The 132,542-nt window shown below is 41.9% G+C and overlaps 3 protein-coding genes across 6 annotated transcripts; all 3 read left to right on the top strand.

The window, feature by feature from the left end:
* Positions 1 to 29,468: 29,468 nt before the first annotated feature.
* On the top strand, positions 29,469 to 62,778 carry ISY1 (ISY1 splicing factor homolog). The gene is made up of 11 exons (XM_024580132.3): positions 29,469 to 29,731; positions 32,110 to 32,132; positions 32,710 to 32,761; positions 34,331 to 34,396; positions 34,800 to 34,842; positions 49,224 to 49,336; positions 54,176 to 54,293; positions 58,769 to 58,891; positions 59,811 to 59,932; positions 61,764 to 61,850; positions 62,244 to 62,778. The coding sequence occupies exons 1-11, from the start codon at positions 29,729 to 29,731 to the stop codon at positions 62,349 to 62,351; spliced, it is 858 nt and encodes a 285-aa protein (XP_024435900.1). The 5' UTR covers positions 29,469 to 29,728; the 3' UTR covers positions 62,352 to 62,778.
* Positions 62,779 to 69,645: 6,867 nt separating this feature from the next.
* On the top strand, positions 69,646 to 108,787 carry RAB43 (RAB43, member RAS oncogene family). Of its 3 annotated transcripts, XM_024580136.3 has the most exons (4): positions 69,646 to 70,096; positions 97,667 to 97,850; positions 100,103 to 100,239; positions 108,454 to 108,787. In XM_024580136.3, exons 1-4 carry the CDS (start codon positions 69,899 to 69,901, stop codon positions 108,472 to 108,474), a joined length of 540 nt encoding a protein of 179 aa, XP_024435904.1. In that variant the 5' UTR covers positions 69,646 to 69,898; the 3' UTR covers positions 108,475 to 108,787. The 3 variants fall into 3 exon arrangements, with proteins under 3 accessions (XP_024435904.1, XP_024435903.1, XP_024435902.1); XM_024580135.3 differs by having other exon boundaries at positions 97,673 to 97,850; positions 100,103 to 108,787; XM_024580134.3 differs by having other exon boundaries at positions 100,103 to 108,787.
* A 10,371-nt stretch (positions 108,788 to 119,158) lies between these two features.
* Positions 119,159 to 126,178, top strand: GP9 (glycoprotein IX platelet). Of its 2 annotated transcripts, none has more exons than XM_071219508.1 (2): positions 119,159 to 124,185; positions 125,154 to 126,178. In XM_071219508.1, exons 1-2 carry the CDS (start codon positions 124,038 to 124,040, stop codon positions 125,693 to 125,695), a joined length of 690 nt encoding a protein of 229 aa, XP_071075609.1. In that variant the 5' UTR covers positions 119,159 to 124,037; the 3' UTR covers positions 125,696 to 126,178. The 2 variants fall into 2 exon arrangements, with proteins under 2 accessions (XP_071075609.1, XP_045043792.1); XM_045187857.3 differs by having other exon boundaries at positions 124,100 to 124,185; positions 125,150 to 126,178.
* Positions 126,179 to 132,542: the final 6,364 nt, after the last annotated feature.

Raw genomic sequence — 132,542 nt, 5'->3', positions numbered from 1 at the left:
TCATCTAGCCGGCTTTTGATTCCTTCTGCTGTGTTCTTCCCTTTAGAAATATGTTCTTCTTTTCCTCTTGGCTTGTTGATTGTTTCTATGTTGGTTTTCATGCTAATATAGTTTGCAGTAGGTTCCTCATAGCTTCCCTGTAAAGTCATTCTCACTGAGCTCATTGAGCTCCCTTATAACTGTTGTTTTGAACTTAGTATCTGATAGTTGACTTGCCTCTATTTCATTAAGTACTCTTTCTGAGGATTCTTCCTTTCCTTTTGATGGAGGTTTGTTTCTTTGTCTTGCTGTTATTTGTGAGTCTCGTTTGCTTCTGTTTCTTAAATTGATCTGTTTTGACTCCCTGGCTTTGTGGTATGAACTTGTATGATAGGAGACCTGTGAGGTTCAGTGGTGCTGTCTTGATCTCCTGAACTTGATGCTCTTACAGTCACCTTTATGCCATTTATGTTGGCTCTCTCGATGTTACTGGGTTTTGATTGTTGTTAGGTCATTCTTTGGTAGGTCCTCCCTGCAGCTGGTTGACTGAAGGTCACTGCCCACCATGTCTTATATGATGCTGTGCAGGTGCAGTCAGGTTGTGGTGAAGCTGATTCTTCTCTCTGTCTGAGGTTATAAGGCTTCTCTCACTATTGTTCAGTTGTTTGTTCCGGGTGATTTCCTCACAGTTTAATTGTAATTCATTCACTCGTCCGCCATCTTGCCTTAAAGAATTTTTATCAGTTAAAAAAAATTGTATGCTTGAGGCTTACTATCCACCATGACCTGCCCAGTTAGGAATTCATGATCAGATCGCCCTGTAAATGACTTTCCATAGAATCCCTTTTTTTTTTTTCATCCACAGTTCCCTCTTTTGGTCAAATCAATTTTAAAGGAACCATCAGTGACCAACTTTAGGTTGGATAGTGTCATCTGACAGTCGTAGGACGGTTCATTCCTAGGAAGTTTCAGTATTGATGTCAATCAATACCATGGAATGTGAGTTGAAGCTGAATTAATAGGAAAGGTAGGTAAATGGAAGGCAATCAGGTCTTATGGCCTTCATTGCAATAAAAAGCATTCTGAATTATTTCTGTCCTTAGGCCTCTATTCCCTGTTGTCTCATTTTTTTTCTATATTTGGCAGATAATATTGTATTTACATAAGCCATGATAAGTACTAACAGTTGTATGTGTTCAGTAATCACACAGTAGGACTATATAGAAAAACCCAAAGAACAAGTGTAACTATTATGGCTGATACTATGTAATATATGTATTATATAATTACATATCATTATATACATAACTATATAATGTTACATATTTAGCGCACAGATGAACACAAACAGTGGATTCTGAGTTCAGTATAAATCCATAGGTACACAGGCCTTGTTAATGTCTTGGGATTGCTGTCTACCTCTTGTATCAGTGGCTTCGCATCCTCAAGGAGTGTTTAATTTCCACAGACAGGGAGATGTCCATTTGTGGTTAGGTGCCTGATAAAGTCCCTTCTAGTAAGGCTGGAGGCTGTCTTAATGTTCTTTCCAAAAGTCAATGATACTTAAAGTCTTTGTCTCCTGGTAGCTTGCTCTAAAAGGAAGCTGTTACCATCTTCTTTAAGTGACTTGGTGAAACTTTGGCAATAGTGTAAGATGTCTCCTTTCAGTAGTGTCAATTCATAAGTTCCCTTATCTGAGTCTAGTGTAAGTTCACTGTGATGGAAAAAAAAAAGTGGGGAACCAGGTAGCCATCCTGGTTTCCCATAGTCCTGACTATTTACAACCATTGTTTACCCGTAAAATACACCATACAGGTTTTCATCACTTATTTTACAATTCTTCCCATGGGATTTCAAATCTTCGGGTGTTTCAGGTGTTATGGAGGGGAGAGACAGATCCAAGTCAGGAGACCCGCCCGCCTCAATTCTTGTCTCACTGCAATAGATGAATCCAAGCAAGAGACAACACTTATAGTGGAAATGAGATAGGAAGTTTAATAAACTTACATGAGCACAAAGCTGTAAGCAGGCACCCAGCTAGTCTAAATGCCCCAGCTACTGAGGAAAGAGTACGTTTGTTCTATACACTTGAGCCGAGGCTGCAAGTGGGTACTTAGCTAATCTAAGTATGCTGACTATCGGGGTTCAGGTTATATATACTATAGTTAGTTTCTAGGCTTCCCCTCTTTCGTCCTTTGGGAATAATATACAGCTATAAAGGCCTTCTTTTTCAGTTAGTAAAGGCTCTTTGTCTTAGTGAAATAATTACAGAGGCTTCCTTTCCCAGCATAAGCTCCTCTCTTCCCACGCAGTTCCCACTTGTGATGTTCAGAACACCCTGCAATCTTAGTAAGATTGTTACAGGAGCGACCCCCCTTTCTCAGCACAGTCTTCAGAGTCACCTCCTATGCTCCTTTTGCTTATGATGCTCAGGACACCTGGCAATTTTATAAAACTGAGCTCAGGACTGCTCAGTTAATTGGTGAGGCTTGTCTTTCTTTTGCTTTCACCCTCCTCGATGAATATATTTGTTAGATTGTAATAGCAAGGGCCCTGCCTTTATTTCACATCTGGCTGCTCATTCCTAGCTGCTTCCTAACAGGGATCTCCTGAAACACCTCAGAATTATTTCTAGGTATTTTGAGATTTTTAACCTTAAACCCTTAATGTGTAATGAAAACTAGTAAGTAATCAATTAGTGTTCTTTAACTTGGACATTATATAATCTCTAGAAATACTTATCAGACATAAAAAGTTGTTATTAATATAAACTTGCTTTTGTAAAACCCAGGTAAAATAAAGACATGTCTGTTTTACTTAAACGAAAAACTTAAGCTAGCTTTTATTTGCTAAGGATTAATCTTCAATCACATGAACTTGAAAAGCCTTTGAGTTACTTTCTGTGCTTCTGAGGATTTTAGAATAGTCAGTTTTTGCAAGTGCTTGCCTTTAAGAAATTTAACTATACCATCTAGAGGTAGAAAATTATTTCACATTTACAACATACATATATAGCCACATGCAAACAGACCTTTTAGCTATGAGAAACTATAAAAGAACAATTTGATACCAGTTTTGCCTTGGAGGCATTTACAATTTATATCTGTCCTTGACCAGTCAGGTTACAAATGACTTTCCCTCTTAAAATAAGACCTCAAATTGGGTTGACACCTAAATGACATCATAGGTTGATAATATTTACTTAAATCCTCTTCAAAGCTTTGAGAGACAATTGTTTTCCATTCACCATGCCTATTTTATAGTTTTTTTAATTGTACAAAAATTAATTTCAAAGTATCAAGGATCCTCATTTCAGTTATCTTAGTATTAATGAGAGGCTGACAGTTACAGGGCTTGTTGGCCTCAGAGGCATGATTTCCCATGTTAATTTTGAGTCTGAACATACTTCTAGGAAAAGTCAGCTCTTATATGCATGTCTCCATGTGAGCTGAATGCACTGGATATTTATTTCTATACGACTGTTTTATTCCCTAGAGGAAATATTTCCTTAGGGTATCCCACAGATTTCTTTTTTAAAAAATACATGTTGTTATGCTATTACAGTTGTCCCAATTTTTTTCTCCCTAACTTTATTCCTCTCTTCCTGCAACCCCCATCCACCAGTATTCCCCCTGATTAGTTCATATCCATGGGTTGTACATATAAATTCTTCGGATTCTCCATTTCCTATAGTATTCTTAACCTCCCCCTATCTATTTTGTACCTGCCAGTTACTACTTATTCCCTGTACCTTTTCCCCAGTTTCACCGGCACCCTCCCCTCTGGTAACCCATGTGATCTCCTTTTCTGTGATTCTGTTCCTGTTCTAATTGGTTAGTTTGTTTTTGTTTTTTAGGTTCAGTTGTTGATGTGGGTTTGTTGTCATTTTACTATGCATAGTTAGGATTTTTTCTTAGGTAAGTTCCTTTAACATTTCATATAATAAGGGCTTGGTGATGATGAACTCCTTTAACATGGCCTTATCTGAGAAGCACTTTATCTGCCCTTCCATTCTAAATGATAGTTTTGCTGGATACAGTAATCTTGGATGTAGGTCCTTGCCTTTCATGACTTGGAATACTTCTTGCCAGTGCCGCCTTGCCTGCAAGGTCTCTTGAGAAATCAGCTGACAGTCTTATGGGAACTCCATTGTAGGTAATTGTGTCCTTATTTCTTGCTGTTTCTAAGATTCTCACCTTCTGTTTCATCTTGGGTAATGTAATTATGATGTGCCTTGGTGTGTTCCTCCTTGGGTCCAGCTGCTTTGGGACACTCTGAGCTTCCTGGACTTCATAGAAGTCTATTTCCTTTGCCTGATTAGGGAAGTTCTCCTTCATTATTTGTTCAAATAAGTTTTCAATTTTTTGTTCTTCCTCTTCTCCTTCTGGCACCCCTATAATTCGGATATTGGAACGTTTCAAGATGTCCTGGAGGTTCCTAAGCCTCTCCTCATTTTTTTGAAATCTTGTTTCTTCATTCTTTTCTGGTTGAATGTTTCTTTCTTCCTTCTGGTCCACACCGTTGATTTGAGTCCCAGTTTCCTTCGCCTCACTATTGGTTCCCTGTACATTTTCCTTTGTCTCTCTTAGCATAGCCTTCATTTTTTCATCTAGTTTTCGAACAAATTCAACCAATTCTGTAAACGTCTTAATAGCCAGTGTTTTGAACTGTGCATCTGATAGGTTGGCTATCTGTTCACTGCTTAGTTGAATTATTTCTGGAGCTTTGATCTGTTCTTTCATTTGGGCCTTTTTTTTTTTTTTTTTTTTGGTCTTGGCGTGCCTGTTATGTAAAGGAGTGGAGCCTTAGGTGTTCACCGGGGTGGGGTGACACTGGTCTTGTGGCTGTGTTGTGGCTCTGTATGTGGGAGAGGGGCTGAGAGGGAGCAGTGGCGCTTGCTCCACTCTGCCAGTTTTCAGTCACTCCCTCCACTACCCACAATCAAATTGGCCCCCCCTGGTGCTGATTCACGAGTGGGTGGGCTTGTGCACACTCTAGGCCCCTGTGGGTCTCTCCAGCAACCTCTCCTGTGAGGCTGGGAGTTTCTCCTGCTGCCTCCTCAGCCCCCACAGGTGTTTTCAATCAGAGGTTTGAGGCTTCATTTCCCCGGCACTGGACCCCTGGTCCACTCTGTCTGCTTCACTCCCCCGCCATTCCTCCTGGTTTATGCATGAATGTGAGGCCACAGGGTCTGCTGGCGGTCACACTGCCTGCCCCGTTCATCCCACAATCCGCCAGTCTCTGGGTCCGGCTGCGTTGCCAGTAGTCCCTCTGCCCCGGCTGCCCGTCTCCGCCCCTCCTACCGGTCTGGACGAATGTTTCTTCTTTATCTCCTTGGTTGTCGGACTTCTGTGCAGTTCGATTTTCTGTCAGTTCTGGTTGTTTTTTGTTTTTGGATTGTTGTTGTCCTTCTTTTGGTTGTGCGAGGAGGTGCAGTGTGTCTACCTACACCTCCATCTTGGTTTTTCTGCAAGATTCTTCGTCTTTCATCTTGGGTAATGTAATTCTGATGTACCTTGATGTGTGCTTCCTTGGGTCCAACAACTTTGGGATTCTGAGCTTCCTAGGCTTCCTGGAAGTCTATTTATTTGCCAGACTGAGGAATTTCTTTATTTTTTCAAATAAGATTTCCATTTCTTGCTCTTCCCCTTCTCATTCTGGCAGTCCTGTGTTTCGGATGTTGGAACTTTTAAAGTTGTACTGGAGGTTTCTAAGCCTCTCCTCATTTTTTTGATATCTTGTTTCTTCATTCTGTTCTGGTTGAATGTTTCTTTCTTCCTTCTGGTCCACACCATTGATTTGAGTCCCGGTTTCCTTCCCATCACTGTTGGTTCCCTGTATATTTTTCTTTATTTCACCTTGTATATCCTTCACTTTTTCCTCCATCTTATGCCCATACTCAACCATTTCTGTGAGCATCCTGATTACTAGTGTTTTGAACTCTACGTCTGATAGGTTGGCTTTTCTTCATCACTTAGTTGTATTTTTTTTTTTTTTGAGCTTTTATCTGTTCTTTCATTTGGGCTATATTTCTTTGTCTCGGTGCGCCAGTTACATGTAAGGGGCAGAGCCTTAGGTTTTGGCCAGTGTGGGGCAACCCACTTTGCTGCTTTGCAGCACTATATGTGGGGTAGGGTCTAGAGAGGGAACAGTGCCACTTGGTTGGCTCTCTGTGGGCTTTCAATCATTTATTCCACTACCCACAAGCGAATTGGGCCCTTCTGGTGCTGATTTCTGGGTGGGTGGGTTTGTGTATGTTCTAGGATCCTGTGGGTCTCTCCCACGCTCTCCTGTGAGGCTGGGAGTTTCGCAGTCCCCATAGCTTTTTATAGCCATAGGTTTTGAGGTTTTATTTCCCTGTGCTGGAACCGTGGGTTGTGTGGTCTGTCTAGCTCCCCCATTGTTCCTCTCGGTTTATCTGCACACAAAATGTGGGACTGCCTTGTCCTCCAGCCACCTCTTTGCTGCCTGTCCTCTCTGCCCCAGCTGCCTGTCTCCACCCCTCCTACCAGTGTGAATGAACATTTCTTTAACTCCTTGGCTGTTGAATTTTCATATAGTCCAATTTTCTGTCAGTTGTGGTTATTTTTTGTTTCTAAATTGGTTACTGTCCTTTTGGTTGTGGGACAAGGCAGAGTGTATCTAACTACGCACGCCTCCATTTTGGCCAGAAGTTGTTTACATCCTATCCCACAGATTCTTAGTCACCTAAGATTACCGGAGCAAAAGCCAGTAAGAGCTTACCAGATTCTTCTGGAATCACAATGCTTTCTGAGGCACTGGTCCCTCTCTCAGGGTGCCTTGCGTTTCTTCCCAGGGCTCCCACCGGCTTTGGGATCAGGATCAGCTGTGCTACCTCAACAGACAGCTCTCGGTGTCCGTCTCTGCCATGCTGGGTTCAGGGATCTGAATAACTATCATCCCGTTTGCTATTCAAATTGGGGAAGTAAGTGTCCTTTCCCTTTTAGAGCTAATGAGTTTCATCTTCCATTTAACCAGCAAAGATTTTGTTCAGACTCTCAGTAAGGAATCCATGTTAAAAACCCAAAATTGAAAACAGCAACCCATTTATTTTCCTTTCCTGAGTTGTTTCAATCCATATCCACCTTGAGGATTTTTAAAGAACAGCTCAGAACGTCATGGCTCTGCTACTTAGGCCCAGAACTCCAAGAGACTGTTTTAAAAACAATTGAAAAATCCTCTTTCCTCTTAAGAACTTCATTCCTTCCCAAGTAATCAATATATTGTATTGAAACGCAGTTACAATGATGGAGTTAACTTAGGGGCTCATCAGTTACATCCAAGGGACCTGTGCACATTGTTGCGAATTTTCAGGAATCCAGTGTAGCATTACACTGCAGTGTACAAAAAAATTCCACATTTACCTTTGATCAATAGCATAGCCCTTTTTAGGGTGGTTGACTGTTGCAGAAAACATTTAAATTATGCTCTCTGGCACAAGAGTATTTGTAACCTTGTCTGTTTAAAGTACCAGTAGTAAAACCTTGGGATTTGGGGGGATGTCAAAAGAAGTTTTTAGAACACACTTTTACCATCTGTTTAATTTTTTTCTAATGTAAGAAGTATATTTAGAAAGTCACAGAGGCTGAAGTGAGCCAGCTGGGCTGTGTAGACTCAGGGAACAAGTTAATAAAGGCAAAAGAAAGGCTTTGGGAGCTTAGGAGATAGAAAGCAAAGGTGCACACCTGAGGAAGAAGGCTGAGGTGTGCAAGAGAGATAAAGAGAAGAGGGAGCCACCATCTGTTTCTTACTCCCTGTTTTAGATGTGGTTACTTTACTATGATAGTATTTGTTACAGTCCACGATAAACCTCCATGAATTTAAAACTGGTAAAATCATAGGTTCTGTAAAAGATTTTGAGTACATTGTGTTTGCGGGGTATCTAGGTATGTAATAAGCATTAGGCATTCCATTTGCTCTGTGCAACCTAAAGTACTATGGGCTTCTGTTGTGACCCTTAAGTGCTTGCTATGCAAAGCATGTAACTGCTCAAGCAGTTTAAAAGCATAGATCCTGGTGTGTGCACTCTCCCTCTCTTTCTCCCTCCCTCTCCCCTCTCTCTCCCCTTTCTCTCCCTCTTTTTCTCCTCTCCTCTCCCCTTCCCTTTCTCCCTTCCTCTCCATCTCTCCCCACCCCTCTCTCCTTCCCTCTTCCCCTCTCCCTCCCATTCCCCTCTCTCCCCACCCTACTTCTCCTTCCCACTCCCTCTCTCTCCACCTCCCTCTCCCTCTGTCTTCCTTCAACTCTCTCCCTCTCCCCCATCTCCCTCTTCCTCTCTTCCTTGCTCTCCCCATCTCTCCCCCCAGCCCCCTATGCCCACAGCTTTTCTCTTCTTCCTTCAAGGCATGAACCTATGCACTCCTAAGCTCCAAGAACCCATCTTTTGCCTCTGTAGCTTGTTTCCTGAGCCCACGCAGCCCAGCTGGCTCACTTTTTCTACCTCTGTGACTTTCTAAATAAACTTTTGCTTGTATTCAGCAGGGTGGGGGGAATAGCATAAATCCTTTAACAGTTTCGTGGAGTAGGTGTTAATTAATAACTTCTTTGCTAGAACTAGAGATGCATACATTTGGCTTGAATTTGTCAGGATGGGTCCTGAGCATCAGTATTTTATGTTTCCAGATGATTCTAGGGAGCCACAGGATTGAAAACTATTGGGATAAGTAATCAAGGTCAAAACCTTTGTGGTACAATTGGAATTTGAGAACAGCTCATTCTCCTCTGCTTATGCTTTTAATTGCAAATTGTTTACATGTAATTATCTCTTGCTTGCCTGAGAATTCAAAGAACATTCATTAAACATAACTGCTTCACATGTGTCCATTTTCAGCCCCACTGCAAATCTTAACAAGAAATTTAACTGCTATTTTTAATCTTTTTAATAAGTATTTTGATAGCAAGCTGTGGTATTAAACCTATCTCCTAAGACAGCTGATGCATATCTGATAGCAAGGATGGTGGGAGTGGATTCTCAAAAATAGCAAACTTGATCTTTTTCACACTTCTAAGTTTCTCCCCTTGTAAAAACATACAGGGGTGGACAAAAGTAGGTTTACAGTGTGAGTACACAGCAGTTTATTCTTGTATTATTTTCATAACCTGAATGTCTTTTTGCATATGAACAACTGTAAACCTACTTTTGTCAACCCCTGAACTTTCCTAAATGGGCCTGAGGAGACTAGGGCAATTCCACTGAGTAGTCCTGATACCTCCTAGTCATTTTTACTATGTTGCTATTGTGGTTCTTTGTTTTAAGCATTGCATCTTTCATTGAATATACTTTGCAGTATGACCCACAAAACCAGAGGCTAGACCCTGACTACTTTTGTCTCCCGCACAGAATATTGGTAAGTGACCGAGCTTAGGCAAAAATCATTTGGTGGCAGATGGAGAGGTAATAACTCAGTAGCTCATCAGTAAGAATTTTTCCACTCCCTTGAGATGGACTTCCTTCATAAGCAGGACTACCTGCACTTCTAATAATCTCATCTCATGGCTTGATTTCATAGAGTAACCATCCTCTTAGATTTGATTTGAATATTAGTTTCTGTTAGCTTGCCTTCTTATTCCCCCAATAATGATGGTCATTGAACCAAGGTTATCACAATGAGGCCTTCCTCTAAAGTAGATGCCTGTGGGTGGAACAGGGGCAGTTCCCCAAACAGAGAATGGGTGACTCCAGTCATTCTGCCTACTAAATGTTCACTTCCTGGATCAAGCCACAGAGATTCATGTGTTAGGTACATTAACTAAGGATGTTTCTTTGACTTAATGCTTGGCTGATGTACCTACCATTTAAGAGGAAGCATTAAATGATCATTGGAGTCCTTAGGAACTTTTAATCAAGAATTGACCCAGAATCGCCCTGACCAGTGTGGCTTGGTTGGGCGTTATTTCACAAAGTGAAAGGTCACTGGTTCGATTCCTGGTGAGGGCATGTGTCTGGGTCGCAGGTTTCGTCCCCAGATGGGGCGCATACAATAGACAACTCATCAATGTTTTCTCACACTGATGTTTCTCTCCCCCTCTCCCTCCCTCCCTTTCTCTCTAAAGGTAAATAGAATCTTTTGTAAAAAGAATTTACCCAGAATCAACCGATGAATAAGTGGAACAACAAATCAATGTTTCTCTCTCTAAAGAAAGAATTGATTAGACATGGATGAATGGTTTGGGGCCAGGAAAAGATTTCTGACTGATGTAGGCATAAACTCTATTAGAAGGATGGGCATTTCATCCAGGGTATTTTAATTTGGAAAAGTCAAACTATAGTTGTGTATTAAATGATATGGTCTGTCTCACACAGATGAGCGCACAATGACACTACAAGCTGTGACCATTTGCTTGTCCACCGAAATTTTGGGTGACAGCTTTCACACAATAAACCTGAACAGATACAGAAGAGATCAGAGCTTGCAGACCATTTTTTCTGAAGAGGACAGAGTTCAGAGGGAAGATTTTTGATTTTCCATTTTATTTGTAGTTACTGAATTTAGGTTGAGGAGAGGGGTGGAGGGGGGAGAAAGAAAGAAACATCAATTTGTTGTACCACTTATCTATACATTCATTCCTTGTATGTACCCTGACCAGAGATCGAGCCCCCCACTTGAGCATATATGGGTAATGTTCCAATGCTTTTCTACTTTTTATACAGTACACCTAAGAGCTGAAGCAAGGACTTGACACTGACTTTGAAACCCTCTCTGGTTCTCTGTTGTGGGTGCAAGAGAGCCTATTCACTTTGGTGGTTTTCATGTTAATATTCACAATTATATCACAATTACCCTATCTGCCAAGTAGATACTTTTTTCAAAATGCTTCATTAACTAGGTTTCTAAATCAGATGGGTCAACTGCGCTCCCCCCCACCCATACCCTGGAATTGGAATATTTGCCAAATGATAAGTGGTAATGAATGGAGGAAACATGATTTACTATTTAATATAATTTTAACTTTTAAAACATTTTAATTATGAAAAGTCTTAAAGAAATAGAGGCAATAATGGTACAATGAGTTTCGTTGTATTACTCAATTAAACATCTGTTAATTTTCTGTGCCCCATCCTTTTTTTTTCTTTTTTTCTTAATTGAATTTATTGATACAGCATTGGTTAATAAAATTCTACAGGTTTCAGGTATACAGTTCTAGAATATATCATTTGTATATTGTGTGTTTACTGCCCCAAATTTCCTTCCATCACCATTTAGCCTCCCTTTACCTTCTACCTCTCCCCATTGCCCCTTCCCTCTGACATTCACCATACTGTTGACTGTGTCCATGAGTCTTTTTTTTTTTAATTTGCTTATTCCCTTCACCTCACCCAGCCCCCAACCCTCTCCCCTCTGACAGATGTCAGTTTCCCCCCTTTATTTGTTAGAGTATTTTAAAGCAAATCTCAACTATCATATAATTTTACCTATAAATGTTTTTAAAACAACCATAATATTGGAGGGAGGGCCACAAAATGATGATGGAGTGAGTAGGAGGGATAGTTCTTCCTCCTAGAACCAAACTGGAAATAAAGATGGAAACAGCCACCCAAAATAACCAGCCAAAGACTACCTGAAGAAGAGACTTTTAACCAAGGATGGGCAGAAACCAACTCAAGACTGGTAGGAAGGGTGAGGATGCAAAAGGAGCAGGTCCTGTTCTCATGGGCAGCAGGCTGAGGTTACAGCATGGCTATGGGAGCTTCTCCCTGAGAGGAGTGAAGCTTGGATCCCAGCCTTGGCTCCCAAGCACAGTCAGTGCTGGGATCAGCCATCCAGGCAGCATTCAGTGGGTAATGGCCATGGGGTTTTTGTCTGCGAGGAAAAGACAATCCACTGGAGACAAAACCACTATTTTTTTTTTAAGGGGCCAAACCACAGGGTTCCCTCCCCCACCACAGCCACTCACCTTGGGCTCCAGTGAAGGGAGGGCAGCATGCACAGTCACCTGAGTCTGGAATGGAAGGCACTGGGGAGAGAGGTGGGGGAGCTGCTGCAGGGATCTATGTGGTGGCTAATCCCCCAATACTGCAGAAGCCATTGTTTTTGAGAACAAGCTCCTCTCAGGAGAAAAACAATTACCCCATCCTCTGGGATACCTCTTGCCACACTCTCTGGAACCCTGGTCACACCATCTTCTGGAACCCTGCTTGCCCTAACCTGCATCTTACCTTCTGTGGAAGAGACAGCAACATAGGCAGATTTGGGGTATCAGAGGCTGACAGGGTATGGCCATTCCCAGCACTTGCCCAGGAGCCACTGGTACTTCCCCTCCACAGGAGACCCATAGAAACACCCTGCTGGTTTTATTCAGACTCAGACGCTGGGCTCTGAAGGCGCCACCCACTTTCCTACTAGGGGCTCCAACCTGCACAGTTCAGGGAAATAATATGAGGCAGACTCAGATGTGTGACTCAAGGGTAGGGGAACACACCCACCATCTTTCCTGAAGTCTGAAAGGCACCTCCCCACCATGGAAGATCCAGTGGTACCATCCTGCTGATTCTGCCAGAAGCCCTCCCAGAAACAGTCTGGTCAAAAACTAGACTAAGACTGACAATAGGCTGGCAGGTAGTGGCAGATCCTACAGTGCCTTGGGATCTTTACTGACCCACCCCTGGGCCCTGTGCTGATGAAAGCTTTGCAGCACAGCATGGATGATCCCATGCACAAACAAGCAAATCTGTGCATTGGAGGAGACGGCCACAGACTGTGAATCACTTGTATCTTTGAACTGGCTGCCAAGGACTAGATACGGACAGCATCTGAAACTGACTTACATCAGCTTCAGAAAACATCAGAGCCATATCCAAAGGGAGAACCCAGCAGGCAAGCACTAAACATTGCAGAGATGAATTCCACTTTGTTCTTTCATTATTTTCATTATTTTTTTCATAGCCTTTGTATTCAGTATTATTTTTTCCTAGTTTTTTTCCCCTCTAATTTTTCTTTCATATCACTTATTTTACTCTTTCAATTTTTAGTCCATTTTTCCTTTTCTTATTTTGTCTTATTATTTTTATTTCTTATTTCTATGTCCTTTTTTTGTTGTTTTCCTCTTTCTATTCCTTACTCTTACTGTTTATTCCTTTTGTCCTCTCATAATCATTTATTTATCTTTCCTTTAGTCTTCTTGTATTTTTTTTCTATTACATTTCTCTTTCCACTTTTATTATTCTTTGCTCTTTTGTTGTTGATTTTGCTGTTGTTAGAGTGTTTTTGCTGGTTTTGGGTTTTGTGTATGTGTGTGTTGTTTTGTTCCGTGAGCCCTGTACAACAGTATAGAAGATGTACTTAGGGTTGAGCCTCTCAGTCAGCTAGTCAGAAGGAAGATCCTACCAATGAACAGGCCAACAATAATCAAGACCCAAAAACAATAGGAGAGCCCACATAACCCTCATAAAGGTCATTCCTAGAGTATCCAGCTCAGGAGAGCAAGCAGACTGTACCACTGGGTCCTAACACATAAGGCCACCCCATGAAGACAGGGAGTCAAAGCATATCTAATATATACAAACTAACAAAAAGAGAAAACAAATGGGGAGGCAAAGAAACAACCCTCAAACAAAAGAAAAGGAGGACTCTCCAGAAAAAAAGCTAAATAAAGTTGAGGGAAGCAATGTATCAGACATGAAGTTCAAAGTAATGATTATAAGTATGCTCAAGGAAATTAGAACTCTAGGAGGAACTTAGTGGGAAATACATCTGCATGAAAAACGACACAGACTGAGAACAAGGTGGAAATGAAGAATGCAACATCTGAGAATGAAGATTACAATATAAGGAATTTAAAGCAAGACTAGGTGAAGTACAGGATCAAATCATCGATTTGGAAGACAAGGTAGATAAAAGCACCCAATCAGAGTAACAAAAAGATAAAAAGACTTTAAAAGAATGAAGACGGTTTAAGGGAACTTAGGGACAACATGAAATATAACAATATCCACATCAGGGATACCAGAAGCAGAAGAAACTGAGCAAGGGATAGAAAACCAGTTTGAAGAATAATGATATAAAACTCCCCTAACCTAGTGAAGAAAAAAGTCTCAAGTTCAGGAAACAGTCCCAATTAAGAAGAACCCAAAGAGACCCACACCAAGACACATCATAATTAAAATGGCAAAGTTTAAAGACAGTAAATTAAAGGCAGCAAGAGAGAAACAGTTGCCTACTAAGGAATTCCAATAATATTATCAGCTGATTTCTCAAAAGAAACACTTCAGTCCAGAGGGATTGGCATAAACTATTCATAGTAATGAAAAGCAAGGACATGCAACCAAGACTACTCTATCCAGCAAGGCTGACATTTAAAATTGAAGGCAAAGATAAAGAGCTCCCCAGACAAAAAAGGAGTTCACTATCAACAAACCAGTGTTGCAAGAGATATTAAATGTACTGCTTTATGAAGAAAACAAAAGAGAGAGGGGGGGAACACAGGTATACAGGGGGAAATGGTAATGAATAAGTACTTATTAATATAATCTTAAATGTAAATGGATTAAATGATCTAATCAAAAGACATAGGGTGGCTGAATGGATAGGAAAATATGACATATATATATACACACATACACACACACACACACATATATGCTGTCTACAAGAGATCCACCTCAGCATAAAAGATTTACACAGGCTGAAAGTGAAACAATGGACATTATACATATTCCATGCAAATGGAGACCAAAAAAAAAAAGAAAGAAAAAGCCAGGGTAGCAATACTTTTATCCAAAAAACAATAGACTTCAAAACAAAGGCTGTAACAGAGACAAAGAAGGTCACTACATAATACTAAATATATCAATCCAAACAAGACAATATAACCCTTGTAAACACATATACACCCAATATAGGAGCACATAAATATATAAAGGTAATATTGGTGGACTTTAAGGAAGCAATTGACAGCAATACAGTCACTGTATGAGATTTTAACATCCCACTGTCACCAGACTAAAATTCAACAAGGAAACAGTGACCTTAAATAACGAATGGGTTCAATTGATATTTATGGAACATGTCATGCCAAAGCAGAAGAATACACATTCTTCTAAAGTGCATATGGATCATTCTCAAAGATAGACCACATGGTAGGACAAAAATAAATCTGAACAAGTCCAAGAAAAATGAAATCATATGCATTTTCTTGGGTTATAATGGCTTGAAACTAGAAATCAACCTCAGTAGAAAACTAAAAAACATTCAAATGCATGGAGGCCAAATAGCATGTTATTAAATAATAAGTGATTTGTCAATGACATCAAGGAAGAAATAAAAAATTACCTGGAAACAAATGAAAATGAACACACAACACCCCAAAACCTATTGGACACAGCAAAAGCACTCCTGAGAGGGAATTTCATAGCATTACAAGCCTACCTCAGGAAAATAGAGAAATTTCAATCTAACCCTACACCTAAAAAAACCCCTAGAAGGACAACAACGAAGCCCAGAGTGAGTAGGAGGAAGGAAGTAATAAAGATCAGAGCAGAAATAAATAACACAGAGACTAAAAAATAAATAAATAAATACCGATTCAAAAGATCAATGAATCCAGGAGCTGGTTCTTTGAAAGGATAAAATTGACCAAACTTTAACCCAGCTCTGCCCAGCTAGTTAAGAACTACAAAGGAAAATATTTCAGTTAAAGATCATGTGGACAAACAAAGGAGAAAAAAAAAAGGAGAGAGGCCCCAATTAAAATCAGAAATAAAAGTGGAGAAGTAACAGCTGATACCACAGAAGTACAAAGGATTGTAAAAAAAATACTATGAGCACTATATGCCAAGAAATTGGACAACCTGGGCAAAATGGATAAATTTCTATAAACATAGTCTTCTAAAACTGAATCAGGAAGAAGCAGAAAACCTGAATAGAACAATAACAACTAATGATATTGAAACAGTAATTTAAAAACTTCCAGCAAATGAGAGTCCTGGACCAGATGGTTTCACAAGCAAATTTTACCAAACATTCCAAGAAAAACTAACGTTTATCCTCAAACTATTCCAAAAAATACAAGAAGAGGGAAGACTTTCAAACTCTTTTTATGAGGTCAGTATTATCCTAATTCCAAACTAGGTAAAAACATAACCTGGAGTATAGGCTAATATCCCTGGTGAACATAGGTGGTAAAATCCTCAACAAAATGTTAGCAAAACAGACCCAGTAATACATTCAAAAGATTATACACCATGATCAAGTGGGATTTATCCCACGGAGGCCAAGTTGGCCCAATAGTTGCAAATCAATAAATATGATACATAACATAAAATGAATGATAAAAATCACATGATCATATCAATAGATGTAGAAAAAGCATCTGGTAAAATCCAGCATGCATTTATGATAAAAACAACAAAGTGGGAATAGAGGGATCATACCTCAACATAATATGGGCAACTTACAATAAACCTACAAGCAACATTACACTCAATGGGCAAAAACTAAAAGCAATTCTCTTAAAATTAGGAAAAAAGAAGGGGTATTTGCTTTTACCACTTTTATTCAACATAGTACTGGAAGTCCTCCTAGCCAGAGTGATCAGACATGAAGAAATAAAAGGCATCCAAATTGTAAAGAAGGAAGTAAAACTTACCTTATTTGGAGATGACATAATATTGTCTCCACCAAAAAACTACTAGACCTGGTAAATGAATTCAGCAATGTAGTGAGAAAAAAAATCAATACCCAGAAATCTAAGCCATTTTTATATATCAATTATGAACTATCTGAAAAGGATACTAAGAAAACAATCCCATTTACTATTGCAACAACAACAATAAAAAATAAGGTACATAGGAATACATTGAACCAGGCAGGTAAGGACCTGTACTCGGAAACTGTAGGACATTCAAGAAAGAAATTAAGGAAGAAACAAATAAGTGGAAGTATATACTATGTTCATGGATTGGAAGATTTAACATTAAAATGTTTATACTACCCAAAGAAATCTATAAATTCAACACAATTCCTATTAAAATACCAATGACATATTTCACAGATCTAGAACATATGTTCCAAAAGTTTATATGAAACCAAAAAAGACCCGGAATAGCCTCAGCAATCTTGAGAAAAAACAAAGTTGGAGGGATCGCAATACATGATACCAAATTATACTGTAAGCCCACTGTAGTCAAAAGAGTCTAGTACTCACATAAGAACAGACATATAAATCAAAGGAACAGAATAGAGACCCCAGAAGTAAATCCATGTTTTTATGGCCAATTAATATTTGACAAGGCAGTAGCACACAATAGTCTAAAGACACTCTCTTTAATAAATGGTGTTGGGAGAATTGGACTTGTATATGCAAAAAAAAAAAAAAAAAAAGAAAAAAGAAAAAAAAGAAAGAAAGAAAGAATGTAGACCACCAACTTACACCATTCACCAGAATAAACTCAAAATGGATAAAAGACTTAAATATAAGTTGCAATATCTTTTTTGATATATTTATTGATTATGATATTACAGTTGTCCCATTCCCCCCCCTCACACCACTCCATCCTGATCACCCCTCCCTCCCACATTCCCCCCCTATAGTTCATGTCCATGGGTCATACTTATAAGTTCTTTGGCTTCTACATTTCCTACACTATTCTTACCCTCACCCTTTTCTACCTATCATTTATGCTATTTATTCTCTGTACCTTTCCCCCCTCTCTCCCCCTCCTAATCCCCTATTGATAACCCTCCATGTGATCTCCATTTCTGTGGTTCTGTTTCTGTTCTAGTTGTTTACTTAGTTTTCTTTTGTTTTTGTTTTACGTGTGGTTGTTAATAACTGTGAGTTTGCTGTCATTTTTACTGTTCATATTTTTTATTTTCTTTTTCTTAGATAAGTCCCTTTAACATTTCATGTAATAAAGGCTTGGTGATGATGAAGTCCTTTAACATGACTTTATCTGAGAAGCACTTTATGTGCCCTTCCATTCTAAATGATAGCTTTGCTGGATACAGTAATCTTGGATGTAGGCGCTTGCCTTTCATGACTTGGAATACTTCTTGCCAGTTCCTTCTTGCCTGTAAGGTCTCTTTAGAGAAATCAGCTGACAGTCTTATGGGAACTCTTTTGTAGGTAACTGTGTCCTTTTCTCTTGCTGCTTCTAAGATTCTCTCCTTCTGCTTAATCTTGGGTAATGTAATTATGATGTGCCTTGGTGTGTTCCTCCTTGGGTCCAGCTTCTTTGGGACTCTCTGAGCTTCCTGGACTTCCTAGAAGTCTATTTCCTTTGCCAGACTGGGGAAGTTCTCCTTCATTATTTGTTCAAATAAGTTTTCGATTTTTTGTTCTTCCTCTTCTCCTTCTGGCACCCCTAAAATTCGGATGTTGGAACATTTCAAGATGTCCTGGAGGTTCCTAAGCCTCTCCTCATTTTTCCGAATTCTTCTTTCTTCATTCTTTTCTGGTTGGATGTTTCTTTCTTCCTTCTGGTCCACACCATTGATTTGAGTCCCAGTTTCCTTCACATCACTATTGGTTCCCTGTACATTTTCCTTTGTTTCTCTTAGCATAGGCTTCATTTTTTCATCTGGTTTTCGAACAAATTCAACCAATTCTGTGAGCGTCTTAATGACCAGTGTTTTGAACTGTGCATCTGATAGGTTGGCTATCTCTTCCTTGCTTAGTTGTATCTTTTCTGGAGCTTTGAAGTGTTCTGTCATTTGGTCCTTTTTTTTTTTTTTTTTTGGTCTTGGCACATCTGTTACTTAAAGGGGCGGAGCCTTAGGTGTTCCCTGGGGCAGGGTAACGCTGGTCGCTGTGCTGTGACGCTGTACATGGGGGAGGGGCCGAGAGGGAGCAATGGCGCCCACTGCACTCTCCACTGGATTTTAGTCACTCCCTCGGTTACCCACAATCACACTGGGCCCCTCTGGTGCTGGTTCCCAAGTGGGTGGGCTTGTGCACACACTAGGCCCCTGTGGGTCTCTCCAACAATCTCTCCTGTGAGGCTTGGAGTCTCTCCTGCTGCTGCCCCAACCCCCACAGGCGTTTTCAGTCAGAGGTTTGAGGCTTTATTTCCCCGCGCTGGAGCCCTGGGCTAGGTGGTCTGCTTCGCTCCCCGCCGTTCATCCCAGTTTATCTGTGTGTGAGTGTGAGGTCTCGGGGTGCTACCCGCCGCTCTGCCTGCCCTGCTCTCCACCACTCTGAGTCTGGCCCTCTCGGTTTATCTGTGCATGAATGCGGGGCTGCAGGGTCTTTTAGTTGGTCAGACTGCCTGCCCCTTTCGTCCCACACTCCGCCAGTCTCAGTCCCGCCACTGCCACGCGAGTCCTCTCTGCCCCTCCTACCAGTCTGGATGTATGTTTCTTTTTTATCTACTTGGTGTCGGACTTCTTGCCGTTTCATTTTCTGTCAGTTCTGGTTGTGCGAGAAGGCACAGTGTGTCTACCTACGCCGCCATCTTGGTTCTCTTAAGTTGCAATATCTTAAAAATCTTACAGGAAAACAGGTAGTAAAATCTCAGATATCTTGCATAGCAATATTGCATATTGCATATTGCATAGCAATATATTGCATAGATATTGCTAAGCAATATATTGCTTAGATATATTGCATAGCAATATTCTTGCTGACATATCTCCTAGGTCAAGGGAACAAAGGGAATAAAAAAATGGGACATCATCACAGTAAAAAGCCACATAGCTAAGAAAACAATAATCAAAATGAAAGGGAATCTACTGTATGGTAGAACATATTTGCCAGTGATACATGGGACAAGGGTTTAATGTCAAAATATAGTAAAAAGTTATATGACTCAACACCAGGAAGACAAATAATCCAATTAAAAAATGGGCAAAGGACCTGAATAGACACTTCTGCAAGGAGGACATACAGAGGGCCCATAGACATATGAAAAAATGCTCAACATTACTAATCATCAGGCAGATGCAAATTAAAACCACAATGAGATATCACCTCATACCTGACAAAATAAATCAACAAACAAGTGCTGGTAAGGATGTGGAGAAAAGGGAATCCTTGTGCACTGTTGGGAATGCAGATTGGTGCAGCCACTGTGGAAAACAGTATGGAGTTTCCTAAAAAAATTAAAAATGGAAGATGCTGTCCTGTGGCATCATGTCAGGATGCACATAATGTTAATGTCAGAATTCCTTACTTTTGATGATACCAAGCTTGATCAATAGGTTCAGGTGATTTCATTCTTTTCTATGCATTTAAAAGTCCCCCACCAATCTTGCACCAAATGTTTTCAGCAGTTGTGGATGATAACTATCTAGATCTATGTTAATATATTTCAGTCCTGGAGAACAATTTGTGAAAGGGCTATAAATCATTGAAAAGGCAAGCCAAGGGTAGAAGACCTTGGAAATTAAAGTGTGTAACTTCTAAAACCTGGCCAAATAATCTGTCACTTTGTCCCCTAAATTCTGGTACTGTGCTATGTTGGCCTCTAAAACCCTCTGGTTTTAGCATCAGAGCCTTGCTATTTTTGAGGCTGTGTTACATTGTGCAAACAATATGGACTGTGCTGTCAGACCTCATTGGAATCTCAGCTAAAAGTCAGTTGTTGGCTTAGATTTGGAACTGAGCATGTAGCTTTAAGATCTAGTTTCCTTATCTGTTAAGTGGGTGGGGGGGAAAAGGCCTATCTTGCTGGATCATTATGGAGTAGATGAGCCATTGTGGTAAAGAACTTAGTACTTACTAGAATATGAAATGGTAGCTATCATTTTTATTCAAACTTCCTATAGTGCCACTACATGTTTAGTGTGCCACCTGAGAGCAATACCACTCAGTATTTTTGGCAAATCTGAAACAGGCTGGGTTGAACTGGTTCAGGCAAAATTTTAATGTGTGGCCACTAACTCCAGAGTCTTTGGAAGTCAGCAGTTGGTGGTTAGAGTAAAGCTGGTCACCTGGAAAATGGAGGAGGTAGTGTAGTCCCTCCAGGGACTATGACAGCTACTTGGCTTTACTTCATTTAAAGATTCTTAGTCAGACTGGCTCCTTAAGAGGAAGGAGGAGGTGCCCCATGCAGAGGAGAGCAGCAGGGCTCAGGAAGTCAGCAGTCCCCAGAAAGACGAAACTCCGTGGAGGAGCCGAACTACCCTGAAGAGACTGACAGTACCCAGGACAGCAAAGAGTGAGAAGGTGGTGTATGAGTTGCCCCTAACTGGTGTACCTCAAGGACAGCACTACTGGTGGCTTGAAGGCATAGGCCTGGCACAGAAAGGCACTGAGGGCCCAGCAGCAAACTGAGTAACTGGGATGGAGGCTGGGCAACAGTGAAGAGTGCGGCCCATACCTGGCACCCATCCTCACAAAACCCAACCTTCCTCAGCCTGCTGCAGCCAGGAAGACCAGCAGAACTCACTTGGCCAGTTTAAAGTCAGCAGGAGGCTTTTCTTTCTATATATACTTTTTAATTTTTAATTTTTTTTTTACCCAAGTGAGACAATAAGACCTGGAGCTGTGAAAGGACCAGATTTAGACCCAAAGAGGCATCACAGGATAATCCCAACAATTGAGAAACTGAGACAAATTTCACCTTGCTATTCCAGAGAACTTGAGAGTTATTGTTTATTTGTATCATTGTTATTTTTTCATTATTTGACTTTTATTTTATTACTATATTTTCATTTCTCTTTCTGTTTAGTTTTCTTTGTTTTATTTGTTTGTTTAATTGCATTGTTTGACTGGTTTTCCTTGTTCTCTCTTTCACACTATATTTTTAATATCCCTTCTTTCACTTCACTTGTGTTGCAATAGCACACTACTCTCAGTCATGTACTTCCTATTGTTACTCAGATCATATAGATTCTGGCATATGATTGTTGTTCCAGTATTAGTGTAAATAATTGTTCCATACAATTGTAAATACTATACAGCACCCCTCCTCAATCTTAGCCCATTTCACTATCTCCCAGAACTTTAATACTGTTGTGGTTAACTCTATTCTTTCACACCCTACATCTATTTTCAATCCTTTACACTCATTATATCTCATAATATGACCTCCCACAAGCTCACAGTTTTCTGGATTCAATTCGCAATACTTTCCCCCTCTAACAAGAGTCTTATCTTTTTTCCACCTTTCTAAAAAGTGACTAGTTGGGTGAAATATCATGGTTAACACTATAATTACCCAAAGGATCTCCTATCTCCTCTCTACAGGTTGGTACTTTAAATACCATAGAATACACTTGCATTTTCTTAATCCATTTGGCATTCCCCCTCCAACTGATCACATAAAGGAGTAGGTGGGAGCTGTGAACACTGGTATACCTGCTGGAATAGAAAACCCACCAACAAAGGAACCACCAATAGATAATAAAGGAGGATGGTGAAAAAGTGAGTGGAAACCACACTAACCTCCACTCAGGACCAATCTAGAATTACAACCAAACAGTGGAGAAATTACCCACAAGAAATAACTGAACAATAGCAAGAGAGAAGCCTCAAACCGTGGACAGACAGAAGAACCAACTTTAACAGTACTTGTCCACACCTGCACAACAGCATACAAGATGTGGTGGGCAGAGTGACCCTCAGTTAACCAGCTGGAGGGAAGGTCAAATGACAGAAAGACCCAAAGCAATCAAAACCCACATACATCCAGAGAGCCAACATAAATGGCAGGCCAAAGCAGCAAGTTCAGGGGATCAAGGAGACTGCACCACTAAATCTCACAGGTTTCCTACCATAGAAGTTCACACCACAAACCCAGAGAGTCTGAACATATCAATTTAAGAAGCAGAGGCTAACAAGAAGAGACTCAGAAACAATGGAAAGACAAAGAAATAAACCCCAAATGAAAGGAAAGGATGAAGCCTCAGAAAGAATGCTAAATGAAATACCGGCAGTGAACTATCAGATACTGAGTTCAAAGCAATGGTTATAAGGAAGTTCAATGACCTCAGTGAGAATTACCTAAAACTACAGGGAAACTACGATGAACTAACTGCAAACAATATCAACATGAAAAAGAAATAGAAACTATCAATAAGGCCAAGAAGAAATGAAGAATACAATTTCTAAATTGAAGAACACAGTGGAAGGAATCAACAGCAGAATAGATGGAGCAGAGGATCAAATCAGCGAGCTGGAGGACAAGGTAGAAAAAGACTCCCCAAAAGAGCAAGAAAAGGAAAAGAGACTCAGAAAGAACAAAGAGGAGTTAAGGGAACTGGAGGACAACATGAAACGTAATAATATCCATATAATAGGGATACCAGAAGGTAAAGAAGAAGAGCAAGGGATAGAAAACCTGTTTGGAAAAGTAATGATGGAAAATTTCCCTACTTTGATGAGAGAAAAAGTCACACAAATCCAGGAAACACAGATAATCCCAATCATGAGGAACCCAAAGAGGCCCACTTCAAGACAAATCATAATTAAAATGGCAAAGTTCCAAGACAAAGAATCATTAAGTAGCAAGGGAGAAAGGGGAAATAACATACAAGGGAGACCCGATAAGGCCAGTAGCTGACTTCTCAATGGAAACGCTCAGCCAAAAGGGGTTGCCAAAGAATATGCCAAGTAATGAAAACCAAAGGCCTGCAACCAAGACTTCTCTATATAGCAAGGCTCTCAATTAAAATGGAAGGCCAAATAAGGAGCTTCCAAGACAAAAGAAACCACAAAGAATATACCTCCTCCAAAACAGCCCTGCAAGAGATGCTAAAGGGTCTGCTTTCAGAAAAGGAAAAAAAAAAAAGTGAGAGAGAGAGGAACAAAGGTACGAAAGCAGTAAAATGGCAATGAATAAGTACCTATCAATAATAACCTTAAATATAAGTGGATTAATTACTCCAGTCAAAAGACATAGAATAGCTTAATGGATAAGAAAACATGACCCACACATACACGCTGCCTACAACAGACCCACCTCAGAACAAAAGACTTACACAGACTGAAAGTGAAGGGCTAGAAACAAATATTCCGAGCAAATGGACAAGAAAATAAAGCCAGGGTACCAATACTCATATCAGACAAAATAGATTTCAAAAGAAGGACCATAGAAAGAGATCCAGAAGGTCACTTCATAATACTCAAGGGAAGAATCCATCAAGAAGACATAAACATTGTGAATATATATGAACCCAACATAGGAGCACACAAATACATAAGGAAAATCTTGGAGGATTTCAAGAAAGATATTCACAGCGACACAATTATAGTAGGGAATTTTAACACCTCACTGTCAAAAAATGGATAGATCTTCCAAACAAAATATCAACAAAGATATTGTGGCATTGAACAATGGCCTAGATCAACTGGATTTAACTGATATGTATAGAGCCTTTCATCTGAAAGAAGCAAAATGCACATTCTTTTCAAATACACATGGAATATTTTCAAAGATAGACCACATGATAGGACATAAAACAAACCTCAACAAATTCAAGAAAATTGAAATCATGGCAAGCATTATCCGACCACAAGGGACTGATACTAGAAACCAACTTCAAGGACAAAACTCAAAAGTACTCAAACTCATGCAGATTGAATAGAATACTATTAAACAATGAATGGTTAAAAAATGAGAGTAGAGAAGAAATTAAAAAGTTTCTGGAAACAAATGAAATGAACTCACAACAATCCAAAACCTATGTGACACAGCAAAGGCACTCCTGAGAGGCTGGTGTAAAATTCTGAACCTTGTCGGTCTCCTGTATATGTCATGGGAATTCACATCGTTAGGCAAGAGGCTTCTCTACAGATCTTTCCGGGATAACCTCATTTCTATTCCTGGCTTCTGCTGAGTTTATAGAGGGATATTCACAAGTCACACACCTCATCTCTTCAAAAAACTATCTGTGTGGATGAATATTCTGATCCTTCTAAGGCACTAGAAAAAGGTCGTTTAACCACCAACTTGCTTTTTTCTCCAGAATACACTTTCCTTGAGTGAATCTCCTAATATTAGTATCTTTTGCAGTGTGGATAGGCTGAGAATTTCACAAATCGTCAAGTCCAGGTTTCTTTTTAAGAGGCCTTCCCGAGGTTTATATCTTTGCTTTTATTTTTTTAAGCTGATAGAACTATTTTATTTTTTATTGTTATTCTATTACAGTTGTACCAATTTTTCCTACATTGCCCTCCTCCACCCAGCACACCCCCTGCTCCCACAGTCAATCCCCATACCATTCTGCATATTGCCCATGTCCAAGGGTCATTCATACAGGTTCTTTGACTAGTCCCTTCTCCTTCTTTCCACCATTATCCCCACCCTCTGAACTTCTGCATTTTACTATAAGCATCAAAAAGAAACCAGAAAAATCTCCCTGACTTCATATTCAAGTTTATCATATCCAAGTTCTGCTTTTCATATAACTGTAGCACAGCTAAGTTTCTACTATATAAAGATCCCCTTTCTTCCAGTTTCCAATAACATTTCTCAATCCCTTCTGAGTCCTCACTAGCAGTGCTGTTCGTGTTCATGTTTCTATTAGTCTGTTTATCATTATGTATTCTCTAAGACTGTAGATTTTCTCTACTGTGCTCTTCACTTCCTTCTGAGCTCTTGCTAGCTGAGTTGTTAACATCCATTCTTTTGCTAATAATCTGTATAAACATTCTAGGACTTTCCCTATCACCCTTGTAATTCTTTTAGCTGCTGCCTATTGCCTAATTTCAAAACTGCTTCTATATTTTTAGGTATGTGTTGTAGCAGCACTTCAGTCTGAGGTACCAAAATCTGTATGTGCCATGTTGCTGCTGTTAAGAAACTTAGTGGGTTGAAACAATACAAATTTATTAAAGTTCTTTAGGTCAGATGTTCAAAATGTGTTGATAGGACTAAAATGAAAAAGTAGCCCTGACCAGTGCAACTCAGATGGTTTGATGTCATTCTGCAAAGCAAAATGCCACTGTTTCGATTCCAAGTGAGGGGACATGCCTGGGTTATGGGTTCAGTCCTGGTAGGGGCGAGAGCAAGAGGCAACTGGTCGATGTTTAAAGTCTTTACAAATTTTTTTTGTATTTATTTTTTGGAGAGAAGGGAAGAGAGGGTGAAAGAAGGAGAGAGACATCAATGTGCGAGAGAAACATAGACCAGTTGCCTCTTGCACGCCCCAAACTGGGGACCAGGCCTGCAATCCAGGCATGTGCCCTGATCGGCAATTGAACCAGTGACCCTTCAATCCGCAGGGTGGTACTCAATCCACTGAGCCACACCGGCCAGGGCAGAGAGTCTTAATACTACGAAAATTCTGTTCAAACTTACAAGGTGTCTGAGGAACTATATAAGTTGGGGTTGTTGGCATAAAAAAAGAAGGCAGTGGAAGGCTATTGTTTCTGTACCTTTACCCAATTCAGCCCACAATCTTACAAGCTAAACTTATGCCAGGCATGGGTGTGGAGGGGGAGATAAAAAAAAGTATGTCAGTAAGGCGAAGCCTGTAAATCTTAAATTGGATGATTTAAAGCCTATTAGAGCTTTTACAAAGTCCTACAACCCCCTGAGCGTGGCTCAGCTGATTGTACATGGGAGTTAGGTAAGGCCACATAATAGATCTAACTGCAAGGCATGCGGTTTTGGTTTTCAAAATAGTTAGTGAGAACTTTATATATATATATATATGTAGTGTCTCCTTTAAAACAATAGTTCTGTAAAAGAAATGTCTCAATTTCCTGGATGAGGAAAAATGAAAACAGAAAGGTAAATACTGATATGCCAATTTCACAGCAGAGTAAAAATTAAATAGAGAAACTTAGTAAGTCATCTAGGGCAACAGAGCTAGTAATTGGTGGAACCAGTTTATGAATCCAGGCTGTCTCAACTGTCTCAAACAATAAGCAGGCATAAATAGGAGGATGAGTCAGGTGGCAGGATGGATGAAGGGTGCTGCAGGCAAAAGAAAGAGTATACAGAATAAGGCCTTGCCTTGAGCCCAGTAGTCAACATTCAGTTATATGAACCAACAAATTCCCTTCAGTGTTGAAACCAGTAAGAGTCAGACTTACTGTACTTGAAACCAAGAATCCAGATTTTACCATTCATCTTGTCACAGTCTGCTAAATGTCCTTCCTTTCTCTGTTCACATTGATCCTGTCATTCAACTCAATTGTGTCACCAAATACTAAGGATTTGGAGTCCAAAAGTGGCTGACAGTAGCTTCTGGTATTACATCTGTTTTAACATTCAGTAAAATGTATTCTGTCCATCATTGCAAGCAAGTCCTGAGACTTACTGACAGGGTCAGCTTAGGTCTTAATGCCACCAATCATTATGCTTAGGGAAGTGGGACAGATTGATTAGTTTAACCTCACTCTCCTATTCTACCCACTTTTTAAAATTTATTTTGAGAGAGAGGAAGAGAGAGAGAAACATCGATTTTGTTGTTCACTTATTTATGCATTCATTGATTGGTTCTTTTTTTTTAAATAAAACTTTACAAGGACTGATTTCTTTTTTCAGATTTTATTTATTTATTTTTAGAGAGAAGGGAAGTGATAGAGAAAGAGAGGGAGAGAAACATTGATGTATAGAGATATATCCATTGGTTGCCTCTCACATGTCCCCAACTGGGGACCCGGCCCGCAACCCAGGCGTGTGCCCTGACTGGGAATTGAACCACCAACCTTTCAGTTCGCAGGCCCGCATTCAATCCACTGAGCCACACCAGCCAGGGCCATTGGTTGGTTCTTATATGTGCCCCAACCCAGGGTCAAACCCTCAAGTGGCATATGGGGATGATGCTCTTACCAACTGAGCTACCCAGCCAGGGTCCATCCACTCTTAAAGCTGGACATGTAGTTGCCTTCCCCAGAATCAGAAGGTTTCCAGATGGAATTCAGAGGAGTGGGTAGGGGGAATGGTTGCTGGAATGACAATCAACATAGGTAATGCCTCTTGAATCCTGTTACATATGATATCTGCATCCTAGAGTCAGGAATTTAATAGGTAAATATATGTGTGAAAAATCTTATCTGAGTGAAGAACAAGTCTGCTTGTTTGGAACCAGATATTATTTAAGGTAAAGGTTAAGCAACTCTAATAAAAGACCCCCAAATGCAGCAGCTTAAATAAGACTACATTTATTTCTGATTTTACAGAGCTAGGTGTTCCAGAACTCTGAGGGCACTCTAGCATCCTCAATACTTCCATTTCTGAATTCAAGGTGGCTGTTCCCATAGTAACCTCTCAGCAGAGAAGGGAAAAGGGCAAAGGGAAGACATGTTCCTTCTTTTCACAGCATGGCCGAAGTGTCACACACTCCATTCATTTGATTCCCATTGGCCATTATTTAACCATAAACCTACACATATCTGACAGAGAGGTGAGAAGATAGGAGTCTAGTGGGATGGACCTATGCCCACCTAAAACTTTTAAGGAGGAAACTTGTCCTTGTCATGGTTCAGGCATGAGATACTGGTGTCTCTTCTTCTAAGTATTTGTTTGATCCTGAACCACATGTCAGCTGGGTCCCCTAGCTGCATCTAGAGTGACCACCATTGGTCCTCTAGTAGAGGAAGTCACCATGGCTGAAGTGCCATGCTTGGGAAGGGAGAGCTGCTAACTGAATTTGCTATCGTCTCTCACCTAAATTCCACATCACAGCTCACTCCATTGCTAACACCATGTGGGATTAGCCACCAGAAACATTCCTATCAGTGGCCTCTCCTGTCTTCCTAGTCTTTGTTTAAGCATCTTTTCTGATCCTAGCAATGTACCTGTCACACAAACAGGCCGCGTCTCTATGGCTTGTGACTCACATATTATCTAATCAATATCCTCCTTCTCAGAGCAAGTGGCCTTTTCTTCCCTGAACCTTAAATTTCTTATTTTAAAAGAGGATGACCTCAAGCTCTGGTCCAGTTCTGATAGGTTCTGTGATACCAGGAGGAGAAAATCCCACAAAAAGCACAGGTCCCAATGACAAGGAAACATGAAGAAGCCAGCTGCAATTACAAAGCTGGGCCAGCTGCAATTCGTGGAGAACACAGATTCTGGCTGTGATTTGCCCAGAGGCGTTTTAACGCTGGCTAAACGGTTCTGTGCACATTATACATGGGATTATTATAATACCATCGTATGCATCCATTGGTATACCCGTGGGTAATCATTATACCCATGTACAATCCGCATCCTTATTTTTCCCTCAAAAATTTCCGCAAAACAGTGCACATTACACACAGCAAAATACGGTAACTGGAGACTAGCTTTGACTTCTGAAGCAGCCTCCTCCATGCAGGCGGGATGGTGATCCTGTCCAACGACCCCAGTTAATTGTCAGGATTCAGTCCATTAACTGGGATAAAGAGGGGAGCATCTTTGCTCTCCACGAGGATCGGTGGAAGGAGCAACTACAGTTGCAAAAGTACTCCCGGCGTCCTTACAGATAATTGCAGTGGCACTGCTCGCTACCGGGATACCAACAGTTACTGCGTGAAATGTCGCAGTTGTTATCGCGAGAGTAAAACCTGCCGCCCAGGGGTGCGTAGGAGACAGACCTGTCATTCCCAGTACGCAAGCGCAATTTTGTTAACGCCCCCTTTCTTCCTACGTACGCGTTAGGGCTACGTGAGGACGCCAAGGAAGGCCGCCAACAGAGCGACCCTGCATTTCCTCTCCCTTCTCCAGCCAATTCGCAGCTTCACTTCCGGTCTCTCTTTTTCTCGTTCTTCCTGGCCCCGCCCCCACGCTTTTTCCCCCTTCCGATTGAGAAAGTCGGTGGTTCAGTTGGAATCTTCAGTTCCTCTCAGGGTTGGCCTCACCTGAGGCCGGAAAGTTCCCTGGCCGTGATCCGAGGGCGGCGCCTTCACTTGCACTATGGTGAGTAGGGTGGGTGAATAAAGGACGGGGCGAGCAGACCGGCTGTGAGGGCTCCCAGCCCCATCTGGGTCCCTCGTTGTAGGCGCTCAACCGGCGTCACTGCGGGCCTCAGGCTCCTTCGGTGTAATTTGGGAATTCTCTTCCTGCCTCTCTTAACTGTCAGAAGTTGGTGAGGGAAACTGGAATCTCGAGGGCCACCGTTTCCCATTGGTGTTTTAATCTCGAAGCGCTGTACGTTAGCAATAGGAGAAACTAAGGAAAAGAGAGGCAGGCACAAGGACCGGTTCTGATTCACGGTGCCTGCTGTGGGCTGGATTGTTTGTCCCCAAGTCTCATACTGGTTGTGACCGTATGTTACTGGATTGTTTGATTTATATGTGTTCTACTATCAAGTACCCTCCAACACAAGATAAAAACTTCCCAAGGATAGGGCTTTTCACCAGTGCTTATGTAATGTCTGGCACGTTGTAGGTGTTCCAGTTAACGTATGAATGAATGTCATAGTGTCATTGCTTGAGGGTGTGATCTCTGGTCTGGCGTGGTTAGTTGGCCTCTTCATTCAAGAAGTACTCACTACGGGTAAATATGAGAATGCACATAGTGCTGGTACAACATGTTGATTTACCATAATATTTTCATGAAGTGAGGCCCCCATAATAAACCCTTGACGCTATAGTAAGGTTATAGAATAACTCCAACATAAGGTTATATTGGAAACCATTGGAGATTGATGAACACAAGAACCTAAGAATGAGAGAAACCAGTTGGCTAGAAGCAGTGCTTTCTGTAGGAGGATATGCCCCAAATTTACTGTTTCATTCTGCTCTAAAGCTCTTCATTTCTGAACTCTGGCAAGCATTGGGAATCTCCTTTTTCCATTCCTTAGCCAGGGAGACGATCCTTGGGCCTGGATATTTCTGGCTACAGGAGTTTTGGGTTATTTTATATAACACCATCACACGTTCATATTTGTGGGTTCATTATTCTGGGTACATGCCCTCATCACTGATCACTTATTATTGATTCATTGTTTTGGAGGGAGTTCCTATGTGTTCCTTGGGAAGAACCATGGCTTAGTTCCTAGCATCTAGCATGATGTTTTAAGCATGGAATAGGCATTGAGAAATACTGAATTAAATATTTAGGATCTATAGGCTTTAATGAAATATCTAGGACACAGTCTTAGCCTTCAGGATGATGGTTTCCTCTAGGAGAGCCTCTATTTTATTCCTTAGTAAATTTTGTCTTCATTTACCCACCAAGCATTTGCCAAGTTTGTTTTTGTGTCCATTGAAAAGGAGGGTGAGAGACAAGATTTAAATGAGCTCACTTTTGCTTGGCATCTATAAACGGCATACTGGATGTCTTCATGTATTTATCTCATCAAGTCATCATGACCTCTGTATGAAATAAGAGGTATGATCCCTGTTGTAAAGTAGTCCTAGAGAGACTACTCAGGGATGATAAGTGGAAGAGCTGGGAATAAAATTCAATTTCATGACTCCAGCAAGTACTCTTTCACTTACACCCAGAAAACATTTTCCCTGCCTGACATTGTGTTTCAGGGATAATTGCCTTGACCCTAGTGTGACAGTACTTGTATAAAACTGTCTTTATAAAAGTTAGTCTCTTCTTTCTCAAATTCCATTGCCAGAAAACACACAACTGTGATAGTAGATGGAAAGTGCCATGGTAGGTATAAACCCAGACAAAGGGTAGCAACCTAGTCGGGAAGAAGGGGGTCTTGGAAAAACTTATTGGGATGATGATGACACAAGTAAATTTTGAAGGATGAATAGGAGTTAGCCAGATCCAAGGGGTTGGGGACCAGAGGAGTAAAGATTTTAGGCAGAGGGAGCAGCATAAGTAAAGTCACAGGATTTGGACATCTTTTAATTATTTTTTCTTTAATTTTGAGAGTACGTTTATTTAAAGCTGGGGACAGTGAAACAGGGAAGGGCTTAGGAGAGAAGAAGCAACAGGAAAGAGCCCAGGCAGTCATGCTTTGGCTCTCTAGAAATGTTATAGAAAAGAAATAAGCCTAGATTGCTTTGGCTCACTAGAAAGTTAGAGAAAAGTGACCTTGGAGATAGATTCAAGGGGTTAGCCCAGGATGAGCTGCTGCTGCCCATTGCTGCCCTCATTGCAACTCTTTTGGGGACCATTGGAGTTTAGGAGATGTGTGCCTGAGAGGGAAGAAAGGTGTGGTCATGCTCCTGAGAGGGAGAGCGCTCTTTTAATATTTTTTTTGTTACTCTGTTTATATGCTACTTCAAGCATTTTGTTTGTGACTATGCCTTGTGGTGAAACTTGTTGCTAAAAAGCAAATAAAAGTTTTTAAAAAATGGGTATTTTTCTTCTGTTCTTTCCCCTTTTAGGCCCGAAATGCAGAAAAAGCCATGTAAGTATCAACTCAATTTTGACTGTAGATTTTATATAACTTAATTACTACCACAGAGCTCTTTTTGTGTTTGGTCCTTTCGGTGTATTAGCCTTTTGATATGTTCCTTACTCTACATATTTTCGAATAGTATTTCCATATTTTCCCATTTGTTTTCCCCATTAGTGTTTTCTGAAAGCTCCCAGAACTTTTATTGGATGAGCATTCATTCACCTGGGCATGGAGGCTGGGGCTGTGAGAGTGACAGCTAGGGCACCCCAAATACTAATCTTTCATATCTGGATGTTTTGCTCACCACAGTAGTCTATTAAGTTGTTTCCCACAGTATTTACGTGCAATGAAAATAAAATAGATACTTGGGTGTTCAGAAACACACATGGTCCTATAAATTCTACTCTTTGGAACAAATTCATGTTCTTTGGAACATGGAAACCTGTAACTTCTCTGTGGTTTCCTAATCCCAACACACACAAGAATGACATTGAATATGGTCATGAGCAGATTTACTCTATCCAGGAACTTGGGTGATAAGAAGTCTGTGAGCAGGATCTAATGGAGTCTTTTCTGTTTCTGGTAGGACTGCCTTAGCAAGATTTCGCCAAGCTCAACTGGAGGAGGGAAAAGTGAAGGTTGGTGTAAATCTTCCTCTTGAATTGTAAAGTAGCATGAAAAATGTGGTAAAACTCCCTACTGAGCTGACTTTAAACTCAAAATCTTCCTGTTTCTTGTCTATACTTGCTGACATGCTTATCAGTTTATCCACTTGAATTCTAGGTGCATCTCTATAGCTAGGGCTTTGTGATGATCTGGCTGCTTGTTCTTCCATCTCTTTTGTGCTATGATAATTGGGTTCCCGTATTATCCCAGCTCTGTCTAATATTGAATAATAGTAGGTAGAATAGCTGTGGGGAACAGCTTTTAGCTGAAACCAGTCAGTGATCTCAGACTCACAGAGACTCAGCCAGATTAGGGATAAAATGTACCATTCTTTGGATATTCTGTTTTGTTTACATTTTATCTTTTTCTTTAGTTTTTTTGTATCAGTTTCAGGTGTACAGCATAGTGGTTGGAGAATCTTGTACTTTACAAAGTATTCCCTCGATACTTCCAGTTCCATCTGCCACCATACATAATTATGACAGTATTATTCGCTGTATTCCCTATGCTGCACTATACATCGCTATGACTGTTTTGTAACTACCAATATGTACTTCTTAATCCCTTTACCTTTTTCACCCAGTCCCCCAAACCCCCTGCCCTCTGGCAATCATCAGTCTGTTCTCTGTAACTGTGAGTCTGTTTCTCTTTTGTTTGTTTATTTAAATTGTTCTTTATATTTCACATGTATATGAAATCATATGGTATGTGTCTTTCTCTGACTGATTTGACTTAGCATAATACTCTCTAGGTCCATCCATGCTATCGCAAGTGGTAAGATTTCATTCCTTTTTATGGTTGAGTAATATTCCATTGTATATATGTACCACGACTTTTTTATCCACTTGTCTGTTGATGGGCACTTGGATCGCTTCCGTATCTTGGCTGTTATAAATAATGCTGCAATGAATATAGGGGTGCATAAACTCTTTCAAATTAGTATTTTGGGTTTCTTCAGATATATCCCCAGAATTGAAATCATTGGGTCATAAGGCAGTTTCATTTTAAATTTTTGAGGACCCTCTGTACTGTTTTCCATAGTGGCTTCTCCAGTCTGCTTCCCCACCAACAGTGCATGAGGGTTCCCTTTTCTCCACATCCTCGCCAACACTTCTTTCATTGATGATGGCCATTCTGACAGGTGTGAGGTGATATGTCATTGTGGTTTTAATTTGTATTTCTCTGATGAGTAGTGACATTGAGCATCTTTTCATAGGTCTGTTGGCCATCTGTTCTTAAGGTGATATAAATATGCCATAAAGTGGATATGACCTGGTTTACTTAGTCATCTCTCTACTATAGGAATTTTAATTTGTTTCCATTGCTTCACTATACTAAATACAGTGCAATGAATGTGTTTGTCTATTGTTTCCTAAATAGAGATTGTAAAGTGAGGTTTAAGGCTTGATGAGATCATTTGGAAGTGAAACTTTAGATGTGTTTAGACGTTTTGGACTTCAGGCCTGGATCAGTTGAATGTTGCAGGAAGTTTGTAATTTCATACTGTATAGTGGCAATGTGTAAAATTTGCTTCTTTTTAGGAACGAAGACCCTTCCTCGCTTCGGAATGTACTGAGTTGCCCAAAGCTGAGAAGTGGAGACGACAGGTACATTCTAGATGAATATGATCTTAGTAGAAGTAACAAGTATCTAATTGGTTCTTGCTATCTAAATGAATTTTAAATCAGAATTCTAAGTTATTTTTTAAAAAGATTTTATTTATTTTTTAGAGAGGGGAAGGGAGGCAGAAAGAGAGGGAGAGGAACATCAATGTGCGGTTGCCTCTTGAATGCACCTCCTACTGGGGACCTGGCTGGCAACCCAGGCATGTGGCCTGGACTGGGAATCTAACTGGCGACCCTTTGGTTCACCGGCTGGTATTCAGTCCACTGAGCCACACCAGCTAGGGCCTAAGTTTTTTTTTAATTACTAATTTTAAGTTACATTTTCCTGTGCTTTTAGACATATTCAAAACTAATAAGAATCTATTAACTTTTGTTTTTTTCATAGATCATTGGCGAGATCTCAAAAAAAGTGGCTCAGATTCAGAATGGTAAGCTAGTCTGTCTACTTGAAGTGCTTAATTTTCAAATCCACAATTAGACTTGGGGATGTCAACACTCTTCTCTCAATAATTAATAGAACAAGTAAAAAATCAGTAAGGACATACAAAAACTGAACAATACTAATAATTTGACCTAGTTGACATTTATACAATAGTCTACTTCACCTAACATAAAAGCACACACTTTATTTTTTAAATATATTTTATTGATTATGCTTTTACAGTTGTCCCATTTTTTTCTCACCTTTATTCTCCTCTGCCCTGCACTCCCTACCCCACCAGTTTTCTCCACCTTGGTTAATGTCCGTGGGTGGTACATATAGGTTCTTTGGCTTCTCCATTTCCCATACTATTCTTAACCTCCCCCCATCTATTTTGTACCTACCATTTATGCTTCTTATTCCCTGTACCTTTTCTGCTATTCTCCTCTCTCCCCCTTCCCATTGATAACCTTCCAGGTGATCTCCATTTCTGAGATTCTGTTCCTGTTTTAGTTGTTTGCTGAGTTCATTTTTATTTTTGTTTTTAGGTTCAGTTATTGATAGTTGTGAGTTTGTTGTCATTTTACTGTTTATAGTTTTGATCATCTTCTTTTTCTTTGGGAACTCCCTTTAACATTCCATATAATAAGGGCTTGGTGATGATGAACTCCTTTAACTTGACCTCATCTGGGTAAAGCACTTTATCTGCTCTCCATTCTACATGATAGCTTGGTTGGATAGAGTAATCTTGGACGTAGGTCCTTGCCTTTCATGACTTTGAATACTTCTTTCCAGCCCCTTCTTGCCTGCAAGATTTCTTTTGAGAAATCAGCTGATAGTCTTATGGGCACTCTTTACCAATAGGTTACTGTCTCATTTTCTCTTGCAGCTTTTAAGATTCTCTCCTTATCTTTAATCTTGGGCAATGTAATTATGACTTACCTTGGGGTGTGCTTCCTTGGGTCCAACTTCTTTGGGACTTTCTGAGCTTCCGGGACTTCCTGGAAGTCTGTTTCCGTTGCCAGATTAGGGAAGTTCTCCTTCATTGTTTTTTCAAATAAGTTTTCCATTTCTTGCTCTTCCTATTCTCCTTCCGGTACCCCTATTATTTGGATGTTGGAACATTTTAAGTGGTCCCGGAGGTTCCTGAGCCTCTACTCATTTTTTTGGATGCTTGTTTCTTTATTCTGTTCTGGTGGAATGTTTATTTCTTCCTTTAGCTCCCAGTTTCCTTTCCTTCACTGTTGGTTCCCTGTATATTTTTCTTTATTTCACTTTGTATAGCCTTCACTTTTTCCTCCATTTTGAAGCCATACTCAACCATTTCTGTGAGCATCCTGATTACCAGGATTTTGAACTTTTAATCTGATAGGTTGGCTATCTCTTCATAGTGTATTTCTATTTTTGGAGCTTTGATCTGTTCTTTCATTTGGGCCCTGTTTCTTTTGCTCAGCCCGTTGCTTGGTAGTAAGGGGCAGAGCCTTAGGTATTAACCAAGGCGGGGCAACCCATGTCCCTGTGTTGAGGCAGTGTGTGGGGGTGGGGTCAGAGAGGGAACAAGGCTGCTTGCTTGGCTCTGGGCCAGCTTTCAGTCACTTTTCCCAGTACTAACAAGCAAATTGGGCCCTACTGGTGCTGATTCTTGGGTGGATGGGTTTGTCTATGTTTTAGGACCCTGTGGGTCTCTCCAATGAACTCTGGCTGTGAAGCTGGGAGTTTCTCTTGCTGCTGCAACCCCCACAGGTTTGTATAGCCCAAGGTTTTAAGGCTTTATTTCTCCACATTGGAACCCTGAGTTTTGCTGTCTGTCTCACTCCCCAGTTGTTCCTCCTGGTTTATCTGCATGCAAATGTTGAAACACCAGATCTACCAGCTGTCCTTGCCATGAGTCCTCCCTACCCCGGCTGCCTGTCTCTACCCCTCCTACCAGTCTGAATGAATGTTTCTTCTTGAACTCCTTGGTTGTCAGAGTTCCATACAGTTTGATTTTCTGGCAGTTGTGGTTATTTTTTGTTTTTAAATTTCTTGTCCTTTTGGTTGTGTGAGGAGGCACAGTGTATCTACCTACACCTCTGTCTTGGCTGGAAGCAAAAGCATACACTTTATTTTTTAGAGAGCACATTTTTTAAAACATATTTTGTTTTTGGCTGGTGTGGCTCAGTGGATTGAGTGCCAGCCTGCAAACCAGAGGGTTGCCAGTTTGATTCCCAGTTAGGGTGCATGCCTGCATTGCGGGCCAGGTCCCCAGTTGGGGCTGTGCAAGAGGCCACCACACATTGTTTTTCTCCCTCTCTTTCTTCCTCCCTTCCCCTTTCTCTAAAAATAAATAAATGAAATCTTTGAAAAAAACATACTTTTTGCTATAAAAGAAATATTAGCACATTTAAAATAATTGAAATCATACATTGTGTGTTCTCTGATAGCATTAATGTAGAAATCAACAGCGGAAAGATATTGGGAAAATTTCAAATATTTGGAAATTAAACAACATACTTCTAAATAACCCATGTATCAAAGAGGAAACCACAAGAAGATTAGAAATTTTGGTGGACGTAATGGGTATTTATATTTCTATATTTTGAAGAATTAAAAATTTCTATTATACTTGAGATTAAACATTATATTTGTTTCAGGTGTACAACATAGTTATTAGCCATTTATATAATTTATGAAATGATCTCCCTGATAAGTCTAGTACGGATCTATACCATATGTAGTTGTTACAATATCATTGACTATATTCTTTATGGTCCGCCTTACATTCTTGTAACTATTTTTATAACTGTCAGTTTGTATTTCTTAACCCCTTCTCCTATTTCGCCCAGTCTCCCAAACCCTTTCCCCTCTGGCAACCACCAGTCTGTTCTCTGTATCTATGAATTTTTTTTTGCTTGTTTGTTAGGTTTCACATATAAGTGAAATCATAGGGTATTTGTTTTTCTCTGACTTATTTGACTTAGCATAAAACCCTCTAGGTCCATCTATGTTGTGGCAGATGGCAAGATTTCATTCTTATTATGGGTGAGTAATATTCCATTGTGTAAGTATACCACATCTTTATCCTTTTGTCTACTGAAGGACAGACACTTAGGTTGCTTTTGTATCTTGTCAGTGATCACAAAAGAATGCAAATATCTTTTTGAAATAGTGTTTTGGATTTATTTGGATATATACTCAGAAGTGGCATTGCCAGGTGATTTGGTAGTTCTGTTTTTAATTTTTGGTGAAACCTCCATACTGTTTTCTATAGTGCCTATTATAACTTACAATACTACCAGTATGCACGAGACTTCCCTTTTCTCCACATCCTTGCCAAAACTTCTTTGATTTATTGATGATGGCCATTCTGGTAGGTGTGAGGTGATATCTTATTGTGGTTTTACTTTGCATATCCTTTTTTTTAACAACTGATAGTCAAGTTATTAAAAAGGTTGATTTAAGCATCTGCAATGATGACTTCAGTCTTGACTTGGCTCAATACTGATGGAAATAGTCTGCTTAAAAATCTCAGAAGAGCTCTTCAAGTCAGTGAGTCACTTGTGGGTCCTTATCTGACAGGATCCCAAGTCTTAGAACTGCCTCACCCCTCACAGGAAGTTTTTCTTGTAGTGATTCTTGGAGTCTTGGAACGCGTCTCAACTGGTTCTTTCACATTGAGATTCTTTTCCTTGGCACCTCTGATCAAGTCAGCACTCACCTTCTCCAAAGACTTTACATTCTGATTAGAGGAATTCTAATCCAGTAAATCGTCATCTCTGGTTGAGTGGGTATCTTTCTGGTATCTTTATTATTTTTTAAAAAGGTTTTATTTTTTAATTTAATTTTAGAGAGAGGGGAAGGGAGGGAGAAAGAGAGGGAGAGAAACATCAATGTGTGGTTGCCTCTTGCACACCCCAAACTGGGAACCTGGCCTGCAACCCAGGCATGGCTGGGAATCGAACTGGCGACCTTTTGTTTTGCAGCTCGCGCTCAATCCAGTGAGCTACACCAGCCAAGGCTCTTTCTGGTATCTTTAAAAGCCATTGCTGCCATGCTGCTTCCTGGCCAACTTGTTCCTTGAGGAGAGAGCGAACAGTGGTGAGTCAGGAGCAGGAGTGGGTGGGACAACGGTTAGCTTCAGCTGCAATCTCCTCTTCCTCAGAAGGTTTAAGTTGCATATCCTTGATGATTAGTGATGTTGAACATCTTTTCATATGTCTATTCGCCATCTGTATGTCCTCTGTGGAGGAATGTCTGTTCTGGTCCTCTGCCCATATTTTAATAGGATTTAAAATTTTTTTTTATTGGTTAAGTTACGTGAGTTACTTATGTTGCGCTGGCCAAAAAGTTTGTTGTTTTCCGTAAGATGGGTCTAGTATAGCTTAGTTGTTTTTAACTTCATTTGAAACAATTTTGTTAGATTGTATTGTGAGAGCTGTCGTATCAGAATGCATTTTAAAAAGACATCAAAATTGGTGAATTTTTGTGTAGCCATTTTAATACCGAAGATGTATTAAAATGGCTACACAAAAATTCACCAATGAAGATGGAAGAAAATAAGCAACATTTTCAGCATATTATGCTTTATTATTTCAAGAAAGGTAAAAATGCAACTGAAACGCATTGTGCAGTGTATAGAGAAGGTGCTGTTACTAATTGAACACGTTAAAAGTGCTTTGTTTTGGTTGGCGGTTTCTTGCTGGGTGATGGCTGAGTAGACCAGTTGAAGTTGATAGTGATCAAATTGAAACATTGAGATCAATGAACATTATACCACACAGGAGAGAGCTGACATACTCAGAATATCCAAATCAATAAAGTTGTTGGTGAAAATACAAAAAATATCTTTTATTTTACAGAAAAAACTAAACATACTTTTTGACCAAAACAATATATTTTGGATATTAACCCCTTACTGAATGTAGGTTGTCTCTTCTTTTTTTTTTTTTGATGGTTTCCTTTGCTGTGCAGAATGTTTTAGTTTGATGTTTTCCCATTTGTTTATTTTTCCATTTGTTTCCCTTACCCAAGGAGACATGCCTCCAAAAATATTGCTAAGAGTATTATCACAGAATTTACTGCCTATATTTTCTTCTGGGAGTTTTATGGTTTACATTTATAGTCTGCATTTAGGTCTTTAATCCATTTTGAGTAAATTCTTGTTTTGGTGTAAGAAGGTGGTCTAATTTTATTTTTTTGTATGGGGCAGTCCAGTATTCCCAATAGTATTTGTTGAAGAGATTGTCTTTACCCCACTGGATATTCTTCCCTCCTTTGTCATATATTAATTGACCATAAAGGTGTAGGTTTAATTCTGGGCACTCTGTTCTGTTCCATTAATCTGTGTGTCTGTTATGTGCCAGTACCAACACTCTTTTGATAACTGTAGCCTTGTAGTTTGGTTTGATGGATAGATATCAGGTTGTGTGACGTCCAACTTTATTCTTTCTCAAGATTGCTTTGGCGGTCTGGGATCTTTTGTGGTTTCATATTAATATTATTTAGATTTTTTTAGTTTCAGTTTTGTGTAAAGTGCTATTGGTATTTTGATAAGGATTGCATTGAATCCATAGATTGCTTTGGGTAGTATGGACATTTTAATGATGTTAATTCTCCCTATCCATGAGCATGGTATATGCTTACATTTATTTGTGTTTCTTTCTTCATTGTCTTATAGTTACAGGTCTTTTACACTCTTGGTTAAATTTATTGCTAGGTATTTCATTCTTTTTTGATGCTGTTGTAAATAGAGTTATTTTCTCAACTTTCTTTCTGATAGTTTGTTACTGGTGTATAACAATGCAACCAATTTCTGAATATTAATTATTCTGCTTCTTTACTGAATTCATTTATTATCTTTAATAGTTTGCGCTGGAATCTTTAGGGTTCTCTCTATATAGTAGTATTCTGTCATCTACAAATACAGTGTTAGTTGGGTGTGGTTGGGTGTCAGGGAATCACCATGGTGAGGTGAATTCTATTAGCCAGGTTAATGAAGAACTCAGATTTTGTGCCTGCCTGCACCTGGTTTTCTGTTTGGGGGTAGGGTTCAACAAAGGAACAATGGCTCCTGCCATCCCTTTCATCCCTGGAGAGAGATGTCCCAATCCCTGTCCCTCCTGCACCCTCCCCCTGGAACCTAGTCAATTTAGTTTTTTCCCCATATGTCCTTTGTGCTTTTTGAATTGCTACCTCTGTGCTGGAGCCCAAAGCAAGTGAGTTTGTGAGCAAATGAATCTGTGCTTGGGCCTAAGACCTGCAGCGCCCAGGTCTCCAGCAGCCTTCCATCTCACTTGGATATAATCTTCACTAGTTTTTCACAGCCAGGTGTTATGGGGATTTTTATTCCCAGCAGTGGATCCCTAGGCAGGGGAACCCAGTGTAGGACTGGGATCCCATGCTCCTCAGCGGGGAATCTCTACAGCTGAGATATTTCTCCTGATTCTTTTTTTTTAAAAAATATTTATTGATTTGAGAGAGAGAAACATTGATTTGTTGTTCCACTTATTTATGCATTTATTGGTTGATTCTTGTATATGCCCTAACCAGAGATTATACCTGCAACCTTGGTGTATTTGGACAATGCTCTAACCAACTTTTGTACCCATCCAGGGCTTCCTCCGGGTTCTTAATTGCCACACCATGGGTGTGGGACCTGCCAGTTCATGTGTCTCCCCCTCTTACCAATCATGACGTTGCTTTCTTATATATTTAGTTACAGGACTTCTGTTCAGCAGGTGTTCAGGTGGTTCTCATGATGGTTGTTGAATAATTTAGTTGTAATTTTGATGTGATTGTGGGAGGAGGTGAATGCAGCATTCACCCACTTTGCCATATTGCCATATTGACAGAATTTCAGAAAATATTTTTAATTGAGTGATAATGAAAACTTAACATCAAAATTTAGGGAAAAAAACAATTATGGTATGCAACTAAACAATGTTTAGATGAAAATTTATTGCTTTAAAATTACAGAAAGTAAGAAAGGTCAAAAATCAGTGAACCAAGTTTCTACCCCAGGCAATTAAACAAGAAGAGCAAATTAAATCCAAAGTAAGCATAAGGAAGGAGCTAATAAGATGAGAGCAGAAATCAATGAAATTGAAAACAGAAGAAAATAGAGAAAATAAATCAAGGCTGATTCCTAAGACAATCAATAAAAATTAATAAACTTTTAATCAAAATGACTGAGGAAAATTACAAGCATCACGAATAAAATTGGGCCATGACTGGTCAGTGGGTTGGGTGTCGTCCCTCAAACTGAAAGGTTGCTGATTCGATGCCTGCTTCAGGGCACATGCCTGGGTTGCAAGCCAGGTGCCTGGTTGCGGACATGCCAGAGGCAACCACACAATGTTTCTGTCACACATCAATGTTGCTTATCCTCTTTTTTGCCTGCCTTTCACCTCTCTATCAAAATAATTCAATAAATAAAATCTTTAAAAAAATTTCTTTACTATTCTATTACACTTGTCACAATTTTTCCCCTGTTGCTCTCCCCTGCCCCACCCACACCCTGCTCCCAAAATCAATCCCCTACCCTGTCGTCCATGGGTCATCCATCCATGTTCCTTGAGTAGACCTTTCCCCTCCTTTACCCCCTCCTCTGCCTCCCTCTGCCCCTCTGGTTACTGTCAGTCTGTTCCTTGTTTCCATGCCTCTGGTTCTATTTAGCCCGTTGGTTTGTTTTGTTCATAAGGTTCCTGTTACAGATGACATCATATGATATTTATCTTTCACTGCCTGGCTTGCTTCACTTAGCATAATACTCTCTAGTTTTATCCATACTGTTGCGAAAGGTAGGAATTCCTTCTTTCTTTCTGCTGAGTAGTATTCCATTCTGTAACGTACCCCAGTTTTTTGATCCATTCATATGATGGGCACATAGGCTCTTCCCAGCACTTGGCTATTGTTATTAATGCTGCTATGAACATTGGGGTGGGTAGGTTCTTCTGAATTGGTGTTTCAGGATTCTTAGGGTATAATCTTAGAAGTGGAATCCCTGGATCAAAAGGCAGTTCCAATTTCAGTTTTTTGAGGAAATTCCATACTGTTGTCCAAAGTGGCTATACTAGTCTGCATTCCCATAAACATTGTACTAGGGTTCCCTTTACTCCATAACTTTTCCAGCACTTGTTGTTTGTTGATTTGTCTGTAATGACCATTCTGAAACTGTGAAGTGGTATCTCCTTGGGTTTTTGTTTGCATCTCTCTGAGGGGTAGTGATGCTGAGCATCCTTTCATATGTCTCTGAGTACTCTATATGTCCTCCTTGGAGAAGTGTCTGTGTTCAGGTACTTTGCCCATTTTTTAATTGGATTGTTTGTTTTCCTGATGTGGAGTTGTGTGAGGTCTTTATATATTTTGGAGATCAAACCCTTGTCCAAAGTATCATTGGCAAATATATTTTCCCATACAGTTGATTCCCTTTGCATTTTGCTGATGTTTTCTTTAGCTGTATAGAAGCGTTCTATTTGATGTAGTCCCATTGGTTTATTCTTTCCTTTATGTCCTTTGCTCTTGGGGACATGTGGTGAAAATGTTGCACGGAATATCTGAAATTTTCCTGCCTGTGTTCTCCTTTAGACTTGTATGGTGTCCCGACTTATATTCAAGTCATTTGTCCATCTTGAGTTCATTTATGTGTATGGTGTAAGTTGGTGCTCGAGTTTCATTTTTTTACATGTAGCCACCCAGATCTCCTAACACCATCTGGTAAAGAGGCTAGTTTTACTCCATGTTATGCTCCTGCCCCCTTCTTTGAATATTAATTGACCAAAGAGACATGGGTTTATTTCTGGACTCTCTGTTCTGTTCCATTGATCTACGTGTTTGTTCTTATGCCAGTACCAGACTGTTTGATTACAGTGGCTTTGTAATATAGTTTGATATCAGGTATTGTGATCTCTCCTACTTTGTTCTTCTTTCTCAAAATTGCTGATGATGCTATTCGGGGTAATACATGGTTTCATATAAATTTTTGAAATGTTTATTATATGTCTGTAAAATATGTCATTGGTATTTAATAGGAATTTTGTTGAATCTATAAGTGGCTTTGGGTAGTATGTACATTTTCATAACGTTAATTCTTCCAATCCATAAACATGGTGTATGCTTCCATTTATTTGTGTCTTCCTTAATTTCTTTCTTTAGTGTTGTGTAGTTTTCTGAATACAGGTACTTATCCTAGGTATTTTATCTTTCTTGTGGCTATAGATTAAATTTATTTCTAGGTACTTTTATCTTTCTTGTGGCTATAGTCAATGGGAATTTTTCCCCTGATTTCTGTTTTTGATATTTCATTGTTGGTATACAGAAATGCCTTCAATTTCTGAATATTGACTTTGTATCTTGCTGTTTTGCCAGATTCACTTAGTAGGTCAGGAAGTTTTTTGATGAAGTCTATAGGGTCTTCTATGTACACTATCATGTCACCTGCAAACAATGACAGTTTTACTTCCCTGTTTCCAATTTGGATGCCTTTTAGTTCTTTTTCTTGTCTGATTGCTATGGGTAGAACTTCCAGTACTGTGTTGAATTAGAAGTGGTGAAAGTGGACACCCTTGTCTCGTTCCTTAATCTTAGTGGGAAAGCTTTTAGTTTTTGCCCATGAGTATGATGTTGGCTGTAGATTTCTCGTATATGGCATTTATTATGTTGAGGAGTGCTCCCTCAGCTCCCACTCTGCTGAGTGTTTTTATTGTAAATGGGTGCTGTCCCTTATGAAATGCTCTTTCTGCATCCATTGATATGATCATGTGATTTTTGTTTCTCTGATGTATTACACTTACTGATTTGCAAATGTTGTACCATCCTTGCATCCCTGTGATGAGACCAACTTGATCAGGGAATATGATGTTTTTAATGTATTGCTGGATGTGGTTTGCCAATATTTTTTGAGGATTTTAGCACCTATGGTCATCAGTGATATTGGCCTGGAGTTTTCTTTCTTTCTTGTGTCTTTATCAGGTTTTGGGATCAGAATAATGCTGGCCTCAGAAAAGAGTTTGGGAAGTCTTCCCCCTTCTTGGATTTTTTGGAATAGTCTGAGAAGGATAGGGTCTAGCTCTTCCTTAAATGTTTTGTAAAATTCTCCTGTGAAACTGTCCAGTCCAGGGCTTTTGCGTGCTGGGAGTATTTTGATTACTACTTCGATTTCACCAGCTGTTACCAGTCTGTCCAGGCTTTGTGCTTCTTCTTGATTGAGTTTTGGAAGATTGTATGTTTCTAGAAATTTGGCCATTTCACCCAGGTATTTAAATTTCTTAGCTTATATTTGTTCATAATTTCTTACAATCCTTTATATTTCTGTGGTATCAGTTGTAATCTCTCCTCTTTCAATCTATTTGATTTATTTGGGTCCTCTCCCTTTTTTCTTGTTGAATCTGGTTAAAGGCTTGTCCATTTTGTTTATCTTTTCAAAGAACCAACTCCTAGATTTATCGAACCTTTGAATTGTTCTTTTATTCTCTTGTCATTTAATTCTGCTCTGATCTTGATTATTTCCTTCCTCCTACATGGCCCTGGGGTATGTTTGTTGTTGTTTCTCCGCAGTTTTTGTAGTGTAGGGTTAGGTTGGTTATTTGAAATGTTTATGTCTTTTTTAGGTAGGCCTGTATTGCCATGAACTTCCTTTTCAAGATTGTGTTTGCTGCGTCCCATAGGTATCGGACTGTTGTGTGTTCATTTTCATTAGTTTACATACTTTTTGATTTCTTTTTTTTAAGATTTTATTTATTTATTTTTAGAGAGGGAGAAAAAGAGCTATAGAAATATCAGTGTGTGGTTGCCTCTCATATGGCCCCCACTGGGGACCTGGACAGCAACCCAGGCGTGTGCCCTGACTGGGAATTGAACCAGCGACACTTTGGTTTGCAGCCCACACTCAATTCACTGAGCTATGCCAGCCCGGGCTGATTTCTTCCTTAATATCATTATTAACCCATTCATTGTTTAATAGCCTATTGTTCAGTCTCCATGAATTTGAATATTCTTGAGTTTTTTCCTTGAGGTTGGTTTCTAGTTTCAAGCCCTTGTGCTCCAAGAAAATGCTTGATATAGTTTCAGTTTTCTTGAATTTGTTGAGGCTTGTTTTGTGTCCTATCAAGTGGTGTATGTTTGAAAATGTTCTATGTGCACTTGAAAAGAATGTGTGTTTTGCTTCTTTGGGATGAAAGATTCTATATATATATCAGTTAAAACTGAACACCACCCTTTTGATCTAGGGTGGTGTTCAGTTCTGCAATATCCTTGATATTTTGTTGGGAAGATCTATCCATTGTTGACACTGGGGTGCTAAAATCCCATTCTGTAAATGTGCTGTTATCTATCTTTCTTGAAGTCCTTCAAGATTTTCCTCATGTATTTGGGTGCTCCTGTGGTGGGTGCATAAATGTTTATAGTGTTTATGTCTTCTTGATGGATTCTGCCCTTGAGCATTATGAACTGTCCTTCTGTGTCTTTTTTTTATGGCCTTTGTTCTGAAGTCTGTTTTGTCTGATGTAAGCATTGCTAAACCGGCTTTTTCTTTTCCTGTCCATTTGCTTGGAATATTTGTTTCTAGCCCTTCACTTTCAGTCTGTGTAGGTCTTTTGTTTTGAGGTGGTTCTCTTATAAGCAGCATATATGTGGGTCATATTTTCTTATCCATTTAGCTACCCTGTGTCTTTTGTTGGAGGATTTAATCTATTTACATTTAAAGTTAATATTGATAGGTACTTATTCATTGCTGTTTTACACCTTTGGACCTGTGTGCCTCTCTCTCTCTCTCTCACTCTTTTTTGTTTTTCTTCTTAAAGCAGCCCCTTTAGCATGCCTTGCACTGCTGATTTGGTGGAGGTGTATTCCTTCAGCCTACTTTTGTCTGGGAAACTGCTTATTTTTAATTAGGAAATAATTAAAAGAAAACCTTCCTTTTTAATCGAGAGTCTTGCAGGGTAGTTGCAAGCCTTTCTTTTTCATTACTTGGAATATTTCTTGCCATTCCCTTCTGGCTTACAGTGTTTCTGTTGAGAAATCAGTGATACCCTTACTGGAGTTTCCTTGTATGTTACTATCTGTTTCTCCTTTGCTGCCTTTAAGATTTTCTCTTTGTCTTTAAATTTGCCATATTAATTATGATGTGTCTTGGAATGGGCCTCTTTGGGTTCATCTTGATTGGGATCCTCTGTCCTTCCTGGACTTGTGTGACTTTTTTCTTGTCAAGTTAGGGAAACTTTCTGTCATAACGTTTTCACACAGGTTTTCTATCTTTTACTCCTCTTCTTCTCCTTCTAGTTTCCCTATGACCCGGATATTATTACGTTTCATGTTGTCCTGTAGCTCCCTTAAACCCTCTTTGTTCTTTTTGAGTCTTTTTTCCTTTTCTTGCTATTTCTGGGAATTTTCTTCTACCTTGTCCTCCAGCTCACTGATTCTATCCTTTGCTTCATCTAGCCTGATTTTGATTCCTTCTACTGTGTTCTTCAATTCAGAAATTGTATCCTTCATTTCCTCCCGGTTCTTGTTGATAGTTTCTGTGTCCTTTTTTATGCTGATGTAGTTTGCCATCAGTTCCTTGTGGCATGCCTGGAGTTGTTTGTAGTTCTGTCTGGGCTCCATGAGTGTCCTTATAACCATTATTTTGAAATTAAAATGTCTGATATTTTGGTTACGTCAAATTCATTTAGCATTCTTTCTGAGGATTTCTCCATTCTTTCGTTCTGGGGTTTCCTCTTTCTGGGGATTCCTGAGTAGATGTAGGGAAAATATTGACAAACTTTAACATTCCTCATGATAAAAACTATTAACTAACTAGGAATAAAAGGGAACTTTTCACCTTGATCAAGCACTTCTATGAAAAAAACCTGTTCCATCATCATACTTACTGGCAGAAATTTGAACACTTTTTTCCTAAGGTGAGAAAGAAAGTAGAGATACTCATTCTCATCACTTCTATTCAATATCACACTGGAATTCCTAGCCACTGCAGTAAAGGAAGAAAAGGTAATATAAGGCTCACAGATTGGAAAGGAAGTAATAAAGTTCTCTGTTCGGATGACATGTTTTCTATGTAGGAAACTCCAAGGAATCTACAGAAAGATTTCTAAAATGAATATAGGCATTTAGCAATGTCATGCAATAGAAGGTCAGTAAATAAATTTTTTTACATACTGCCTGAATATTTGGAACTATAATATTTTTATAGTGCTATTGACAAATGCATCAAAATACAAGATAGACTTAGATATAGCCCTGGCTGGTGTGGCTCAGTGGATTGAGTGCCAGTCTGTGAACCAAAGGGCTGTCAGTTTGATTCCCAGTCAGGGCACATACCTGAGTTGCTGTCCAGGTCCCTGGTAGGGGGTGCTCGAGAGGCAACCACACATTGGTGTTTCTCTCCCTCTCTTTCTCCCTCCCTTCCCTTCTCTAAAAATAAATAAATAAAATCTTTAAGAAAAAGAAAGGCTTAGATATAAGTCTGACAAAATATATGTGTGATTAAAATGCTGAAAACTATGAAACAATGATGAAAGAAATCTAAGAAGACCCAAATAAATGGAGAGATATAAAGTGTGGAGGGGAAGACGCAACATAGGAAATATATCACTTTTTTTTCAAATACTATCACAATCAAAATCGCAACAGGATTTTGTTTTATGTGTTGACAAACGGTTTCCAAATTTAAATCTAAAGGTAGAATAATCAAAACAGTTTTGAAAAAGCACTGAATTGGAGTATTTATATCACCTAATTTCCAGGTTTAATTTGAACCACAGTATTCAAAGTAATGTGGTATTGGTGAACAGTAGACACATAGACTAATGGAACAGAAGTAGAGTCCAGAAGTAGAGTCACACGTTTATGATGAATTTACTTTTGACAAAGGTACAGAGCAATTCAATAGAGAAAAGGAAGGACTCTCCCTTGGTTCATTAACCATTTTCCCTCCTTGTCTGTGGTAAGATGCTCTAGCTACTCCCTGCTTTTGGCCACTACAGACAACACTCTCAGCAAACTCCTTTGTGCACATCCTTTTAATCAGTCTCTTAGGCTTAATTCTCAGGCCATTTAACAACACATGGTTTTCTCAAAAATACTAAGTCGATACAGAATGCTACCAGCCTCACTGCATCTTTGCTAGATTAAATGCTAAGTTGCCCCACCAGTAAATGCAGGATTACTTCATTTTATATTTCTTTGGTTGCTAATAAGGATGAAGTTTTTTCAAGGATTTTATTTCCCTTATGCTGGTGGCAACTCTGTTCATAATCCTTGTTCTTTCATTTATTTGGGTATTAATGGTATTTAAAATAAATTTAAAATGAGTATTTTTATCTTGTATGTCTTTGTAGATGTTGACATTCATTTTCACAGGTACGACATTGAATGGTATTTTGAAGAAATGATATAAATTTTTTTGTTTTCTAGCTGGCTTAGGTGAATTCCGAATTCGTGACCTGAATGATGAAATTAACAAACTGCTAAGAGAGAAAGGACACTGGGAGGTCCGGATAAAGGAGCTGGGTGGTCCTGATTATGTAGTAAGTAAGCAGCAACCCCAGTGGCTGTTAGCGGTAAGCTTGTAAGCTTTTGGGCAGGCTGGGTAGGTCTTGTCTAGGAGCATGCAGCTCCCTGCCCATGCCTATCAGAGGGTAGGCACTCAAGAAGTGAAAGAAGGCTTGAAAAAGTACCTGTTGCTGGTAGACAGGAAACCATGAAAAGCATAGGTCAGATAATGCTTAAAGGCTCCATAGCACAGGTCTCAGAGCAGATAGGGCACATGCATTTACCAGTCAGATGTTCCTAAGTAAGCCACTTAATCTCTCTGGGTCTTGCTCCTTGGGAAGTAGGGCAACCATTATTGGATTTTTACCTGAGGAGGCTGTGGAACACTCCATTCTTTCCTTTCTTTGGACTCTTAAAAATGCAGTACTCTTGAACAGTGGCTTTCAAGCTTTTAGGGCCACGAGTCATTATAAATATGTGCACACACGTGTGCACACACACACTTTATATCACAACCTAGTGAACACAAAAATGTGCTGAAGAAATACTTAGTATGTGTTCATCCACTTTCTTATTTTCTAATCTGTTCTATTTTGATTTTTAAAAAACTGATGATTGTGACCCACTTAATTGATTTCATGTCTCGATTCTGGTTTCAACGTTGAAAAATACTGTTCCCAAAGCTTGTGAAGAGATCTGCCTCAGATCATTTGAACCAATAGTATCTAATTAGTGGGCTATATATAATATGTAAGAAATACATGGCAGTTTTCTACATCATGGTCTTTTCACGTTTGTGAAGGTCTAACACAGCCATAATTTGCACTTTAGTACCTGGCATGTAAATGAAGCATTTCTTCTTCCCATAGCAAAAAGAAAGGCATTCACATTTCTTGAACATCTACCAGGTCTGTGATGATGTATTTTGTGTCCTGTCAGACTGAATTAAAGTAATGCAGAAATTTATCAATTCTCATAGAAAATGTCAGAAGCATTATAAAATTAATATATAATTCTTAAGTTCACCACCCCAAAGCAACATTGTTTTTATATATTTCCTTTCAGAATTTTTTAATGCTTAATAATTTTATTTTCATATATTATATATAAAAATAATAAATTTATGCCCTAACTGGTGTGGCTGAGTAGGTTGGGTGTCATCCCACAAGCCTAAAGGTTGCAGGTTCGATTCCTGGTCAGGGCATGTGCCTGGGTAGAGGGCCAGATCCCCAGTTGGGGGCATTGAAGAGGCAACTGATTAATGTTTCTCTTGCACATCGATGTTCTCTCCCTCTCTTTCTTCCTCTTTTCCCCTTTCTCTAAAAATAAATAAAATTTTTTTCAAAAAGCTGATACATTTAGAGTTTTAGTTTTATAAGATGAAAAGACTTATGATGATGGATGGCGGTGATAGTTACATGACATTATGAATATATTTATTACCATTTTTATGTACATATAAGAATGGTTAAGACTTCTGGCCAAGGTGAACGTGTAGGTGGACACACTTTCCCTCCTCTCACAACCAAAAGGACAACAACAAATTAATTTAAAAAAAGAGAAAAAAAGCAGAACTGCCAGAAAATCAAACTGTATGGAAGTCTGACAACCAAGGAGTTAAAGAAGAAACATTCATTCAGACTGGTAGGAGGGGCAGAGATGGGCAGCTGAGTCAGAGATGGCATGTGGCTAGGCGGCAGCTAGAGGACCGGGTAGGTGATGTGGTGGTGGTAGACTGGGGTAGCCCCACATTTCCATGTGGATAAACTGGGAAGAAAAACTGGGGAGCAAGGTGGACTGCATAACCCAGGTTCCAGTGTGGGGAATAAAGCCTCAAAACCTCTGACTGTAAAAACCTGTGGGGTTGCAGTGGTGGAAGAAACTTCTAGCCTCACAAGAGGGTTCATTGGAGAGACCCACAGGGTCCTAGAACATCCACAAACTCACCCACCCAGGAATCAGCACCAGTAGGGCCCAATTTGCTTGTGGGTACCCGGAGAAGTGACTGAAAGCCGGCCCAGAGCCGAAGAAGCAGCATTGTTCCCTCTCTGACTCCTCTACCACACACAGCGCCACAACATAGGGATGTGGGTTGTCCTGCCTTGGTGAATACCTAAGGCTCAGCCCCTTACTACCAAGCAGTCAGGCTGAGAAAAAGAAATACGGCCTAAATGAAAGAACAGATCAAAGCTCCAAAAATAGAAGCGATAAAGAGATAGCCAACCTATCAGATGAAAAGTTCAAAACCCTGGTAATCAGGATGCTCACAGAAATGGTTGCAAAATGGAGGAAAAAGTGAAGGCTATGCAAAGTGAAATAAAGAAAAATATACAGGGAACCAACAATGAAGGAAAGGAAACTGGGACTCAAATCAACAATTTGGAGCAGAAGGGAGAAATAAACATTCAACCAGAACAGAATGAAGAAACAAGCATCCAAAAAAATGAGTAGAGGCTTAGGAACTTCCAGGACAACTTTAAACGTTCCAACATCCGAAACACAGGGGTGCCAGAATGAGAAGGGGAAGAGCAAGAAATGGGAAACTTACTTGAAAAAATAATGAAGAAATTTCCCAATTTAGCAAAGGAAATAGACTTCCAGGAAGTCCAGGAAGCTCCAAGAGTCCCAAAGAAGTTGGACCCAAGGAAGCATACCCCAAGGTACGTCATAATTATAATACCCAAGATGAAAGATAAGGAGGGAATTTTAAAGGCAGCAGAAGAAAAGGAGACACCTACAAAGGAGTTCCCATAAAACTGTCAGCTGATTTCTCAAAAGGAACCTTGTGAGCAAGAAAGGGCTGGAAAGAAGTATTCAAAGTCCTGAAAGCCAAGGACCTACATCCAAGATTACTCTATACAGCAAAGCTTTCATTTAGAATTGGAAGGGCAGATAAAGTGCTTTATCCAGATAAGGTCAAGTTAAAGGAGTTCATCATCACCGAGCTATTATTATATGAAATGTTAAAGGGACTTACATAAGAAAAAGAAGATCAAAACTGAACAGTAAAATGACATCAAACTCACAACTATCAACAATTGATCCCTCAAAAACTAAGCAAACAATTAGAACATGAATGAAATCACAGAAATGGAGATCGCGTGGAGGTTTATCAGTGGGAAGGGGGAGGGGAGAGTATAGGGGAAAAGGTGCAGGGAATAAGAAGTGTAAATGGTAGGCACAAAATAGACAGGGAGAGCTTAAGAATAGTATAGGAGATAGAGAAGCCAAAGAACTTACATGTATGACTCATGGACATAAACTAAGGGGGGGAATTCTGGTGGGAGTGGGGGTGCAGGGCGGAGGGGAAGTAAGGGGAGAAAAAAATGGGACAACTGTAATAGTATAATGAATGGAATATACTCAATAAAAGAAGAATGGTTACGATGATAAATTTTTACAATATATGTATTGTACCACAGTAGAAAAAAGAAAAAGTAATACATTATCATCAAGTTCATAAAAGTATAAAGAAGCAGAACAACATTTGGTTACAATCCCATTACCTGTGCAATACTTTAATATTTCCTTCCATTGTTTTTCTATGAATGCCATAATTGAGATCATACTCTATATGTACAACTTTGGTTCTAGGTTTTGTTTCTTTTCAAAATGGTGATTTTGATGTATAACTAGTGTATATACTTTTATGCAAAAAATATAAAACAGTATATAAAAATTGTAAAATACAAAAAATTTATACATACAGGGTATATTGCATAATTTTCTTCCATGCAGAAATAACTGCTATTACCATTTTCTAGAATTTTCCTGTGCATATTATGCTCATATTTACAGAAATTAATTCATATTTAACTATGTGCTCTGTTCGTGTAATAGTGTACCAGGAGCAGGTTTTCACATAAATAAACGATCATTTATATAATCATTTTAAAAAGCATTTTTGAGCTAACAGAAAGTTGCAAAAATATACAGCAAATTCTTATATACCCTGTATACAGATTTATCAGCTTTTTAACATTTTTCTGGTTTAGCTTTATTATTTTCTTTTACTTATTAATTTGAGAGAGAGAGAGAGAGAGAGAAACATCGATTTGTTGTTTCACTTATTCATGCATTAATTTGTTGCTTCTTGTATATTCCCTGACTGGAGATCAAACCCACAACCTTGGTAGATAGGGATGATGCTCTAACCAACTGAGTTAACTGGCTAGGGCCAGCTTTATAATTTTCTGTCTGTACCTTGAGATTTACTTTTCAGAATGATTTGAAGCTTAACTAAATGATTCTCCTTTACCCCTTAATACTTATATGTACTTCTTAAGGAGAAGAGTGTTCTCTCATATAACTATGGTAGAGTTACCAAGTTGGACATTTAACTCTGATGCAATCATTTTATCTAATCTATGTGGCCGACTCATCGATTGTCCCAATAATGTCCTGTATAGCATTTCCCCCTCTAGTATGGGACCTAGTCGAAAGTCACTTAATGCATGTAGTTGTTGACATCATTTTAAATGGATTGAACTGCGTCTTCTGGATATTTCATTTGTCTTCTACTTGTCATTTAGGTGGTTTGCAATTTTTTGTAAGTTTTTGTCACTTAACATATCATAAGCATTTTCAAAGTCAGTGTAAGAACCATCATTGTTAAAAAAAAAAAAAAAGAAGAAAAGAACCATCATTGATAAGGTATAGTATATATTCCGTCCGTGAATTTGCTATAATTTACTTAAATCATCCTCCTACTTTTAGGTATTTAGGTTGATTTTTAAGGAATAAAGAGGTATGTAAATATTTTTCTATGTGCATAAATATTTTCCATGTTAAAGATTATCTTAAAATATATTTACAAACATGGAAATAGTGGGTTTAAGGATTAGATTCATATTCTGTTTTTTCTTCCCAATAAGAAAGTTGGCCCTAAAATGCTGGATCATGAAGGAAAAGAAGTCCCAGGAAATCGAGGTTACAAATACTTTGGAGCAGCAAAAGATTTGCCTGGTGTTAGAGAGTTATTTGAAAAAGAACGTGAGTAATTAATGTTTCAATGGGTTTTAGCTTCAGTTTCTTTTTGAACATTGCAGATAGGCTTTTATTTGTCACCATTAAATGTCTGAATTTGAAATAGATACTTGGACTGGGGGTTCATGTCCAGCAACTTGTTCAACTTTAGTACCTGTCTTGGCTTGCAGGAGCTTTTCCAAATTACTACCTTCACCATGAAGCTCCATGAGTTTTCCCAATTCAAACTTGGGCTTCTTCAGTTTTTTCACTTTTCTTCAAAAGACATCATGGAGTGGATAAATATATTGGCAGGTTTTTCTGTCTTTCCAGTGCTATCTGGAGTCAATTTATTGACCACTTCTTTCAAGTCATTTTATCTGTACCTCTTGGGTCAAGATTTCCTTCATCTTCCAGATTTGGCAGACTGTTGATGCTGAGCCTAAGAGGTCTCCTGAACCTGATTGCTTTTTTTTTTTTTTTTAGTAAAACTAGCACAGAATAGATGAAGCAAATAACAATTGGTAGTCTTGATGGTAATGTGAGCTTCAGTCATGGGCTACTATTTTTTGAACATGAAACATTTTGTCATGGGTTAGGATCAATGCTATGAAGACTAAACAGGCAATTTTTGCCCTGAACACCCTCAGTAATTAGCTTGAATTTTCTAAATGCAACTTCATCATTCTCAGATTAGCAAGGCTCATTTCAAAAACACGACCCTTAAGACCATCAGGTGCAATTTTGGTTCCTTGAGTTCTTGTGACTTGTGTTTTTCTAATATTTCTTATATTGAACATAGCTGGTGTTTTCACATCATACTAGTCTTTCTTAGAAAATGGAACAACGACTTTCTTCTTGTCTCCCTTTTTGCTGCTTGGCTCCCTTTTTGCTGCTTTTTATAAGGTGTTTGTTCTTACTGACCATACTTCCAGAACTTCTCCTTTGCATTTACAACTTGGCTGGCACAAGAGGGCGAGCTTTTGACCTATCTTGGCTTTCAAGATGACCTCACTAAGCTTAATCATTTCTAGCTTTTGATTTAAAGTGAGAGACACGCATTCTTTCTTTCACTTGAACAGTTAGAGGCCATTGTAGGATTATTAATTGGCCTGATTTCAATATTGTTTTGTCTCAAGGAATAGGGAGGCCCAAAGAGAAGGAGAGAGTCAGGGAATGGCTGGTTGGTGAAGTAGTCACGGCACACATACATTTATTTATTAATTCCACCATGTTAATGGATGGGTATGGTTCGTGGCACCCCAAAACAATTACAGTAGTAACATCAAAGATCACTGATCACCATAATAAATAAAGGAGTGAAAAAGTTTTAATTAATACTTGGAGAATTACCAAAATGTCACAAAGACACAAAGTGAACTAATGCTGTTGCAAAAATGGCACCAGTTGCCTGGCTGGGTGGTTCAGCTGGAAGCGTTGTCCTGTAAAAAGTTGTGGGTTCCATCCCCAGTCAAGGCACATACCTAGGTTGTGGGTTTGATCCTTGCCTGGTCAGAGTGCAAATGGGAGGGATCTGTGTTTCTCTTTCTCTCCTTTCCTCTCTCTCTAAAATCAATAAACATATCCTGGGGTGAGGATTTTTTTAAAAAAGTGTCACTGATAGACTTGCTTGAAGCAGAGTTGCCACAAACCTTCAATTTGTAAAAAATGCAGTATTTGCGAAGCACAGTTAAGTGAAGTGCAATGAAATGTGTTATGCCTGTATTTTAATTTTGTCTTTTAGAAAAGTAGTCTGAACACTTTATAGAAAAAGTTTGAAATGAGGAGAAGAATGGTACTGGTGTTCTCAGCACAGTTGGCATTCTATTTCCTTCCAGTCAGTTTTTCTATTTGTTTAAAATTTTAGTTCTACCTTTATTAAACTCTGTTTATTTTTAAGTTCATTGTGCCCAAACTGCTTTTGCATATGTCATGAATGTTGCTTAAATAAAGTTCAGAGTTTAAACATCATGCCATTCATTATAAAAGTAATGTAATTTTATATAGAAAATTTGTAAAACACTGAAAATCAGGAAAAAAAAGGCCTGCATTTTTACAACTTGTAGATGATGATTGTTAATGTGTCAGGGCATGTTTCCAGGTTTTTAAGAGTTGCAGTGAAGGAAGGGGCTCCTAAATTTAGGTTATGTTAAATATGTTGTTATTTTTACATTTACATTTTTATAAATTAATTTTCATTTATTCCAGTCATAAATCTTTCTTAAATAAAAAAAGGCCTAAGTCTTGATGAGTATAATTTAAGTAGCAATACAGTCCTCTTAGCCCCCTGTCCCCCTAATCTCAGTGCCTCTGCCAGAGAAAAATGTTAACCATTATTATCTATTTGGTATGTTCCCTTCCAGGCCTTTTACATGCACTTCCATGGTTATTTCTTCAGTTAAATTTCATCAGTAAAGATGACAGGTGGCTCAACAATTTATTTTAGGGAGAAAAGCCTAAATTTATTGTCTCACGTCACTGAAAAGCCCCTAGACCAGGGGTGTCAAACTCATTTTCACCGGCAGTGGCCGGGCGGCAGGGGTGGGGAGCCGGGGGGCGGGGGGAGATGCACATCAACCTCACAGTTGCCTTCAAAGGGCTGAATGTAATTTTAGGATTGTATAAATGTAACTACTCCTTAACAGTTAAGCAAGAGCTCGGTGCTGTCGCCGGGTAGAAACAAGGTGCCAGGCTGGGTAAAACAAGGTGGAGGGCCGCATTCGGCCCGTGGGCCTTGTGTTTGCCACCCATGCCCTGGGTAGTTTGCCTTTAGGAATGACTGATTCCAGGCCACATTTCTCCATGTTGCAGTGCTCTGAGCCAGCCAGGTTTCAGCCCTGTACTCTGTCCTGGATGCAACCAGGATGATGACTACCACTCATGACACCTGGACTGAGAATGGTGGACAGTGGACAGAGTTGCCAGTACCTACAGTAGGGTGATAGATGGTGGCCTGCCAAAACGCAGTGGCTCTCTTATACCTGTTGTGTTATGATATCCATTGATACGTTCCCACAGTTCTACTTAGAACTCAATTAATGGATAGGAAGGATTAAAGAATATCATGATACGGACTAACATTACTTAATGAAACTATTCCTGCTTTGGTAGACTTCTAGTTATTTCCAGATTTTCATAATTATAATATTTTTGCTGATTTGATGGTTGAAAATATACTACCTTTATTTTTTAATTTCTTTTATTACTGATAAAATTGATAATTTAATTCAATTACAAATTGAAAATTTTATACTTATGAATTTTTCTTCAATTATCAGCCTTTATTCTTTTTTAAAAAAAGATTTTATTTATTTATTTTTAGAGAAGGGGGAAGGGAGGGAGAAAGAGAGGGAGAGAAACATGGATGAATGAGAGAAACATCCATTGGTTGCTTCTCATACACCCCTAACTGGGGACCTGGCCCACAACCAAGGCATGTGCCCTGACCAGGAATCGAACTGGTGACCTTTTAGTTTGTAGGATGACATCCAGCCCACTGAGCCACACCATTCGTCATCAGCTTATATTCTTTGACTTATCTGTTGGGTTGTCATTTCTCTTTTGATTTTCAAGAATTACTTAATTATTCTGAATATTTATATATTTATATATTTTCTTACGGCGTAAGAGCCTATGTAGGAAATAGTGCCAGGTGTCCTTAGTCACCACACAATCAAAGCATCTTGCCAACAGTATATACCATCTTGGCATACTTTCCCAACCATAAGGAATATTGAAATACTCTATAAAATAAAAAGTTCCACAAATCAAAGGAAACTGGATACAAAAGTGATTAAAGAAGAGTACTTCAGCCCTGGCCAGGTGGCTCAGCTGGTTAGAGCACTGTCCCGACACGCCAAGGTGCTGGGTTCAATCCCTGGTCAGGGCGTGTACCAGAATCAACCAATGAATGCATAAGTAAGTGGAACAACAAATCAATCTCTCTCTCTCTCACTCTCTCAAACCAATAAAAATAAAAAGTAAAAGTTTAAAAAAAAAAAAAGTACTTCAAAACATTTCCATTGGCTTTCTCAAGTTTCTGGTTTATCCTTTTGAATTTTGTACATTATTTTGTAAGGTATAAATTGAAACAAAAACCCAAGCAAACAAAACAAGAAATAAATGGCCTGGTGAATTATCAGGGATCTCCATGTTATAATCTGAAACTGTATAATTGTCCAACATATAGTCCCAAGCATTTTAAAATGGTTCTTGCAGAGGATACTCAGGTAAAAGTAAATCAAAACACTCCATAGCCAAGGACGCTGAACTAAAGACACTGACACTTTCATTTGTTGCCATTTTTCAAATCTCTGTACACGGCCTTATCATTCCATGAGCCTCTCTGGCAGTCCCTTCTCCTGGATGCTGGCATGGATACTGCCGTCTATTTCATATTTTCATGAGCACATATACTATATGCCTGTCTAACATTGTGCAGGAAGAAGATTTGAGTGTGATAATGATGGAAAATTCAGCTAAGTTGGTGCTCTTTCTTTTAGCTCTTCCTCCTCCAAGAAAAACACGTGCTGAGCTCATGAAGGCAATAGATTTTGAATACTACGGTTACCTCGATGAAGATGATGGTGTTATTGTGCCTTTGGAACAGGAATATGAAAAGAAACGTAGGTCTATTCAGAGTTTAAATATCATGCCATTCATTATAAAAGTAATGTAATTTTCATTTCATTACTATTTTTTAGTAATTTTTTAAAAGTAATTACATTTCATTACTTTCATTAGGCATTTCATTTCATTATAGATGGCATCTGGTTTCTGTTCTTTGTTTTGAAACTGGCTTTTTAAATAGTACTTTATGTCAGAAAGGAGCTTTCTTTGTTGCTAATGGTCTTTAGAGGAAATGATCTGCTAATGACCTAACCCCCAGTAATTGAGAGGCAATTAGCATGGTGTTGGGCCTGAAGGAGCATGTTGGGGAAGCTACAGAGTGGCATCTGACCTGGTCCCTGTCCACCAGGGTTTACCATCTAGATTCCTTCCCAGACTGGCCTTTCTTGAAATCATGAAAAAGTGCCCACTTAAGGAGATTTAGACCTGTTTTAAACACAGCTAATGGTTTATCAGTATGGAGCAGTATGGGTCTCTTTCTCAGAGCTTCCTCCATGCAAGAACTATGCTGTACCTTTCATAGACATTCTTTTGAAGCCTGATAACAACTCTGGAGAATAAGTTAGTGCTGCTTCCCATGAGGTTCGTTGAGCTAGGGCTTTGGAAGCAGGTGGTCAGGAGTTGGAGCTCTTTGCTAGAATGGTGTATGTATGACTGCATCTCTTTTCATGAGGGTATGTCAGGAAGCCACCCAGATTGGTGAACTGGGGAAGATCTGAGGATGTTCCCTAAAACCTTGCTTTGTAGTGACAAAGCCAAAGCTGTGGTGAGACTAGACTGCCACTCACATCTGATTCTCCCACCAGGGCAGAATGAAGGATGTCCCTTTCCTGAGGGAACATCTTGGCCTTGCCCTGCATAGTATTTAAAGCTTATTCATAGACCAAAGTAACACCTGCTATTCCTTGTCTTCAGTCAGAGCCAAATTGGTGGAAAAGTGGAAGGCAGAGAGAGAGGCTCGGCTGGCAAGAGGAGAAAAGGAAGAGGAGGAAGAAGAGGAGGAAGAGATTAACATCTATGCTGTTACCGAGGAGGAGGTACTGGGGGGCAGTGAGGGTCTCCCGGGTGCTCACTAACTTATTCTCTGAGCTGGGAAGCCTGGACCTCTTGGGAAGGGTTCCAGTGCAGGTCAAGTTCAGCCACTGCTTTTTGCCTTGCTTGACACCTCCTGGTAGGAACTGCAAAATGTTCTGCTGTTGGCTTCTTCTTGGAGGCATTTGGGAGAGGCTGTGCTGTGAACTGAGTCCAGCTGCCACTAGTGTTGGGCTTTGGACCCTTTGGTGGGCACTGTGATATGAGTTGAGGCCAGCCACCAGTTGTGCTAGGCTTACAGCACTTATTTGAAGCTATGGCCACTATGTATGCCAGCTTTGGGGTCACCTGATGGAAGTTACATTGCAAGTTGTTGAGACTGCTTATGGCCAGCCTGGGGCATCTTACATAGAGGTACAAGGCATGCTGAGTCCAGCTGCTGCTTGTTTGGGGTTAGTACACCTTTCAGACATTTTAGGAAAGTCGGCTTGTGTGGAGCAGCTGCTAGAAGAAGCTCAGGCCCATTGATTGAGTTGAGAGGGGTGGGGTCTCAGGGAATCATCAGGGCAGGGAGAACCTTGTTAGCCAAGTTAATAGAGATCTCAGATTCGGTGCCCACCTGCTTCTGCTGGCTGGATGGGAGGAGGGCTCAACAATGGAACAGTGCCGCCTGCCAACACTTCTGTCCCGACTCCTGCTGCACTAGCACTTGTCCTGAATCTCATCAATTTAGTTTCTCCACGTGAGTATCTGGCATTTTTTGAGCTGCTGACCCAGTGTTGGAGCCCAGAACAAATGAGTTTGTGAGTCTATGTCGCCAGCAGACCTCTGTCTCATTTGGATGCATTCTCCACTTGTTGCCACAGCCAGATGTTAAGGGGACTCCTATTCTTGGCACTGGTGCTCTGGGCTGGGGTCCTGGTGTGGGGATGGGGCCCCTTGTTCCTCAGTGGGGACCTCTGCAACAGAAATATCCCTCCCAGTTCTTAATTGCCATACTGCCCGTTTAGCATCTCTGCCCCTCCTACCAGTTTCCACATGGCTTCTTCTGTATAACTTAGTTATAGAACTTCTGTTCAGGTGGTCTTCAGGTGGTTCTCATGACAGTAATTTTATAATTTAATTTTCATTTTGATGTGGTTGTAGGAGGAGGACAGCACAGTGTTTACCTACTCCACCATTTTTTGTTAATCCTCACCTGAGGACATTTTTTCATTGCTTTTAGAGACAGAGACAGGAAGGGAAAGAGGATTTAGAGTGAGGGGAAGGGAGGGAAAAAGAGAGGGAGAGAAACATCGATGTGAGAGAGAAGCATTGATTGGTTGCCTTTTGTACATTCCCCAACTGGGGACCGAATCTACAACCTAGGCATGTGTCCTGACCAGGAATTGAACTCACAACCTTTTTGATCTATGGGATGATGCTCTAAACAAGTGACCCACACCGGCTAGGGCCCCACTCCACCATTTTGTCTGGACTTTAAGTTTAATTTTTAAAAAATAGGTAAGACAGTCACAAGTCAAGAATCAATTAGTATATAAAGATAGTCAACAGAGATTTTCTTTTGCAATTCTGCCCTCCATCAACCTAGTTCTCACTGCTGTCACTAGTTTCTATTCTTACTTTCTTTCCTAATACAAAAGTTAGCATAATATACACGATGTTCTGTTGACTTTTATACTTAATGATGTCTTGGTTGTGTTTTTGTATAAGCACAGAACTCTCATTCCTTTTTTCCCCCTTTTAAACAGCTGCAGAGTGGCATATATTATAGCACAAGCAACATTTCTTTCATGGTCTCCTATTTATGGACTTTTGGTTGTTCTCTGTTTCTAGTCTGATGAAGAAGGCAGCCAGGAAAATGGAGGGGAAGACGGGCAGCAGAAGTTCATCGCTCATGTCCCTGTGCCATCACAACAAGAGGTAGGGTAGAGGCTGTGAGCTACCCTTGTAGGTGGACCTTCCCAAGTGCCAGGGACCTCACTTCTAAAGAAGACTCCCATTTAGTGCTCTGCTGTTTTTTTTCCTTGTCTGTCATTTGGGCAGCTCTGACTCCTGATCACATGACACTGGTCACTGTGCTCATAATAGGTCATGGAATCTAGAGAAGGGAGGATTTCATCTGCTTTAGAGGAAACTGATGAACGTTCTGTTGTTCACATCTAGTGGGAGAGAAGGGGACCTTCACAACCGCTCTAGGTATTGAGCTGCTCAGTGGCCACCCTCACAGAGACTCCCTCTTGCCTGGGTTTCGGCAGGGGAAAGAGGGCCTTATTGAAGAGTGTTGCATGAGCCCTTTACTCTTGTTATTCACAGATCGAGGAGGCACTTGTGCAGAGGAAGAAGATGGAACTCCTTCAGAAGTATGCAAGTGAGACTCTGCAGGCCCAGAGCGAAGAGGCCAAAAGACTCATGGGATATTAGGGCTGAGCGAGGGCTCTCCTTGGGGTCTGGAAATCTGTTGGGAGTTCTTCAGCCCCACTGGAACTTGCATTAACCCACAGGACTCTGTTGTCCTGGGACTGCAGACTGATAGACTAGTGCTGTGAGGCTTCCTGCTCTTTCTTACTATTCATTTTCTCTTACCTTTTCTTACCTCATCTGCTGATCTCAGACAAGGAGTCTGTCCCATCCTTCCCTGGCAGGCTTTCTACACGCTAACAGTACAGTTATCACCTTTCTACAAATATTTTGATACTGTATGAACCCACTTATTTTTTTCTTGAGTGTGTAAAACAGGCTGCTAACTGGCTGCCTGTATTTTATTTAGCTTCCTGCTGTCCATTTGGTGGGGAGGGTGATCAATTAATTACTGACTACCATTAAAAAATACAGTTTTTCCTAAAAGACATTATTTGTGACTCCTCTTGAAAAATGAAATGTGTCAACCCTGAGCTCACATCCCATGTGTCAATAGCCAGCCAGAACTGTACATTTTGGGCCTGGCACAGTTCTCTGTGGCCTACTCAGCCTGTCTGATTCCCTCCTGCCTAGATGGCAGGAAATTGAGTTTACTTCTGTTTTATGACTGGTTCTGTATAGAGCTGTTTTTATTAAAGCTTTTTATATGAGAGGGAAACCTCCATATCTGCAGCTTCTTGTTCCCTGGGCTCTGTGTACTGAGGTGATGGTTGCATTAGAATGTGAGGTTCAGAATCACAGCAGGGAAGAGAGTCCCAAAACACACAGCCCAGGTGTGGAAGGGCTGGGACTAGTTCCCGGCTGTCTGGGAGCTGAGCCCGGTGGGCAGAGCCATCCTTACTGTGTCGCCTAGGTGGCCTGTGTGAAAGTACACCTTGGATGCCCAGGAAGCACCAGTTGGATCCAAACCCGCCATCCAAGCTGGGTCTTTTCTTTTCAGTGGGGAGTAATGACAGCAGAGGCTGCAGCCTTTAGGGCACTGGCAGGGGGCCTCCCCATTCTCAGAGGGGTCCTGGGAATGTCTGAGAGTGTTAGGACCAGGAAGTTGTCCTTTGGATCAGGGCCCTATCTGGGGCTGTTTGTGAACAGGAAGTCCTGGAGCTTGAAGAAGCCCATTACACTGCAGGGAGTTTGGTTCTTCGGGTGGGTTGGGGATGGTCTGCCTGCCTGGTAGCAGCACAGCCTGGAAATGGCACAGTCATGTGTGGTTAGGGGTGGCGTCAGAGAGAATGCATTCGGGCCATGGGTGGTTCTGGGGACCCTCCTGAAGGAGACCAAGATCAACGGGGAGCTGTGCAGAGGTCTGAGCAAGTGGGTGACGCGGTTAGTTTGTGACCTACAGTCAGATGTGGAGACTGGAGGCATGAATCAGGTCAGGCAGAGGCTGGGCAGAGGCTGGGTGGAGTGGGGAGTAGCCATATGGGGAAGGTGACAGGATACCTGTGAGGATGAGAGGGGACATAACTGGGCCAGGGATACCCTGTGTCCTGGCTTCTCTGAAGGAAGTTCTGATGGTCCCCCACCCCTAGCTGAGGTCCTGGGCAAACGTGAGCAGGGGGCTGAGAGGGGTTGAGATTGGAGCTCTGGGAGTGGAGCCCTGGTGGCAGAACAGGTCAGAGCTCTGGGACCCAGCACCCGGGCCAGGTCTGGTCTGAGAGCTGGGAGGCTCAGGAGTGAATTCAGTGGGGGCTTTGAGCAGGGATCCTCTGGATCCCTGATCTGTTTCCCTGTTTTAAAGTCCACGACTGGACCTGTGAGTTTCCCCTAGAATCTGGGTAGTCCCTGGTGTGGGCAGAGGAAAGGAAGGGCCCTTGGGACAGCCTGGCCCACATCACAGCCCCTGGGATGGGTATGGGGTGCCCAGTTCAGATGGACCCAGTTACGAGTTTTTCTTTCAAGGGGCACATGTGGGTTTGGGGCTGCCTTGCATTTGATGAGAGCAGGAAATTCAGACAACAGCTATTTCTTCTCCCTGGGAAAGGTGGTTGGCAAGTGTCTAGAGTGTGGCCCATCTGGAATTTCCAGGGCTCCGGGCCTTCCTCATTCAGTCAATGGAATTCAGCAGCCTTCTGAACCACCTGGGCCAGGGACTAAAACAGGAGCCCCCTGATCTGCTCTGGCCCTTCAGTTTACAAAGACCCTGCCACCCAGGATGTCATCATGGCTTCCCTGGGTGCACACAGAACAGGAATTAGTGTCCCACATCTGAGGAAACTTGAAGCCCTTGTTATAGAAGCACCTGACCCAGCATTTGCTGTTTTCCCTGATAGAGATGGTACCCAACTTCAGGCCTCTCCCTGTCCCCGCAGGTGCTGGCTACTTGTCTGCCAGAGACCCCAGAAAAGAGATCTCTATAGGGCTCCCACCCCAGCCGAGGAACAGCAGGGAAAATCTGAGTTAGCTTGGTGGGTGTGATCACTGGTGGGGATGTGGTCACCTTGGCACTGCTCATTGCTGAGGTAACAGAACAAGTGTCAGGATTCTTTGTTTTACCAAACCTGTTTCACGGTTTGCATTAGCTTTGGTTCTGCACAGTTTCCAAAATGGCAACTTTCCATGTATACATTTCCATGGACTTCTCACCCCTTTTCTCACCCCACTGGTCCACCTATGAGTCTAAAACATCAATATTACCTTGTTTCAAGATTTGTTATACTAGACCTACCCAGATGTTAGACTGCCCTCCTTCCCCTGTGCACTTACCTCTTGCACTCTGCCTCCTGACTTCACATACTCCTGCTTTGGGCAATTTATAAACAAGGAAGAGATGAAAACCTTTTTCTTTTCTCCACACCCTGGGCTACTGCAAGAAGGACAGGCCTGCCATGGAGAGGCAAAGGGCTGGTTTTGTTGCCACATGCACTGTTTCACACCAACCCCATCTTACTGCTTTCTTCCAAAGCCCTAAGAGAGAATGGGGTAGGGTTCTTACCCCTGCTCACATTAATGCAGCAGGATTCCACCTGGTGTCATCAGGCCTTTTCTAAATCCTAGCAGTCACTGCCTAGCTAGTGACACAGGCCCATGCCCACTGGGAGACTAGAATTGGCACCCTGACCCTCAGGCATTTTCACATCTTCTCCTCTCACTTTAACTGCCCCACCCCTGGCTCCCTCCCCTGCCCGCCAAAAGAAAAAAGAGAGAGAGAGAGAGAGAGGGAAAGAAGGGAAGGGGAAGGGTAGAAGGGAAAGGGAAAGAAAAAAGATCATAGAGGTAATGTCTTCTGTGGAGCTGACCCTGTACTACAGAGTTCCTGCACTGGGTACTTTTCTGAAAGTCACCAATCCTGGGTTTCCACCTCACTAAGATGAGTGGGGAGGGCAGATAGCTTTCAGGTCTCTCTGGCTGGGCCATGTAGGATTCTGTGAAAACTGGTGTGGGGGAGGAACAAATTTTTTGCTACCCTCAAGATTCTTCTGGGTGGTCTAATAAATAGACATGAGACAGCTTAACAAAAGAAAATGACCAAATTTAATACATATGTATAGGAACCTTGCATAAATAAGAGAGGGAACACATATGTAGGAGAGGTTGAGAGATAAAAAGGGAACATGGGTATGTAAGGCATCGTGAGCTAAGGATAAAGTAAGGTGCCTTGGGAGCTTCAGTGGGTCATTGTAGGAATATAAAAAGAACAGATATTTAGTAAACAGAAGTTTACCCTGATCTACAGACAGGTCAAAAGAAGTTATGTCTGGTAATCTGTTATTATGGGCAAGGCCCCTGTTTCAAATTTTAGGTAGTTAAAGGGAGGGGCAGAAGTGTCTGAACCTAATGCTAAAATTACTTTTTGCTCAAAGTAATTGCATACCACTAAGTCACATCTTGGGGTGGATTATTCTGAATCCCCTACACAGGCAAATTTGAAGGGTTGGGAAATAGGGAGAGGGGCTTCATGGCAGGGGACTAGATGATTTGGGGACCAGAAAAGGTAAGGCAGGCCTTGAATGTGTTGGTGTTTTGGAGGGTCTGGGCTTGTCACTGAAGTGTGAGCATGGGGATAGCCAGGTAAGAGCAATTCTAGCAGGCCCATTTGGTGGGAGGATATGGAGCCAACTAGAAGTTGGAAGGAAGCCAGGGCAGTCCTCTGGGGGTTGGGGGTAGAGGAACTCTGCTCTGGTTCTGAGGGTAGCAGTGGGGATGGGAAGGCACCATGGAGTTGAGAGAGGTTTAAGTAGGGGTGCTGAGAGCAAGATAACCCTATATTTTCAGGCAGCCTCAAGTGTGAGGTGGTTACCATCAACAGAAACAGGGAGGGCTGGTGTTCATTAGGCTCATGTTTATGACATTTTCGATTTCTAGGAGGGGAGAGTGGGATGGCTGCAGTTTCGTTCACCACCAGGTGAGCTGAGGACTTCCTGGGAGGGAGACTTCCCAGACCTCAGCCAGCATTAGCCCAGGGCACCTAAGCCTACAACTGCTGTGGCATGTTGCTTTGTTGCTGCTTTTAATTATCTAATATTAAAATATTAATCAAGTACTCTTATTAAGAATACAGATATTATGTTTGGTGTCTGGTCTCCTTCATGGTGTTTTCACCTTTTTTTCTAATTGGGGACACATTACGAACACTAGTCTGGGTACTGCCAAATAAAAAAAATGTGGACGCTATTGCTAGAGGCTATAATAATGGTGACTGTAGAAATAAAGAAAAAGGTGAGAAAATAAAGACAGAGGGAAGGAAAGGAGAGAGAGAAAGGAAGGAGGAGAAAGTTGGCACTTGTCTCTAACCACTTGGAGTTCTAACCAACAGAACATTGGGGTTACATCACATGCTATAGATGTTACAACCAGGATAGTGCCACCTGTGTGGCAATAGCACAGTTTAAATTCACTCTGCCTACCAACCAGTAAGTTTAAAGATATTAAATTCTCGATACATTATTTAAAAATTGAAATGTGTGTTATTTCAAACTTTGGTCATTAAGTGAGACATCACAAATGTTTTTCAATTGCTCTATTTTAAAAGGGCAATAGTTCAATTTCAGATAAAATGCCACTGTGCTATTCAGGAATTTACTACTAAAAGAGAGGAGATGTAGGGTTTTTTTTTTTTTTTTTTAAACAGCTTTCCTGAGGTATAATTTGCGTACCATAAAATTCATTTATTATAAATGTACAATATAAGGATTTTGATATATGTCCTGAGTCATAGAACACTCAGGACAGTCCAGTTTTAGAATGTTCCCATCACCCCACAAATACAAATGGTGGCTGGGCTCTCTGGCAAAATCCATGCCAAGACCAAATTGCACCAAGCCATTCCACACTAATTCCATGCAAGGCCAACGTAAAGGCCAGTTTCCTCCTTCCTCACCTCATGATTCCAGGTGGTGACAGCCTTGGCTCATTCTGGCTTCTGGACTCATTTTTCCCTTCTCCCTCTTCACCTTGTGCTTTGGATAGCCACTCTGAGCTGGAGGCAGATGCTGTTTTTTGGATTCTGGGTTTTGACATGCTCCATCTTCCCAGAGCCAACACCATCCATCCCATCTGCTACTCCTTTTGAATCGAGGCTGTTTGCTGCTGCTCCAGCTGTCTGCTCCTGTCTGACATACCGAAGGTGAATTGCTTTTCCCAGAATTGCTTTTCCATGGCACTTTGGGGTTGCCTGTCTAGTACTGTTGAATATTTTCCATAGCAGTGGGACTCAAACTCTTCCAGAACAAATAACTCTTCCACCTTTACCCGTACATGGGTCTACCTTTGCCTCCTCCTCCAGTCTCTTCCCCACTTGGCTAGTAAAGCTGGTGAGAGTACTGATCCTGGTGGACTTGCTCTCTATGGTCTCCTTAAGCTACGAGGAGGCCCTCTTCCCTTTCTTACTGAGGAGGGTATGGATTCTCTTGTCTGCTTTGTTCACTGATGTATTCCAAGACCCTAGAACAATAACTGATCCATTGTTTGATTATTGCCCTTAGCTGGCATTAATCAAACAATGAATTAAATAGAATTGGAGTGCTGTAGCCCTCTTGTAAGGGTGCTGTATAAAGAGGGCAGGAGTGTTCTCAGTTCCCTTCCATCTTGATCGCTGGAAAGCCCCTTGGGAAATAGGTTCTACTTGATCTATTTTAAGCTATTACAGGTGTTTGAATATAATTTCTCCAAGGCTCCCTGGTTCACTGGGCCATCTTGGGAACTGATCTCCCCTACAGAACTGCTCACAAGCCTCCCTTATTCCTCTGCTCAGGCCAAACTTTGATGCTTTTCATCTGGGTTAGTTCCCCCAACTGGACCCACAACACCAACTGAGCCAGCCTATTCCGAGACATTTGGGTAGCTGCTTCAACTGCTAGGCTCCCTTTTGAGGTTGTGATCTCCCAACTCCTCTTTTTGGCTTAGCCTTCTACCAAATGGGGCCCCTCAAATCTCCTCTCCACAGAGTCCTGGGAGGCCATGTTGAGTGACAGCTTTCAGGTGCCTCTCTACAGAGATTCTGGACTTCTCCCCAGTTTCGTAGCCAGCTTAATTTCTGGCATCTCTAGACTTCCTTTTTCCTTGTACTGTGCCACCAGGCCTTTCCCTTCTTTAGTGTGAGAAAATGTCATCTATCACATCCTGTTAGAGGTATTCTGCATCGTTGGCCCTGTTAGTGTGAGCAGTGAGGTGACATTGCTCTGGTCATCCCTTTCTCCAATGATCCACTCTAGATGAGGACATTCTGGATCTAAGTGCTGGGTTCACAGGCCCTTAGGCCTGCAGACCCAGAGACCCCCCATTCCCACAAGCCTGCTCTGACTTTGGGTCTGGAAGAGGAGCAGGTAGGTGAGCTCAGGCAGGCTGGCCATGCCTGGGGAAAGGGGAGGACAGCTGGGGGAGGGGACCCTGTGCTGACCTTAATAAAAGTTCCACCACCAGGTCCACAAAGCCACTGCAGAGAGGCGCAGCGAAGGCACGAAATTCTGACTAAAAGTTTGGGCCCTCTGGTCCTAAAAGCAACTACTTCCTGATCCCTCCTAGTCGTGGGGCGGGTGATTTTCTGCCTGGGTTCCCCACGTGAGGGCCGAGCTTGGGGAAGGGTCTAGCACCGGACAGCACCTGGGATTGAGGCTGGAGAGTAGCTTAGTTGCAGAAGGGTCTGAGGTGGGCAGTGGTTTTGGGGCGGTGTAGAGGGAGGAATAAATAAGTGGAAGGGGCAAGGCGAGTGCTGGGGTGGTGCTGAGGGACAATAAGAATGTGGGCGGTGCTAAAGATGTGCGGAGGGCGGGGTCAAGTTATGGGCGGTGCTAGGGGCGGTGCTGAGGGTGGAATTGGGCGGGGGAGGTGCTGTGGGCGGGACTTACTGCCGACCCGAGGGTTGGACTGGTCTGGCGTGGAACTGAGGGCCAGCGGCGGGCTTCGCAGCGGGCTGGACTAGGGGAGTTAGGCGGAGCCGAAGCAGCAGGATTGGGGTGGCGGAGGAGGGGCGGAGGACCTGCTGGGATTGGACCAAGGCTGGCCATCGGTGGCGCTGCTGGTTCAGGTGTTTGGGAGGCTCCACGTCGCCTGCGGCTTCCGACAGCCCAGGCAGTTCCCAGAGTCCGGAGCTGGCCTGTGGTTCCCGCGAGGACATGGCTGGGCCGGGTCCGGGAGACCCAGACGAGCATTACGATTTCCTGTTCAAACTGGTGCTAGTGGGCGACGCGAGCGTGGGCAAGACGTGTGTGGTGCAGCGCTTCAAGACCGGCGTTTTCTCGGAGCGCCAGAGCAGCACCATCGGTGTCGACTTTACCATGAAGACTCTGGAGATCCAGGGCAAGCGAGTCAAGGTGGGAGGCCCGGCCTGGGGACCCCGGGCCAGGGAGGCCTGCTCTCTTTGGATACTGCGCAGCCCGAGCTCCGACGTGCACTAGGGGTGGCCAGGGCCCCTGGAAGGTTCTCGCTCAGCGGGGGCGGGGATTGTTCTGTTCCCTTGGTAGCTGGAGTCCAGGATTATTCTTAGGTGTTTGGCAAACCCTTTTTGCTTTCCCTTTCCCTTCCTCCTGTCGGAGCAGGCCTGGGCCGTGGGATCTGAGCCAGGTTCAGTCGCAAAGCGCCGTTCTTGAGTCTGTGTGTGTGTTTGTGTGGGCGCTCTGGAGGCGGTAGGGAGGAGGAGGCTTTGCCCTCTCTAGCTCACACTCTTTACTTTGCTCCCAAACAAGTGGAAGGCAGCCGAGCGCCTCAGAAGCCGGAGATAGATGGACGCCTGGCTGGCCAGACCCTTCCCCAAGCTCGGCCCTCACGTGGGGAACCCAGGCAGAAAACCACCCGCCCCACGACTAGGAGGGATCAGGAAGTAGTTGCTTTTAGGACCAGAGGGCCCAAACTTTTAGTCAGAATTTCGAGCCTTGGCTGCGCCTCTCTGCAGTGGCTTTGTGGACCTGGTGGTGGAACTTTTATTAAGGCCAGCACAGGGTCCCCTCCCCCAGCTGGAATTTGATAGAAACTGAAAACTTCACAGATACCGGAAGATAGGGGAGAGAACCTGTCTTTTGTCAATGGCCCCGAATAGAAACAGTAGGATGTAGTTTCCACAGTGTTCTGGCAATGGTTTGATAAATAATATTTGTGATTAATGAATCAGAATATTTTAACCTGGGTGTCAGCCGTCTCTAACAGAGACCAACACCAGCACACAGCATTGTTTTTTCTTCAGTAACTTCACTTAAGTGCACTGGACAGAAATCCTTTTCGTTCTTTCGTGGTTTTGAGTTCATATGATCTCCAGGGCAACTCTTAAGAGCACTGGGCAAGGTCAGTACAAGGCAAGTGTTGTCTCCGTGTTTTCAAGAAGTTGAGCCAGGGCAATTGGAGTTGTTGAGCCCTGATTCTGTTAGGCTTTGCCTCCTTGGTCTGCTATACACTGCTCATAGTTGCCTTTGGCCAGGATACTTAGCTCTTTGTTCCTGCAGAAGTTAGATAATTTCTGTGTTGCCTTCTTTTTTAAAAAAATATATTTATTGGTTATGCTATTACAGTAGTCCCATTTCCCCCCTTCACTCCACTCCATCCTGTCCACCCCCTCCCTACCACATTCCCCCCCTATAGTTCATGTCCATGGGTCATACTTATAAGTTCTTTGGCTTCTACATTTCCTATACTATTCTTACCCTCCCCCTGTCTATTTTCCACCTATCATTTATGCTATTTATTCTCTGTACCTTCCCCCCTCTCTCCCCCTCCCACTCCCCTCTTGAAAACCCTCCATGTGATCTCCATTTCTGTGGTTCTGTTCCTGTTCTAGTTGTTTCCTTAGTTTTCTTTTGTTTTTGTTTTACGTGTGGTTGTTAATAACTGTGAGTTTGCTGTCATTTTTACTGTTCATATTTTTTATCTTCTTTTTCTTAGGTAAGTCCCTTTAACATTTCATATAATAAGGGTTTGGTGATGATGAACTCTTTCAACTTGACCTTATCTGAGAAGCACTTTATGTGCCCTTCCATTCCAAATGATAGCTTTGCTGGATACAGTAATCTTGGATGTAGGTCCTTGGCTTTCATGACTTGGAATCCTTCTTGCCATCCCCTTCTTGCTTGTAAGGTCTCTTTGGAGAAATCAGCTGACAGTCTTATGGGAACTCTTTTGTAGGTAACTGTGTCCTTTTCTCTTGCTGCTTCTAAGATTCTCTCCTTCTGTTTCATCTTGAGTAATGTAATTATGATGTGCCTTGCTGTGTTCTTCCTTGGGTCCAGCTGCTTTGTGCCTCTCTGAGCTTCCTGGACTTCCTGGAAGTCTATTTCCTTTGCCAGACTGGGGAAGTTCTCCTTCATTATTTGTTCAAATAAGTTTTCAATTTTTTGTTCTTCCTCTTCTCCTTCTGGCACCCCTAGAATTCGGATGTTGGAACATTTCAAGATCTCCTGGAGGTTCCTAAGCCTCTCCTCGTTTTTCTGAATTCTTGTTTCTTCATTCTTTTCTGGTTGGATGTTTCTTTCTTCCTTCTGGTCCACACTGTTGATTTGAGTCCCAGTTTCTTTCGCATCACTGTTGGTTCCCTGTACATTTTCCTTTGTCTCTCTTGGCATAGTCTTCATTTTTTCATCTAGTTTTCGATCAAATTCTACCAATTCTGTGAGCTTCCTGATTACCAGTGTTTTGAACTGTGCATCTGATAGGTTGGCTATCTGTTCGCTGCTTAGTTGAATTATTTCTGGAGCTTTAAAGTGTTCTGTCATTTGGGCCTTTTTTTTTTTGGTCTTGGCGCGTCTGTTACTTAAAGGGGCAGAGCCTTAGGTGTTCCCTGGGGCGGGGTAACGCTGGTCGCTGCACTGTGAGGCTATACGTGGGGGAGGGGCTGAGAGGGAGCAGTGGCACCCGCTCCACTCTCCACTGGATTTCAGCCACTCCCTCCGCTACCCACAATCAAATTGGTCTCTTCTGGTGCTGGTTCCCGAGTGGGTGGGCTTGTGCATGCTCTAGGTCCCTGTGGGTCTCTCCAACAAACCCTCCTGTGAGGCTGGGAGTTTCTCCTGCTGCCCCCCCAACCCCCACGGGTGTTCTCAATCAGGGGTTTGAGGCTTTATTTCCCCGCGCTGGAGCCCTGGGTTGCATGGTCTGCTTCGCTCCCCGCTGTTCCTCCTGGTTTATCTATGCGTGAATGTGGGGCCGCGGGATCTGCTACCTGCCCCTCTGCCTGCCCCGTTCTCCGCCACTGAGTCCGGCCCTCTCGGTTTAACTGTGTGCGAATGTGGGGCTGCAGGGTCTGCTAGTGGTCAGACTGCCTGCCCCTTTCGTCCCACACTCCGCCAGTCTTGGTCCTGCCACGGCAACACGAGTCCTCTCCGCCCTGGCTGCCTGTCTCCGCCCCTCCTACCGGTCTGGATGAATGTTTCTTTTTTATCTCCTCGGTGTCGGACTTCCTCGCTGTTCGATTTTCTGTCAGTTCTGGTTGTGCGAGGAGGCACAGTGTGTCTCCCTACGCCTCCATCTTGGTTCTCCCTGTGTTGCCTTCTGCCCCTTCATGGACGAAAAGTAAGCCAACGGTCTTTTCGTGACCATGGTACAACTAGAGTAGATGAGATGGTAGAAGCAGAAACTACCTGGCTGAAGGTTTTTGTTTTTATTTTTAAATAGTTTTTTCGGTTTCTGTGTGTTTTTGGTCTCCTTGGGATAGAAAAAAGAGCAAGGTGTGGCAAGCAGCACTGAATCATTATTTGGGACCACCTCTTTTACAACACATAGCCAGGGAAGGGTTGTGGGATGGGTGGAATATATCCAAGGGCGAATTGTGGCCTGTGATGATGTCAGAAGCCACAGGAAAAGTGGAGTATAAAAATATAGGGATACTCAGCAGTGGCATTCTTGCAAGCTGTCAGCCTGTTTCCACTCCAGTGTTTGGGGTGGCCCATGCTGACAGTGGTCAAGGAGGGGGCAGGGTGTTTCTGTTTACCTGATGAGATAACAACCTGTGCCCCTTTGAAGCCCAGGATGTACTGTGTACCTGACCATAGGTTATGAAATGCAGAGCAGGCAGTTCTTATTTCTTTTCTTTATGGTGACATCCAGATTGTTCTTAAGAGGCAGCTGGGTAGGGCTGGAAATGGGAGAACAGCGTAGGTATGGTAAAGCCTTTAATAGTTATAATCATTGCCCTTCTTGAGGGCCTGTTGTGTGTCAGCTATTCTAGGGATGTGTTATTATTAACCCCCTTTCACACAGGACAGGCTTGCACAAGAGCACACAGCTAGTGAGTGACAGAGGTGGGAATTTTTCTTCCAGTTTTTCATTGAGGAATTACCTCTCCTCCTCAGAATCTGATTGTTTGGAGTGGGAAAGCCTTTTGGCTATTATTTACCTCCTCATTTTGCAGTTAGAGAAACCTTAAGCCCAGTGCACTGAGGAGGCTCTGAATTAAACCTGAGCAGCAGTGGGAGAAGGACCGTCTCTAAGTCAGGACTTCTGGACTCCATTGACTCATCAGGAGCAAGTCATTTTTTCGCTCTCAGAAACTTTTGTCATCCATAAAATAACTCTGAGGTGTCTTCCAGCAATGTAATTAAAAACCAGAGGGTTATGAGATTTAATTTATGTATAGTAAACCTCACCCATTTTTCGGTGTACAGTTCTGTGAACTGTGACAAATGTATACAGACCTATAACCACTACCACAATCAAGGTATAGAATACTTCCATTAACCCAGAAAATTCCCTTGTATCGTTTTGTGTTACTGTCCTCCCTTCACTTTAGCCCCTAGCAACCACTGATCTGTTTTCTGTCACTATAGTTTCAGCAATGTGATTTTTCCTGGAACCTTTGATGAGCCGGATTTTATTGTTGTTTCTGCAGAAGCATGTCCACAGATTTAGTTAAAAACCTTTAAAACCTTTACAGGGTCTGTCCAGCGTCCAACAAGTATCCAGTGTGATCTCCTAACTTCCTTTTATAATGCTGGCTTTTGTTAGAGCTTAAGGAACCTTAGAAATAGATCACCTAGTGGTTTTCCAGTTCTTCTGAGCTCCAGTACTTGGGGACATGGTGGGGTGTAGGGGGAAGACCAAGAGACCACAAATTCAGAAGAGCCAGCAGCTTCTCACGCAGTCAAAACAATACTACTTTTACTTAGTTTTATATTGAGGTTCCACTTGGTTTTATCTGACTAAAGAGTTCTGCTAAAAAAGAAAAAGTTTGAAACATCATAGATCTAACTAACCCCTTTATTCCTGTGGTCACTTCCTTTTGCAACCAGAATAACATCCAAACTTCTTACCTGAAGAAATGGACCCTGCCTGCCTTGCCAACTTCATCTATCTCCTGTGCCCCTCACTCAGTACTTTCCAGCCTTACTAGCCTTTTCTGTCCTTCAAACATGTTTGCCTCAGGCCCTTTGTATTTTTGCCACTGGCTGTCCATACTCTGTCCCAAGGGCACCTGCTTGGGACCACTGCATCATCATTTGGGATCTGCTGAGAATACCACCTCCTCAGAGAGGACTTCCTTGGCCTCCCAGATCCTCTTTCCTATATTGGATAAATTCAAGGCTAAGTTCATAGCACTTACCAAGACTTGAAATTACTTTGTTGTTCTCTATATAATTTTAGCTCCTTGAAAAACTCAGAGATTCAGGCTGCCTTTCGTTATCAGTGAATTCCTGCATCTACAACAGTGTCAGTGCTATTCAGTACATGTCTATTAATTGATTTTCATTTATAGAGAAGAAGCTGAGGCCAAAATAAGTGAAGTGACCAACATGCCCAAGGACACATGCAAGTCAATGACAAAACCAGGATTTGAACCCAGTCAGCCTGGCTTCTAAAGCAGTACTTTTTTTTTTTATGCTTCTGAGTCCCTCTGAGTTCATAATGATGACTCTGAGATCTTGCAAGTTAATGAATCTAGGGAAAGTGCAGCTGTGCTACTGCACTGTGAGAGAAGAATGTAGACATGGGTATTTTATAGATTTCAATTGTAAGGATTGAAACCCCAAAGAATTTCATAGTAAACAGATGTTCAGCTAACAACATCTGCCCAGTTTCAAGCAGCTCATATAACCTGCTGTACTGGTTAGTAAAGCTCTGTATGGGGTGTTTGGTTCTTGTACCCTATCCCATATGGATTCCTTTTGCCCTAGCTATGCAGATTGAACCTCAAGAGAGAACCTGGGTGCTTCTAGTCTTTCAAATTGTAGAGTCTCTGAAAGAAAACACTGGATTAGCAATCTGAAGGTCTGGGTTTTTTGTTCAACCCTGCCTCAACAGTGGCTGGTTCCTTTTCTCTTTCTGAAGCTCCAGGCTTCCTCATTTGTAAACTGGGACTGATGATCTTCATTTGGTTACTTAGGGTGGTTAAATAGTTTATAATATAGACATACTTAAAATAACTTATAATTCTCTTTACGTATTTTGAGTAGACATCATCCACATGGTTAAGAATTTCAAAATTTTCAAGATGTGAAATGGCAAACAGTACTCCTTTCCACATTTGTCCCCCAACCCACTCAGAGCCCTCTAATAAGAGGCATTTAACCCTGACTAGTGTGGCTCAGTGGGTTGGGCATCATCTCGCAAACTGAAAGGTCGCTGGTTCGATTCCTAGTCAGGGCAGTGCTTGGATTGCTGGTGTGTAAGGCAGATAGATATTTCCTTCTCTCTTCCTCTTTCTAAAAATGAATAAATAAAATCTTTAAATAATTCAAAACAAGGATATTAAAAAGAAAGAGGCAATCAGTGTTAACCCATTTCTTGTCTATTCTGAAAGTGCTGTTGTAAATAAAACCAAGGAATCACAAATAAAAAGAATTATTTTATTGCAGTTGTTACCATTTCCCTCCTTAGAATAGAAAAATTCTTTTTTAATTTAATTTTTTTCTTTTTTATAAGTATATTTTATTGAGTATGCTATTACAGTTGTCACATTTTTCCCTCCCATTTTTTCTGCTTCACCCTGCACCGCCCCCCCACACCCATCCTCCCACCAGTTTCCCCTCCCTGCCTTGGTTCATATCCGTGTGTCCATATAAGTTTTTTGGCTTCTCCATTTCCTATACTATTTAATTATTTATTTATTTTTATTTATTTATAGAGAGAGCGGAAGGGAAGAAGAAAGAGAGGGAGAGAAACATCAATGTGTGGTTGCCTCTCACGCGCCTTCTACTGGGGACCTGGCCTGTAGCCTAGGCGTGTGACTGGGAATGGAACCGGCGACACTGTGGTTCGCAGGCCGGCACTTAAGCTACACCAGCCAGGGCTCCTATACTATTCTTAATGTCCCCCTGTCTATTTTCTACCTACCCTTTATGCTTCTGATTCCCTGTACCTTTTTTTCCATTCTCCCCCTCCCCTTCCCCTCTGACAGCCCTCCATGTGATCTCCATTTCTGTGATTCTTTTCCTGTTCTAGTTGTTTGCTTAGTTTGTTTTTCTTCTTTAGGTTCAATTATTGATAGTTGTAGGTTTGTTGTTATTTTACAATTCATAGTTTTGATCTTTTTCTTAGATAAGCCCCTCTAACATTTCATATAATAAGGACTTGGTGATGATGAACTCCTTTAACTTGACCTTATCTGAGAAGCACTTTATCTGCCCTTCCATTCTAAATAATAGCTTTGCTGGATAGAGCAGTCTTGGATGTAGGTCCTTGCCTTTCATGACTTGGAATACTTCTTGCCAGCCCCTTCTTGCCTGTAAGGTTTCTTTTGAGAAATCAGCTGACAGTCTTAATGGTAACTCTTTTGTAGGTAACTCTCTCCATTTCTCTTGCTGCTTTAAGATTCCTTATCTTTCATCTTAGGTAATGTAATGATGATGTGCCTTGGTGTGTGCCTCCTTGGGTCCAGCTTCTTTGGGACTCTCTGAGCTTCCTGGACTTCCTGGAAGTCTATTTCCTTTGCCAGATGAGGGAAGTTCTCCTTCATTATTTGTTCAAATAAGTTTTCAATTTTTTGTTCTTCCTCTTCTCCTTCTGGCACCCCTATAATTCGGATATTGGAACGTTTAAAGATATCCTGGAGATTCCTAAGCCTCTCCTCATTTTTTTTGCATTCTTGTTTCTTCATTCTTTTCTGGTTGGATGTTTCTTTCTTCCTTCTGGTCCACACTGTTGATTTGAGTTCCAGTTTCCTTCGCATCACTATTGGTTCCCTGTACATTTTCCTTTGTTTCTCTTAGCATAGCCTTCATTTTTTCATCTAATTTGCGACCAAATTCAACCAATTCTGTGAGCTTCCTGATTACCAGTGTTTTGAACTGTGCATCTGATAGGTTGGCTATCTGTTCGCTGCTTAGTTGAATTATTTCTGGAGCTTTAAAGTGTTCTGTCATTTGGGCCTTTTTTTTTTTTTTTTTTTTTTGTTCTTGACGCGTCTGTTACTTAAAGGGGCAGAGCCTTAGGTGTTCCCTGGGGCGGGGTAACGCTGGTCGCTGCACTGTGAGGCTATACGTGGGGGAGGGGCTGAGAGGGAGCAATGGCACCTGCTCCACTCTCCACTGGATTTCAGCCACTCCCTCCGCTACCCACAATCAAATTGGTCTCTTCTGGTGCTGGTTCCCGAGTGGGTGGGTTTGTGTATGCTCTAGGTCCCTGTGGGTCTCTCCAACAAACTCTCCTGTGAGGCTGGGAGTTTCTCCCACTTCCGCCTCAACCCCCATGGGTGTTTTCAATCAGTGGTCTGAGGCTTTATTTCCCTGCACTGGAACTCTGGGTTGCGCGGTGTGTTGCCAGGTCTACCAGCTGCTGCCTTGCTGCCAGCTGCATCTTTGCCCACCCCGCTCCCCAGTCCGCCACTTTGCTGAGTCTGCCAGCTTCTGCCTTGCTGGGAGTCCTCTCCGCCTGGCTGCCCATCTCCGCCCCTTCTACCAGTCTGGATGAATGTTTCTTCTTTATCCCGTTGGTTGTCAGACTTCCATACAGTTCGATTTTCTGTCAGTTGTGGTTGTTTTTTGTTTTTAAATTGTTGTCCTTATTTTGGTTGTGTGAGGAGGCACTACCTAGGCCTCCCATCTTGGCCAGAAGTCCTAATATTGCTGATTTTTAAAAATAACAACCTAGTACTTAAATGTGCAAATAGGTGATATCCCTATCAAAGTAGTCTTCTTGAAATATTGTATACATATTTCCCAAATATTTAATCAGTTGTGAAGATCCCTACTCAAAATCTTCAGAACCTGCAACTCTTTCTTTTGGCAAATCTTTCACAGGTGGATTTGATGACTAATAGCAGGCTACTTGAGCCTATCACAGTGTTAGCAGGTCCAAAATGAGTTCTGAATATAAAATCACAATTCTGGTTTGCTGTAGGTCAAGGGATCTTGCCCAAGGGCCCTGAGGGAAATTGTGGTATCTTTTGGGCAGTGACAGGTTGTTGGTATAAGTGTGCTGTGTCCTGAGGTGACTACTCTTTTAGAGGACAAGGTTCATCTTTATTTGAGAGGACTAAAAAGTTGGTCTTCTTTCCTAGTTGATAGTGTGTCATTCTTCCTCACTGAATAAGTTATCTTGTCCATGACATGATGTTGGAATATGCTATCTTTGAAGGATTCATCATTCATGGAAAATATTCCTTGTAATTTTAAGCCAGGTAATACCTACCCGTGTCATTTTTATGCCTAAGAAGTATAAAAATTAGATATTTTTAAAATGAAAATACTCTATTTACATTTTCCAGTAGAAACTTTGATTTCTTTTTTGTTTGTTTAAATTTACTCTTAGGTTTTAACTCTGTAATGGGTATACATATACTGGATGATTTTATGATGAACAAATGGATTGTAATTATCCAAATAAATTTCAGCTTGCTAGGTATGAATTGTTACGGTTTGTCATGTTCACATTATAAATGAAATACATGGAAAATCAATTTTATTTTTTAAAATATATTTTATTGATTATGCTATTACAGTTGTCCCATTTTTCCCACTTTATTCCCCTCTGCCCTGTGTACCCCCTCCCACTGCATTCCCACACCCCACCTTTAGTCCTTTAGTTCATGTCCATGGGTCGTGTGTATGTATGTATATATATATATATAAGTTCTTTGGCTTCTCCATTCCCCACATTATTCTTTACCTCCCCCTGTCCATCTTCTACCTGCTATTTATGCTACTTACTCTCTGTACCTTTTCCCCCTCTCTCCCCACCCACTCTCCTGCTGATACCCTCCATGTGATCTCCATTTCTGTGATGCTGTTCCTGTTCTAGTTGTTTGCTGTTTGGTTTTGTTTTTGTTTTAGGTTCGGTTAATAACTATGAGTTTATTGTCATTTTACTTTTCATATTTTTTATCTTCTTTTTCTTAGATAAGTCCTTTTAACATTTCGTATAATAAGGGCTTGGTGATGAGGAACTCCTTTAACTTAACCTTATCAGGGAAGCACTATATCTGCCCTTCCATTCTAAATGAAAGCTTTGCTGGATAGAGTAATCTTGGATGTAGGTCCTTGCCTATCATGACTTGGAATACTTCTTTCCAGCCCCTTCTTTCTCACAAGGTTCATTTTGAGAAATCACCTGACAGTCTTATGGGAACTCCTTTTATTTTTTTTTTTTGCATGTTTTAAAATATATTTATTGATTATGCTATTACAGTTGTCCCATTTCCCCCCCTTCACTCAACTCCATCCTGCCCACCCTCTCCCTCCCACATTCCCACCCTATAGTTCATGTCCATGGATCATACTTATAAGTTCTTTGGCTTCTACATTTCCTACACTATTCTTACCCGCCCCCTGTCTATTTTACACCTATCACCTATGCTACTTATTCTCTGTACCTTTCCCCCCTTCTCCCCCTCCCACTCCCTTATTGACAACTCTCCATGTAATCTCCATCTCTATGGTTCTGTTCCTGTTCTAGTTGTTTGCCTAGTTTGCTTTTGTTTTTGTTTTATGTGTGGTTGTTAATAACTGTGAGTTTGCTGTCATTTTTACTGTTCCTATTTTTTATCTTCCTTTTCTTAGATAAATGCCTTTAGCATTTCATATAATAAGGGATTGGTGATGATGAAGTCCTTTAACATGACTTTATCTGAGAAGCACTTTATCTGCCCTTTCATTCTAAATGATAGCTTTGCTGGATAGAGCAATCTTGGATGTAGGCCCTTGCTTTTCATGACTTAAAATACTTCTTGCCAGTTCCTTCTTGCCTGTAAGGTCTCTTTGGAGAAATCAGCTGACAGTCTTACCGGAACTCCTTTGTAGGTAACTGTGTCCTTTTCTCTTGCTGCTTCTAAGATTCTCTCCTTCTCTCTCATCTTGGGTAATGTAATTATGATGTGCCTTGGTGTGTTCCTCCTTGGGTCCAGCTGCTTTGGGTCTCTCGGAGCTTCCTGGACTTCCTGGAAGTCTATTTCCTTTGCCAGATGAGGGAAGTTCTTCTTCATTATTTGTTCAAATAAGTTTTCAATTTTTTGTTCTTCCTCTTCTCCTTCTGGCACTCCTATAATTTGGATGTTGGAACGTTTCAAGATGTCCTGGAGGTTCCTAAGCCTCTCCTCATTTTTCCGAATTCTTGTTTCTTCATTCTGTTCTGGTTGGATGTTTCTTTCTTCCTTCTGGTCCACACTGTTGATTTGAGTTCCAGTTTCCTTCGCATCACTATTGGTTCCCTGTACATTTTCCTTTGTTTCTCTTAGCATAGGCTTCATTGTTTCATCTGGTTTTTGAACAAATTCAACCAATTCTGTGAGCGTCTTGATAACCAGTGTTTTGAACTGTGCATCCGATAGGTTGGCTATCTCTTCCTCGCTTAGTTGTATTTTTTCTGGAGCTTTAAAGTGTTCTGTCATTTGGGCCTTTTTTTTTTTTGGTCTTGGCGCATCTGTTACTTAAAGGGGCGGAGCCTTAGGTGTTCCCTGGGGCGGGGTAACGCTGGTCAGTGCTTTGGGACGCTGTATGTGGGGGAGGGGCCGAGAGGGAGCAATGGCGTCTGCTCTACTCTCCACCAGACCTCAATCTTTCACTCTGCTACCCACAATCAAACTGGGCCCCTCTGGTGGTGGTTCCCGAGTGGGTGGGCTTGTGCACCCCCTAGGCCCCTGTGGGTCTCTCCAACGACCTCTCCTGTGAGGCTGGGAGTCTCTCCTGCTGCTGTCCCAACCCCCAGGGGCGTTTTCAATCAGAGGTCTGAGGCTTTATTTCCCCGCACTGGAGCCCTGGGTTGCTCGGTCTGCTTTGCTCCCCGCCATTTGTCTGGTTTATCTGTGCGCAAATGTGGGGCCGTGGGATGCTACCCGCTGCTCTGCCTGCCCCGTTCTCCGCCACTCTGAGTCCGGCCCTCTCGGCTTATCTGTGCGAATGTGGGGCCGCAGGGTGTGCCAGTGGTCAGACTGCCTGCCCCGTTCGTCCCACACTCCGCCAGTCTCGGTCCCGCCATGGCCACGGGAGTCCTCTCTGCCCCGGCTGCCCGTCTCCGCCCCTCCTAGTGGTCTGGATGAATGTTTATTTTTTATTTCCTTGGTGTTGGACTTCCTTGCCATTTGATTTTCTGTCAGTTCTGGTTGTGCGAGGAGGCGCAGTGTGTCTACCTACGCCGCCATCTTGGTTCTCTCAGCCCGGAGAACTCCTTTCTAGGTGTCCCCTTCTCTTATTTGCTTTTAAGATTAACTCCTTACTTTTCATCTTGGTTAATTTAATTATGATGTGCCTTGGTGTGTTCCTCTTTGGATCCAACTTCTTTGGGACTCTCTGAGCTTCCTAGACTTCCTGGAAGTCTATTTCATTTGCCAGATTGGGAAAGTTCTCCTTCATTATTTGTTCAAATAAGTTTTCAATTTCTTGCTGTTCCTCTTCTCCTTCTGGTAGCCCTATGATTCGGATGTTGGAACGTTTCAAGATGTCCTGGAGGTTCCTAAGCCTCTCCTCATTTTTTTGAATTCTTGTTTTATCATTCTATTCTGGTTGAATGTTTCTTTCTTCCTTCTGGTCCACACTGTTGTTTTGAGTCACGGTTTCCTTCCCGTCACTGTTGGTTCCCTGTACATTTTTCTCTATTTCACTTAGCTTAGCCTTCATTTTTTCATCTAATTTGTGAGCATATTCCATCAATTCTGTGAGCATCCTGATTTCCAGTGTTTTGAACTGTGCATCTGATAGGTTAGATATCTCTTCATTACTTAGTTGTATTTTTTGTGGAGCTTTGGTCTGTTCTTTCATTTGGGCCATAGTTTTTTGTCTCTGTGCGCCTGTTATGTAGTAATGGGTGGAGCCTTAGGTGTTCACCAGGATGGGACAACCCACGTCAATGCATTATGGTGCTGTACGTGGGGGAGGTATTCGAGAGGGAACAATACAGCTTGCTTTGCTCGCTGCTTGTTTTCAGTCACTCCCTCCATTACCCACAAGCAAATTGGCCTTTTTGGTGCTGATTCCCCGGTGGATGGGCTTGTATGGGTCTCTCCAACAAACTCTTCTGTGAGGCTGGGAGTTTCTCACACTGCCGCCTCAATCCCCCAGGTGTTTTCAATCAAAGGTTTGAGGCTTTATTTCCCTGCACTGGAATCCTGGGTTGTGTGGTCTGTCTCACTCCCGAGTTGTTTCTCATGGGTTTATCTGTACACGAATGTGGGACCACCCACTCTTCAGCCACCGCCTTGCCATGAGTCTTCTCTGCCTGGCTGCCTGTCTCCTCCTACCAGTCTGGATGAATGTTTCTTCTTTAACTCCTTTGTTGTCGGATTTCCATACAGTTCAATTTTCTGTTAGTTCTGGTTGCTTTTTGTTTTTAAATTTGTTGTTGACCTTCTCTTGGTTGTGTGAGTAGGCAGTGTGTCTATCTATGCCTCCATCTTGGCTGGATGTCTGAAAATCAATTTTACTATTGAAATCACAAAGGCTTTCAATATAAACTCTGACTCTATAGTTTTGGGGGGGTTATTTTCTCCAGAATAAGCCCTTGATGAGCATTGACTGAATGAATAAGCAAGTGAGCAAGAGCAAAGGATAAGCCACATCTGAGCAGGAAAGGGTGTCAGTAGATCTGGAAGCTTCCCTTAAAAGAGTGGGGTTCATGCAAGAGCTGCAGGTCACTGGGCGCAGAGCAAGAGATGAATGTGACCTAAAAAAGGGAGACCTCACGGGAAGTCAGGGGCTCATCTGCCACTGGGAAGGAGAGTGGTAATGGGTGGAAGGCCCTGGTATGTTATGATACTTTGGAGCAGTTTGTTCTGCACGTGTATTCATGTATGTGTACATCAACAGATTTTATTTTGCTTTACATAAGTTGGCCTTACCTGATTATCTTGTTTAATGGAGCACACTACCAAATTCCTTGAAAAAAGTCTTTATTGAGATACAATCCAGATACCATAAATTCCTCTATTTAATGTATACAGTTTAGTGGTTTTGTTTTTGTTTTGTTTTATATACTTACAGAGTTGTGCAACCACAATTTCAGGATATTTCCATCACCCCCAGAGGAACCTGGTACCCATTAGCAGTCTATCCCTCATATTCTATTCTATTCTATTCTATTCTATTCTATTCTATTCTATTCTATTCATATTCTATTCTATCCCTAGTCCTGGCAAGCAGTTTTCTACTTTTTGTGTGTATAGAGTTGCCTGTTCTGGACATTGTATATAAACTAAGGCATACAATATTATGGGTTTTCTTGTGTCTAGCTTCTTTCACCAAACGTGATGTTTTTAAGGCCTGAGTTACTTTTTATCCCTTCCTTGCCCTGCTTTGTTTTTCCTTTTCAGCATACCACTCTAAGTCACCCTTGCTTCTTTGCTCCCAGGCCTAGGAGGGAATGTGTGCTCATTATGCCTACACACCTAACCCTGTGCCTTCCCTGTTTGTTGAATGAGTGAAGCCTCTGCTCTCACTGTTCAGTGACTGACTTTTCACATAACAAAGTACTTTTTATCTTCTGTTGGATTGATTAGCTGTCTCTTTTCCATGTCACCCTCTAGCAATATATAGCAAATATATATGTGCCATATAAATTTTAATATTTTATTTTTGATTTCAGAGAGAAGGGAAGGGAGGGAGGAGGAGAGGGTGAGAAACATTGATGTGTCAGAGAAACATCAATTGGTTGCCTTCCGTACATGTCCCGGGGACTGAACCTGCAACTCAAGCATGTATCCCAACCAGGAATAGAACCAGAGACTATTTGGTTTGAGGGACAACACCCAACCAACTGAGCCATGGTGGCTTGCACCATGTTAAATTTTGTTAAACATTTATAAATCTTGTTATCTTGTTAAATTTTAAGTGCATATACATACTTATATTTTCCTATTTACAGTCTAGAATTAGTATCTATTTCTTTGACCTGAAGAAGACAAGAACCCTGGCACACTTTGCCTCCCTCCTCCTTGCCTTCACACCACAACTTGACATTGAAATCATCTAGGATTTGAATTTTAGATCATTATTAATTTTTTTGATATTTTGTCAACAGTTATTTAGACTTAATTCTAAGTTTTACTTATTTTTGGTTTACTGTTCTATATTTATTCATTTTCATTTTGTCTGAATTGTTCCTCAAGTGTTTCTTACAGAAAGTTTGTGATGAACTTTAAGTAACCACACCCAAAATTAACTTTTTCCATTCCCCAACTTAAATGTTAGCTTGGTTAGATAGAAATCTACTTATAAAATAATTTTCTCAGAACTGTGAAGATATTGCACTATCTGAAAACTCCCAGTGCTGCTCTTGAGAAGTCTGAGTCTAGCTGAGTAATTGTTTGCTTATAGTCAACTCAGTTTGTCTTTTCTGTAAGAATTTAGATTTTTTAACAAAATGTTTCTGATATTCTGAAATCTTACCATAGTGTGTCTAGGTTGTGGAATATTTTTCATTCATCCTGCACTGAACTCATTAGGTATAATCATTATGAAAATTCCTTTTTTAGAGAACCAAGATGGCGGCGTAGGTAGACACACTGCGCCTCCTCGCACAACCAGAACTGACAGAAAATCAAATGGCAAGGAAGTCCAACACCAAGGAAATAAAAAATAAACATTCATCCAGACCACTAGGAGGGGCGGAGACGGGCAGCCGGGGCAGAGAGGACTCCCGTGGCCATGGCGGGACCGAGACTGGCGGAGTGTGGGACGAACGGGGCAGGCAGTCTGACCACTGGCACACCCTGCGGCCCCACATTCGCACAGATAAGCCGAGAGGGCCGGACTCAGAGTGGCGGAGAACGGGGCAGGCAGAGCAGCGGGTAGCATCCCACGGCCCCACATTTGCGCACAGATAAACCAGACAAATGGCGGGGAGCAAAGCAGACCGAGCAACCCAGGGCTCCAGTGCGGGGAAATAAAGCCTCAGACCTCTGATTGAAAACGCCCCTGGGGGTTGGGACAGCAGCAGGAGAGACTCCCAGCCTCACAGGAGAGGTCGTTGGAGAGACCCACAGGGGCCTAGGGGGTGCACAAGCCCACCCACTCGGGAACCAGCACCAGAGGGGCCCAGTTTGATTGTGGGTAGCAGAGTGAAAGATTGAGGTCTGGTGGAGAGTAGAGCAGACGCCATTGCTCCCTCTCGGCCCCTCCCCCACATACAGCGTCCCAAAGCACTGACCAGCGTTACCCCGCCCCAGGGAACACCTAAGGCTCCGCCCCTTTAAGTAACAGATGCGCCAAGACCAAAAAAAAAAAGGCCCAAATGACAGAACACTTTAAAGCTCCAGAAAAAATACAACTAAGCGAGGAAGAGATAGCCAACCTATCGGATGCACAGTTCAAAACACTGGTTATCAAGACGCTCACAGAATTGGTTGAATTTGTTCAAAAACCAGATGAAACAATGAAGCCTATGCTAAGAGAAACAAAGGAAAATGTACAGGGAACCAATAGTGATGCGAAGGAAACTGGAACTCAAATCAACAGTGTGGACCAGAAGGAAGAAAGAAACATCCAACCAGAACAGAATGAAGAAACAAGAATTCGGAAAAATGAGGAGAGGCTTAGGAACCTCCAGGACATCTTGAAACGTTCCAACATCCAAATTATAGGAGTGCCAGAAGGAGAAGAGGAAGAACAAAAAATTGAAAACTTATTTGAACAAATAATGAAGAAGAACTTCCCTCATCTGGCAAAGGAAATAGACTTCCAGGAAGTCCAGGAAGCTCCGAGAGACCCAAAGCAGCTGGACCCAAGGAGGAACACACCAAGGCACATCATAATTACATTACCCAAGATGAGAGAGAAGGAGAGAATCTTAGAAGCAGCAAGAGAAAAGGACACAGTTACCTACAAAGGAGTTCCGGTAAGACTGTCAGCTGATTTCTCCAAAGAGACCTTACAGGCAAGAAGGAACTGGCAAGAAGTATTTTAAGTCATGAAAAGCAAGGGCCTACATCCAAGATTGCTCTATCCAGCAAAGCTATCATTTAGAATGAAAGGGCAGATAAAGTGCTTCTCAGATAAAGTCATGTTAAAGGACTTCATCATCACCAATCCCTTATTATATGAAATGCTAAAGGCATTTATCTAAGAAAAGGAAGATAAAAAATAGGAACAGTAAAAATGACAGCAAACTCACAGTTATTAACAACCACACATAAAACAAAAACAAAAGAAAACTAAGCAAACAACTAGAACAGAAACACAACCACAGAAATGGAGATCACATGGAGGGTTATCAAGAAGGGAGTGGGAGGGGAGAGAGGGGGGAAAGGTACAGAGAACAAATAGCATAAATGGCAGGTGGAAAATAGACAGGGGGAGGTTAAGAATAGTGTAGGAAATGTAGAAGCCAAAGAACTTATAAGTATGATCCATGAACATGAACTGTAGGGGGGGAATGTGGGAGGGAGAGGGTGGGCAGGATGGAGTTGAGTGAAGGGGGGGAATGGGACAACTGTAATAGCATAATCAATAAATATATCAAAAAAAAAGAAAATTCCTATGGTTTTAAAGCAGTAAGGAATTTTATTTCTTTGCTTAGCTTTTTTTTTTTTTTTTTTTCTGGTCATTCTCCCTGTTCTCTCCTTTGTAGATTGCATAGGACAGGAACTTAAGTTCTGTTTTCTACATCTCTTAGTTTTTCCTCAGTCTTGAAGCTAACTCTGTTATTCTGTGTTCTGGATAACACCTGGGTTCCACCTTGCAGTTCACTGATTTACTTAAAAAAAAAAAGATCTTATTTATTTATTTTTAGAGAGATGGGAGGGAAGGAGAAAGAGAGGGAGAGATGCGTCAATGTGTGGTTGCCTCTCAAGTACCCCCTACAGGGGACCTGTCCCGCAAACCAGGCATGTGCTCTGACTGGGAATCAAACCAGCGTCCCTTTGGTTCGCAGGCCTGCACTCAGTCCACTGAGCTACACCAGTCAAGGCTCACTGATTTACTTTTAAGTCATATCTTTTATTATATTCCCTTTCTTTTTTGTTTCCTTTATTTATTTTGTATTTAATTTATTTATCGTTATTCAGTAACAGCTGTCCTGCCTTTTCCCTATTGTTCACCCCAAACCCGTACCCCCCACAACTCCCACAGTCAAACCTTCCCCATTGTATATGCGTGTGAGTCCTCTATTCATGTCCCTTCTGCTTCTTGGCCACATTATCTCCCTCCCCACTCCCCTATGGTCACTGTCAGTTTGTTCTTTATTTCCAAGTCTCTGGTTTTATTTTGCTCATTTGTTTTGTTGATTAGGTTCCACTTATAGGTGAGATCATATGGTATTTGTCTTTTACTGCCTGTCGTATTTCACTTAGCATAATGCTTTCCAGCTCTATCCATGCTGTCGTGAAGTGTAGGACTTCCTTCTTTTTTTTATGCTGCATAGTATTCTATTGAGTAAATGTAACACAGTTTTTTGATCCACTTATTTACTGGTGGGCACTTAGGTTGTTTCTAGCACTTGACTATTGTAAATAACTCTGCTATGAACATTGTAGTGCATAAATTCGTTTGAATTGGTGATTCAGGGTTCATAGGTTATATAGTCCCAGCAGTGGGATCGCTAGATGGAAAGGCAGTTCCATCTTTAGTTTTTTGAGAAAATTCCATACTGTTTTCCATAGTGTCTACACCAGTCTGCATTCCCACCAACACTGTAGTACGATTTCATTCCCCTTTCTCTTCAACCTCGCCAGCACTTGTTGTTTGTTGATTAGTTAATGATGGCCATTCTGATCAATGTGAAGTGTTACCTCATTGTACTTTTAATTTGTGTCTCTTTAATGGCTAGTGGTATTGAGCATTTTTTCATGGTCTATTGGGCCTCTGTATGTCCTGCTTGGAGAAATGTCTGTTCAGGTCCTTTGCCCAGTTTTTATTTGGATTGCTTACTTTCCTGGTGTGGGGTTGTATGGGTTCTTTACATATTTTGGAAGTCAAGCCCTTGTCTGAGGTATCATTGGCAAATATGTTTTCCCATAAAGTTTGTTCCCTTTCCATTATGTTGATTTTTTTTTTTTAAGCTGTGCAGATGCTTTTTAGTTTGACGTAGTCCCATTTGTTTGTTCTTTTCCTTATATACCTTGCCCAAGAGGGTATGTAGTTGAAAATATTGCTGCTTCGGATATCTGAAATTGTCCTGCCTTTGTTTTCCTCTAGGACTTTTATGGTGTGCTGAGTTATATTTAAGTCTTTTATCCATCTTGGGTTTATTTTTGTGTATGGTGTAAGGTGGTAGTCGAGTTTCATTTTTTTTACATGTATTTGTCCAGATCTCCCAACACCATCTGTTGAAGAGGCTATTTTTACTCCATTTTATATTCCTGCCCCGTTCATGAAATATTAACTGACTGTATTGACATGGGTTTTTTTTCCTGGGCTCCCTATTCTGTTCCATTGGTCTGTGTGTCTTTTCTTATGCCAGAACCAGACTGTTCTGATTATAGAAGCCTTGTAATATAGTTTTGTATCAGGTATTGTGATCCCTCCTACTTTGTTCTTCTTTCTCAAAATTGCTGAGGCTATTTGGGGTCGTTTTTGGTTCCATATAAATTTTTGAAATCTTTGTTCTATCTGTGGAATATGTCATTGGTATTTTAATAGGGATTGTGGTGAATCTATAAATTGCTTTGGGTAGTATGGACATTTTGATGATGTTCATTCTTCCAGTCCATGAAGATGGTATATGTTTCCATTTATTTGTGTCTTTCTTACTTTCTTTCTCTAGTGTTCCGTAGTTTTCCGAGTACAGATCTTTTACCTTCTTGGTTAGGTTTATAACTAGGTTTCTTATTTTTCTTGTTGCTGTATCAAGTGGGATTTTTTTCCTAATTTCTGTTTCTGATATTTCGTTGTTGGTGTTCAAAATGCCTTCAATTTCTGAATATTGACTTTGTTTCCTGCTGTTTTGCCAAATTCACTTATTAGGTTGAGTAGTTTTTTTTGTTGGAGCCTATAGGGTGTTCTACGTAGACTATCATGTCATCTGCAAAAAATGACAGTTTTGCTTCTTCCTTTCCAATTTGGATGCCTTTTATTTCTTGTTTGATCACTGTGGCTAGGACTTCAAATACTGTGTTGAATAAAAGTCATGAAAGTGGGCATCTTTGTCTTGTTCCTGATCTTAGTGGGAAACCTTTTAGTATTTGCCCATTGAGTATGATGTTGGCTGTAGGTTTCTTGTATATGGCCTTTATTACATTGAGTTATGCTCCCTCTACTCCCACTTTACTGTTTTTTTTTTTTTAATCATAAATGGATGCTGTATCTTATGAAATGCTTTTTCTGCATCATGATATAATCATGTGATTTTTGTCTTTCCTCGTGTTTATGTGATGTGTTCCGTTTATTGATTTGTGAATATCGTCCTATCCTTGCATCCCTGGGATGAATCCCACTTGGTCATGGTGTATGATCTTTTCAATGTATTGCTGGATGTGGTTTGCCAAAATTTTGGTGAAGATTTTAGCTTCTATGTTTACCAGCAATATTTGCCTGTAGTTTTCTTTCTTTCTTGCATTTTTATCTGGTTTGGGAATTAGGATGATGCTGGCTTCATAAAAAGAGTTTGGGAGTCTTTTCTCTTCTTGGGTTTTTAGGAATAGTCTGAGAAAGATAGGGGTTAACTCTTCCTTAAGTGTTTCATAAAATTCTCCTGTGAAACTGTCTAGTCCAGGGCTGCTGTGTGCTAGGAGTTTTTTAGATTACTGGTTCTATTTCACTAGCTGTTATTGGTCTGTTCAGGCTTTCTGCTTCTTCTTCATTCAATTTTGGAGGATTATATTTTTCTAGAAATTTGTCCATTTCACCCAGGTATTTAAATTTCTTGGCATGTATTTGTTCATAATAATTTCTTGTAATCCTTTGTATTTCTGTGGTATCAGTTGTAATCTCGCCTCTTTCAACCTATTTTGTTTATTTGGGTCCTCTCTTTTTCTTAATGAGTCTGCTTAAAGGCTTGTTGTTTTTGTTTATCTTTTCAAAGAACCAACTCCTGGATTTATTGATCCTTTGCATTGTTCTTTTAGTCTCTGTGTCATTTAATTCTGCTCTGTTTTTGATTATTTCCTTGTTTCTACTTGCTCTGGGCTGTCTTTGTTGTTGTTTCTCCATTTGTAGATGTAGGGTTATATTGTTTATTTGAAATATTTCTGTATTTTTTAGGTAGGCCTGTATTGCCATGTACTTTTGTCTTAGGACTGCCTTTGCTGTGTCTGATGGGTTTGGACTGCAGTATGTTTATTTTCATTTGTTTCCAGAAACTTTTTGATTTCTTCCTTCATCTCATCATTAACCCGTTCATTGTTTAATAAGATGCTATTCAATCTCCATGAATTTGAGTGTTTTTGAGTTTTTTCCTTGAGGTTGGTTTCTAGTTTCAGGCACTTGTGGTCCAAGAAAATGCCTGATATGATTTCAGTTTTCTTGAATTTGTTGAGGCTTGTCTTGTGTCCTGTCACGTGGTCTATCTTTGAAAATGTTTTGTGTACATTTGAAAAGAATGTGTATTTTGCTTCTTTGGGATGAAAAGTTCAATACATATTAAGTCCATTTGATCTAGGACGTTGTTCATTGTCGAAATATCCTTGTTGATATTTTGATTGGAATATCTATCCATTTTTGATAGTGGGGTCTTAAAACTACCTAGTGTATGTGTGTGCTGTGTATGTCTTTCTTGAAGTCCTCCAAGATTTTCCTTATTTTTTGAGGTGATCCTGTTTTGAGTACTTACATATATTAATATTTATGTCTTCTCGATTGATTCGTCCTTTGTGTTTTATTAAGTATCCTTCTGTGTCTCTTTTTATAGCCTTTGTTTTGAAGTCTATTGTTTCTCATATAAGTGTAGCTACCCCGACTTTTTTTTTTTTTTTTTGCTGTCCATTTGCTTGGAATATTTTTTCCCTTCATTTTCAGTTTGTATAGGTCTTTTGTTCTGAGGTGGGTTTCTTGTAGGCAGCATGTGTGTGGGTCTTGTTTTCCTATCCATTCAGCTACCCTGTCTTTTGATTGGACCATTTAATCCATTTACATTTAAGGTTATTAATGATAGGTACTTACTCATTTCTACCCCTTTGTACCTGTGTTCCTCTCTCTCTGTCACTCTTTTTCTTCCTCTTCTTTAATTGGTCCCTTGAGCCTATCTTGCAGTGCTAGTCTGGTGGAGGTGTATTCCTTTAACCTTTCTTTGTCTGGGAAACTGCTTATTTTATTTTCCATTTGAATTGGGAGCATTGCTGGTAGAGTAGTCTTGGTTGCAGGTCTTTGCTTTTCATTACTTGCGATATTTCTACCCATTCCCTTCTGGTTTGTGTTGTTTCTGTTGAGAAATCAGCTGCTAGCCTTATCTGGGTTCTTATCTGTTACTTTGTGTTTCTCCCTTGTTGCCTTTAAGATAATCTTTTTGTCTTTAACATTTGACATTTTAATTATTATGTGTCTCACAATAGGTCTTTGGGTTCATCTTGATTGTGCTTCCTCTGTGCTTCCTGAACTTGTATGGCTTTTGCCCTCTCTAGGTTAGGGATGTTTTCTGTCATTATTTTTTCAAAGAGTTTTCTATCCCTTGCTCCTTTTCTTCTGCCTTTGGTATCCCTATGGTTTGAATGTGCTGTTTCATGTTGTCCTGCAGTTCCCTTAAGCAATCTTCATATTATTTGAGTCTTTTTTTCATGTTGCTGCTCTGTCTAGGTATTTCTCTCTACCTTGTCTTCCAGCTCACTAAGTCAGTCCTGTGCTTCATAGTGTGACTATTATTCCTTCTAGTGTATTTTTTATTTCAGATATTGTATTCTTCATATCTCTCTAGTTCTTGTTTATAGTTTCTATTCCTTTTTTCATTCTGTTGTAGTTCCCACTCAGGTCCTTGTAGTTGTCACTGAGTTCCTTGAGCATCCTTATAACCATTCTTTTGAATTCTACATCTGATAGTTTGCTTGCCTCCATTTCATTTAGCTCTTCTACTGGTGGTCTTCCATTCCTTTTGATTGCAGATTCTTTCTTTGTCTCCCCATTTTAGGTGACCTTTTTTGTTTGTTTCTGTGATTCCAGATGCTCTGCTTTGCCAGCTGTCTTCATGAGGTGAACATGTGTGGTAGGGGTCCTATACGAATCAGTGGTGCAGTCTCTTTTATCTCCTTTTCTGGGTGTTCTAAGGTTGCTCTTTTTTCCATTTGTGTGTGGGCTCTCTTGTTGTACTTGGTCTTTACCTGTTGGTGGCTTCTCCCCTACAATGGGTGTACTGATATTCGCAACTCTCACCTTGTCTTGTATGCTGCTGTACAGGTGTTGGTAAACAAAGTAGTATTACCAGACAACCAAACCTATGCCAGGAAAAAGAACCCTCCTACAACATCAGCAGTCTCTACTGCTGTTGACCTAAGGTTAATAAAGGTGAAGAGAGATTGAAGATATTATATCACAAAGGGAACATGAAATGACTAAAAGTGAGGAAAATTTTTTCAGGTCTCTTCTGGCTCAGGTGTGGGACTTCTCACTCTGGGAGGAGAGGGAGTTGCTAGGTTGCGATGACTGACCCCGCCCTCCTCCAATGCTCCTGTTGGCAGCCACATTCTCTGCACAAGGCCTGGAGACCTTCCCATCAGCCTACAAGATCTCCTTACCGCCTGTTTTTAAGCATCCTCTGCACTTTGGCTTCCAAACTTCATATCAGCTGGGATTCTGTTGGCTGTTCACTCTGTTCTTCAGAAGATCAGCTAGGTGTCCCAGTTGGGTGCATGAGTAAGTGGGCACAGCTCCCATGTGCATTGCTGCCATCTTCTGAACTCCCCATGTACTCTTGAAAAGAATGTTCTTTTGCTTTTGGTTGAAGTGGTCTAAAATTTTCAGTTAAATCCATCTGGTCTTTTGTGTCATTTAAGGCTGGTGTTTCCTTGTCAATTCTGTTTGGAAGATCTATGCAGTGATGTTAATGAGGTGTTAAAGTCCCCTACTGTGACTGTACTGCTGTTAATTTCTCCCTGTGTTCATCAATATTTACTTTATATATTTATGTGCTCCTGTGTTGAATGTATAAGTGTTTACAAAGGTTATATATATCCTCTTGTTGGATTGATCCTTTATCATTATATATTATTCTTTGTCTTTTTTATAGCCTTTCTGTTAAAAATCTATATGTGTGAAATAAGTATTGCTACGCCAGCTTTGAATTATCTTTTTCATCTCTAGTTTCAATCTGTGTCTTTCAGTCTGAAGTGGGTCTCTTGTACATAGTATATATTTGGGCCTTGTTTTTCTATCCATTCAGCTACCCTATGTCTTTTGACTAGAGCATTTAATACATTTACATTTAAAGTGATTAGTGATAGGTACATAGTCATTGCCATTTTATTACTCATGTTTATGTTCTTTTTTCCCCATTCTTCTTATTAAAGAATTCCCTTAAAATTTTAGTAACACTTCCTTGGTGGTGATAAACTACTTGAGCTTTTCTCTCCTGGTAAGCACTTTGTTTCTCTTTCAATTTTAAATGATAGCCCTGCTGGGTTGGGTAGTCTTAATTGTAGGTCTTTGCTTTTCATCACTTTGAATATTTTGTTACAGTCCCTTCAGGCCTGAAAAGTTCCTATTGAGAAATCTGCTGACAGTCTTATGGGAGCTCCCTTATAGGTGACTATCCTTCTCTTGTGACTTTTAAGATTCTCTTTTTGTCTTAAACCTTTGCCATTTTAATTATGATGTATTTTGGGGTGGGCCTCTTTGGCTTCATTTTGGTTGGGACTTTCTGAGCTTACTAGACTTGTGTGACATTTTCCTTCACCATATTAGACAAATTTTCAGTCATTATTTCTTCAAAGAGGCTCTCAATTATTTTCTCTCTTCTCCTTTTGGTATTTCTATGATGTGGATGTTGTGACACTTGATGTTGTCCCAGAGGTCCCTTCAGCTATCCTCATTTTTTAATTGTTTTTCTCTTTACGGCTCTGATTATGTGTTTTCTGTTACCTTGTCTTCCAAATTGCTGATTTGATCCTCTGGTTCATATAACTGCTGTTGACTCCTAGTGTATTCTTCCTTTCTGTTCTGGTATTCTTTATTTCTGACTTTTTAAAAGTGGTTTCTGTTGAAATTCTCTTTTCAATCACTGTTCCACATTTCTCCTGAAAATGCCTTAATAAACCATTGTGCCTGACCGATAGACTGAATAGAGAATTCTAGGTTAGAAATAATTTTCCCTTATAATTTTGGGCATTGTTTGATTGTATATCTAATACCATGTGGATCTTTTGCTTGAAACCTTGAAACTTGTTTTTACTCTCTGGAAGTTTTTAGGGTCTTCTTTCCTATTGTTCTGGAATTCTTTCAGTCATGTGTTTTGTGTGGGTCTGTTTTCCTCCATTGTGTGTATGCTTAGTGCGCCCTTTTAATCAGTTCTGAGGGATTTTCTTAAGTATTTCTTTGATTTTACTCCTCCCACCCTGAACCTCTTATTATTGCAAATTGTTCCTCCTAGGCTAGTTCTATAATTTTCTTTTCTATCTTTTCTATGTCTTTGTATTTTTTCTTTACTATGGAGGGATTTCTTTATCTCCCAACCCTTATGTTGTATTTTTCATTTATGTTATATTTTTAATTTTCAAGAACTCTTTTCTTTCTGAATGCTCTCTCTGCTTTAAAAAAAATGTTTTATTATTGTTTCATAGATCTTTTTCCATCTCTGAAACTACTGATGATTGTTTTTGAGGTTTTTGCCTTTGCATAGTTTATGTTTCCTCCAAGTTGCTTTTTTCCCATGTTTGTTTGGCCTCTGTCTTTAGTGTTATATGCTCTCCTCTGGGGTATGGAGATGAGTTCTTGGTCGTTTGGATCCCAGGTTTGTACAATATAGTGCCAAAGTTCACAACTTTTACTTTACCCCATGCATAAGCTAGGAGATACCATGAGCTATGGAGTATGGAGCCTGGTTTCCTTGGAGCCTTTTACAACTGAGGAATAAATAGGAAGTCTCGGGACTGGAGGATTCTATTTGGCATGTTGTGGCCTAGAAGTTGTTAACTCTCGGACCTTTCTTGGTGGGATCTGGGAGAAAGGTTGTCACCTCCACAGTGTGAGGGTCATTATTCTTAACCTCAGGAACTCTCTGAGGATTCTGAGGTGTGTGTTCCCACCCCAGACAGACTAGGGGGCTTCAGACACCTTGAGAACTAGATAGGGGGGAACTGACAGTGCTTGCACCAGCAAAGGAAGATGGATAGACCTGCAGCTCAGTGTGGACCAAAGGCTTGTGTTCATTCTCAGAAAGCCCTGAGAACCTATGAATTATGGAGCAAAGAAGACAATCCTTGAGCTTTTGAGAGCCCTGGTACCTGCCTGCTCTGATACTTGTCCCCAATCTTTCTCTCCCCGTCCTAGCACTGGTGATCTCTTCCTGGAGTGGGAGGCCTCCTAGCCTGGGCACAGTGTAGGTCCAGGTCTGCCCTTGCTCCAGCCCCTCCTCCTGCTCTGTCTCATGTCTATCCTGCTATATTGCTTCTACAGAAAGCCAGGGAAGCTCCTGCTTCTTCATGGTCAATATCCAGGAAGGCTGGGTAGTGGGCACTAAAGGGTGTTCGTTAAGTGGGCACATGGGTGGGAAAAGACCCCAACCTTCTTGCCTTTGGCCAGTCTGAGTCAGCTGATGGTAAAGGCTCCTGGCAGAGATCTGACTATTGCTTTCCCAAGGCCCTCATTGCCACAACCCAGGCCCTCTTACCACCAGGTTGTGAGCATCTTCATGTGTGTTGCTGAGGCAGAAGTAGAAAACCCTAGTTCTGGGGGAGCGTTACACATGGTCAGGTACAGCAGTACATATATAATCACAGAGAAGTGAAGAAACTTGACATCCATATAGCTGGCATCATGGCATGCCTGGACCCAGCTTGCCAGACTATGAGCTCCTGAAGCCCTTCTGGTTCATAGCAAGTCCAGTGTTTAGGAGAGAGGGCATGCAGAGGACCCTGGGTCAAGTGATGTTCCTGTTGCAGTACAGAGTACATTCCTTGTTCCCTCACCACTTTTCCTTGGAGACTCTAGTGGGCAGAGGTGGGGCTGCCCACATTCCCTTTGCATCCTCCTGTCATCTTCGAAGTTGGGCCAAAGTTTCTTTTTCCTTTCCTTTCCTTTTCCTTTCCCTTTCCCTTTTCCTTTTTTTCTTTCTTTCAAGAGGGTAAGGAGGGTAGAGAGAGGGATAGAGAGAGAGTGGGGGGGAGAGAGACAGACAGACAGACATCAATTGGTTGCCTCCTTTACACTCCTTGACTGGGGATTGAACCCACAATCTAGGTATGTGCCCTGACCAGGGATTGAACTGCCACCTTTTGGTATATAGGATGACACACCAACCAACCTAGCCACTCAGCCAGGATACCACTGACCTACTTTCTAAGGGCTCAGAAGGCCCACTCTCTCTCTCTCTTTGCCCACCTTCTAGACCTGTGTGATTCTAGTCAAGGTGTGGGCTAATGGCCTGCCATTTGGAACCAGCACTTTCAGAATGGGTCCATGGGGTTGCCCTCCCTGTCCCCCATGTTAGGTCATATTACCAGGTTCATGGGAAGCTCCCTATTTTTTTAGCTGCAGATCTGGGACACAGCTGGCCAGGAGCGATTCCGCACCATTACTCAGAGCTACTACCGCAGTGCCAACGGAGCCATCCTCGCTTATGACATCACCAAAAGAAGCTCCTTCCTGTCAGTGCCTCATTGGATCGAGGACGTGAGGAAGTATGCAGGCTCCAGTATTGTGCAGCTACTGATTGGTGAGCTGGGGGGAGTGGGGTGGGGGTGGGCATGGTTCCTTGGGGTCACAGATCCCATCTGTTTGTCTCAGTTTCTCTCTCCTTTTTAAACGAAGGGCAAGCCAGAATGCAGAGAGAGACTGAGCTTGTCCAGGTGGGAATGGAGCCAGAACTTGAACCATGATCTAGCAAATTCTGATTCTGCTAATCACTTGTAAAGTTATATTCAAAGTTGGAATTAGAAGAAGGAAGAAAGAAAGCTAACATTTGCTTTGCAGTGTCCGCATGGTGGTTAACACTGGTTAAATTTTCACAGGTGTCTTTGGATTTAATTCCTATAATCTGGCTACTCCTTATTGTCAAGGCATGGAGCTGAGGCTAAGAGAAGTGAATACTTTCTCACAGTTCACACAGCCTGTGAGCATATATCAGTACATGTGAGATATGAGTTCAGTTCTACTAATTGTAATTCAGTGGAGCAGAGCTCCTCAAATGTTTGCATGCCTCCAAAGCTTTAAAGCCTTAAAGATGCTGGGCACCACCTTCAGAGCATCTGATCGAGGAGATCTAGATGGGGCCCATGAATGTACATTTCTAACAAGTTCCCAGGTGATGCCTGTGATGTCCATGTTGCTGGTGCTGCACAGGGATGCAGCATTTTCCCTTTTCCTCCTACATAAACTTCCCAGACCTGGGCTCAAGCTTTGGACCATTTGTGTGGTCCCTGGGGTCCTCACCCCAATAGTCGGGCTGATATTTCAGAGATGAGACTGTACAGATGGGGCCTGGATGTATCTCTAGCTGGGAAAAGGGTGGCATTTGGTTCCATACCTGCCTTCCATAGCCTTCCTGGACTAGGATGTAGAAGTACTCAGCAAAGCTTGACTACTTGGGCAGTAATGGAGCTTTCCTTCTATAGCCTTACACTTCCTTTCTATCCAGGACATTTAAAATACAACATTTTATTATCAAGTATTTTACACAAATACAAAAATAAAATAACATAATGAACCTCAGATACCTATTACCCAGCTTCAACACTTAGAAACTTATGCCCTACTTCATCTCCACCCTCATCCCCTCCTTCCCTTATATTATTTTTCAGGTAATTTCTAACTCCAACTTTTTCACCTGTAAATATTCCACCATGAATCAATAAAAGATAAAAAATACTTAAAAATATATAACAACAATATCACTTTCACATCTAAAAATATTGATGTATCCTGAATAAAATCAAATAGCTGTGTTTAGATTTATAATTTCTCATAAATAATACATGCTATTTTTTTTTTTAGTTTGTTGAAATTAGAATGTTTTACACATTGTAATTGGTTGCTGCATAATTTAAGGTTACCAAAGAAATTTTAGGTATTTATAGACAGTTATCTATCTTTTTTTGTTCTCTTTATAATCACATTACAAAAGTCAACCACTTAGAAACTTAAAAAAAATTCTGTTAGCGATTGGGTCAAGGAACAGTTTACCAGATGGTTTAGAATGTAATGGAATATCTCACCCCTGTAGGAGAAGCCAAAGTTGTATTCTCAGGTAAAGTGGTAGTCTGTGTTCTTACTATTAGAAAAGCAAAATAACCAAAAACCACAGTCTTACAGAGAATAAAAATATTTCAAATGAAAATAAGAGAAAATAAACAATAAGCATAATAAAATTTTAGCAAAAAACACAATTTAGCAGTACCAGATTTCTTCCACATTTATAGAGTACCTGCCAAGTGCCAATTATTTTCATATTTGTTGTATCATTTAATCTACTCTACTTTCCTAAGTGCTAGGAAGCCAGAGTTCCTGCCTAGGTTTTCTTCTAGCTTTAAAGTATCATATTCTTTAGTCTAAATTTTACAGCTTTTATTTCTTAGAAAGAAGTAATAAAATATATAAGCCTTTGAGAAAGATTTTTTTTAAAAAATGAGAAACTAGTGGATAGAATAACACCTTGAAAATAAAAAGGTTTATTTATTTATTTGATTTAATCTTTTAATCTTCATTGTATTTTTTCCCCATTACCATTTAGTCCCTTTATTCCCTCTCCCCACCCCTCCGCAACAATCACCACACTGTTGTCCATGTCCATGAGTACTTTTTCCTTTTTTCCTCAATCTCTCTGCCCCCTGAAGGTTTTCTTTTAAAAAAACAATAGATTACTGTAGATTACTGTGCACAACTGGGCTTCTCAGTTTGGCCAGCCAAGTAGGACAGGGCTTTCCTTGCACCAGCTGGCCTCACCAAGTTGCTCCTGGCCTTTCCCTGCAGGGAACAAGTCAGACCTTGGTGCGCTCCGAGAGGTCCCTTTGGCTGAGGCACAGAGCCTAGCAGAGCACTACGACATCCTGTGTGCCATTGAGACGTCTGCCAAGGACTCAAGCAACGTGGAGGAGGCCTTCATGAGGGTAGCCACGGAGCTGGTCATGAGGCATGGGGGTCCTCTGCTCAGTGAGAAGAGCACCGACCACATCCAGCTGGATAGCAAGGACATTGGAGAAAGCTGGGGCTGCGGGTGCTGACCAGGGTAAAGGGCAGGCAGGCAGGCAGGCAGGCAGGGGCCTCCCCATCTCCTCTCTCTGGTCTGCCAAGCCCAGCCCTCCAGAGCTGGCCCTCTATGGTACCAGTGATTCTAGAGAAGCTTGATAAAGTCCTGGAATTATTCATCCCATGGCCTGGATGCTTGATAGAAAAGCTACCCCAAGGAAGGGAGAAACAGGATTCTTCTGGCAAGAGGCCTATTGGTACAGGGTACATTGTGGGGCCTACTTTGCCAGTCAGCGACTGTTCCCTCCATGTTCTTCTTGTCCTAGGACAGGCCCGAGCTCATGAGTGTGGACTGTAGCTGTGGAGGGGCCAGGAATGTGTTTCCCCAGCTCTATACATACTAGTTCTGACCATTTCACACCTTGTGTCTGCTAGAGCTGTGGCAGCAGGTTGCTGCTTTCCAGGGATGTGAGTTGTGCTCAGGTCATTCCAGGGCCTCAATATGCAGCTGCAGAGAGCAAGAGCAACCAGCCCAATAGGCCGGTTTCTGAGCATAGCCCTAGGGAAGTCCTAACTCTTTCCAGGCTAAGAAACATTTCTTCACTGCCAACTCTAAGCTCACAAACACCATGGGGTCCAGCTTGCTGCCTTAGCAAGACCTCTCAAGCTTTCTAGTTTTCCATGTAGCTTCTTGTTTTCATCCACAAAAGTGTAGGGTCATGGCCCATACCCAAGTGGGTACTGTTTGCTCGCTTAGGGCCCCAAGTTTCGTCACTCAGGTTGCAAAACTAGCTAATTCTTCAGTACTAGGGTCTCAAAAACTTGGGGGTAGTGGAAATGAGATAAGAACCTGGATATTTAAGGGAAAAATAAAATCTTGCATCCTTGAGGATCAGGTCTGAGAGTGTCCCTCAAGGACCCAGTCTTTCCTATGTGCAGAGATCTTTCCTGCCATTTTTAGAGCATCAGCTCCCCCACCACCCCCAGTCTATCTTACAGAGTTTCCCAAACAAAAAAGATAAGGCCTTCGTAGTTCTGGATTGGGCTATTTCACCCACCCTGGGCCCACCTGTCCTTAACAGCCTCAAGGTGCTCAAGGTGCTCAGGGTAAGAAGGCAGGCTGGGGCTGAGATTATTGGAGTCTTTGAAGTAGCACTGGACTCTGTGGTATAGCTCAGAAGATTGCAGGGATTGGATTTAGGTGAACTACCTAAGCCAATCCCAGTTCCATGTCAGTCCAGTCCAGCCCCTTTGGCCCCTTGTTGTGGGACCTCTGGAAATAAACTGCTCTTAGGGCCATAGGCCTGGCCATATCATGGAGAGGTATCCCAGAGCCTATCAGAGCCCAGGCTCAGTTTCAGTCCCCAAGGCAGACTGTGGTATTCCAGCTCAGACTTCCTTTACCTCTTGCTCCAAGCACTTTAGTCTGCATTGCCCCCTCTGTTGGGTAGGCTTGGCTACAGAGCAAGAAGGCAGACCTTTTGCAGTAGCCCTACAGCAGTCTGGTGAGACAGGGTATGCCATGGATGGCTGGGTTAGTGACTTCCTTTCCAACAGGGAGGCAGCCATGGAACCGCTGATCCTGGTTCTGGAGGGAAAGGATATTGGTCTGGTTGGGCCAGGGGTCTGCACTGAAGGGAATCAGCCCATTGTTGGCTGGGGTGGAGTGGGAGCAGGGAGCAAGAAAGCTGCTTGCATTCTGTCCTCAGTGGCCTTACTGACGGATAGGGCCCAGTTGCTGGCAGGGAGGGTTGGTGTCTTCCTGGCTGCTCTGTTTCAGTGCCTGGGCTCCACCTGCAAAGTAGAAAGTACTTGTCACTGAGGGGTTCCCTAAAGAGGTTCCATTGAGGGTAAGGGCAAAGATTCTCCAGCCCCATGACCTCTCCGCTAGGGACTAATATTTGGGCAGAGCTGGGTATTGAACTTGGTCTCCAGCTGGAAGATAATTCTCATGAAGCCCCACCTGCTGCTTTGGGGAGGTGGGGGTACATGGAAAGTGTCTTGGAGTGGTGTAGGCCCGCACTCCTGTGATTGACTTGCAGCCCCAGTTCTAGCCAAGAACACAGGTAACTGCCAGACCACTCTACCCACCAGCCTCGCAGAGCTTAGGGAAGGAGAGAGGCCCTCTGCCTGTCCTTTGTATGGGTATCCTTGGCTGGCATAAGGATCCAGGGTAGGCACTGGAACAGGTAGCTGGCTGGTGATGGGCTCATTTGTTACCTTAGAATGTGAGCCATCTCCTCCTCTCTCCCCCTCTGTCTATAGGCAAGGAGGCCCGAAACCCTGTAAAGTTTGGCTTAGAAGGGGGAAAGAACAGCAGGCCTAGCCTGGGACCAGGGAGGTTTCTTCTCACTGGTAACTTCTTGCGTTACCTAGAAATCAAGGAAACACTTTGCTTCCTCCCCTTCAAAATCCCAAGATGTCAAACACTGGGCTGAGTGGATCTCTTGCTACCCCATCCTCCATGCATGGAGCCTCATTCCAGATGTTTAGCCTAGAAATTGGGGGTCACTTTGGGCTCCTCGCTTTCTCTCCCCACACTACGGCAGTGCTGTGAGCTTACCTCCACAGTGCTGTGCCCTCCGTTCCACACAGGCTCATCCTCTCACCTGGGCATCTCACTGACCTTGGCTCCTGGGCTTCTAGCCTTCACTGCCCCAAGCTATCCTGCTGCTGTCTAAGTGTCAATTGTGAAAGGTCACTCCTGGCCCTGCCACTCCCCACCCCATCCCCAACACCTTCCAGGGTGCCCTTGGGTACTTGGAATGTTGTCCACACTTGACCCAGATGTCTAAGACCTTCACAGTTCTCCCTTGGCTTCTTTCCTGTACCTGCTTGTCCCCCAGGAGTACCCTCTTTCCAGGCTAACCGCTTCCTGTCTTCCCCCCCACTTACTGACCCTACCCTTTTGGTTCTCTTATAATGCCACAAATGACCCAGTTGGACATTGCTGAGAACTGGCTCCACTCCAGGCTATTCTCTTGATCATAGTACCCTTGAGCAAGAATGAGTTCTTTCTCCACCCCTTGACCTGTGAGTTTCCTCCCCACACTTCCTGGGCTATTTCCTATAGGCTCCAAGAGAGATGTTTCCTGGCCCTCAACTTTACACAAATGCTAGCGCTCAGAGCCTGGCCTACAGTGTGTTATTGACTGCGTGCCTTGTGAGGTCCCTGCTCTGTGGTGACCTGTCAGGCTGGGGCCTCTCTACATCTGTGGGCTTTAGTCCTGTGATAGGGTAAGAGAGGATGGGGGAACTATTTGAGACAGAAAACAAGACTTGCTTCCGTTTCTTCTCCTAGTAGCCTCTGGGGCAAGAGAACACTTTAATCTTTTTTTTTTTAATAAATTACCTAAAAATAGGAGTAGGTGGGGTAAGGGACCAGGGTGTGGGAGATGGGGCAGCAGGAGAGCCTGGAAGTATGGCAGCTCAGGCCTGGAGGAAGGCAGTCTGTGGTCTGGGTGAGGCTGATGTGACATGGGCTGAGGGAGAACAAGAGGGAAGTTGATGTATTATGGTTATGGGAGTTAGACTCAGGTGGGCAAGGAACACAAATCCTGATTCTTCCTCAGAGAGGTGGTTCCCAGTTCTCCCAGAGGGGTTTTGATCCCAAAGGCACAAACTCCAGTAGAGTTGGAGCTGGAGGAAGCTCCCAATTCATACTGAATTCAGATACTCTTCTCCAGGAAGGCTTCCAAGTGTGGGGCCTCAGGGGTCCTCTCAACCCTACTGGCCTCTACTGTCAGGAGTGGAGAGGGCTTTAGCCAGCCCAAGGATGCCATTTGCATTTGGGAATTTTCCATTATCTATTTATGAGTATATAAATCTTTATATCAAATCTATTTTTTAAAACATGGAAAAATTGCCTTTATGGAAACTTAGCAGAGCCAGAGGGTACATACTCCTAAACCGTTAAGCAGTTTTCTCTAATGAGCCAGTGGCACCCAAGACTGGTTCAGTTACTTTTGAGCCCAGAGCCAGCCTAGGTGGCCACATCCCCACAGATGGTCACATTTGCCTAGCTTTCCCCAACTTGTCTTCAGGTCTGGGGTGGAATATGAGCCTATACACTGCCCACTACCTGTACCTGGACCCCTGTTAAGATCACTTTGTCCCAGACCAATGTGGGATCCCCTGGGCAGAGAGGTAGTCAACTGCCTAAGGGGCAGGAAGGAGCTTGGGTTTGGTCCCTTCTCTGCCAGGGATACTGGTGTGTTACTTTGGGTAACTCACAGTGTCTTTCTGAGCCCACATTCCTTCAGTTGGGTTTTGTGGGAGTAGGTTGGGAATACTGTTTGGTGATTGCCAGGGGCATCAGGGATCCCTCATACTTCTAACACCTTGTGAAAGAGGTCTGTTTCTACCCTTATTGTCTGCTTTTCCAGATGAGTCAACAGACTTGGGTTGAGAGTTCCTTGTCCAAGCCTTGCAGCCATAAGGAAGTAGAGCTCTTATGCCAAGTCAAAATCTAGAACCCTCATGAAGGCAAGACTGTTTTTGTTTATTGCTATATTCCAGGTGCAGAGAATGGTTCTAGGCACATAGGTGCTCAAAGAACTGCTGAGTGCCTGAACCAGCTTCTGGCATTAGGAAGCCCATTAATCCATAGACCACCAAGATAATTGAGTCTGATTTTGGCCACTCACAAGAAGAGGCCTCTCCCCACCCTGACCGTTGTGGCTCAATGGGTTGGGCATCATCCCGCACACCAAAAGGAGGTTGCAGGTCAGGTCCACGGTTGGGGGCGTGCAAGAGGCAACCAATCGATATTTCTCTCACACACTGATGTGTCTCTCCCTCTCTTTCTCCCTCTCTTCCCCTGTCTTTAAAAATAAAAATAATAAAATCTTTAAAAAAAGGAGGCCTCTGCCTAAATGGTGAGATGAATAGAGCATAGCATGGCTAGGTGGTATTGCATCTGCCCTGCCAAGACTAGTTCTGAGACAAAGTGACATCATGGGGCTTAGACCAACCTCCATTGAAATTCTACGCCTGCCCTGACTAGTTGTATTATCTTGGGCAACTCTTTCTCCACTTAGCGCCTCAGTTTCTTCCGATGTGGGACACTAATTCCTGTTCTGTGTGCACCCAGGGAAGCCATGATGACATCCTGGGTGGCAGGGTCTTTGTAAACTGAAGGGCCAGAGCAGATCAGGGGGCTCCTGTTTTAGTCCCTGGCCCAGGTGGTTCAGAAGGCTGCTGAATTCCATTGACTGAATGAGGAAGGCCCGGAGCCCTGGAAATTCCAGATGGGCCACACTCTAGACACTTGCCAACCACCTTTCCCAGGGAGAAGAAATAGCTGTTGTCTGAATTTCCTGCTCTCATCAAATGCAAGGCAGCCCCAAACCCACATGTGCCCCTTGAAAGAAAAACTCGTAACTGGGTCCATCTGAACTGGGCACCCCATACCCATCCCAGGGGCTGTGATGTGGGCCAGGCTGTCCCAAGGGCCCTTCCTTTCCTCTGCCCACACCAGGGACTACCCAGATTCTAGGGGAAACTCACAGGTCCAGTCGTGGACTTTAAAACAGGGAAACAGATCAGGGATCCAGAGGATCCCTGCTCAAAGCCCCCACTGAATTCACTCCTGAGCCTCCCAGCTCTCAGACCAGACCTGGCCCGGGTGCTGGGTCCCAGAGCTCTGACCTGTTCTGCCACCAGGGCTCCACTCCCAGAGCTCCAATCTCAACCCCTCTCAGCCCCCTGCTCACGTTTGCCCAGGACCTCAGCTAGGGGTGGGGGACCATCAGAACTTCCTTCAGAGAAGCCAGGACACAGGGTATCCCTGGCCCAGTTATGTCCCCTCTCATCCTCACAGGTATCCTGTCACCTTCCCCATATGGCTACTCCCCACTCCACCCAGCCTCTGCCCAGCCTCTGCCTGACCTGATTCATGCCTCCAGTCTCCACATCTGACTGTAGGTCACAAACTAACCGCGTCACCCACTTGCTCAGACCTCTGCACAGCTCCCCGTTGATCTTGGTCTCCTTCAGGAGGGTCCCCAGAACCACCCATGGCCCGAATGCATTCTCTCTGACGCCACCCCTAACCACACATGACTGTGCCATTTCCAGGCTGTGCTGCTACCAGGCAGGCAGACCATCCCCAACCCACCCGAAGAACCAAACTCCCTGCAGTGTAATGGGCTTCTTCAAGCTCCAGGACTTCCTGTTCACAAACAGCCCCAGATAGGGCCCTGATCCAAAGGACAACTTCCTGGTCCTAACACTCTCAGACATTCCCAGGACCCCTCTGAGAATGGGGAGGCCCCCTGCCAGTGCCCTAAAGGCTGCAGCCTCTGCTGTCATTACTCCCCACTGAAAAGAAAAGACCCAGCTTGGATGGCGGGTTTGGATCCAACTGGTGCTTCCTGGGCATCCAAGGTGTACTTTCACACAGGCCACCTAGGCGACACAGTAAGGATGGCTCTGCCCACCGGGCTCAGCTCCCAGACAGCCGGGAACTAGTCCCAGCCCTTCCACACCTGGGCTGTGTGTTTTGGGACTCTCTTCCCTGCTGTGATTCTGAACCTCACATTCTAATGCAACCATCACCTCAGTACACAGAGCCCAGGGAACAAGAAGCTGCAGATATGGAGGTTTCCCTTTCCTATCAAATTCAAAGCTGCTCATTCATCCACACAGTGATGCTGGTATCTACCAGTGAGCTGAAGGGTCTGTGTGCTGGGCTGAGGGGACTCAGGAGATGAGTGGCCGTTAGGAAGCAGGGACTTGGGAGAGGATATCATGAGAGGAGGTGCCAAAGAATCCCATAAATTAGCTCCTGGGAGCTTGTTGAGTGGGGCCAGCATGGTCCAGCTTTCTCTTTAAAATGAGGTTCACAGACACCATCCAGTAGCGTGTGGAAAATGGAGAATCTCAGCATCCACCTCAGGGGTCCTGAGTCAGAATCTGAATTTTAATAAGATCTCCAGGGGTTTGTGTGCATGTTACAGTTTGTGGAATACTGGTCTACACAGACTGCCCACCCCACCAGGGTGGTCCAAGGGCAGGCCTTAACATTTCAGAAGTTTTTAGGCTTTTCCTAAAAAAGAAATTCTAAAAGATCTTGCCCATTTACCTCTGTGGAAGTATTTTCCTCGTTTTGTATAAATGCAGACTTGATATGTGGACCTCAAGGACAAAGGTCTGGTGGTTTGCTTTTTGACAAGGCTCAGGCTCTGACTCTGACCAAAATAGACAGAGATAGAGCCCATGGCAACAGTCAGTGGAATTCCCTGGGTTAACCTAACACAGTCTTCTTTCATTCAAACTCTAACCCTATCTGGCAACATTTGAACTGTCATCTGTGATAGGGGTTTTTGTTTTTTTCTGGATCCCTGACCACTTCAAGCTGTATACAGTCCCCCCTCTTTTCCCCAGAAAACATGTAGATTCATATATAGACCCAACTATGGCACATCAGGGGTTAGCAGACATTATGGTAAAGGCTGCCCAATTTCCATGTCTAGGATCTTCAAACTTCTGTGGAATGGTAACAGCCAATCTGAGATGATGGAGTCTGATGTTGATTGAGAAGTTTCTATACCATTTCACAAGAGAGTTTAAGCACCTTGCCTCATGATGCCAGTGGTGGAGATAAGATCTGAACCCTGGACATGGGGCTCGGGAATCATGCCTTAAACCCTTGAAATCCTGTTAGGAACCTTGGGTTTTGTGGGTGAGACTGTGGCTGCAGCAACAATAACCATGTACTTAGGTTTAGGTTTGACAACATGAACAGGATTCTAAGTGGACCTTTCTTAAAATAGCTCTCTGTGTGGGCAATCTATCCAAGGAATGAATCATAAAAACAATAAAACTTCTATGTACAGGAATATCCATGGCAGCCTTATGTGGCCAAAAACGGGGCCACATACTAAGCCTGACAAGCTCAGGGGAGGCCTGCTTGGTGGACCGTACAAATTCAGAGACTGAAAGTAACCACATAGGATGGTCTGAACATAAAAAATTCCTAACTGAAAGTGAGTTGTGGCAGGTAGTCATGTCTTAGGCATGTAGCTTCTTTGATAAAGGTCAGTCTTTACCTTAAGTGAGGTAAATTGTCTATTGTCTTTTTGCATCTAAGATAACATACCTTTGAAGTGTCAGAGTAATCTCTTCTTTTCTAGGTTCCTCAGGGTACTATATAGGCACCAGAGCTGGAGAGCACAGAACCCCTCATTGTTATCTTGTTCCCTGCATACCATCTTTGTGTGCGGTAAACGTTAATTATTAACTATCACCCAAGAGAAGTTTGTGTCTCTTCATTTTACTTTTTTCCCAATCCCAGAGATTTTTCCACTTTGCTTTCTCCTGCCCTCTTAATTTACCCAATGTAACTCTCCTTTTATTGTAACATAAAATAAGCTGCAAAACTGCCATTCTCCAGAGCATTTTCTCAGTCTGTTGAGATTTTGCTTTCCAGCGATTGTCAATTTGGCTCAAATAAACTCATAAAAATTCTCTACAGGCTTGGACATTTCTTATATCGATATTTACTTGGCACAGTGATCAGGGTTCCAATGAAGGCCACCCAGGACCACCCTGTGGATCTGGACTGGTTGCTTGGTCCCAGCAGGGGTCTATTGTGCCCCCTAGGTTCTTTGCTTTGCATCAAGTGAACTTGAGTGAGTTTTTCTTGGAATTCTGGACCTACCTGTTTAGGCCCTGACTTTATTGGAGCTGTTCTTAAAAGAAAATCCTCAAGGTAGCACTAGCAGGGGTGTCCAACCTTTTGGCATCTCTGGGCTGCACTGGAAGAGTTACTTGGGCTCCACGTTGAATACACAAACACTAACAAAAACTGATGAGCAAAAAAAAGGTTTCAAGTGAATTTACGATTTTGTGTTGTGTGGCCTGTGCAAGCTGTGGTTGGACACTTCTGCAAGGATAAACATTGAGATAACCCAGCTAAGGCTAAGGGTCAATTGAAATAATCCAGGGACAGGAAAAATACTATGCTAAGTGAAATAAGCCAGTCAGTGAAAGACAAATACCGTATGATCTTAAGTATAAAAGGAACCTAATGAACAAAAATAAACTAATGAGCAAAATAGAACCAGAGGCATGGAAACATGGAGCAGACTGACAGTGACCAGAAGGGAGGCGGAGGAGGGATAAAGGTGGAAAGAAAGGGAAGGGCCTAGTCAAAGACCATGTATGCATGACCCATGGACATGGACAGCAGTGTGGGGATTGACGGTGGGGTGCTGGGGGTGGGATGGGCAGAGAAGGGAAAGGGGGAAAATTGGGACAACTAATAGGATAACAATTTTTTTTTTTAAGTAGAAAGCTGTTTCTAATTGTACCCATTGAATTCAAATAAATGTGCTCATTGAATATACCCATTGAATACGAATGCAAATAAAAACATTTGGGTGGCTGGTTTTTATTTTGGCTTTCTGAAGAATTAATGGGAATTGCTTACTAAGAGTCTGAACCAAACCTTTTGCTAGATAAATGGGAGTCTGAACTTGTTCAGCTCTGAAGATAAGGGGCATTTACTCTCTCCAGCTCGAATTTTGGGTATTCTGGGTGACTAAGAATCTATGTGAAGGTTTCTGAGGGTACCCTTGAAGACTAACGGGACCCCCATAAGGAATTTCAACACAACTGTAATCAAATAATTAACTAATATGGGAGTGCACACATAAAGGCTGGTTACCTAGTGCTCTGCATCCTCATGGTTGTATCAGACAGCTGGGGAGAGATGCTGAGTCATGTAAGAGGGCTGGAGCAACTCGGGTGGTGACAGCCTCTTGGAGCTCAACCAGTGAACAACACACTTCAATCTACTATACAATACACTTAGAAATGTGTTTAGACTCTGCAGATCTCAAAAGATGCCTCCAAGGCCAACAAGCTCCCAACCCCCATTAATACTCCTGCAGATGTACAATTCATAGGGAGTCTTTACTTGAAAGTACTTACAGAAATGGTAAGGTTTTACTCTAAGTGAAGATGGCTGAAATGGAGTTCTTTGACACTTAAATTATTATTTTTTTGCACACAATAGAAAAAAAGCCAGCTCTAAAATCAAACTGATGAATGGGAGGCTTACCTCAATTAGCAAATAGAAGCCTCTGAAATGGAGCACAGAGAGACTTTTTCTCCATAAAGTTAATAACAAAATTTTAGAGACTGTTCCAACAGCTTCTCAATGTCAACACCCCACTTTTCCCTCTTCTTCATCTGCCTCACTGTACCCTTTATTTTGTTGTCTGGATTTACTCTCCTCCTTCCCCTTTTCCTCTCTTCTCTATATATCCTCCATTGCAGCTCCCTATTGACCTAGGGGAGACTTAGAATAGAAAACCAGCTGCCTGGCAGGGTGCCCATGCAGGAGTGCATGCGGCTGAGGACAGTGGTAAGGCCAGGCCCCAGTTCCCAGCTGGCTGGTGTCCACCTGGCTCACATTCCCAGTCTCCCCATATCCTACCCCCAATCCCTAGCCCCCGTCACTGCAGTGGCACAAGGAGATAGTTTTCTGTGTGTCCCTTCTTCAGTTTACTCCTTGGGCAGCAGTGGTGGTGGTGACCTCTGCCAGAAATAACTTGGGAGAACAGCCTTTCTGAGGGTTGGTAGCTGGCATGTCTCAGTGACCACCCAGCATGTACTGGTGTGTGGGGCCACAGGGGTCAGCTGTGTGTCCACAATGTTCCATGGAAATGTATAATAGAACTCAACCAGGAGATGTAGTTCCCAGGTGAGCAGAAATGTACACACAGGGATGTTCAGTGCAGCACAGAGAATACAAAGAACTAAAAACGCCCTAGGTGTCATTCAGTGAGAACACAGTGCTACCATGAAAAAGGATGTGCTGGATCACCATGTGCCAACACAGAAGAATATTTAAGTGGGGAATGCAAGCTGCAGAACATCATCATAGTATAAATTATTTGTTTAAAAAGAAGAGGAGAAATGACTTTTTATGTGAGATCCAGGGAAATCTGAGACACTCTATGGCTTCTGCCAGCATAGTAATGTTTTGTAAGGAAACTCCTGCCGGGAATCTTAAAATTAAAAAAGAGCCTAAATCTTGACTAAAGTTTTTTGACAAGGCATTCATTTAAAACAACCAAGCCTCTGAACTGCTTTGCACATATATTCCCCAGAAGTTGGCAAAATACAATCTCTGGCTTTAATCTCTGATCTCGTACTCTCTAGAGGCCCCCAGGTGTTTTTCCGAAAGTCAGTCTTTCTTCCTGTGTGCATGTGTCTGACCCTGTTTCTGCCCTTTCCAGTGCTGACACCTCATCACCTCTGCCTTGTCCACCCTGCAACAGGAAGGTACAGGGTGGGCTTCCCCTGTGAGGATGGGAAAGTGGAGGTGAGACACCTTCTTGCAGGTTCTGTCCACACCATCAGTATTCATGGGTTCATGGAGACTATGAAAGGGTATCAGGATAGTCCTTGACAGTGTGACCTGTGGGCATGGATGAAGGCAGTAGAGGTGTGGACCTGTCCCTCTTCCACAACTTGCCAATTTATGGTCAGAGCCAAGCCTTCACTGCACTGTTCCAGAGCTTCCACTTGGGGGCACACTTCAGCTCCTCATTTGCCCTCAGCTGGACCTCTTTGTCTTCCCACCTTTAGGATGTGATCAGCAGATCCAGCACACAGGGCCATGGGGTGCTGGGATGTCGTGTGTACCACCTCATGGTAGAAGCTGCCCTGAGAATAACAGAACAAGGGATATGACTCTGAAGTATACAGAACTTTTCCTTTCCTTACCACTGCATAAGATTCTGTTGTGTGAATTTCCTTACCTACTTAGCCAGTTTTCTGTAAATGGACATTTGGATTGCTTCCTCTGCAATAATGCTGCAGTGAGTTGTCTTGTGTAGACATAATTTTGCACATTTGCTATTGTATCTTTGGCATAAAAGTTTTTTAAAGCCAGAGTGTTGGCTAAGAGGGAAAGTACAGATGTAATTTTTCTAGGAATTGGTAAATTTCCCTTCACGTGGATCATACCATTTTGCATTCTCTCCAGGAATGTAAGAGCATGCCTGTTCTATCATACTAACACTTTGTCTGTGATATAAGTTGCAATTTTCCCCCTAAATTGTCATTTGTCTTTTTTACGTTGTTTGTGTTTTGGGACACAAAGTTTTGTGTTTTTTTCCTTATATGCATATGTTTAAATTTTATATTTGGTTATAAAACAAGCCTCAGTAAGTTTAAAAGGATTGAAATTATACAAAATATGTTGTCTGATTACATGGAATAAATTAGAAGTCAATAACAGATGAAGATTTGGGAAATTAACAAACATGGAAATGAAACAACATGCTCCTAAATAACTTCTTCTGACTTAAGAAATCACAAGGGAAGTTAGAGCATACCTGAATGCAAATAAAAACAAGTTACTAAAACTTAGGGGATGCAGCTAAAGCAGTGCTTACAAGGAAATTCATAGATACAATCACCTATATTTAAAAAGAAGAAAGATCTCAAATCAATAACCTATGCTTCCACCTTAAGAAACTAGAAAACGAAGAGGCTAAACCCAAAGCAAACAGAAGATAGAACAAAGATTAGAGCAGAAATAAATTAAATAGATTAGAAAACCAATAGAGAAAATCAGTGAAACCAAAAGTAACTTCTTTGGAAAAAATCAATAGTATTGACAAATTTTCACTTAGAATGACCAAGGATAGTAAGAGGCAAGGCGCAAATTACTAAGATCACCAGTGAATAGGGGACATAAAATCAGAATACTATGAACAATTGTAAACAATTAAAAAAATTTTTTAAAATACATTTTTCATTGTTCAATTACAGTTGTCCCCATTTTCCCCTTATTACTCTCCTTTGCTTTACACACAACCCACCTCCCACATTCAATCTTTACCCCTCATTGTCTTTGTCCATGGATCCTTTATACATGTTCCTCGATGGTCCTTCAAATTCTTCCCCCTTTTATCCCCCTACCCTCTCCCCTCTGGTTACTGTCAGTTTGTTCTTTATTTCCATGTTGCTGGTTATATTTGCTTGCTTATTTTGTTGATTAGGTTCCACTTCCAGGTGCGATCATATGGTATTTGTCTTTCACTGCCTGGCTTATTTCACTAGGTATGATGCTCTCCAGTTCCATCCATGCTGTCACAAAGAGTAGTAGTTTCTTCTTCCTTTCTGCTGTGTAGTATTCCATAGTATAAATGTACCATAGTTTTGTTTCTTTTTAAATTTTTATTGTTATTCAGTTACAGTTGTCTGCCTTTTCTCCCCATCCCTCCACCCCGCCCCCCAGCCGAACCTACTTCCCTCCCCCGCCTCCACCCTCCCCCTTGATTTTGTCCATGTGTCCTTTATAGTAGTTCCTGTAATCCCCTCTCCCCTCCGTCCCCTGCCCACTCCCCCCTGGTTATTGTTACATTGTTCCTAACTTCAATGTCTCTGGTTATATTTTGTTTGCTTTTTTTCTTCTGTTGATTATGTTCCAGTTAAAGGTGAGATCATATGGTATTTGTCCCTCACCACCTGGCTTATTTCGCTTAGCATAATGCTCTCCAGTTCCATCCATGTTGTTGCAAAGGGTATGAGCTCCTTCTTTCTCTCTGCTGTGTAGAATTCCATTGTGTAAATGTACCATAGTTTTTTGATCCACTCATTTACTGATGGGAACTTAATCTGTTTCCAGCACTTAGCTATTGTAAATTGTGCTGCTATGAACACTGGGGAACATAGGTTCTTTTAATTGGTGTCTCAGGATTCGTAGGATATAATCCCAGCAGTGGAATTGCAGGGTCAAAAGGCAATTCCATTTTTAGATTTTTGAGGAAATTCCACACATTTCCACACTTGATACACCATTCTGCATTCCCGCCAAAAAAGGGTAATAGGGTTCCCTTTTCTCCACAACCTCACCAGCACTTATTGTTTGTTGATTTGTTTATGATGGCCACTCTGGCCAATGTGAAGGGGAATCTCATAGTGGTTTTAATTTGCATCTCTCTGAAGGCTAGTGAAGATGAACATCCTTTTATATGTCTTTGGCCTCTGTGAATGTCCTCCTTGGAGAAGTGTCTGTGCAGGTCCTTTGCACAGTTTTTAATTGGATTCTCTGTTTTCCTGGAGTGGAGCCATGTGAGATCTTTATATATTTTGGAGATTAAACCCTTGTCTCAGGTATCATTGGCAAATATATTTTGCCATATGGTTGGTTCCCTTTTCATTTTGATGATGTTTTCTTTACCTATGCAGAAGCTTTTTATTTGGATGTAGTCCCATTTGTTTATTCTTTCCTTTTTTGTCCCTTGCTCCAGGGGACATATCAGTGAAAATATTGCTGTGGGGGATATCTGATATTTTCCTGCCTATGTTCTCCTCTAGGACCTTTATGGTTTCATGACTTATATTTAAGTATTTTATCCATCATGAGTTTATTTTTGTGTATGGAGTAAGTTGGTGGTTGAGTTTCATTTTTTGTATGCAGCTGTCCTTATCTCCCAACACCATTTCTTGAAGAGACTATTTTTACTCCATGTTATGCTCCTGCCCTCTTTTTTTTTTTTTTTTTTTTAACATTAATTAACCATAGAGACATGGGTTTAGTTCTGGGCTGTCTATTCTGTTCCATTGGTCTATGTGTCTCTTTTTATGCCAGTATCAGGCTTTTTTGATTACAGGGGCCTTGTAATATACTTTGATGTCAGTTATTGTGACCCCTCCTACTTTGTTCTTCTTTCTCAAAATTACTATGACTATTCAGGGTCGTTTATGGTTCCATATAAATTTTTTAAAAATATATTTTATTGATTATGCTATGACAGTTGCCCCATTTTCCCCCCTTTATTCCCCTCCACCCTATGCAACCCCTCCCACCTGCATTCCCCCCCTTTAGTTCATTTATATAGTTCATTTAGTTCATGGGTCATATATATAAGTACTTTGGCTTCTACATTGCCTATACTAATCTTAACCTCCCCCTGTCTATCTTTTACCTACCATTTATGCTACTTATTCTCTGTACCTTGGCCCCCACCCACTCCCTCACTGATAACCCTCCATGTGATCTCCATTTCTGTGATTCTGTTCCTGTTCTAGTTGTTTGCTTAGTTTTTCTTTTTGTTTTTGTTTTAGGTGTGGTTATTACTAACTGTGAGTTTCTTGTCATTTTACTGTTCTGATGCAGAGCCCAGCCTGCAGGATCCATGTGTTGTGGCTACAATGGACAAATTCACATGGACTACAGAAATCCTGTGGAGAAAAAGGGATGGCATGGCCATTCTCTGAGTGAGGGTGAGAGTGCCAGAGAGCCTGACCCCTGCCTGGACAGGCTTTTATTGCTCTTCTGGGTATATTACATAGAGGATGGTCCTCATTTACTATGCACAGGTTCACTGTAGGTGATTACCTTTTACAGATAACAAAGGAAAGAATGTTGCTAATTACTTCAAAGAGAAGGATGTTACAGATCAAGGGGGAAAGTGGTTGAACTGGCTACACTCCATACTTGGGAGGTTTAGCTCAGACTTTAGGAAGTTAAAGATATGCAGGAAACATTTGATGCCTCAATTCAGGGTGAGGGAGTTTTAGCAAAAGCAAGACTCATAGCAGCCTAGGTACCATGCAGGCCTGATTCCACACCGGAGAACCTGTCTGTGGGCGTGGGTCCTGTGTGCCAGACTTCGCTTCCCACTGGCTTTTCCGAGTGGGGGCTGGGCTACACTTCCCACTTGCTGAACGGTTCCCTATACTGTTCATATTTTTGATCTTCTTTTTCTTAGATAAGTCCCTTTAACATTTCATATAATAAGGGCTTGGTGATGATGAACTTCTTTAACTTGACCTTATCTGGGAAGCACTTTATCTGCCCTTCCATTCTAAATGATACCTTTGCTGGATAGAGTAATCTTGGATGTAGGTCCTTGCTTTTCATCAGTTTGAATACTTCTTTCCTGCCCCTTCTTGCCTGTAAGGTTTCTTTTGAGAAATCAGCTGATAGCTTCATGGGAACTCCTTTGTAAGTAACTCTCTCCTTTTCTCTTGCAGCTTTTAAGATTCCGTATTTTTAATCTTGGGTAATGTAATTATGATATGCCTTGGTGTGTGCTTCCTGGGGTCCAACATCTTTGGGACTCTCTGAGCTTCCTGGACTTCCTAGAAGTCTATTTCCTTTTCCAGATTGGGGAAATGTTCCTTCATTATTTTTTCAAATAAGTTTTCAAATTCTTCTTCCTCTTCTCATTCTGACACCCCTATGGTTTGGATGTTAGAGCGTGTAAAATTGTCCTGAAGGTTCCTAAGCCTCTCTTCATTTTTTAAACTCATGTTTCTTCATTCTGTTCTAGTTGAATGTTTGTTCCTATTGCTCCAAATCATTGATTTGAGTCCCTGTTTCCTTCCCTTCAGTGTTGGTTCCCTGTATATATTCATTTATTTCACTTTGCATAGCCTTCACTTTTTCCCCGTTTTTGCAACCACACTTAATCATTTCTGTGAGCATCCTGATTACCAGTGTTTTGAACTCTGCATCTGATAGGTTGGCTATCTCTTCATTGCTTATTTCTATTTGTGGACCTCTGATCTTTTCTTTCATTTGGGCCATATTTCTTTGTCTCAGCACACCTGTTTTGTTTGTTTGTTTGTTTGTTTTCCCAATGGTTACAATATTATCAACTGGAATTCTTTTTGTAGAAACATATTTAAACTTTTTAAGAAATTTATGATGAAATTAAAATAAATGTGTATTTTAGAAACACTTATGTAGAATTGTTATGGCCATTTTTCACTTTCTGCCCAGCACTCCTTCCTCTCTCTTTCTTTCTTTCTTTTTAAATATATTTTTTATTTTTTTTACTTATTTTATTGTTGTTTAATTATAGTTGTCTGCATTTTCTCCCCACCCCTCCCCCCAACCCCATCCAAACCCACCTCCCCCACTTGCTTCAAGCCTCCACCTTGGTTTTCTCCATGTGTCCTGTATAGTAGTTCCTGAAACCCTTCTCCCCACTGTCCCCTGCCTCCTCCCCTCTGGCTATTGTTAGATTGTTCTTAACTTCAGTGTCTCTGATTATATTTTGTTTGCTTTTTTCTTCTGTTGATTATGTTCCAGTTAAAAGTGAGATCATATGGTATTTGTCCCTCACTGCCTGGCTTATTTCACTTAGCATAATGCTCTCCAGTTCCATCCATGCTGTTGCAAAGGGTAGGAGCTCCTTCTTTCTCTCTGCTGTGTAGAATTCCATTGTGTAAATGTACCATAGTTTTTGGATCCACTCATTTGCTGACGGGCACTTAGGTTGCTTCCAGTATTTGGCTACTGTAAATTGTGCTGCTATGAACATTGGGTGCAGAGGTTGTTTTGGATTGGTGATTCAGGGCTCTTAGGGTATAATCCCAGCAGTGGAATTGGTGGGTCAAAAGGCAGTTCCATTTTTAGTTCTGTGAGAAAATTCCATACTGTTTTCCACAGTGGCTACGTCAGTCTGCATTCCCACCAACTATGTACTAGGGTTCCCTTTTCTCCACATCCTCTCCAACATTTGTTTGTTGATTTGTTTATGTTGGCCACTCTGACTAGTGTGAGATGGTATCTCATTGTGGTTTTAATTTGCACCTCTCTGATGGCTAGTGATGCTGAGCATCTTTTCATATGTTTCTGGGCCCTCTGTATGTCTTCGTTGAAGCAACTCTGTTCAAGTCCTTTGCCCATTTTTTAATTGGGTTGTGTGTCTTCCTGGAGTGCAGTCATGTCAGTTCTTTATATATTTTGGAGATCAGGCCCTTGTCTGAGGTATCATTGGCAAATATGTTTTCCCATACAGTTGGTTCTCTTTTCATTTTAATGCTGTTTTCTTTAGCCATGCAGAAGGTTTGTAATTTGATGAGGTCCCATTTGTTTATCCTTTCCTTGTCCCTTGCTTTAGAGGATGTGAGGATGTTGCTGAGCAGAAAGTCTGAGATTTTCTTGCCAATGTTTTCCTCTAGGACATTTATGGTGTTACGACTTATATGTAAGTCTTTTGTCCACCTTGAATTTATTTTTGTGTATGGTGTACGTTGGTGATCGAGTTTCATTTTTTTGCACGTAGTTGTCCAGATCTCCCAACACCAATTGTTGAAGAGGCTATTTTTACTCCAATTTATGCTTCTTTGTCAAATATTGATTGCCTGTAGAGACTTGGGTTTATGTCTGGGCGCTCTGTTCTGTTCCATTGGCCTATGTGTCTCTTTTTATGCCAGTACCAGGCTGTTTTGATTACAGTGGCATTGGAATACAGTTCGATATCAGGTATTGTGATCCCTCCTGCTTTGTTCTCTTAAAATTGCTTCAGCTATTCTGGGTTGTTTATGGTTCCATATACATTTCTGAAATACTTGTTCTATATCTGTGAAATATGTCATGGGTACTCTAATAGGGATTGCATTGAATCTATAAATCTCTTTGGGTAGTAAGGCCATTTTGATGATGTTAATTCTTCCAATGCATGAGCATGGTACATGCTTCCATTTGTTTGCGTCTTCCTTAATTTCTTTCTTCAATGTAGTGTAGTTTTCCGAGTATAGGTCTCCTACCTCCTTGGTTAGGTTTATTCTTAGGTACTTTATTTTTCTTGTTGCTCTATCAAGTGGGATTTTTTTCCTGATTTCTGTTTCTGCTGTTTCATTGTTGATATACAGGAATGCCTTTGATTTCTGAATATTGACTTTGTATCCAGCTGTTTTGCCAAATTCATTTCCTAGGTCAAGTAGTTTTTTGGTGGAGTCTATAGGATTTTCCATGTACACTATCATGTCATCTGCAAACAGTGAGAGTTTCATTTCCTCCTTTCCAATTTGGATGCCTTTTATTGCTTTTTCTTGTCTGATTGCTGTGGCTAGGACTTCCAATACTATTTTGAATACGAGTGGTGAGAGAGGGCATCCTTGTCTTGTTCCTGATCTTAGTGGGGAAGCTCTAAGTTTTTGTCCATTGAGTATGATGCTGGTTGTAGGTCTCTCAGATATGGCCTTTATTATGTTGAGGAATGTTCCCTCTATTCCCACTTTACTGAGTGTTTTATCATAAATGGGTGCTATACCTTATCAAATGCTTTTTGTGCATCTTGATATGATCATGTGATTTTTGTCTTTGCTTTTGTTTATGTGGTGTATTGTATTTATTAATTTGTGAATATTGTACCATCCTTGCATCCCTGGGATGAATCCCACTTGATCATGGTGTATGATCTTTTTAATGTATTGGTGGATGTGGTTTGCCAATATTTTGTTGAGAATTTTAGCATCTATGTTCATCAGCGATGTTGGCCTGAGGTTTTCTTTCTTTGTTTTGTCTTTATCTGGTTTTGGCATTAGTATGATGTTGGCTGCATAAAAAGAGTTTGGGAGTCTTCTGTCTTTTGAATTTTTTGAAAAAATCTGTGGAGGATGGGCGTTATCTCTTCCTTAAATGGTTTGTAGAATTCTCCTGTTAGCACACCTGTTTTGTTGTAAGGGGTGGATCCTTAGGTATTCATCAGGACAGGGAAACCCTTATTGTTCCTTGTGGTGCTGTCTGTGAGGGGAGGGTTTAGAGAGGGAACAATGCTTCTTTTTCTGTTGTCTGCTGGCTTTCAGTCACTTCCCCTGCTACCTACAAGCAAATTGGGCCCTTCTGTTGCTAATTCCTGGTGGGTGGGTTTGTGTGCATTCTAAGATGCTGTGGGTCTCTGGAATGAACTCTCCTGTGAGGGTGGGAGTTTCTCCCACTGCCACAACCCTCATAGGTTTTTAACAGCAAATGGTTTTGAGGCTTCCTTTTCCCATGCTGGAAGCCTGGGTTGTGTGGTCTGTATACGTACTTATCCAAAAAGATCATACAGTTGTTCAATAGACATGAAAAGATGCTCATTGTTACCAGTCATCAGAGAAATGCAAAGTAAAACCACAATGAGATTGTTACAGAACAGACCTGGTGGGGTGAACGATATACTATTACTGAATGGACCCACGCTTGTGCTCTGGGGGTCTCCCCCAACCCCGTATTAGGTTTGTCTTGCCCGCCACCAGGGAAGGACATCTCTCAATGCCAGAGATTCGCGAAAAGGAAAGGGATTATTTATTTCAAGAGTTATACAATCTTAAGAGTAATGACTTAATGTCTTCATTGATATCCCAAAGTCCTTTAGAATATCCACAAACGCACAGTCCTTCCTTCCCCCTCTGCCCAATCTGGGGTACTGTATCGAAATAAAAGAAATAGAAGTCTGTGGTTCTTCTCTGCCCAAGCCACATGGTCCCAAAAAATCCCCACATGGTTACTGCGCCTGGGTTTAAATCCCAGCGCCAATCTTCTGCTGTACCATTTCTAACTCCTCCCACAATTGGCCACAGCTGCCAGCATTCCTGTATTTTTCCAGCTTTCCTGGGCTGCCATAGTAAGTCCGGGCAGGTGTGGCCCTGTGGTGTGGAGCCAATCATCTCGAAGTTCTTACGCGGGCTCTGTAACCGGGGGGAGTTGCCTCCCAGTTATATCATGGGTTGAAGCCACTCCCATCTCCCTGGCTCAAAGCATGGCCACAGCTGTTTAACATATTTATGAAACCAGTTAAAGGTTATAGATATGTTAAATGACCATTCTAGAGGTTATCTGTAAAAGTGTTGCTATTCAAAACAACTCTCAATGGTCCTGCTCCATGTATCCCATCCCCCAGCTCAGACTTGTGGGGGTGAGGACATCATATATATATATATTCTAATATTTCCTGGACACTGAGTTCTGGACCCCATTACAAATCCCTCTTTGCCCCCCCCTCACCCCCAGCCCTTGGCTGCACCCTGTTACAAGATATCACCTCACCCTTTTCAGAATGGCCATTATCAATAAATCAACAAACAATTGCTGGTGAGGATGTGGAAAAAGGGGGACCCTCTTACACTGTAGCCAGGAATGCAGATTGGTAGAGCCACTGTTGAAGGCTGTATGTAATTAGCTCAAAAATTAAAAATTAAAATTGCCTTTTTCTCAGCAATTCCCTTCTTGGAATTAAACCAAAGGAGTGTGAATTTGAAAGAGTATAAGCACCTCTATGTTCATTGCAGTGTTGTTTACAATTGCCAAGATTTGGAAGCATCCTAAGTGTCATCAGTAGATAAATGGATAAAACAACTATGGTACATGTACAGTGTGGAATGCTACTCAGCCATAAAAAAAGAAAAATGATTTTTGTCCTTTGAAACATCATGGGTGGACCTGGAGAACATTATGCCAAGTGAAATAAGCCAGTCAGAGAAAGATAAGTACCATATGATTTTACTTATATGTGGAATCTAATGAACCATGTGAACTAACAAGTAAAACAGAGACAGACCCATAGATAGGGAGTAGGCTGACAGCTCTCTGGGGGTGGGAGGGTGGGGGGATGGAGGGTTCAAGCCAAAAAGAAAAATGACTCATAAACATAGAAAATAATGTGGTGATTTCTGGGGGGAGGGGTGAGTGGAGGTGGAAGAGGTTATAACATTAATATTAAACATTAGGTTATAATATTAGGTAATGGAAAAAAATACAATAAAAATTTTTAAAAAGGGGGGAATTTTATTTGAAACAAAGTAAGACCCCGAATAACCTCAGCAATCTTGTGAAAGAAGAACAAAGCTGGATGTATCACAACTCTGGATTATCAAACTGTGCTATAAGGCCATTGTTATAAAAACAGCCTGATACTGATATAAGAACAGATATAAATATCAATGGAGCAGAAGAGAGAGCCCAGGAGTAAACTCATGCCTGTATGAACAATTGATATTTAACAAAGGTGGCAAGAGCATACAATGGAGCAAAGACAGTCTTTAATAAGTGGTGTTGGGAAAACTGGACAGTTATAATACATGCAAAAAAAATTGAAACTAGACTACCAACTTATATCATGAAAAAATAAACTCAAAATGGATAAAAGACTTAAATGTAAGTCATGAAACCATAAAAATCCTAAGAGAAAACATAGGCAGTAAAATCTCAGATATCCCATGTTGCTATATTTTTGCCAATATATCTCCTAAAACACAGGAAACAAAGGAAAAAAATAAACAAATAGGACTATATCAAATTCAAAAGCTTCTACACAGCTAAAGTAACCGTCAGCAAGATGAATAGGGAACCCACTGTATGGGAGAACATTTTGCTAATGATACATCTGATAAGGGTTCGATCTCCAAAATACACAAAGAACTAATACAACTCAATACCAGGAAGACAAACAACCCAATTAAGAAATGGGCAAAACATCTGCTCAGCATCACTAATCAACAGAGAAAAGAACACTCACTGAGGAGTGAGATATCACCTTATACTTGTCAGAATGGCTACCATCAATAAACAAACAATTTTTGGTGAGGATGTGGAGAAAAGAGAATCCAGTGCACTGTTGGTGGGAATGCAGTCTGGTGCAGCCACTATGGAAAACAGTGTGGAGTATCCTTTAAAAATTAAAAATTGGAACTTCCTTTGACCCAGCAATTCCACTTCTGGGAATATATTCTAAGGATACTGGAACACCCAAGACAAAAAAATTATATGCAATCCTATGTTCGTAGCAGCGCTATGTACAACAGGCAAGATTTGGAAACAGCTAAGTGCCCACTAGAAGATGAGTGGATAAAAAAGCAATGGTACATTTATACAATGGAATACTATGCAGCAGGAAGCACTAAAAAAGAAGAAACTCTTACATTTTGCAACAGTGTGGATGGACCTGGAGAATATTATGCTAAGTGAAACAAGCCAGTCAGTGAAAGACAAATACCATATGATCTCATTTATATTTGGAATTTAATGAACACAATAAACTAACAGACAAAGTAATAACAGAAGCTTAGATACATGAAACTGACAGCTGCCAGAAAAGAAATTGGGGCAGGATGAAAGATGGTGAAGTGATTAACCAAAGAACATTTATGCACAACCCATGAACACATGGGGATTGACTTAGTCCAGGAAGAAGGTGGACCTGGGTGGAGGTGGGGAAAGGGAGGAAATGCAGGAACAACTGTACCAGCAGAAATAATAAAAATAAAAATAAAAATAAATAAATTAAAAAAATAAAATTTAGAGATACAATTAAATAAAAAATACATTTCCCCTTTAAAGGGAACTTTATTTCACTAACAAATGGAAAACTGATGACACTTCCCTAAGTAGAATTAGCTATAGAAATAAATATAATGCAAATCAAATAATAGCCTTACATTCCACCTAGAGAGTAATGTCTGATAGGCACTCTGAACCTCAAGCCTATATGCCTGTATTTTTAAAATGGGATCAGGAAGTGTTAGAACATGCTAATGATGTAATGGCAGCAAACAAAGCTTTTTTCCTTGACCTATTCAGGGCCGAAGAAAATTGAAAACTAAATCACCCTCCCCAGTAGGATTCTTGGCCTGCCCGTGGTTGCTGCCCAACTCACATCTCTGTGAGGCAAGCAGGACAGGGGTTATTGCTTCCATTTTCCAGTTAATGAAAACTGAGAGCGAGAGAAGCAACTAGTAAAGCCACTCATCTCTGGGGCCTCCCTCCTCCTAGAAATTCTCCCCTACACCTGGGTCCAGATGCAGGGCCTTTTTTGTCCTCCCACACACCCTGAACTGAGACTCATTGAGGCATTGGTGATTCAGTGACATGAACTATTGGCCTGCTTCTATAAACTCAGATTAACCTAAACTTCTGTACCCAAGGAACTGAGACACCAGCGCCCCCTGCCTTTGGAGATAGGCCCTCCAGGGCTGTATGCAGGGGATAAGCCAGGCTATTTTTATCACTTCCTTCCTCCTTCTCAAGCAGTGGCCACTGTCAGCGGCTTTACATAGAACTCACTTCAGCCTCAACCAGGACAGTTTAGGCCACAGAAAGGGAAACCTGACTGTAGTCCTCAAAGGTAAGTGACCCTCCTTATTACTCAATACTACCTCCCACACCAGGGACCCCTCCCAGGTTAAGAGGAGGCCAGCTGTCAAGTTCTGCCTCTGTGCCTTTTTTTGCTCTCCCTTTTAGAAGATGGGGTTGGTAGGAGCATTCACTCTGAGACACCTACTCTTTGGCTAAGTCAATTCATTGGTTTATTCAATGAAAATTCATTGAAAGCTTGCCCTAGGGTGAGGAGGGGCAGGAGGTTGGGAGAGCTTGTCTTAGAAAGGTGGGAAACAGTGTGGAGAGGAGGCAGTGAATTAGGCAGAAAACGGGCTCATGAGACCTAAGTTTGAATTTGGTTTCTGGCACAGACAACTGCGTGCCCTGTACAAATCACTCTTTGTCTCTGGGCCTCAATTCCCCAAGCCTGGATAATTGTCTCTCCAGAGGAAGCCCTTCCTGAGTTCCCTTTGCCGCCCCCACCTCAGGATCCTTGTTGTGCTCTTTTAAAATGATTATCATGTAAGAGTTCACTTAGCGATAGCAAGTTGTTAGAAATTGATGGGATGAGGTGTGGTATGTGAAGTCCGTACCATCCGCCTAACCCCAGGCCTAGGCAGGGAGGATGGAAGCAGCCTTTCCTGCCTCTAGCAAGCAAAGGCCAGGACTGTAAATCATGTAGCAGGGACCTGCTCCCCCCACCTCCTCAGGTCCTGCCCCCTTCAGAAGTTACCCCTGCTCCCTTCCCCACCTCAGCCACCCTCACTGTCCTATCTTCTGAGTATTCAGTGAGGGTCAGCCAGACCCAGGTTTGGCACACTTCACTTCCTTCAGTCTTCACCAAAGTTTCGCACACAAGAAAGCTGAGGCCTGAGAAGGTAACGGTCCCTTGACCCAGGTCAGATACCATTTTGTCTATGGTACCCACTGGTTCTTGGGATGGGGTGCAGGCTGCTAGGCACTCCCTCACCTCACTGCCACTCTCCCCACAGCCAGCCTGCACAATGCCTACCTGGGCAGCCCTGTTCCTTCTCTGGGCTACCACAGAGGCCACCAAGGACTGCCCTGCACCATGCACCTGCCAGGCTCTGGAAACCATGGGGCTGTGGGTTGACTGCAGAGGGCGAGGGCTCACATCCTTGCCTGCCCTGCCAGCCCACACCCGCCACCTCCTGATGGCCAACAACAGCCTTCATTCCATGCCCCCTGGCACCCTCGACAACCTGCTCCAGCTTCAGACACTCGACGTGACACAGAACCCCTGGCACTGTGACTGCAGCCTCACCTACCTGCGCCTCTGGCTGGAGGACCACACACCCGAGGCCCTGCCACATGTCCACTGTGCCAGCCCTGGCCTTGCCACCATCCACCCACTGAACCAGCTCACAAGCTATGAGCTGGGCAACTGCGGCTGGCAGCTACAGGCATCATGGGCCTACCCAGGGGTCTGGTGGGATGTGGCACTGGTTGTTGTGGCCACAATGGGCCTGGCTCTCCTGGCAGGTCTGCTGTGCATTGCCACAGAGTCTCTGTACTGATCCTAGGCTCCCAGAGTCACCCTCAGGCCCGGCAGCCAGGACCTGAGCCCCACCTCAGATTCCACCAGCCCTGATCAGCCAGACTACCTGTAACAAAAAATAAACTGGCTGCTCAGCCATTTTATCCAAGCTCAGAGATTGTTTTTTTTTTTAATTTCTTTTTTTGATATATTTATTGATTATGCTATTACAGTTGTCCCATTTCCACCCCTTCCCTCAACTCCATCCTGCCCACCTCCTCCCTCCCACATTCCCCCCCTATAGTTCATGTCCATGGGTCATACTCATAAGTTCTTTGGCTTCTATATTTCCTATACTATTCTTACCCTCCCCCTGTCTATTTTCCACCTATCATTTATGCTATTTATTTTCTGTACCTTTCCCCCCCCTCTCGCCCTCCCAATCCCCTATTGATAACTCTCCATGAGATCTCCATTTCTGTGGTTCTGTTTCTGTTCTAGTTGTTTGCTTAGTTTTCTTTTGTTTTTGTTTTAGGTGTGGTTGTTAATAACTGTGAGTTTGCTGTCATTTTTACTGTTCATATTTTTTATCTTCTTTTTCTTAGGTAAGTCCCTTTAACATTTCATATAATAAGGGCTTGGTGATGATGAACTCCTTTAACTTGACCGTATCTGAGAAGCACTTTATCTGCCCTTTCATTCTAAATGATAGCTTTGCTGGATAGAGTAATCTTGGATGTAGGCCCTTGCCTTTCATGACTTGGAATACTTCTTGCCAGCCCCTTCTTGCCTGTAAGGTTTCTTTGGAGAAATCAGCTGACATTCTTATGGGAACTCCTTTGTAGGTAACTGTCTCCTTTTCTCTTGCTGCTTCTAAGATTCTCTCCTTCTGTTTCATCTTGGGTCATGTAATTATGATGAGCCTGGTGTGTTCCTCCTTGGGTCCAGCTGCTTTGGGCCTTTCTGAGCTTCCTGGACTTCCTGGAAGTCTGTTTCCTTTGCCAGATGAGGGAAGTTCTCCTTCATTATTTGTTCAAATAAGTTTTCAATATTTTGTTCTTCCTCTTCTCCTTCTGGCACCCCTATAATTCGGATGTTGAAACGTTTCAAGATGTCCTGGAGGTTCCTAAGCCTCTCCTCGTTTTTCTGAATTCTTGTTTCTTCATTCTTTTCTGGTTGGATGTTTCTTTCTTCCTTCTGGTCCACACCATTGATTTGAGTCCCAGTTTTCTTCGCATCACTATTGTTTCCCTGTACATTTTCCTTTGTTTCTCTTAGCATAGGCTTCATTTTCTCATCTAGTTTTCGAACAAATTCAACCAATTCTATGAACGTCTTAATAGCCAGTGTTTTGAACTGTGTATCTGATAGATTGGCTATCTCTTCCTCACTTAGTTGTATTTGTCTGGAGCTTTGAAGTGTTCTGTCATTTGGGCCATTTTGTTTTCCTTTGTCTTGGTGCGTCTGTTACTTAAAGGGGCGGAGCCTTAGGTGTTCCCTGGGGTGGGGTAAGGCTGGTCACTGCGCTGTGACGTTGAGCTGTGAAGCTGTACGTGGGGCCGGGCCGAGAGGGAGCAATGGCGTCTGCTCCACTCTCCACCTGTATCTCAGTCACTGCCTCCGCTACCCACAATCAAATTGGGCCCCTCTGGTGCTGGTTCCTGAGTGGGTGGGCTTGTGCACACTCCAGGCCCCTGTGGGTCTCTCCAACGACCTCTCCTGTGAGGCTGGGAGTCTCTCCTGCTGCCGCCCCAACCCCCAGGGGCGTTTTCAATCAGAGGTCTGAGGCTTTATTTCCCCACGCTGGAGCGCTGGGTTACATGGTCCGCTTAGCTCCCTGCCATTCGTCCCAGTTTATCTGTGCGCGAATGTGGGGCCCTGGGGTGCTACCCGCCGCTCTGCCTTCCCCGTTCTCCGCCACTCTGAGTCCAGCCCTCAGTTTATCTGTGCGCGAATGTAGGGCCACAGGGTCTGCTAGTGGTCAGACTGCCTGCCTTGTTCATCCCACACTCCGCCAGTCTCGGTCCTGCCACGGCCACATGAGTCCTCTCCGCCCCTGTGCCCATCTCTGCCCCTCCTACCGGTCTGGATGAATGTTTCTTTTTTATCTACTTGGTGTCGGACTTCCTTGCCATTCCATTTTCTGTCAGTTCTAGTTGTGTGAGGAGGCGCAGTGTGTCTTCCTACGCCGCCATCTTGGTTCCCTACCAAGATTGTTTTTCCTCTTAGCTTCTCCTGGAAACCTGGATTTATTTATTTTTTTTTTTATGACTAGATATCAATTGGTGTTTGTCCCCCAAGTTTCTAGTAAAATGGGCTGTCCAACTTCCTTCCACCCCCCTCCCCCGCAATTCCACAATATGGATATCCAGAGCCCTTCCCCAGGGCCTGCCAGGTCCCAGGGTGTCAGTTCTCAAACCCTGCCCTATCTACTAGCACCAACTTCCCACATGGGCCACTCTAGACAGCCCAGGCCAATTGCACATCAATATTCAGTTCCTCTCCAAATTCAAAAGAGAAAACTTTCTCACAACATAGCAGTGAACAGACAGGAGGTACTGAAGAGGGCATTGGTCATCTCTGCAACAGGCATATACTGAAAGACACTTCATTCCCAATATTATTGCCTTTGACCACTCTGGCCCTGAGGCCATCTGGGTTCACCTGGCCCTATCCTTTCTCTTCTTCTGTTGCACTAGTTTCACTCCCCTTTACTTCCTCCCTACCCCTCTTCTTCAGAAACAAAACATTAAATCACTCCATTTCTCATTGAAATGACTTCCTTCCTGGTGCTGACATCAGACACCTACAAACTCTGGGGTTCCACTTCCACCCCATGTACCAGATTCTTCAAACAAGATACTTCTGTCCCTCAGAGGAGTTACAGTGCTAGCAGATAAAATAAACTTTTCTACACCTTACAAGATAACATTTAAGTTTGTTACTGGCCAATCAGAATGCAAATATAATTACACCAAGGTCCCTCGCTTAAGGAACTGTCCCATGTAGTGGTCCTATGACACAGAAGGTGCCACAAGGAAGGCCAAGTGGGCACTGAGTGCCACTGAAGGGCACCTACTCACAGAAGTGAGGCTAGAATAGCCCCAAACTCAAGGTGAAGGATGAACAGTAGGAAGTGGTGGAGACTGGCAAATCAGAGATCCTGGGTTCCATCCAAAGAGGTTTGGACAGATGCTACCATGTGGAGATGAGGACCCAGGTGGGCCAAGGTGCCCAGTATTCCATTCTTCTAGAGACTGAAATCTATATTTTTATGTGAAATCTCTGAATTATTCAACTGTTGGCAACTAAATAAAAAATTTAATTGATTTATCAATAAGACAAAACATATATTATCAATTAGATGGAGCATAGGCTGAGAGTCTATAATTTGTGCACTAGGAATCAGCTATAACAATGTTACTTAATGAAAACAATAGTAAAAGCTGTCATCTACTTATTGGGCACATAGTATGCAGCCCCTCACAATGGTCATTTTTCTGCACCCTGTGAAAATCCTGAGAGGAAGATAGTGTCCTCCCACCCTCATTGAGTGGGTCTCCACTGTTTCCCACCACCATTCCCTCATTTCTGCTGTTACCACTAGCACTAAACAACCATGGACTTTATCCCCATTATAAGTAAAATGCCAGCTCTGTCACTGCTGTTAATCTATCCATTCCCCATGACATCATCCTCATGATTGTCTCCTTTATGAGTATTTTCTTTTTCTTTTTTAAAAAAATATTCTATTTATTTTTAGATAGAGGGGAAGGGAGGCAAAAAGGGAGGGGAACATCAATGTGTGGTTGCCTCTCGCGCGTCCCCCACTGGGGACTTGGCGCGCAATCCAGGCATGTGCCTTGATTGAGAATTGAACCAGCAACCCTTTGGTTCACGGGCTGGTGCTCAATCCACTGAGCCACACCAACCAGGGCTCCTTCATGAGTATTTTCAAAATCTAGCTGCTTATGGAGAATTTGTTGAGGTAATTTTTACTAGCCACTGTGACATAACTACCACATCTTGCTTACCCCAACTTGAAATTTGCGCCCCAAACCCCATACTTTTTGGTGTGGTCAGTTGTTCACCAGAAAGCCTTCTATAGGACTCCTGGCTCCTGCTAAGCCTGTTCTCTCAGGCTTTCTCAAAGACCTCTGATGGCCTCCTGCCATCTTCTGGCCAGTGGACAAGCAGAGACAGCAAAGAGGAATGTACAGATGTTCATGGCCAGGCCTAAAAATGTGCAGATGACCTTCATAAGCAATTTTTTCCTCAAACCCAGTCACTGGCACCACCCTAACTGCAGAGGAGGCCTGCAAACATGTTCTTTGTGTGTGCCCAGCAACAGGCAGCCAGTGGGCATCTGGCAATTGTCAGCTCCACATGTTAAGTTAATGTGCCTGATCAGAAAGAAGACATGCTGCAGAAAGGGCTTTTGTGAAGTGGTGGGCACTCTTAGGGGATACATGCTGAGTCTTGGCCCTGAGACACAGCCAGACTCAGCTCCTAACACAGTGTCCATCTCGTGTTTTTTGCACATACAGTTACCCATACCTCCTGTGAGCAAAAATGAGCACACAAACATGCACACATGACATTCTTCCAAGGGCTCCATGCCAACCCAGGCAGGACTCCCACCATCTCCAGACCCTGGTGATGTCACATGAAACTAGATGAGAGCATATTTCCTCATGGGGCAAAGAATGTACTTCAGCATCTGTGCATGTGCATGAGATGGCAAAGAGCACAAGGTGGAAGGCTCTGTCCAGGCTAAGGTCTGCCCAAGTTGGGGACCAGTGATTCCATGGCCTGGGGAACATTCTAAGAACAGAGTCTAAGTTGGCAGACACCCAGGCCTCTGACTGCCAACTTCCTAAATGGCTTTAGGAGTTGGAATCCTCATTCTAAATCACTCTGGATAATAAACAGTGATGATTTACACTTTATGTTTGGGAAAATGTCTCAAGAGCTTGGTAAAGTTTTATTGTTTTAGATGTGACTGTAATATAGTGAATAGGATAAAGAGAGGAGAGCTATAGTACTTTTTAAAATTGTTGTTTAGTTATAGATGTCCCAGTGGGCCTCCCTATTGGTTTCCCCTGTGCTGGCCACTCCCTGCACAGTCAGTCCCCACCTCGCTGTCCTTGTCTATGGGTCCTTTATGTATGTTCCTTGACTTGACCCTTCCCTATCTTTAAAAAATATATATATATTTATTATGACATTACAGTTGTCCCATATTTCCCTTTATTCACTCTGCCCTGCACCTCCCCTCCTAACTTCATTTCCCCCTCTTAATTCATGCCCATGGGTTGTACATGTAAGTTCTTTGGCTTCTACATTTCTTATAATATTCTTAACCTCCCCCTGTCTATTTTCTACCTACCATTTTTGCTTCTTATTCCCTGTACCTTTTCCCACATTCCCTCCTCCCAATCCCCACTGATAACCCTCCATGTGATCTTCATTTCTGTGGTTCTGTTCCTATTATAGTTGTTTGCTTAGTTTTTGTTTTTGTTTTTTAGGTTCAGTTGTTGATAGTTGTGAGTTTGTTGTCATTTTACTGTTCATATTTCTTATCTTCTTTTTCTTAGGTAACTCCCTTTAACATTTCATATAATAGTGGCTTGGTGATGATGAATTCCTTTAACTTGACCTTATCTGAGAAGCACTTTATCTGCCCTTCCATTCTAAATGAAAGCTTTGCTGGATAGAGTAATCTTGGATATAGGTCCTTGCCTTTCATGACTTTGAATACTTCTTTCCAGCCCCTTCTTGCCTGTAAGGTCTCTTTTGAGAAGTGAGCTGATAGTTTAATGGGAACTCCTTTGTAGGTAACTGTCATCTTTTCTCTTGCTGCTTTTAAGATTCTCTCCTTATCTTTAATCTTGTGTAATGTAATTATGACCTGCCTTGATGTGTGCCCCTTAGGTCCAACTTCTTTGGGACTCTCCGAGCTCCTTGGACTTCTTGGAAATCTATTTCCTTCGCCAGATTGGGCAAGTTCTCCATTATTTGTTCAAATAAGTTTTCAATTTCTTGCTCCTCCTCTTCTCCTTCTGACACCCCTATGATTCAGATATTGGAATGTTTAAAGTTGTCCCAGAGGTTCCTAAGTGTCTCCTCATTTTTTGAATTCTTGTTTCTTCATTCTGTTCTGGTTGAATGTTTCTTTTTTCCTTGTGGTCCAAACCGATGATTTGAGTCCTGGTTTCCTTCCTGTCATTGTTGGTTCCCTGTACATTTTCCTTTATTTCACTTTTAATAGCCTTCACCTTTCCCTCTATTTTGTGACTGTACTCAACCAATTCTGTGAGCATCCTCATTACCAGTGTTTTGAACTCTGCATCTGTTATGTTGGCTATTTCATCAATGCTTACTTGTATTTTTTCTGTAGCTCTGGTCTTTTCTTTAACTTGGGCCATTTTCTTTTCTTTTCTTTTTCTTTTTCTTTTTTTTGTCTAGGCATGCCTGTTATGTAGTAAGGGGCAGAGCCTTAGGTATTCACCAGGGTGGGAAACCCACATTGTACTGTGGCACTGTCTTTGGGGGAGGGGTCCGAGAGGGAACTATGTTACCTGCTCGGCTCTGGGCCAGCTTTCAGTCATTTCCCCTGCTACCCACAAGAAAATTGGGCCTGTCAGGTGCTGATTCCCAGTTGGGTGGGTTTGTGTAGGTTCTAGCACCCTGTGGGTCTCACCAATGAGCTCTCCTGTGAGAAGTTTCTCTCGCTGCCACAAACCCACAGGTATTTTCAGTCAGAGGTTTTGAGGCTTTATTTCCCCGCACTAGAGCCCAAGGTTGCGCAGTCTGTCACCCTCCCCAGTTTTTTCTCCCAGTTTATCCACACACAAATGTGGAACTGCCTACTCCGCCAGCTGCTG

This window comes from Desmodus rotundus, chromosome 10 (genome assembly GCF_022682495.2).
Source record: "Desmodus rotundus isolate HL8 chromosome 10, HLdesRot8A.1, whole genome shotgun sequence".
In the NCBI taxonomy this organism is placed as follows: Eukaryota; Metazoa; Chordata; class Mammalia; order Chiroptera; family Phyllostomidae; genus Desmodus; species Desmodus rotundus.
Note: the sequence above shows the minus strand (reverse complement) of the source record. Positions and strands in the feature narration are given on the sequence as shown.

Excerpts from the sequence above, each read along its gene's own strand:
- ISY1 (XM_024580132.3), top strand. Across the intron at positions 49,337-54,175 it reads TGGGTGGTCCTGATTATGTA|AAAGTTGGCCCTAAAATGCT; the intron begins GTAAGTAAGCAG and ends CTTCCCAATAAG. Across the intron at positions 59,933-61,763 it reads ATGCTGTTACCGAGGAGGAG|TCTGATGAAGAAGGCAGCCA; the intron begins GTACTGGGGGGC and ends CTCTGTTTCTAG.
- GP9 (XM_071219508.1), top strand. The coding sequence starts at position 124,038 with ATGCAGGGGATAAGCCAGGCTATTTTTATCACTTCCTTCCTCCTTCTC. Across the intron at positions 124,186-125,153 it reads CCTGACTGTAGTCCTCAAAG|CCTGCACAATGCCTACCTGG; the intron begins GTAAGTGACCCT and ends CCCCACAGCCAG.
- RAB43 (XM_024580134.3), top strand. The coding sequence starts at position 69,899 with ATGGCTGGGCCGGGTCCGGGAGACCCAGACGAGCATTACGATTTCCTG. Across the intron at positions 70,097-97,666 it reads TCCAGGGCAAGCGAGTCAAG|CTGCAGATCTGGGACACAGC; the intron begins GTGGGAGGCCCG and ends CTATTTTTTTAG. Across the intron at positions 97,851-100,102 it reads TATTGTGCAGCTACTGATTG|GGAACAAGTCAGACCTTGGT; the intron begins GTGAGCTGGGGG and ends CTTTCCCTGCAG.